Source organism: Myxocyprinus asiaticus, chromosome 1 (assembly GCF_019703515.2).
Source record: "Myxocyprinus asiaticus isolate MX2 ecotype Aquarium Trade chromosome 1, UBuf_Myxa_2, whole genome shotgun sequence".
In the NCBI taxonomy this organism is placed as follows: domain Eukaryota; kingdom Metazoa; phylum Chordata; class Actinopteri; order Cypriniformes; family Catostomidae; genus Myxocyprinus; species Myxocyprinus asiaticus.
In genome coordinates this window covers 29,660,700-29,773,380 of record NC_059344.1, presented here as the reverse complement: position 1 = coordinate 29,773,380, position 112,681 = coordinate 29,660,700, and the positions used below count along the sequence as shown (strand labels likewise).

At 38.1% G+C, this 112,681-nt stretch overlaps 3 protein-coding genes across 6 annotated transcripts; 2 read left to right on the top strand and 1 right to left on the bottom strand.

Annotated features, from left to right (window-relative positions):
• Positions 1-759: 759 nt before the first annotated feature.
• Positions 760-29,146, top strand: LOC127455484 (brain-derived neurotrophic factor). Of its 4 annotated transcripts, none has more exons than XM_051723460.1 (2): positions 760-845; positions 27,586-29,146. In XM_051723460.1, the coding sequence occupies exons 1-2, from the start codon at positions 801-803 to the stop codon at positions 28,426-28,428; spliced, it is 888 nt and encodes a 295-aa protein (XP_051579420.1). In that variant the 5' UTR covers positions 760-800; the 3' UTR covers positions 28,429-29,146. The 4 variants fall into 4 exon arrangements, with proteins under 4 accessions (XP_051579420.1, XP_051579642.1, XP_051579498.1 ...); XM_051723682.1 differs by lacking the exon at positions 760-845 and adding an exon at positions 11,552-11,556; XM_051723538.1 differs by lacking the exon at positions 760-845 and adding an exon at positions 20,945-21,226.
• Positions 29,147-34,306: 5,160 nt separating this feature from the next.
• Positions 34,307-52,480, top strand: lin7c (lin-7 homolog C (C. elegans)). The gene is made up of 5 exons (XM_051723800.1): positions 34,307-34,452; positions 35,458-35,576; positions 44,389-44,460; positions 44,768-44,977; positions 49,476-52,480. Exons 1-5 carry the CDS (start codon positions 34,416-34,418, stop codon positions 49,641-49,643), a joined length of 606 nt encoding a protein of 201 aa, XP_051579760.1. The 5' UTR covers positions 34,307-34,415; the 3' UTR covers positions 49,644-52,480.
• Positions 52,481-59,179: 6,699 nt separating this feature from the next.
• On the bottom strand, positions 59,180-106,086 carry mybpc3 (myosin binding protein C3). The gene is made up of 34 exons (XM_051723924.1): positions 106,028-106,086; positions 97,659-97,790; positions 97,039-97,125; positions 96,802-96,950; positions 96,558-96,675; positions 96,234-96,282; positions 95,931-95,975; positions 93,961-94,020; positions 93,694-93,696; positions 93,045-93,068; positions 92,506-92,669; positions 91,968-92,100; positions 91,755-91,757; positions 89,345-89,469; positions 89,082-89,187; positions 86,615-86,781; positions 85,120-85,285; positions 81,320-81,426; positions 81,191-81,220; positions 80,950-81,095; positions 80,802-80,806; positions 80,478-80,538; positions 79,552-79,711; positions 75,033-75,137; positions 74,575-74,763; positions 71,510-71,644; positions 70,591-70,758; positions 70,283-70,371; positions 69,280-69,475; positions 68,473-68,612; positions 65,761-65,920; positions 65,257-65,393; positions 64,516-64,702; positions 59,180-59,557 (listed from the first exon to the last, which is right to left on the bottom strand). The coding sequence occupies exons 1-34, from the start codon at positions 106,050-106,052 to the stop codon at positions 59,526-59,528; spliced, it is 3,603 nt and encodes a 1,200-aa protein (XP_051579884.1). The 5' UTR covers positions 106,053-106,086; the 3' UTR covers positions 59,180-59,525.
• Between the last annotated feature and the right edge of the window lie 6,595 nt (positions 106,087-112,681).

The window sequence follows — 112,681 nt, the reverse complement described above, 5'->3', positions numbered from 1 at the left end:
GGAACACAGTTCTCAAGTTGTTTTGATACATAGCCTACATAAAGAATATGGCATGCAACTGCCCCTCACAAAATTTGTATTTTAATGTGACATTATTTTGCTTAATTGCACACAAGTGGGCCACCATAGTAGGATACTCACTTACTGATTTGTTCAGAGCGGTTTTGTTCTCCCAACAGAAGTGCCCCACCACTTCTGTTATTTATTCCATATACTTGTTCTTTTAATACTAGAGTAAATTTTATATCAGATACTTTAATACTTCTGCTTAAGTATTTTTCTCATGAGCTACTTCAGTCAATTTTCATAAAGGTATCTTTTACATAAGTATGATGATTGGATACTTTAGTTTATGCAACAGATCTCTATTTGCTCTCCTTGTAATACCATGATTTCTGTCTCTGAGAAACAATTGAGATTAAGGAGATCTCATATATATATATATATATATATATATATATATATATATATATATATATACAATTCTTATTTATTTTATTTTTATTTATTTTTTATGGGCTGAGGGGAATCTATTATCGCTAAGTTTGTCATATGAATGATTATGAAACAGGAATATTTAAGCACACTAATTCATAGCTTTCAGAGTGGAAAATATTCAAATAGATGGTATGGAAATCCTTGGATAAGCTAAGATTTAAAATGTAAAGCAGCGAACATGGGAGATCCACATGCTCCCTAATGCTCACTGAAAGCTCCACCATTCAGACAAGTTTTTTAATTCCTGGTGCAGGGAAAGAATCCGTGGATCTGGCTCGTTTTCTGAAATCAGACCTTGTCAAATGGGACCACTGGTCCAACACTACCTAGCAGCACACCGCGTTAAGGTAAGTCCAAAGGGAATTAGCATGCTGGTGCAATATTAGTTTCTTTAGAGCGCCCATCGCTACCTTACTGGTGCAGGTCATAGACATGCAGATAAGATGTACTCCTTGACAAATCTGAAGTATTTAATTCAGAGATAAGTCCTGATGAGAATAATGACAATCTCCTTGTTCGGAATGCTCAGCATGTTGTTTCGCCTGTAACGAGTATGAACCTTTTAACATGAAAGGTGAGTTGTTACATCATAGGGCAGAGAGAGGCCAAGAGCTGAGTGAAAACAATGCAGCTTTCATTCAAATATATTCAAACCAATCCGCAGCAACACCACAATATCCCATCACATGACGGCAGTCATACTCTGGTATTCAGAGTATGGATCATAAGGGCACAGAAAGTGTGTGTAGTTATGGTTACATATGATGTGGGTGCATCCAATGAAGGTTGTTTCATAGCTGAGAACCTAATGGAGAAATGCTAGATAAGGTATTAATCATCCCCTTTCTGCTCCTGGTGCTGTCTTTTATTCTTTTAATATTGTATTCTCTTTTTGTAATCCTCTGTACTCCTTTTCACTCCAAATTACATTTTTGTTGGACTACTTAATATTTCAGAGGGTCAATGAACAAGCCAAATGTATGGAGCACTTATGTTGATTAGGCAGCTCCTGGCGACCTCCCTCTTATAGTGAGCACAAATAGTGGCTGCCTACTGCGTTGCCATGGAATCCACACCAAACCATGGCTACAGCCTTATCCTGTGAGTTGACAATGTTCTGAAGTTTGACGGTGAAATTAAAAATGTCATGTAATCCAGAGGCTGGATTTGATTATTAGCGTGGACATCCTCTTCAAGGATTTCATATTCCATTGTGTTGATCTTCTTACCAGTAGGAGTCACTCAGTTTCAGCATATTTTTCAGAAACTCAATTGACTGAGTCACAAAGGACTCGTGTTGATTAGGTAACCCCTGGCGTCAGAAACCAAGGGCAAATGTCCATCCCATCACGACAAGCTGACATTTGTGAGGGTTTGACGATAAACGTTATCTAGGAGGGAAGGAGAAACATACCAGAAAGAGAGGGAGCGTGTTGATGCAAACATTCTTATAAGCTTTCTTTTGTCTCTCTCTACTTCTTTCCCTCACTCTCTCTCTCCCTCCTTTACCAAATATAGCTGTAGAATAATGAAAACAACATCCAGTTTATATCTGCAAGTTAGTGAGACACCCACTCTCATTTGCAGCGAGAGCAAATGACCCTGGAGATGAGTCATAACATCACTTTAAGGCTATTTTATTCTCTCCTTACAAACACTGTGAAATCCAGCATGGCTCTTGCACCCAGGTATCCTTATGAGACAAATGCAGCTGCAGAGCTCCGAGCCCCACAGTTCTTCCCCTCAATGCCCTTCCAAATCAAGCCTCTCTTTGAACATTTCCAGTGAAAGGCAGCATATTACCCATGGGGAGTTAGATGAAGAGAGCCAATAAGAGACTACCACAGCTCCTCTATCTGAGTAGGTCTAGCGTACATTAAACCTCTGTCAGATAGTGTGATGTTATGTTGACATTCTAAGTGTGTATGTGTGTTTTGATAAATAATTATCTTAAAACCAACAAATAAAAAAACTTTAATACTTTTTTATAGAGCATTTCGAACAAAGTGTGAGGAAATTGCATGTGTGAAATTATTTCGATGGTTCCAATAATGTAGATCTAACAATTCTCTAAAGCTCCATAAAATCAGTGATGTTCTACTTAACTTTAGAGCAAACATCAGAATCACAATCAGAAAGAGCTTTATTGCCAAATATGCTTACAAACACAAGAAATTAGTCTTCAGTGACAGAAGCTTTCAGTACACACAAAATGACAGTGAGACGGAATAATAAACTAATATTTTATAATAATTAAAATATGTATTGATACAGTATACACAATAAGACATAAGGCAGGGAAACTTATGCAAATATGCTATACAGTATACACATGTTGTCATGTGCAGACAGGTATGTGCATTCAGTGTGAATAAACACAATTTAATTAACAAATAAGAAAAATGTACTTCCCTCATTCCAAGCTAATGACAAATATTGTTACGAAAGATGTTGCTAGAATATGAATCATTTAAACAAACAGATAGGTAGATAGATCTACAGATCTGAAATATTCTTCTAAAAATCTTCGTGTGTGTTCTGCAGAAGAAAAAATTCATACACATCTGGGATGGCATGTGGGTGAGATAATGATGAAACAATTTTCATTTTTGGGTGAACTATCCCTTTAACATAAGTGATATTTATTGTAAGAAAAAAACATGCATTATGGGTACAATTTGTCAGACCACTCCCAACTATACAGTCCCAGGCTAAAGTGTTAACAGTCTCTGACTTATCAGACTACATCAACTTTGCTTCGTTTAAAAGAATAAAAGAACTGGGGTTGGGGGGGTTGTAATCGGACCCTGTTTCCAAGTCTAAGAGGATTTCGATGCAGTAGCCTAATATTATATGTTGGTCCCAGCTTGAGTCAGACAAAGGTGCACAGCCAACCACCAGAGCAGAACATGTCATCTAAATAGCGCCGGCTTCTTTTTGCAGTTTATTACATCCAACTGCTTTGTGTTGGTTGAGTTTGGCTGGGAGGTGGCACAAAGGAGGGAGTTTGTTCACCCTCGACAAGCATGCTTTAATTTGCGGCGGCTCTTTGATGTATAGTGAGAGAGAAGCATTTGGAGTAGGATATCCCTAACAGATCAACAGGGAAGAAATCCCACTCTTTTAGTACTGTCTTTAACAATTCCCAGCCTTTCAGCAACCACCGCCTTTATTCACTTTAATGGCCTTACTTTAGACCATTGAGTGAGCTGTTTATTCTTATATGTATATGGGGAGAGCAGCATGTGCGTATGTGTGTGTGTGTTGATTGTATGCATGCCAAACGTGAGAGAAGATGGACATGTTGGAAATTGCCATACAGTGTAACAGAACCAAGTGCAGGCATCACGCCAAGTGAGCATGTTTGCTCAGTGTCAAAACAGACAAGTCCAATAACAGCATTTACTTCACACCTGTTATTTAAAAATGTGGCAGAAATAACAAGCCTAGTCAACAAAGTGGTTAATATGCCCTTACCAAGATATCCACTCTTAAAGGTACGTTGCCTATGATGACGTAACAAAACGTGCTCTCTGTCAGTTTGCATAATAATACATTGCAAATTATGTGTTGCTGTGACACCACTTAAACATGAACAAAAACAATAGTTTAGCGTTTAATGAATGTGAGGATGTAGGTCTTAGCTTCGCTTTTGTATGAAGTAACTGATCATACAGTGAAATACTGTCACTAACACAGTGTAAACACTCGTTTTTGTCATCAAATGAAATCGTCAGATCATTATTTTGAAGTTCTTATTAATTGTAATCACATCTTTATAAAATAAAAAAGTTAAGAAACTTTTTACAACTGCCATTATTACCACTACAACAGGCCCAGTTTCTGACTCAAACTAGCCTCTGACTCACCAGGTGAATTAAAAATATAAACAAAACAAGTGCATTTGCACTTAACACTCACAGTTTTCATGTCTCAGACCTTATAAAAATAACAGCCTTTGATGTCTTGGTACCTAATGATGTCAACAGATTACAGTAAACGTCTACATTTTTGTTTGTCCTATTTTGTCCCTTTTTTCAAAGAGTTTTGTCAAGAGGACTATAAGGCATGGTTGCTTATGGCTGCATGAACAGCTCAATATTAGATGTCTATGTACTCCAAGATGCAAATAGGCAAAGCCTCACTGCTGTTCGATCTAACCTTTAACATAAAAAGCATGCAAAAAGGACTAGTCAAATAGTGCCACACAACCTATGGGTGAGGGGGGAACATAGGTTGTAGTCGTAGTATTTTTTGCCTTATTTATTGAAATCTTTAGCCAGTGATGTTAGAACTGTGCAGTAGGTTTAATATGTAAATGTGTGTGAATGAATGTAGTGGACATGTAAACAAACAGGAGCAATGCAGGGCCAAAAAATGGGGGACATACAGTACAATGTCACAAAGCGATCAAAAATTGCCTTAAAACTTTTGTGACTTTAGCAATTAATATAAATAATGCACATTTTTTGTGAATACGTTTTATGTTTGGCAGTGCATATAAGCTTTTTTATAAGTAGAAGACATAGGACAACATTGTGTAAGTATATGAGTTATAAATGTATTTGTTGTTTTTACAGCAAAGCTTTCCATAACCTAGTGCAATGACCGCTATCTTGTACTATATGAGTATGAGTGTATGTGTATGCATGCAAGTGTGTGGTTGTGTATCTGTTTATTTGCATATGCATGAAAGCATTTAAACATGCTTGTCTCTCTGAGTACAAATATGATGCATAAATCTCTCACATTTTATATTTGTTAGTCCATTGTACTACAAAATAAATGCTAATTCAGAGCTTGCCATTGACTTATTAGGCTATCATTATGACCACAAAGTGAGTGTATCTGTGCTTTTTGGCCAAAAGTGTGTGTGTATATATATACACACACACACATATACAACATATCTGTTTAGTGTCTAATATCAAAATGTGTTTCTGTGTCAAAGTGACTCAAAATAATGGAGCAGGTCACATATGTGCACACAAAAATAAATAAATAAAATATATTATTTATTTATTTATTTGTAACATGACTCATGTGTCATATGACACATATGTGACCTGCTCCATCATTTTGATTCACTTTGATATAGAAACACATTTTGATATTAGGCACTAAATTAAAAAGGAAAGTCTCATCCAAAATGTATGATTAAATCTTGTAACAGTTGGAGTAGAAATATAATGAAATCATTAGAAAGCTTTCAATTTTCTGTATGCAACTCAAAATGTGTTTCTGTGTCAATGTGACTCAAATGATGGAGCAGGTCAAATATTCAAAAGCATAAATCTTATAATTCATGAAGCATAATGACAAAAGCTTTATATAAAAAAGATTGTTGACTGAAGTCAATAGCAATCACTCAGACATTTTATGCAGACTTGTAGTCATCACAAGTTTGACATTATCATAAGTTTTAACACTGTATGATGACTCACTATAATATACAGATCCAGCTCCCTATGTGATTCAGTCATGGGCGCTTTAGTGACGTAAAAGGATTCTGGGGGTATAATTTACCCCATGATCTAGTACAATTAGTACAATTTCCCAGATCTTTAATAACTTGGCAACATTACTAACACTAATTAAACACAACATGTAAGACATGGGGACATGAAAAGAGGGAGGTAATGCTTATCTATTGTTCCATAGTCCCCCACTAGTTTAAAAACAAAGCAGCCTTGTTTAATCTGTCCTTTTACCCTGTCTACATGAAAAATGTATAGTTATGAATATTGAATATAAATGTACCTGCATGTTATGGTTTTCTGTATCAGAGTTAATGAGGATGAGTGAGAGCAATTGAGAGCAGAGTGGAGGAACGAAAGATATCCCCTCAGCCATTCAAGAGATGGGATCCATCCTTCCACCAACACGTGCACATACCCACTGCTGAGGGTTATTTTTACTGCCAGGTACTCTGTAAGTTGTGACGTGCAGGCCCCATTACTGATATTTATGGAACACAAATTGAAACAGAGAAATGATATGGCATTCCCAGAGGACCCATCCACTCTTAATAGTGGTCGGTAAATGGAGTGAAGAAGGGGGCTCACAAATGCTGATGGTGCACTTCTTTTGGCTGCCATACACTTTAGTTCTCATAATAATTTTGGAGACTAGGCAAAGCCCAAATGTAATTAAAAATGACAAACAAGCAAGCTCAGGTGACCTGCATAAAGACAACAACACAGACCATGTGTTCATAGAAAATACAAAGTAATCAGATATTAACATTTTTATTAAGGGGTGATATTTGTCCTATGGAATTGATTTTTAGGGGCATTTTTACCTTTATAAAGGGCACATAATTAATTTATGTCAAGCACTTCATTTGACATTGACAAAAAGCATTTTTGCCCGACCCCGATTAATTTCTGACCCTGATACAGACACATTTTTATGTAATCTAACAGATATATTTTTGGAGAAACAAACTGTTTTGGGATCGTACAGAATTGGAAGAGAATTCAGAGAATTTAAAAGAAAACATTTTCTGTTGAAATAGAGCTCATAATTCTGATGCAAGCTTTTTTTCTCCCCTTTTTCTCCCCAATTTGGAATGCCCAATTCCCAATGCGCTCTAAGTCCTCATGGTGGTGTTGTGACTCGTCTCAATCCAGGTGGCAGAGGACAAATCTCAGTTGTCTCCACATCTGTGACCGTCAATCCGCGCATCTTACGTGGCTTCTTGAGCGCGTTACCGCGGAGACATAGCACGTGTGGAGGCTTCACGCTATTCTCCGCGACATCCACGCACAACTCACCATGCGCCCCACTGAGAGCAAACCACATTATGGCAACCATGAGGAGGTTACCCCATGTGACTCTACCCTCCCTAGCAACTGGGCCAATTTGGTTGCTTAGGAGACCTGGCTGGAGTTACTCAGCATGCCCTGGATTCGAACTCGTGACTCCAGGGGTGGTAGTCAGCGTCTTTACTCGCTGAGCTACCCAGACCCACACTGCAAGCAACTCTTGAATAGTATGAGTAACAGTTCACTCAAAAATTCAAATACTATCATAATTTCCTTACCCCTACATTGTTCCAAACACTTGTGCTGTTATTTATTTCCACAAAATTAGATATTCCACAAAGGAGGTACATTCACCTCTTTTCCGGACAACAACAACTCATTGTGACTACAGCTAGCAAGTTCCATCAAGGACAAGAAAAAAAAAAAAAGGATCATAAATGTAGTTAGACTTTTGGGCAAATTTAGGTCTGTTCCCCAAACAAACTACTGTATGACTTTGAAAAGTTGAAATATAGCGCATAAATTGTATGGCCTACTTTTAAATGGATAGTTCACCCAAAAATTTAAAATTCTTTCATTTCTTTTCACCCTCTTGCCATTCAAAATCCATTTGACTATCTTTCTTCTATGGAATACAAGAGCAGATGTTAGGCAGGATGTTAGCCTTAGTCACCATTCATTTTCATTGTACGGAAAAAAAAAATATGTAAAGTAAATGGTGACTGGGGCTTACATTCTGCCTAACATCTACTTCTGTGTTCCACAGAAGAAAGTCAAACAGGTTTGGAATGACCTAAATAAATGACCACCACACTCTCATGATGAAACATCACTGGGGCACTCTGTGTGAGGAACAGATCCAAATTTAAGTCTTTATGCAATGATCATGATCCTTGTCCATTGTAGCCCTCAAATCAAGACTTGCACTCATTTGAATATTCAAAAACTGCCGCCTCAAGAAGCGTTACGTCAGCTATGACGTCCGCGATGTCAAACGCCATTGGCTCTCGCATGTCTTGTGATGAATCGCAAAAATTCTAATCTTTGGATGGATATTTTTAAATAAGATGTGACTTCCTTCACAGACAGGAAGATTTTCAGAAATTAAAACCTTCAGTTTCACTTTGAATGCAGTATAAGTCATTTTGAAAAATTTTACAGTGCTTTTTTATCATTTTGTGGAATAAATGATTGTGACTGTCTCTGCTTGTTGAGTCTTTTATATTGTTGAAAAGTGGTTAGGTTTTGGCATAGGGGTGGGTTAGGCGTTCAAAAACATCTACTGTATAAAAAAGTGTAATGTAACTAAAATTATTGTGATTAAATTTACCGGTCTGTTATACAGTATGTTTCATATTGTTTATAATAAGTTAGGTTTTAATGTTTTTATAAGTATAATGAAACATATTTCAGTTAAATACATGCAATAATATCTCAAGATTGCCGAGATTGTAACGGAATTGTCTGAACTGAGGTAAGAACGGACTGACAATGATGTTTTCATGTTGCAGGGAAATTGCTACGGTGATGCCTTCCTTATGAGACTGCCCTGAAATGACAACATAATTTCATAAAGACTATATATATATATATATATATATATATATATATATATATATATATATATATATATATATATATATTCCTTTAAGGTGTTTTTGTCCTTTTTGGAGCTTGACAGGCATGGTCACTATGAACTGTTGTTCTTTGGAAAAGAGAAATGTACATTTTTCAAAATGTCTCCTTTTGTGTTCCAAGGAAAATATAACAGTATGTGAGTTTGGAAACAATGCAGAATCTTAATTTTTTGAGTAAAGTATTCCTTTAATATAAACCACCAGTGGCAGTCCATCAGATGAGGCAAAGGAGGCTGGCCTATTAAAAAAAAAAAAAAAATTTTTCAATTTTCAATCAATGTACCTACCAATGTGCATAACTCAGATACATATTATGTAAAAAAAAAATATGTATTTTTATTATTTTCCTTCGTGCATGTTAGTGAGTTTTAACCAATCAGAATAGATATTCAAATGATGCAGTGTGATTTTCTTCTGTCCAAAATGCATCTGAAAAAGGCAAAAGGGAGAAAAATGCAATTTGTCTCCTTTTATATAAATAACTAATCATTGTCAGAGGTAACCTTTATTGGTTTTATCTACATTGAATAATATATCTGCCTTCCTGGGGTATTGGACTGGACTCATGGACTGCTGATTTAGTACAAATGCTAAAGAAAAGTGCATTCTGTTGAGGTCAGATGAGCAAGGCAAATCAACAGAACATGCTTTTATTGTACAAAATGTTTCAGAATGATAACACAATAACAATGACATTTACAAGAAATCATATCACCCAAAAGTTATGCTGTTACAATGTTATTATCAAGTTATGACTATGTTATAAGCTATTATAGTTTCTTATTTCTACTTTCCTTTTCTATCAATGGTTTAGTCTTAATGGTGGTGCTGCATATATGTAAAATAAAGGTTAGTTTTTACGGGCAAATTAATAGAATAGGGGCTGGACGAAAACCAGAAGGATGAGTGTAGTCTTAGTTAGAAGAAGGTGGAGGTGGTCTAACTGACCTGTAGTTTGAGGTTCTGGGTATCTCAGATTAGGAGATATGGGGGAGGGCAGGGGTGGTGCAGAGGGCCGAGTGTGAGTCATCCAGGGAGCCTGTGAAAACTGTGGGAGTGTGGAAAGAACGGAGGAGAGGAAAGGAGGACTGGAGTGATGAAGTGATGCAGCAATGAGAAAAAAGAGAGGAAGTGACGACGGGCTAATCTGAGGGAGGTTCTGGATACTATGTTCAAAAATGTAGAGGGTCATTAATGTTGTGTCCTTAGTCCTGGCCATGACCTTTCACATGATGTACACTTTTCAAACAATGAGACAGTATTTTGTTCTGTTTACCCTCTTCAAGGCCCCTGTCCCTAAGCAACACAGCCCTCCTTTGTCTGTCTTGGCAGTCATCATTTGAAATACCTATATGCACTAAAACTATTCCAGAGACTATTTAGCCCAAGATGGAGCACTTGTTTTAAAATGAATGGGAGAATTTGGAACACCCAATATGGCGGGTATAGAAAAATATGTCCCGCCTTGCAGGTAAAAGAGCCAGTCACTTTTCAGACACAGACAGTTACCTTGACAACGTGCATGCTCATTAGCTGGATCAGCCTGAAAAAAATTGTTTTTTAGCTTGATCTGAGCTAAAGAAGCACTATTTATTATACCATTATTGTCAGATTGTACTGCTGATTTGAAATATGTTATTTGATTATAATCTTGACCAACCGTTTTGGAGATTTCAGTCTTTCCCCATTCAAGTAGATAGGAGCTGTACTTTAATGCCACTGTTACTGCTGATCTTCATCTGATCATTAAGAACTTTGTGTTACTCTGCAGTGCACCGAGGCCTGTAAGTGCAAAAAATGCCACACAGAGAAAATGTGAGGCAGAAAACATAATAACAGAGTAAATGTTAGACCATCAAATGTGTCAAAATAATAATAAAAAAACAACAACAACTTAAAGTATATATTGTAACGTGGAAGGTAATATTTTTTCAAAGGGGTTTCCTTCTGCTTTACTAAAGATGAGGCTTTATGTTAAGACAATAACAACATCTCATCATAATTAATTGAATATTCATAAAATGTAGGTAACCTAGAAAGTTTACTGAGTGTCACCACCTGTTAGCATGGTCTGAGGACATTTTTTAGACTGCACACTTGTAGGGATGGGAGATGCTGTTGTGTTAAACTTATTATTAGTATTCTTTTTTTAAGTAAACCCAAGACAAGAGACAGAGCCGGCTTGCTTGCATTCAGTTCTTGTCCAGATTTGAGGGCAACAATTGCCAGGTATATTTTGTCATACACCCCTACTTACTAACAGATTATATAATTGTGTACTGCAGCTTGCTACTTTTATTGGTACTCACAGTGCACATAGCATCTGAATACAGGGCCTCATATATGAATGGGTAATGAATGTGTGTTGCTCAGTAAGGTGTAGATTTTTATGAACTTGCTGACACAGGAAACAATGTATGTTACAATACTAATTGCAAAATAGGTTTATGTGAGCAAGGCAGTGGTCAGGTGTGTGTGTGTGTGTGTGTGTGTGTGTGTGTGTGTGTGTGTGTGTGTGTGTGTTTGTGTGTGTGTGCGCGCGCGTGCCCGCGTGTGTTTCCTAAGCATACTGTTTACAGTTGCTCTGAGTTATAAATACAATACATTTATTTGACAACTCTCTCCAGCTCGAGTGAATCTTGGCTCAAATGCGGGTAAATACCACCTATTACTCATGTTACTTTCCAGCACATTTGTAGGACACATGCAAGCATTGCGCCTCGTCACTGCATAACAATTAGATGTCTGAGTGTTCAACGCGCAACTGATGGAATTTTACTGATAACAGACAACGTTCCTACTTGAATTTCGTGACTTCGATTTCATTCTTTATTGCCAAGATAAAGGCGCGCGGGGGTATGGTATTGGTATCAAGACTGACGAGGATTCACCTGTTCTCTTGTTCTATAATAGCCTGCATACATAACGAAGCTTAAAACTGTGTTGCACAGATGTAAGTATGTTACTTGCAATCATTTTCCTCTGTTAGGTTTTCAATACCGTTGTTTTGCAGCAGCAACAAGTCTCCCATGAACTTGGTCCTACTTGGCAGAAAATGAGATTGTGGGATTTGATCTTACCTGATTTAGGTCTCCCTCAGCTGAGAAAACATTCAGATTTGAAAATGTCGTGAACTGTACCGGCTTCGCTTATAGCTGACATATCACGCGCAATGAATCAGAAGTGCCCATTGGTATGTTGGACGTGTAACTTTTCTTATGGTCATGTTTCACTCAACGTCTAGGAGTGAGATTTGCTGTAGTTACTGGTCAGTTTAGTTCCCACCTAAACTTGACGCCTTCGCCTATTTCAATCACGTAAGAGCACTAACGGCGATTCTCTCTAAGCCAGGCATTGCATAAATCTGTATAAGGGTTTTCGGTAAATCGCGACTGGTTGCTGTTTGTCCTGACGGCAGAGTCACCAAGGTGTTTAAGCACGCGGATATTGCAAAGGGTTATTAGATTCATAAGTCACCTAGGTGGTGGGCGATCTTCTGAGCACAGCAGAAGTTCTCATATGATGACTTCAAACAAGACACATTACCTACCAGCATCTGTTGGAGTGTTTGGATATTAAGACACTTCTATCTCCAGGACAGCATAGGGGAAAATGGTAAGTAGTATGAAAATACTATACTTAACGGAATAATAACTCCAAATGGCATGGCTTGTGTTTACACTGTGGCTGGTACGAAAAGACCATATTTTGATGTCCGACATATACTAGTGGTCTCGTGGTTATGGACCCTAACGCTGAAGGCTACTTAGCCTACATGAGGGTTCCGTACTGCTAACATGAACGTAAAACTTTGTGATAGTGCTGTTTTCTGTGATTCGTAGATTGAGAAGAAAGAAAGAAAAAACAAGTCTGAGCAAAGCAAACGCAAGCACATAGAGAATAAACATTCTAACTGAGCTCTTGTCTTTCTTGCGCTCTGTGCCAAACAGCACTTTGATGCCTATCGGGCTTTTAGCTACACTTTATTGTAAATATATTTTTTTTTTTTTTTTTTTCCATGTGCTCTGTCAGTGAAAAAGCAACATGTGTAGACATGTCCATCTGCCCTGCGGAGCGGAACCTATTACTGTGTGATTTGGGGACGTGTACCAATCCTTTTGGGGGGACTCCTCTTTAGAGGGTTATGACTGACTTTTCAAATAAACGATTCTTTTGTTAAGAAAAGAACCGGCCAATATGTGATCATATATTAACAGGACGGGCTTGGCAAGGATATATTCACGTGACGAGGCGTGGGGAAGGAATAGAGTAAAGCAATATCAAGTGGCACTTAACGAAAGTATAGATTTTTGCCTCTAAGTAACCTTAGCTGTGCTATGATTTCAGCACTTTGGACAGAGGCACCGGAGTCGTTGAACGCTGCGGACTAACACGGAGTGGACATCGCCATTTGTGTTTTGCAGTTCTTTTGCCAAAACTAGGGACTTGTTTCACTTGTTCCTTCTTTCTTAGTTTTAAGAGGCAAACAAACAAACAAACGCGAGGAAAAAGAACCAGTCAATAGGGCTGCTTTGCGCTTTGAGTTTTGTCGCCACTTAGAGCATGTGAAAGTTGAAATCTTAGAGCTTCTGTATAGGGTGCGCTTACTTTGCCAGCTCCACTTGGTGCACAGCGTTAACTTTGGGAAATGCAAGTGTTGGTCTTGGAGATCTAACCACTGATAGTGGTTGTCAGCTCTTTAAAAGGTAAGACCTGTTTGTGTTATAATCCACTTTGTAGCATCCCTTACTGGGGATTTTTTTTCCTTTTTTACAGACAGATCGTGTATCTTTACATGTTTTAAGTTTGATTAGTGGTTACAGATGGAGAAAATGTTACGCTACGAGGAACAGGCTTAGTGATGGTAGAGAGAGGACAGTGAGTTATGAGGGAAATGATAAACTTACGTTAGATTTCTTTTAAATTTTTGCCATTACGTTACTTGTATGGTTTTACATTAAGGCTGCAGCAGAAAAACGTAACGATGACCAAGTTGTTCATTTACAACCAGAACTCCGTCGCTAATTCATATAATTTTAATAATGTATATATTTTACGTCACACAATTCACCCCCATAGTACAGAGTGGTCCACATTTAACATTTATTTTATATGTGCTGTTTTTCATAGCGTCGCGCAAAATGTGCATGTAAGTGCGTAAACAGCTGACTTTTCCTCTTTACCATAATCAAATGCTTGCGGAATTCCTGTTTTCATAAATGCGCATTTGTCTAGAACAGTTTTCTCTTTGGTTGCAGGATAACGAGGTATGTCTTAAATCTGTCTGTCTGTCTGTCTTTTCGTCCTCCTTTCTTATCATCTAAATGTTGTTTTCGTTCGTGTGGCGGGAAAATGTATTCCTTGAATCGATCCTAAAGTGGTGCAACCAGCCCTATCAATGTAATCGCGTCTGTAGCATCTCCGCAATTCGTCATCGTGGACATATTGCTAGTGTTTTTACTACGGACCGCTTCTCCGTTTCATTCATCCCGAGATTTCCACTCCTCTCCTCCAGCATCACCTGCTCAGCTCGCTCCCCAAAGCACAGGTCTGTCTGTGCACACGCAGAACAGTTGGGAACCACTTAGAGCTAAAAGCTTTCGCTACAAATAACATATCACGTTAAAATATTTTTAAATTGACTCACAAAAAAAAAAAAAAAAAGAAAAAGCCCAACAAAACATACTAATGTGTGTGTGTGTGTGTGTGTGTGTGTGTTTCCGTGTTCGTATAAATATATTTCCAGTTAAAGGTATTAAGAATTTTTATAGGCGTGGTCAGATTTTATCAGTTGTTCTGCCTGGGTGAGATGGAGCCACCGATAAGATTGCCTGATAAGGAAATGGCTGAGAGGGTTTCACGCGTATTGTGGAGAGAGCTGAAGAAAAGCTGTGCAAGACTGTGACAAAATTAGGACTGTCAGCGCTTTATAGGAGCCTTTCGCTGATGATTTTATGACTTTTATGCCGACTAAGTTTAGGAATTCGTCTCAGTTTCTGAGTGGGATGAGCGGGGGATATAGCCTAGGCTATGGTCGTTTTTTTTTTTTTTTCCTTTTGTATCCAAGAATCTGATTAAAGGGTGAAGCGATTGAATGACAAACAGACAGAAATCAAAGCCTACGGGCGCTCTCAGCACTGCGTTAATCAAGAGTCTATCAGGCGGAATGCATTCATTGTGTCATTTAGCTGCTTTTAAATGATGCTTATCGCCGTTTCTCTTTGTCCGGCTGCGTTAGCTTCTTTCAGCACTGCTAAATCGGTAATTGCTCTATTAAATATTTTCTGATCATAATCGTGCAAAGGTTAACGATACAGTCTCTGCAGATGCAAAACAATGCATAAATCCTTTTTTTTTTTAATGACAAATCAAGTGGGACAATAGTCGCATCTGACAGATTCACTTGATTTCATTATCCGTGTTTTGTGTCTTTGTAATCTTCGTAATGCTTGTGTCGTTGTAATCTTAATACTCTTGTCATTATTGGGCAAATGTGATGACATAATGAACATCATCGATATGCAGCTGTCATAAACGGAAATGCTTAATTAATTAATCATTGCTTGTTTTCAGAAATGATTTTTTTTTTTTTTTTTTTTTTTTTGCTGACAGATAATACAATGGTGAATGACTAAATAATTATGCACCAACATATTAGATGTTTTTATTATTAGCCTGTTATTTCGCCTTGAACGGAGTGGAATGTTATTATTAAACAATAACTGGTTTGCAGTTCCTTACATCGTCGTGTTTTCATTTAATAAATGTTTGTATCATTTTTAAAAACATAAATGTATGTATGTATGTATGTATATAATTTTCTTTTCTTTTCTTTTCTTTTTTTTTTTTTTTTTTTTCATGAGGGGAATAGAGATGTGGGTTGGTGGTGTGGGTGTGGGCATGTGGGGGGGAGGGGGAATAGAGGCGGATGCGGGGAGGTTGGGGGTGCTGGGGGATGGCACGACACACTTTGTATGTACGGAGGGGTTTTTATAGAACTTTCTGCAATGTACGTCATCTGATCAATCCATAAATGGGGTTGTGTTATCTAGCTGAGAATCTCCCTCTCCGCCCCCTCCACTCTGCTCCCTGGTAGCTGCAGAGTTAATGGTGGGCGTCAATAACAAATCTGAGCTTGGTCAGTTTCAATCCAAATATCACATAATTGTATTGTGGCATTTTATTTTTACAGTTTAATCGGCGGTTCATTCAGCCTGGTTGACTGGCTGTCGTGGATGATCACTGGGATATTTATAACCCAAATATGAAAGTTGTTTTGTATACGGGGGGCGGCTTTCATAATTAACTTTAATAGAGATGTACAGACTTATTGCGAGCTGCTTCACTCGCGGGAAGAATTTATTACACTGAATATGCAGTTCCTTTGGGAAATAAAGGCTGATGCGCGTCACAATTGCAGAGAAGGTCTATTTTTCCTTTCTTTTCTAACGATATCTTGTGTTATATAGAGCTACAACAAAATTTTGCGAACAATAAAATGGCAACAACAATAAATGTAACAATAAATATTATAAGAATCATATGCTTTGATTATTACTGATTAGGCTATGTTTTAATTTATTCATCAAATTAGTGGCGCCAAAAATAAATGTAATGATACAAAACTGACTCTTTCTGTCTATATTTTCTGTGTCGATAAGGTTATTTGGAGCAGTCTTAATACTATATCTAAATTTAAATGTACTCCTTCGACTGCGGGTTTTCTGCGCAAGGGCTTGAGAAATTGGGTGCGCGCTCAATACTAAGAGCGTGACTTGCGGTTATTCTGCAAGAGATCGTATTACATACACACTTTATGGTGTAATACTCTATTATTTCCTAATCTACTTTTAATGACGCTCGATATTTATTTATTTTAAGGACTTTTGAAAAGAACTTTGCCATTTGGGGGTATGTGACCCCATTGCAGAGGCTTCGCTGTATATTTGCATGTGTTGTTTGCGTAAGCAGGGGTGCTTATGCATCTGTGCATGTGTGTAGGGTAGGCCTATATATTAATATGTTTTTGACCTCCAGCATTCACGTTCAAGGGGGCTGGTGGAGTACATATTATGAGCTTTGTTAGTTGTCCACCCACCTGTATGCTTTACTCACTGACATCAAATGTAGCACTTGCCTTCTCTGTACGTGAATAACTACAGAACAGCATTAGCGCTGGTGCCTGGCAACTAGCTCCGCCAAGGAATCCTTTAACTATTCGCCAGCATCAATGCTTGGGTATGTATGCAGGACTTCTCTAACATATTTTCCGCTGTGGATGTTGGTTAAGAATGGCATCCAGACTGTTTGTGTTGTGACTTTTGATATACTTGCTGAACAAAGCAGATAAACCTTTTTTTTTTTTTTTTTTTTTTTTCTCAACATTTGTATGCTTAACATTTCTTTGAGGTCACTCAGACTGCTGTTTCTCCCCTTCGGGTTTGTAGAATCGCGATTGTCATGCCCTGTGCATGAATACTTGAGTCAGTGGGTTCTGCCAGGCTTTAATTTCTCACCTTCTTCAACAATTAATAAATCAATATGTACCATTTTTAGCTCAATCCAATAAGTAGGATGTAAAAAAGTGGCCCAATTTACCTGATTTCACCCTAGATGATTTTCAGTGCTATTATTTTGCTATTTTATTGCTATTTATTAAGGGCAGTATTTGTTCATGCTCTCAATTCTTATTTTCAGTCTACCTAATTATGTAAATATACTCACACTTGACACATAAGGGTTTGTTGGGCAAGCAAAAGGCTAGATTACCAGAGGATGTGTGTACAAAGGGATAAAGTGCAACAGAGTGCTTATACCCCACGGATACATTACCAGTGTAGCTGGTGTATGCTGCAAGGGATAGATTACAGTTCCGTGGATAGTATAGCTCATTGTGTCTATGTGCTAAAGTGGATATCTTTGTGTGTACCAATAGTGTAGCTGCTATACGTCAAGACTTTGAGATCTTCATTATTCACGGCTGGACGCTGTTGACCACCATCAGCACTTTATTGATAACAGGGACCTGTTGCAGCTTGCTGCTGGAGAGATGAGCACTGCGCAATTCTTCAGTGCAAAGAATGGGTCTCAGATGATAGATGGTGATAAAAAGCACTGCCCAGACTCCCTTCCCTACAGACATTGAGCCAAAGAAAAAGAAACACAGGCACCAAGGAATGGGCAACCTGGCTGTCGGAAGCGATCTTGAGTTCCACAAAGTGGCTTACTCATTTCAGTGCAATGACTAAATGTAAAGGCGAGACCCACTTGAACATTTTTATTTACACTGCACATCACCCCAACAGACTAAAAAGAACGCAAAATCATTGATGTGGACTGAGTTTTCAATACATTCTGCATAATTTAAGTTTTTTTCTCCTTTGACTTTCTTTATTGGCCATTTCAGTTTGAAATCTGGTGCCATGCAAACATAGGTATTTTTGAATACTTTTTATTGTAGTGCTGATGGTCAGAAATGTCATTATTCACTCTCCTTTGCTCTACGACGGTAATGTGATGTGTTTGGTTAATGCTTTAAACTGATTTTATTGGTCTATCATCCTAGACCAGAGAGAATGATCACAATATGGACTAGTATTCTCATTTTCCAACAATGGTCAAAAGCTCTCAGTCTGTTTCATTTTGGGGCTGATAAAGAAGCCATCACCTCTGTTTTTTACAGCTAGTTTAACACCCTAAAAGTTTTTGTCATCTTGTCTTGAAGTAGAAGGAACTATGAAAAAGTTTTAATCATTTCAGGGTTGCACAAGGCAGAGATCTCCTCCAACCTGTTCAGAAAGATGCAACATGCAACTTCAAAATCATGAAATTCTGTGGAAGAACTGCCGCACTGTTCCAGGATAACGCTATGATGGGCCAAGAATGCACACAAGACAACAGAGCGTGAAAAGCAGAGGAGTTTTTGAGAAAGCTGAGGTGACGTCATTAGCGACCCGACCTATTGGATAGAGACACGGCCATCGCTTCTGACGCCGCTCCGACTCTCTCAACATTCATCACGACAATCCAATCCTCTGATCTGGCCCAAACATTAGATTGATCTCAGTACAAATGAAATTATGTGTCACTGCCCCTAATGGTCATATTTACACAAAGATGAGTTATACAATCATTTTCTGGATCCAAAAATGTCTACAAAGTTGAAAATGAAAGTTCTTGCTACCATCTGGTTCTGTATTCATGTTAGACCATATCTGTATCATTAGTCCACTTTGTGGTTGTCTTTGTTATATCTGTGCTGTTGATGTCAACTTTGTGCTGTATTTGCAGTTCTGAATGAGATCCAAGTTGTTTTTGTGTCCTAATGAGAAGCAGAGTGATTTATTTCTGGATTACCTGGTTGGAACAACCCTAATGCACAGTGTGAGAGTGTGTGTATGAGTGTGTTTGCTTTACCTCTCTTGGAGTCATGTCGCTCAGTAATTGCTGATGCAACTCTTTGTCATCCAGGGTTTGCCCTCTCCTCCTGTGAACCTATGGGATGAGTTATATTCATCTTGGCTTCACCCTATAGGAGAGAGGAAGAGCCTGAACAAGTCAAGGTGAAAGTATACTGTGAAAGTCTGAATATAGTAGTGTTGTTATGAGTGAGAGAGCAAAAATATGAAGAGAGAGAGAGAGAGAGAGAGAGAGAGAGAGAGAGAGAGAGAGAGAGAGAGAGGGCAGGTGTTAGCATCCACTCCCATGCTGGGAACAGCAAGGTCTGAAACCCCTCCATCTCATTACCTTATGCAGAGAATATTCATCATAACCAAACTCATCAATATAAATTTTGCATTGGACTAGGTCCAAAAGCAATGGGAACTTCTGAACATTGTTGTTGGTGAAAATATGTGGGAAATGATGTAATGTGTAGCAATGGGAGACAGAATGGGGAACATGTGTGTCCCCCGCCACTCCCAACCACCCGCCCGAAAGGTCATGTTACTTGAATACTCCTATAGAATAAACGTTAATGCTGAAGCACAAAGTTATGTCTTCTCAATTGATTATTATAACATATTTGACTTTTTAGATTACAAATATCAAACAAATCACTCCAATTATTGGAGGAACCAAACTGATACTTGAAGAACAATGAATAGTATTAAGAGCAGTGAACCAACATCTAGCACATAAGCTCCTTTTGGCAGACAGAGGGGCTCAAACTGACAATGGTTTAACATATCACATACATAGAGGGCCAGGGAATGATAGATCCTTGATGTGGTGGGGGCAAGGAGTGAGCTCTTTACTTTGAAGCTTCTTTTATGGAGTCATAGCCTAATTGCAAATATCAGTTTCAGCAGATGAGCTATAGTCTTGTCACAAAAAAGTGTTTTATATGAACCTAAGGGCTGTCTATTTAGGAACTCATTGGAGCATTTAGAGCCTGCAAGTAACTGAATATAAAGCTATGTGCACAATGTAATGCGAATGACAAATGTAATAATTTAATTAATGAAACTAATTCAATCTTTGAAATGAAACAACCAAATGTGGCATACAACTAAAGCTTTGTACTTGGGGAAAAAAAAATAAATAAAAAAAATAAAAAAAAAAGGTGTTCAGATAGGCTATTACTGTACCTCCAATGTATAAAAAAAAAAAAAAAAAACAGGACCACACATAATCAAATGCCCTAAATCAAAATTAAATATATTGAAAGTGATACCAACTCATAAGCTTCCCTGGTTCTCTTTATATCGTCATTTTATGTAGGTTATACATTCATAAATGAATAAGAGAGCACAACGCGCAAACATCAGCAGCCCGGTCAATTACACAGAAAGAGAAGAATTCAATGACTCGACGAACGACAGATATGGAAAAAGCAAGTTCTGATCTCCAACACTGCACAAGATGTAGGAGTCTCTCATACTTTGGCGCTCAGTGAATGCCATAATGACAGACTTTCCGGTTATTATCACTCGGTTGGCGCTCGGTCGCGCTCGCTGTGGAGTCACATGTTGCAACGTCACGCAGTAGTTAGTTACTGTAGTCGCGAGGAATGAAGCCATCATTTCAAGCTCGAGAGGTCTCTCAATGCGCACTATACCGCGAGCGCTCAGCATGCCATCCAACTGCTTCAACCCAACTCCAAAGGATCCGCTCAGTCATGGGAGTACATTACCTCAACCATGCAATTTCCACCATCAATAATTTAATCTATTTGCTCCAAAGCTGAAGAGGCAACTTGCAGCTGCTGCTTTGCGAAGAGCGGGAGAATAACGAAAAAAAAAATTGTTACGCGGAGGGCTTATCCAAAACATCCCAGATGACACTGTCCTGGTGAATGGTCTCCTTTACGGCTGGACAGTAAAGGTAGGTTTTTGTGTGCGAAATAGAGTTATCACTTGAGATGTTATGCTTGGACGAAAGCGTCTGATATTAGACGAGGAGTTAAGAGAAAAAGTCATCAAGTGTTGGATCATGCAACAGTACTGGCTGTGCCGCAACATGAAACACAATCCTCTTGTTCATTAATAAGAGACAGAGTTATTATGTTGATTGAATTTCTCACGTTCTTTATTCATGACTGATAGTTATATATCCAAACATCTTTTATCTGTACTGTTCAGTTAGTTTAAGGGTATTTGGTGCGATCGGGTATAATGGACAATCTTCTCCTGTTATTTTATTTTTATACTTATAAATAATGTAAAACTATATGTATAACAACATGCTATTTATTGATTGATATAGATTGTTCATATGCCATGTAAGATAAAACTAGGCTACTTGTGCCAGCGTTCCGAGAATAAAAGGGTTTAGTGAAGTCAATGAGACTTGAAGACATGGAACTTGAGATCATCGTTTAGGTTTACCGTGTAGAGTCTAGCCTTCCCTTGAAATAGATAAACTCCCGAAGATAAAGTTTGCGAATTAATATTCTAATTTGGAATCCTAATTTGGAACAGATAGCCTACGCAAATAAATAATAGTTTTTGGACGCTTTTGGATGAAAAGTGGACAAAAACTGCTTAAACTGTAACTTAAAGACGGTTTCTTATAATCCTTATTGACTTTTCAATGGCAAGTATTGTCATTTGTAATATTGCTATTTAGATAGTGTGCAGCAAGTCACGGCTATCATATTATATATATATAAAAATATACATATCATATAGGATACAGCTGTATACATATTGTGTAAAAAATATACTATAGATTTCATATATTATATAGGATTGTGCGCGTGTTTTGTTTTAGAACAGAAACATTAATAGGTTAAAAACAGAAAAAAGTCAACCATTAATTCTATCATATTGTCTCTTATTTACTGTCTCCTGCATTCTCTCTGTGTAAGCGTAACTTTATGTGACATAGAGAGAGAGAGAGAGAGATGTGTGTGTGTGTGTGTGTGTGTGTGTGTGTGTGTGTTTCTAATGGTCTGTGCTTTTCTGCATGTCTTGACTGAAACTGCATCTCTTTGTGTAGACGAATACGCCATCTAGTGCAAACGTGTTGTAAAATGTAATACAAGGACAAATAATGGATAGAGTAGTTGGTCCTTTCTGCCTCTGGTTTTAAAACAACTCTCTCTCTCTCTCTCTCTCTCTCTCTCTCTCTCTCTCTCTCTCTCTCTCTCTCTCTCTCTCTCTCTCTCTCTCTCTCTCTCTCTCTCTGATAACAATATTTTTCCGGGGTACAAAATGTAATATCATTGTTTATACAGTGAACGCATTTATGCACCATGATGATGAGATGATACGTTTTTGACACCCTCAGGATGTTGCCAATTCCTAAGACAGAAAATTCCTGGAAAAACGCAATAAATGCTAACATGTCAGTGGCAGATCTTGTATAATATTGTCCTGGCAGATCTAGTTCCCCAATGCTTGCCCTTTCTTCTGTTACCAGAAAAGACAAACTTACAGTATACATAAATTATTACAGCACTAATGTTTAATTTTAATTTTCTCTTCTGCCTCGTAGCCACTTGTACAATCGTGATCTACAGCACATGTTCTTGTGCTACAAACTTACTGAAATAGTTACCTGCTAGTAGTGTTTTATAATTTGTTTTGTCAACTTTTAATTTTAATGGGTGGTGGGGATTACTTGACTGGACTGAACACACAGAGGCACTGGAGCTCTAATAAATAAATGTCCCCATGCACAAGTAACTGTGCAAGATCATAAAGCTTTTGGGATATTAGCTGGACTGAAACATCTGAGATGGGTTCATGGTGGTTGTGGGTTCACTCTGTTTGCTTCATTACATTGAGTCTTGAATGGTTTTTCATGGTTATGGTCAGAAAAGACAGAATTACTGTCATGCAGCTTTAGTAAAGGTTGAATCCTTCAAACAGCAACTGTTGAACCTTGCATTTAAGAACATTGATTTTGCAACAGAGAAAAAGAGAGTGTTAACCATTTGTTTTGCAGTTTTTTCTTGTTGTGTGACCACTAATGCCAGATGTAACCAATATGGATTGTATATTTTAACGTGTTCCTAAAATCATAATAGTATTTAACAGCTGAGACACCTGTGTGAGCTTAGGTGATGCATGCTACAGTGTTCTTGTCATTGCAACAAGTCCATCCAAGCAATCTAAAAAACTTTTCTTATGCTCTAAGCATTTATTTGCCCTCCTTTGTTGCTCCATTCAGATATTTAATCATACATTGTTAAATATATTACTCCCTAAGGAGGGAATGCTTTCTTCTTTTTTCTTTAGAGTACTAGGTGGACAGAAACGTGTCTGCTACCACTGTACTTTCAAGTTAGAATAGACTTAGATATCTGTCATGAGTGGATTTCTTCACTAATCCCTCTATGGCATAGACATTTAAGCAAATACAGTTGTGGGGAAATCAGGATCATACAGACCAAACTATCCTGTCCTACCTGCCCCTTTCCAAACAATTGAGCAGGTGCATGTGCTCTATTTCCCAAAACCACAGAGCTGCCACTCATTCCCAATTGAGATACAATCATGTTTTACCACGAAAGGTGTTTCAACGTGCTCCTACAAAGCCCCCACCACATGGATCAAATACAGCTGTATGACTGTAGTATGTCATCAAGCTTTCTGTACCTTACTTTGTAGGTAGAGAGATTGAAAGGTCACTGTAGACTGGATATCTTCTCATTTGTGAGGTTTGATTGATGGAAATATTGTTTGCAGTATACTGAATGAATTCTAGTGAATCTGGCTTCAAAGGTCTAACAAATTGGGTACAAAAGGTATGAATTAGCAGTTTTGTTTGCTTGACAACTGAAAGGAGTATTTTTGCACCAACCTCTATTTTGAAAGCATGAAAGTCTTTATTTTCATTTTAGACATTTAAACACATCTGAGTGACAGTAATTAGATTCTTCATACAATGGTTATTCCCTCAGTTCCACTCACTTCCTCTGACCCATCCAAAGCCGTTCCCTGTACACCCATATGTACACAAACATACACCGTGTTTGCACATCATATGTTGACAGGACATTGATATTGCATTATTCTATGCAATTTGCACGCATGCACACAGTCAACATATTAAAGCAGAACAAACATGTCCATCAAGGTAATCTTGTCTTCTCTCTCTGCTATGAATGAGACAGAAGGTCTCAGTTATTGCAAACTCAGTCCCAGAGCAATAAAGTGATTCATCGTCTAGATTACGTTTTAACAGGAAGTTGATTGAGAGCATAATCCATATTGATTCTCTTGATGGAAACAGGAAATAGTGGAGTTAGAAATAAAATAATTTGTTGTTCTCGGAGAGAAGGCACCCCAGAGGAAAATGGAAAGCAATTGCGAGCTGATGAGTGGCACTGGCCCCTAGCACCACGTCTTCTAGCTCCACCGCCCTTTTCCTCTCACCCCCCTTGGAGACTAGAGAGAGACGTCATCAGGGTTGTTGTGCCCCTGGCCTCCACCCCCTGCCACACAACTACACATCAGTGCTCTGGTCTAATTAGGAGGGAGAGTTATGATTTAGTCAGTGCTGTGTGCTGAACTGTAATTCCCTGATGTTACCTGTAGACAACAACTGTCAGTCATGCCTTAACATTATATGAAGGCTATTGGCATCTACAATATACTTAAGGTTAGAGATAGCATTGGTGCTCCACCTGCTGTCAGAAAGGTTAAGATAAGGAATCTGGGTGTCAGCATGACTGATGCTGGTATTTCATTCAGGAGCCTCCGCAATATACTTTATATAAATAACAATCTCATTAGGGAGATGACAGACGTTTGCTAATTGGGATCATCCGGAAACTGGGACGGTTACTGTGAAACTATGGCTATGGTTCTGTGTATGTGTGTGTTTGTGTGTAAACCCATAAAACCCATTTAAAGTTATTAAAGGTAGGAACACTGACAGTAACGCATCCATCCTCATAGACCCAACACATCTGGAGGAATTTTAATCAAGCGAGAATAAAATAAGACATAATCATTCAATAATCCTCAGGCAGGCACTATAAATTCCTTGCTATATTCAGCAGAGGTAATTGCTGACAATGTAAGAAGCTTTTTTCCATTACTGGGAAAGCTGACAGACTGAAGTATCTTTTCATGCCTGCAGAAGCAGCTTGTACACACATTTTGTGCAGTGCTTGATTTGATTATGATTGATCTGTCCTCCACAGCTGTATCCTCAGCTCTGTTTTTCTTCCCCATGCTTGTTTTGACCATTTGCGAGGAGAGACTAAAGATGCTCCCACCTCATCTCCTTTTCCAAACACACATGTTTCTCTTGCTCACACACCCACCCCTCGTGGACTGCAACGTCACTGAGCAAGGGGACTTTGAGCTCATTCAGCAGAGGGCTGTGATATTCTGAATCGAGACTGTGGGACTCCCAGTCGGCCTATTTATAGAACTCGCATCTCCATGGCAGTCATCGCTGCGCTAGCAAATCGCAGCCGTGGCCCCAGACACCAATTAAGAATGAAACAAATGCCTTTTAGACAGGGTGTGTCCCTCCTTGTCTCCTGCTGGCCGGTACTGCCTTCTGCTCTGGAAGCGGATCCTTACTCTGCCTCTTCCTGAGGCTGCATGGGGCATCAGGAGGACAGCACGCAGAGAACTGGCAAAGCCTTGCTGCGGTGCTGGATATTTTTAAATGCCACCCCCCACCCCCCGCCTCTCCCCTTCTCTTTTTCCTTAGAAAAGTGAGGGTGAGGGTTGTCTTTTTTGTTATTTATGGATGTTTCCCTATCTGTTCATATGCGCTGGGATGCCATTGGATGCAATGAATTGCAGTGACTCATAGAGGGGCTTCACAGAGGTAAGAGAAAGCTGCAGAAGGGTTTGCGAAGAGGAAGGGAGAGAGGAAGAATGTAATAGAGAAGCAAAGAGGATAATGGTGATGATGGCTTTCCCGGAACTGTAATTCATTTGCATTATTCTTTAGATATTAGTATTATATTATATATTATTTAGTATTTTTTTATCTGCTGGGGTAGTTGAATACTAGGGGAAAAGAACTGACTCAAATATAGCAATTTGTATACATTATACCTTTGAATAGGTGAATGAGTGACTGGTATCTTTCTATCTTTCTCCGCATTTTTCCCTCTCTCTGTCTTTTCCTCTGAATGCTCCATTTAATAGTCTCTCGTTTCTCTCTCTCTCTCTCTCTCTCTCTCTCTCTCTCTCTCTCTGCTATTTTTCTTACAGTAACTTTATCTGTCTTTATCTCTTTTCCTTTGTCTTTCGATTTCGGTCTCACTTCTCTTATTGGGAAAGAGAATCATCTCTACAGAATCATAGTGTGTGAGATACTGTAGTTCTTGTGTATAGATCATCCCAATTCAGCTGTTTCCAAAGAAGGCATCCATAAAACAAAGTTCCATCATAACTTAACACCATATCATAAAGTAATTTCAATCTTAATTGTGAATCAGTCACTAGCATAATTATTTTATATAGGACTACTTACCTTAACATTGCTTATGACAAACACCATATTGGTCAGTACCTTATCTGCAACAAAAGTTTGCTACTACATTACAACAAATTTTTTGGTCTGCTCAAAAGATAGATTATGAATCTGGATTGTTTTATGGATACTCACAGAAGCAGTCAACACTTCACACTCCTCTAAGGAAATGGAAGAGGTGGCAAGGGAGCTAGAGAGACAGGTGGAGGAAGAGAGAGACTGAGAAGAGTGGGAGCAGTCGTCTCATGTCCTCCTAATGATACTCAAGGGTCTCTGAATTTAGCCGGCTGCATTTGTTGAAGGGGGGGCACACGTATAGGTGAGACAGAGAAACCGTGCAGTGTTAGTTGCGCTCCCTTGGGCCAGTAAGCTTAAGTTGGCATGTTGTGTTTATGTTGCCCTTTGTATGCCGTTACAGAGTTGATTTAGGATCTTCGCAATAATTTAAGACCACTATAAACCATTGAAACTAATTGTGACTCATGAGACAGCAATCACATGTAAAGAGAAAGAATTGCACTCTAGTGAAATATTTAACATAAACAGTGACATTATTGAGACCCACAATGAGATCAGTTCACAAATTAGCGTGACACCATTAATGAGATCAGTTTTATATTGATGTTTTTTTGAGGGTCTATAATAGAAGTGTTCCTTGGGTATGGTAGAGTACGTTTATATAAAAAATGTTCATACAAACATTGATTTTAAGTTCTGATTTTCTTCTTCCCCTGTCTCATCCCTCCCCTTTCCTTACGTCCCACTTGTCTTGTCCCTGTCGCTGTCCCCAGTTCCAACAGGTTAGAAGAGTGATGACCATCCTGTTCGTTACTATGGTTATTTCATACTTCAGTTGCATGAGAGCTGCACCCATGAGAGAGATCCCGGGCGTGCAGGGGGGGCACCGGTCTGAGGGCTACCTGGGTGCTGCTGCTGCCGCCGTCGCCGCTGCTGTCACCTCAGGCAGCCGAGGCCACGGGACTCCACAGAGTGGTGGGGGGCTACACTTGCTCACGGACACTTTTGAGCAGGTGATTGAGGAGTTGCTAGAGGTGGAAGGGGAGGCAACGCAGCAACTAGGGCCTGGGGCCGACCAGAGCCAAGGAGGGGGTGGTCCTGCTGCCGCAGTCGCAGCAGACTCGAAGGACGTTGACCTGTATGCCTCGCGGGTGATGATCAGCAACCAAGTGCCTTTGGAGCCACCATTACTCTTTCTCTTGGAGGAATACAAAAATTACCTGGATGCCGCCAACATGTCGATGCGTGTGCGGCGGCACTCAGACCCAACGCGGCGAGGGGAGCTCAGCGTTTGTGACAGTATTAGCCAGTGGGTGACAGCTGTGGACAAAAAGACGGCCATTGATATGTCTGGCCAGACAGTCACTGTTCTGGAAAAGGTCCCTGTGACTAATGGTCAGCTGAAGCAATACTTTTATGAGACAAAATGCAACCCCTTAGGGTACACAAAAGAGGGCTGCCGAGGAATAGACAAACGGCACTATAACTCGCAATGCCGGACAACCCAGTCTTACGTGCGAGCCCTTACCATGGATAGCAAAAGGAAGATCGGCTGGCGGTTTATACGGATAGACACTTCATGTGTATGCACATTGACCATTAAAAGGGGCAGATAGTGTACAAAATGTATAGATTTTATTGAGAGTTCTAAAAAAGAGAGAGAAAAGAGAAAATATCTATTTGTATATATACATAACAGGGTAAATTATTCCGTCAGATGAAAATTTTATGGACTGCATGTAAAAAAGATTATGTTTATACAGTAAAAGTGATACTACAGTCTATTTATTGAACATATTCATGACCTTGTAAACAATTAAAAAAAGATCTAATAAGTCATTTGTGCCCAGTTCAAATTACTATATCACATTCCTCAAGACATTATGTTTTTTACGTTGCCAAGATTTTGAGAGATGAGGAGAGGATGGGGTGAGGAAGAATTACATACAAGGAAAAAAAAAAGAGGAAAAAAACTTGCATGCTGCTTCAATTGTGAATTGAGAAACTGTCCACTTTGGGAAAACAAGGAATTGATTTCCGACCAAAACATTCCGTTTACATTCTCAACCGTAACAGGATTTCCTCCTCTAAGTACTCTGTCTGTTTACTATCCTCAACTTCTCAAGGTAATGTTGGAAATACATACTATGTCAAGGTGCTGTTGTCAAAGCTTTGCTGTTTATTTTTTTATCCCCACAAGATGAAAAAAAAATATATATAAAATATATATAAACTTTATTCATTGACATGTGTTCTGGATTAATATAATTCATTTTGTATGTTGTGAAGTTGTTTGCAATATTAAATTGAAATATTTGAAGAAATAAAATTACTATAGGCAACTGAAAAACAAAACCAATGTCAATAAAGTTTGAGCTCTCCCTTTGAAGGTCTAAATTTGGCACAAACTTTGGAGAGAACATCCTCTTGCACAGTGCACATACATAGAAATCTACATTTAGATTATTTCAAAAGAGATAAAGATCCATTTAAATTTCTCCTCTCCTCTCACCATATATCTCACTAACTCACCGTATAATCAAGTAGGCCCTGATCAAAGCAAGTCTGACATCTCCGCAATGAAGAATTTGCTGCACACATGGACAGCTAAACTGTGTAAACACAAAAACAGATTAACATGTTTTTCCAGTGTAGACTTGACTTCCATAGAAGAACAAACAGTCCAGAGAGTTCTCAGTTAAACATTATTGTGAACTTGTCGTGTAAATTCTATGGAAACCAGTCCATCATGAAATCTTGATGAGTTCATTTGTCTTATGTTTGGTGTCTGTGTCTAATCAGTGGGTATAGGCTATCATCAATATCACTAAGAGATTAGGATTTTCTTTGTCTAAAAATGGACCAATGGAGTCAACACTCCAATGCACTTTATGTGATATCTGATACACCTGAACACACACGCACACACATACACACACACACAACAGAACTGTTATCAGACAACAAAACAAATTATCTGTCTCTGATATACTGCCACAGATGAGAGGGGACAAAGGATTTTAATCTGTATATGGTAAGTATCTCACTGCATCATGAGTAGGTGGATCAGACAACAAAGAAATGATACTCTGCCGAGAAGCCAAAACAACAGATCATCATGGGTTCATCCTTTCCGAGTAAATGCATACCATTTTCAGATCTGCATGAATCAAATTATCGATGTATTGCTTCAGTTAGAGTTATGGTATTAAAACTAATGATAATAGTTTAATTGTAAGAAAGGGTGTGAAGGCTATCCAAGTTGGTCATTATTGAACAAATGCTTACCACTTTCTAGATCAAAGCAACTTACAAAACATTTGAAAATTCTGACTTATAAAATGAGTCTTTTAAACTACAAAATACAAATAAAACTGCATCAGTTAAAATAACAGAGACAATGCGATGTTCGTCTGGTGCATTTTTGGAGTAATTTCTGGAGTTATTTTTGTGAGGCTCAGATTTCCCCCAGTTCAAAGTAGTCCTTGGTAAGACCCAGCAGGGCCCTGTCCCATTTGCCATAAAAGTAGGCCACTCTATTCTCTTTCTCCCTTTCTACGATAACAGCAACCAAACTCTCAGAATCACTGTTTTTTGCAATTCTGTCCAGTTCTCTCTGTGATTCTGCTCTGTCGGCATGTGGTTTTGATAGTGCTATGATGAGAACAGAAGACTAAATAACGAATTTGAAAATATAATGCATATGAAAAAAATATTACAGAAAAAAATATTTAATGTGTTTGATTAAACTGCATATTCTAATGCAATGTTTATAAACAATGCAAAGTTGCTTATAAGGTTTCTAAGGGTTATCAACTCTGAGACACATATTTTATAACAGTAGAATAGTATCTTGTTTAGTATGTTTTTGTATTTTTGTTTATCAGAATGTTTTACTTCTGTTTTTTCATATTTAATTTAGAAGAAAACCACATAGCCTAGTAATGTAAGGGATAAAGTACAGTCAGTTAGCCATTATTGCAGATTAAATCTCAATGGGGTGATGGGTATTGCATGATCACATTTATTACACAACTAAATAAATGATTAAATGAACATAAATGGTTATTTGACTTCACTTTCACTTCATTTATTACTCAATTTATCATAAAAGAAAAAGGCCTAAGATGGCTTGCTGGTCTCCCAGTCTGCTCAGGCTGGTCTGTTTGCTGATTTAGAGGGTTAATGGGCAATAGCTTGGCCAAGAGAGACCAGCTATACATGCTTAAACCAGCAAAGACCAGCAAACCAGTTTAGTATGTTTTTATCCTATGTTTAAACTATTTTATTTCTTTTTTTTTATTTTTATGTAGGAATGTGAGATGAAAGAGACATGCAACTGGCACAGCTATGTAGGAAACTGGTTGCACAATGGTCAATTATACATTTTAGTAGTCATTATGTAATAAAACACTGATTCTTGAGATAAGGGACAAAACATGTCTTACATACAAAAGTCCTCTTTATGTTCAAAATCAAGAAATTCATAATAATAAAAATACTGAAAAAGTTCAATCTAAAGGAATTGTGTATACTTACTTATATTTTAAAATAATTTCATTAGAATTTTTAAAAATGCATGCTCTATACTTGGAAGCACATGTAACGTAACCAGTCCTCAGCAAGAGGTCACAATGTTAAACTGCCAAACAGTGTTTAAAACTGCAACAAATTCATAAATATAAATATTAAATGAAAGGTAGGATTCTGTAAGATATCAAACAATACATAAAGTAAACTTCCATAAACAAACTGCCCATCAAAGTTGTGTCCTCACTTTGTGTCAATTTTTTATAATCCTGAATAAATCCGACAATGTCATGGTACTCTGAGTACCCTTTTCCCACTTCCTGCTCATGGTGGATGCAACAGTAGGACACGTGGTCTGGTAAGTGTTATAAAAAAAAGTGTTTTTTATATTTTAAACAAACCATTTTTAAGTCTCTGCGGTCACAGCTTCAACATGTCAACTCATCCCATTGTGATAATTTATTTTAAGAATTGTGAAAATAATTTTGACATTTTAGTTTAGGTTATAGAGGCAGCTTCAACTAAGGAAAAAACAAAATGGCTCCAGTGTACAACACATGGTTAAGATGGAAAAATATTCAATTTTGTCAACTCTGTCAGAATTGTTGGATGGATCAAATTAAAATGGCATGCTTTTTAGTGTTTTATTGTACAGCATGATGTAAGTTAATAAATGTCAAATGTCAATTGTTTTTTATAAAAATCTGTTCCCTTACATTGTTCGTCAGCTGACACCTTTGTCTACAAATATATACATTTCAAGCTAATTCAGTATTAAAAAAGATTAAAACTAAGATTTAAAACCTGTTTTGTTTCTTATCTCAAGAATCAGTGAAAAATATTTGACAGCAAAATGGTCTGATTACGAATCAGAATCACTGTTTTAAGCTATTCTGTCCAGTCCTCTTTGTGTGATTCTGCTCCGTTGGTATGTAGTTTTGATAGTGCTATAGGGGATTGATGAGAACAGAATACTATATAACTAATATCAAAATATGAATTATATGATATTTCATAAAATAATTGATTAAAAAAACTTTATTTCATGTGCTGATTAAACATTGGATATTTCTAATGCAATGTTTATACAGTAATCAATGTATTCCAATCATGTATTCCAGAGATTGTAATAAATATTCTATAAATTAGTATATATTGCCCTTTCAGTAGGCTATGTGGGTGCAAATGAGAAAGCCAGAGAAATCCATGTATCACAAAAAAAAAAAAAAAAAAAATTCTGGATTCCAGGATTGGTTTTATTTTGACAAAACTCACCAAATCCAATCCGGCTTCATTAGGGTTAAGCGGTATCAAGACGCTTGTTATCAATGCAGAGTTTGATCCCGAGGTTTTGATTAGTTCACGTGCGCGTTCACGTGAATGAAGCGAACAGCCAATCGCGTGGAGACAGCGCGTCACATCTCCTGAGAGAGTCAGCAAGATTTACTTTTCTGCTGAAGATGTTTATGAAAATTATGATAAATTATAAGAATTTAAACACAGGTATTACACAGCAAAGAGGACGTTGAAAAAAATATGATCAATCAAATTACAATTACACAACAGGAATACTTTATGACATCATGAATAATTATAATATATTCACACAGCACAGAGGTTAAAATGATAAAGAATGTAAAGGCATTTATACAGCAAGAAGAAACATTGCTGCTGCTGCTAGAGCACGAAATAAAATCTGAATGTGATGAAAATATAAAAATAGATAATATATCGATGTGAAAGTAACTTTATATAAATCCACAACAAGAACATTCAGGCTTGTAATTTTAAAAGTTTATTATCTTGATTTGAAATTTAAACATTTAAATTAAAAGCTTTAGTATTAATTTAAATTACTAACTTAATATAATTGAATACTATTAGACATTATTACACTATTGAATAATAAAAATGTGAGCAATTGGAAAATGAGTATATGCACTAATAAAGACGTATTTGTTCTTTCTTTCTAGCAGTATAAGACACAATAAAGACATATTTGGTGTGCAAGAGTGCTTTTATTGAACTTCAAGTGAAATACTGTATGTTCATGGCATCTCTGCCAGCAAATCCTAATAAGATGGGGTCTGGGTGGCATTCACACTTTTCTGATATATCTACAGTATATAATGGAGTGATTAAGTTATTATATTTTAAAGTCATTCGATCATTACTGATATTGTATTATTATCTTAATTGAAATAATTGTAGGTTTATTTATTCATACATATTTTATGGCCAGTGTGGGAAAATGATTGGGAAAAATTAAAGTGTATTTAAACAAATGCAAGACCGACAAAACATATTTCTTGCAATAAATAATGATCATAAATAGCTGATTTTGTAAATTTATAAAATTGTCTCGTTGAAGTGCACTTTAAATTGGAGCGAGAGAGAGAGAGAGACTGTCACTTTGCTCAGAGCTGATTGGTCCAGAATCTGGATGACATCTCTAATCGGGAACATAACCTGCCCCCGAGCAGGTTAGCCAATTAGCGTGTGTTACCATGGCGAGGAACCCCCATGAAAGCCTATCATCTTTTCTGGTACCGCAAATTCAGAGTTCGCTTAAACTAAGTTTCAATTTATCTAGCTAGCTGCATAATCCTGCTTTGTGGCATAGGCCACTAGAGTTGCAAAGGGGAAATTGATGGGAAACAGTCTGAAACATGCAAATTTCATATGAAACGTATTTATTTATTTATGTTTGTTTCAAATAATATCATCCGTGATATCATAATAAATTGTAAAGCCTTGTCTGTTTTGTTGGCAGCGGCACCCAATGAAGTCCTGTTATATACAGTATCCTAATAAATCCACAATGAGCACAAATATTAATAAGAATAATAAATATATTACAGCTCAAAATGTTGTTGCCTTAGGCTGCCAGTGTGTTTGTTATGGGACGCAAAGTGACTGCACATGCACAGCGCAAGTGTGACGCTCTTGACTCGTCCTGTAATCTCTTTGCATTAGTCAGAGCGCTTCAGCTCAACTAGCTAGCAGCAACAAACACGCAGACGCGAGCGTGGTGGAGCTTTCACCAAACACAAACTCAACAACCCGGGCTCAAATGGCCTCTTTAGGAGAACCTGTACGTCTGGAAAGAGGTAAGCTGCTCGCCGAAAACATTGTATGTTTAATGTAATGCTCAGGAGGATGTGTAAATCACGCTTTTTGTGCTAAACATCCATCTGTGACTTCATAAAGATGGATTAGTGGACGACAGCGAGCTAGCACCAATTTACTGTACCAAAGCATTCATAACTTTAATAAACTCAGTCTACGAAAACGTATAAAATGTCCGATCTAAACCTTTAGTGTCGTTAAATCACCGCGTTTACGTTAAATAAAAGCAAAACATGATGCTAGCTGTCAGAAGTCTTAGCCTGATCTTTTGTGAGCACTGTTAGCATGGTGACTGTAATAGTAGAGATTAGTGTATTGATCATTCTTAGTGAGTAACCAACCACAGTTTTGGGTCTTTCGGTGACATCGTATCATTTTGCTCCAGCTGACAGCTTATTAAGTTTTATATTGTGAAGCGTGAATGTTGGCTAGTAGCCTAGATTAGCAAAAGCACTGATTTCTATTGATCAGAGAGATTGTTTACATTTTGTTATTTTAATATTCATTAAGTTTTCAAGATTACTGGTCTATCGATCTGCACTAAGAAATAGAATTATTCAATTATTAAATGTAGTATGTTTGAGAAGTGAAGAATTTGGGATGAATTACTTCTCTGGCTGAAGATAAGTACTCTGAAATGTTTTTGAGTTTTTTTTTTTGTTTGTTTGTTTGTTTGTTTGTTTGTTTTTCAAGCTGACTAACATATGATGTAACTGTAGAGAAAAATTATGAAGTTTATTACAATTACATACACCGGTACATGCACTTATCATTTTAGTATTACTAAATGCAATTCATCAGGCCAAAAGTGTAGAGAGATTTACCTTCTGAAATATCATGCATTTACTTGGGCGTTTAATGTCTTTATAAGCTTTTGCTGTTACAAAAAAATATCTTTGCCAGAAACAGCATCTCTAGAGGGAATCATGCAAATGATTATCCAGGGTCTGGTCCCACCTCATTGTTTTGCCAATTTTCTTCCACAGACATATCTCGTGCAATTGAACTCCTGGACAAGCTCCAGAGAACAGGGGAAGTGCCTCCGCAGAAGCTGCAGGCACTGCAGAGGGTTTTGCAGAGTGAGTTCTGCAATGCTGTACGGGAGGTATGTATGCCAGCACAACATCCATACATTCAAATGAAATGCAACTTTTATGTTAGATGTGAAAAAAGGGGCTGTATAAATAAAATTACCGTGACGTCACACAGCAGGCAACCGCGCTTCTGGGTACTTTTTAGCAGCGGCTTTGGATGGTGAATATGAACAGTGCTGCAGATTTAATAATCTTTTAAACATTATAATAAAGCAATATCACGAGGAAGAGTGCTGTATGGCCCTATATCAGCGCGGCTGCGATTCAGCCACAGTGGCCTTGTGCCCCAGGTAATCAATGCCATGCTGATTTAAGGTCATACAACACGATTGTGAGTGTGATATTGCTTTTATACAACAGTTCAACGAACAAGTAACTAAAAAAAAATGCTGAAAAACTAAGGACTGTCACAAAAAAAAAAAAAAAAAACGCTCTTGTGCATGAAATTACTTTCTTACGCCACGGATCAGGATCTGCCATTGCTAATTCAAAAGATGCGCACAAGCCTCTATTACTAATTTGAAAACATGACTTTAGAACTAGAAACGATGGCTTGGGCTGTTTCTAACAAGTTATTGGAGGAACAAGGACATGTGTTTGAGAGAGATTGAGCGTGTGCGATTACCTGCGTCCTCCCGAACAGTAAACTCTGTTCCACAGCTGTAGTGTAGTGTTGGTCAGCTTGCTAGAGAGATTGGAATTTTGGTCAAATACATCCTATTTTCTCTGTGTAAAACGTAGTCCTCCCTGAGTATTTCACGGTAGACAGGTTCATTCTCTTCTCAGCCATGTTGAATGTTTACATCTGCTCTCAATGCAGAATCTCCGGTACAAGGTAAGCACCTTGAGTATGTGTGATAACTCCATCACTTGTGTCTCTTAGCTGTGATAAGGCTTAATGCTGAAACGGTTAGTTTACAGTAAAGCGTCCCAGTGCTGATGGTGTGAGACATCTGATTTCCGATATCGGAAATCTCAGTATCGGCCGATACCAATCCCGATCCGATACCAGTGTTGTTGTTTTTTTTTTCCATAATCAGTTTAGAATATCTTTACATTATTGTGTGGGACTAATTGGGAGTACTCTTTAATATGTAAAGAGAAACAAACCTCTAACTATACATTATTTCAATATAAATGTATAGCTTATTAAGGAATTTTATTGTTAACTAGTATACTGGATAATGTAGCAGCTAAATTAACAGTAATTTCAGTACAAGTCATCTGTAGAAAGGAAGCCTTTTTTTTTTTTTCTTTTTTCAATTTCTTTATTTTTTGCAGTTTGTTTTCAACATGGATCTGGACTTTAAAGGATTCAGATCTCTTTTTTTGTTCAATTTAGTTGTAAGAAATCAGCTCATTTTTCATTCACACAGTTATTCTTTGGAACCCATTCAACTTAAATATTATTGTAATTTGTAAACAAATGCTAATAATAATAATATATTATAATAATAATATATCTCAATCGTGCACCTTTTGTCACGGATCCACCAGTCTCTCTCTCTCTCTCTCTCTTTCTTCCTCACTGCCCTCACTCTCCCCTGAGTTCTGATTACACGCACCTGCATATCATTAGTGGCTAATCAAGGACTGCATATATACCCTGCTTTGACACACACTCTTCGTTTGTTCTCATCGGTAGTATCTCTGAGACTCCACACATTTCTACTATGTCAGACATACCTGTGTCTTCATTATTGCCCGCAAGACTGTTGTGAGTTATCTGTTCATCGTGTCTATACTCTGTATGGATATTACTCACCTGCTGTTTGCCACTCTGCTCAACTGGATTACTTTACAATGTTTACATCACTGTTTCAATCATCTGTTCAATAAACCCTGCTACTGGGTTCATATCTCTGCCTCCGTGTGTCTCTCCGTGACACCTTTAACTTTTAAACCCTCATGCTTTTATTTTGACATTCTGAACTCTCCAGGAAGTCATGTATGTGTCTGTTTGTAGGCAAGTTCACAGTAGTTTAATTCACTTCTTATTCAAATTCTGGTAAAAAAAAAAAAAAGAAAGCACCTCCGGTTCCGTTCTAAATGCATATAATAAGTGAACCAAACTATTGCGCATCTACATCTGAGATGCTGTTCTTGAGTAGCGCTCAAATATTGCGCACCGCTGTGAAGGCTAAAAATAGCCACGAGAGTGTGTAAACATAGCAGCGCCATTCAATAACAAGCTGGCGCTGCATGTGCATATTATATATTTACTTATTAAACACAGCCTTTTGTGATTCACAGAGCTATTGCACGTCTTCAAGTGGCTTTGAATAAAATGCACGAGTCATATGAACTACTTTAATTGTGATTTTATGGTTCTTTTATGTCATTTTTTGAGCTTGACAGTAACAAACATGACTAACACACAGTATCGGATATGGATCGGGCTCGTTGGACCGATACCCGATCCGTTTAAAAACATCAGTATCAGAGCCGATACTGATCCAGGTATCGGATCGGTGCATCCTTATTGTTAATATTAATAAAAGGAAAAGTATATCAAGTTAATAAATTGAAAAGAAAAAAGGAAAAACATTGAAAAGTGAAAATTGGCCTGGCTGAGATTGGTCTATCACAGTTGAAAACTACCACGAGACATGCAGGGTTGGGAGGGTTACTTTTGAAATGTATTCCACTACAGATTACAGAATACATGCTGTAAAATGTAATTTGTAACGTATTCCGATAGATTACTCAAGGTCAGTAACGTATTCTAAATACTTTGTATTACTTCTTCAGCACTGGTAGATTTTTTCACTTGTTTTGACAATAAAAACTCCTAAATATCTTACGCAGTGTTGTTTCTAAAACAAGATTAATCAAATTGATCTTGTTTTAAGGATTTTTTGATATTTTTACAGGAAATCAATACAAAAATGATCAAGAATACGATTTTTGCCCTAATATCAAAGGTCTTACTAGAAAAAAAAGAAATTATGATCCAACGTGAATTTTCTTGATGATAAAATATGATCGTGCATGTAAAAAAAAAAAAAAAAAAAAAAGGCATTTTAGCTTAGCTTAATGCTGACAATTTACACAAGGTTTATTTCTATTTCTTCTGCTTCAAACTTACTTCTCTGTCTACTCGTATGAATGTAAGACATCATAAGAAAGTGTTTCACCGCTGTTCAAATGCACTTTGGATCGCATCATTTATATGTATAAATGTTTTCCATCTGAAAGGACTAAATATTCAATGAAACAAATGACAATAAAATGCAAAGTAATCTCTTCAGTAATCAAAATACTTTTTGAATGTAACTGTATTCTAATTACCAATGATTTAAATTGTATCTGTAGTGGAATACAGTTACAAAACAGCCTGGTTTGATTGAACATGTTATTTATTTACTGCCTTCAAAATAAATGCAAAGACATGATTTAACTATTGTATTATTTTTTTCACATATCCTTTCACAAACAGTAGCCTTTGTGCTGCGGTGGTGGAGATGGGGCCCCGTTAGATGGTGGTATTAGAGTATCGCTAAATCATATTTGGCCTCATCTGTCACAGCAGTTGCACTTTGGAAATAAAAACCACCATTTATGTTTGAAGTTTGTGCAGTTCCTTTGTGAAAAGTTTAAATCATAAGTGGGTCTTATTAGAGGAGACAGACAACAATGATGTTTATGTCAAATGTTATTATTTCAAATCCTGAGTTTGTCCTGATCCACCGATTCTGATGGAAATTTAACAATGCCCAAATCTCCAAAAATCTCTAGGAAATGGGGTGTTTCACCCCATTAAACAGCATTTTGGGGCATTTTCAGTTCACCCATTGGACTCTGCGCTGCCAAAAGAACCCTGAAGTGCTGGAGCCAAGCTTTTGTTTGTAAACAGTAACTTTATCTATAGGAGATTGTGTTTCCAACTAACCCCAGCAAATCTGGCTTCTCCAAGTCAGAGTCCTGTGCATGGGCTAATATTTGATTTAACAGGTGGAAAAACATTTACATTGACATTTGCGAGTCGGGAATAGCCTATTTTCTACTTTCTAAAAAGTCAATTTTTTTTAAAAATGTCAAATAATGTTCATTGTTTACATTATTTTACTTACACCTTTTATGTGTTTTAAATGTATTAAGTCACCTCTGTCTGTGATTAAGCTTAGGGTCAGGGTTGGGGAGTAACGAAATACAAGTAACGGGAATACGTATTTAAAATACAAAATATAAGTAACTGTATTCCACTACAGATACAATTTAAATCATTGGTAATTAGAATACAGTTACATTCAAAAAGTAGTTTGATTACTGAAGAGATTACTTTGCATTTTATTGTCATTTGTTTCATTGAATATTTAGTCCTTTCAGATGGAAAACATTTATACATATAAATTATGCGATCCATAGTGCATTTGAACAGCGGTGAAACACTTTCTTATGATGCGTTACATTCATACGAGCAGAAAGAGATGTAAGTTTGGAGCACAAGAAATGGAAAAAAATCTTGTGTAAATTGTCAGCTTTACACTAAGCTAAAATGCTATTTCTAGCCATTTTACATGCACATGTTACCAGGCACAATCATATATTTTTTTTTATCAAGAAAATTCACTTTGGATCATAATTTCTGTTTTTCTAGTAAGACCTTTGATATTAGGGAAAAAATCGTATTCTTGATGATAATTTTTGTAATGTTTTCCTGTAAAAATATCTAAAAATCCTTGGGAATTGTAAAAATTGGGGATTGAAACAACACTGCATAAGATATTTAGGTTTTTCAGAGAATGTATTTTTAACATGTGCATTTTGTCTTACTACTGGCAGAGTTTTTATAGTCAAAACAAGTGAAAAAATCTACCAGTGCTGAAGAAGAAATCCAAAGTAATTAGAATATGTTACTGACCTTGAGTAATCTAACAGAATATGTTACAAATTACATTTTACAGCATGTATTCTGTAATCTGTAGTGGAATACATTTCAAAAGTAACCCTCCCATCCCTGCCTAGGGTCTACAATACGCATGTAATAGCCGCGTTGCGCTGGAACCCTCTATAAACTCCCTGATATCACATCTGATGATGCATTGCGAATCGTTACAATGGAACTAGAAGACGTGAAAAGAAAACTCGCCAGTGGATTTTAATTTATGGAGACCTCTGAGTGTCTGTATAGCCTATGGTGTGATTCATGCCCATTTGTTCAAAATAGCCTGTGTGGGCAGAATGGGGAATTTAATTAGTGCTGCTGTTGGATAACGGGTCGGTGTTCTGTTAAGTACTACGGGTGCGGGTGCCTGGGTAGCTCAGCGAGTACTGACAATGACTACCGCCCCTAGAGTCGCGAGTTCAAATCCAGGGTGTGCCGAGTGACTCCAGCCAGTTCTCCTAAGCAACCAAATTGGCCCAGTTGCTAGGGAGGGTAGAGTCACATGGGCTAACCTCCTCGTGGTCGCGATTTAATGGTTCTCGCTCTCAATGGGGCACGTGGTAAGTTGTGCGTGGATCACGGAGTGTAGCATGAGCCTCCACATGCGGAGTCTCCGCGGTGCCATGCGCAGCGTGCCACGTGATAAGATGCGCAGATTGACGGTCTCAGAAGCGGAGGCAACTGAGACTTGTCCTCTGCCACCTGGATTGAGGTAAGAAACCGCACCACCATGAGGACCTACTAAGTAGTGGTTCCAAATTGGGAGAAAAGGGGATTAAAAAAAGAAAAATCTGGTGCGGGGCGGGTTTACAAAACAGGACCCATGCAAGACTCTCCTCCAAGTGATAATATATACAGTAAATTTGCAAACAGGCAGTTCCGTTGGCATGATTGAAGTGTTGGGGTATTGTGATGAAAATGTTAGGAATAACAAAATAAAATGTAAAGGCAGACTCAAACACATCATTCCAAAGTCCTCACAATCCGTGACTCGAATACACTGTCATTCTGTCACCATGACTGTTTGGTTCTTCTACTTGTGCTTATAAGAGATGTACGATTGAGATGAATGTGATTTGTGTACTCCAAAGTGACAGCAGTGATCGCTAATGAAAATATAATTGTGAGACTTTTTCAATTTTAAAACTTTGTATTTTTAATATTTTTATTGGTTATGGTAACATTTTGGGTGAAACCTTGAGGTCCGATTGATTAGAGTTAGCAGCTTTACAGGGACACTATACACAGTAATTTTCAGTCTAGGACAGTAATAGCACTTAACAGCTGTTTTGGAGAGTATGAGGAGTCATACATGTTCAGAAACAGTTAGACGGAGTGCAGTTAATGGATTCGAACAGAATGCAGGGTCTTGAGATTGGTTTTAACCTGACAAGCCATTTTGGGATGCTCAAAACAAGCAAGACTCGATGCAGCAGCTAAAGACATCAATCTTTCCATCATGATGCATGTGTACATAGGCCAACAATTGCAAAATAGCATAGACTAGGGATGTTAATGATTAATCGATAATCGATTAATCGTCGTTAATAATTTGATCGATAAAGATTATCGATCGTTCAGGAACCATGCCAGCAGATTTTGATAAGGCTGTCTATACAATCATCCGCCACTAGAGGGCTTGTGCGCTGCCTGTCATGTCTTGTCCATATCAGAGAAGAAGAGTGGCATAGATTATTAAGAAGTGGGCTCAATGTAATCAGTGTTGGAGCGTTTCTCGATATATAAGCATTACGTTTTCAGCATACACCATGATAGTATCTTAAAGTAGTACATAAAAACAAGCATAGTTGATCTGCTGGTCTCCTCGTTTCATCCCAACCTACAATTACGTCAGTGATTGTCGGGAAAGCAGATTCAGCTGACATCTCACCATCACACATTATATTTTGTAGGCTGCTGTGTTTATGGAGCTTGTTATGATTTAATTTCAAATAAAAAAATATGTCCAAAGGTCCGAAATAACCCATGATCCATAACGTAAAGTTTTCATGAACTCAAAGATGTAAACAAGTTATATATCTTACTTATAAGTTATTACTAACAGTAATTAAACAATTAACAAATTCATACTAAACATTGCCTAAATGTATTAAAATACACTGAACTAAGAATAATTTAAGAGGACAATGCCAATACTTGCATTTCTTAAGTGTAATAATTTAAATTATATTTAAGCAGTGGGCTACATGCACATTATTTTGAGTACTCCATATGCGTATTGTGGTATTAATGTTAACGATTAATCGATTAATTTATTGTTAATTTCCACGACGATCGTTTATGAAAATGTCTAAAAATGTACATCCTTAGCACAGACCCAACTAGCTACATCCCCCCAGTTCCACCACAAGTAATCAAGTTCTCAAAATTATCCAAATGTACATTCCTGGTGCTAATGACAGTGTAGGACATAGGTAGTCATCGTTGTGCAGAAGGACTGAAGATTGATTCTGATGTCTACAAATAGCATCAATCCATTTGTCTGTTTCAGACTGTGCATAAATCTCTGCTGTAGTGTTCTGTTGCCCATGCAATCTAAGACTGTTGGCATTTGTCAGGTCTCCTCCCTGCTGCTTGGTCATCTGTCGCTCTCACTGTTAAACTCTGAAGTTTCAACAGAAGTGATGCTAAGACCAGAGATGCTGTTATTTGCCTTGCTTTAGAGTCTTGAATAATGCAGGTGTTTCTTAAGGCAAATGTGAAAAGATTTGTTTGGGTATTGTAAAAGAGTCTCTGTAAAAATGAGCATTGTTTGTCACAAATATGAAGTGCACTGGTGAATTCAAAGGCAGACAAGATCTAGACAGTCATCTTAAATAAAATAAAAAAATTCTATATAATGCATTCTCAGTTTATTTTAGAGCAGTAAGTCATGAGGCTGTGCATTACAGTGATTTTTACCAGGGGAATTCCCCTGGGATATTTGAAAGTTTCTTTGGGTGAACTATCCCTTTTAATATAGAATGTTCGGTCACAAGTGAGCGTTTATCTGCATTTTACAATGGCTTTGAACCTAATTGAGTCAGAGCTTTACATTTTATAAAATGTTGTTGTAGCCCAATTTTAAAAGGTGACACAAGTCGCAACAGTTTTGTTTATCCTCACTTTATCTTGTGGATGCATCATTAGTTCACTGAAACTCAAGGAAAGTTTAACTTGCTTCCATCCTGCCCCTTAGATCTATGCCTATGCAGACTTCTTAAACCAGACTTGTTTTGTGACATCAAGGCTGCCCGTGCTTTTCTCCGGAAATGCTTGGTTAGGCTGAAGCATCTGATGGTGCTTGAGTTAAGTGCTGCTTTTTTGTGGTAGATTCGTAAAGTGGTTGATTAGTAGCTCAACAATGCTGTCTTTTTATTTATGCTTTGCCCTGAACCTCTGAATGCTTCCTTGATTCTCAGATAAACATGCACGACTCAGTTGAATGCTGAGGCATGTGGGTAGACGCTTATAGGCGGCCATGAATGGGAGATGGAATAGTGGTTTTATCATGTGCCAAACTATCAAGAACAAGCCATGTAAAGAGATGTGATTTGATACAGCTTTCACTGCTGCTACTGTTATGTAGGTCTGAGTGCAAGACTTAATGGTATGGTTTTCAGGCACAGATTACGAGCAGTTAAGAACATAGTTGCTCTGTAAATGGTGGCTGTCCAGTGAAGCTCATCTGATGCAGTCTAATTAATGTACTGGACATAAAAAGCTTTTTAAGCTGAGATGGGTCAACGTAAACTAGCCATTGAGATCTAAGGATAATCTTTTTTTATTTTTTATTTTTTTTTCAGGTTCTGGAAATCTGGTTCTAATATTGTTTCTTTGTTTACATGGATTGTTACAGCAGAGGAGGCTGTACTTGTAAATTTGTGTTTGTGAAATTCAAGCAGTGTTCTTGGTCTCTTATTCTTCATTTTCAGGTGTATGAGCATGTGTATGAGACAGTGGACATAAATAGCAGCCCAGAGGTGAGGGCCAATGCAACAGCAAAGGTAAGTCACTGTACCTAGCAATCAAAATGTTTCTCTGTAACTATCCTCAAATCCACTCTAATTCTGCTAACTATTCTTAGAATGAACACTGAAAGAGAGACATGGCTTGTTTGTAACACCAGACTGATGGCCTGAAAATATACAAACAACTTATTTTTACCATGTGGCTATTTGCTGGTGTTTTGATTATTTATGTACATTTAATATTATACACTTATTCCCTTTTCTGAGGACTAATAGATAGGTTATGTATATGCCACCCACTTATTGAAAGATTCATTTCTGACCTTTTTCTCTTTGTTTCCAGGCTACAGTGGCTGCATTTGCAGCTAGTGAGGGTCACTCACACCCCCGTGTGGTGGAACTCCCAAAAACAGAGGAGGGACTGGGCTTCAACATCATGGGTGGGAAGGAACAAAACTCGCCTATCTACATCTCCCGTATCATTCCTGGAGGCATCGCTGATCGGCATGGTGGCCTGAAGAGAGGAGACCAGCTGCTGTCTGTGAATGGAGTGGTATGTACACAGCTACAGTGTTGTCCAGCAACGAACTTGACATATTAGCTGAAATCACATGAACAATGGCAGATGCTGTGTCTCTTCTCACTCCCTAGTTCTTTATGTTGTGAATCAGTATATTGTTAAATCGAACCTTTACAAGGGTGTTGATCAAGTAAACATTGGGACATTGGTTACCTGCAACACAATTTTGAGGTTGCGGATAAATTAACAGCATCGCTGCCCTAACACTATTGTTCATTTTTTTTGTAACTATTGAAAAGCACATTGCTTTTATTAGAGAAATTACATACAGTAAATAAAACAATATAAAGTTTTAAATCTGTACTATCTACACGTAGGATTGTTTCCCTTTCATGCACATTAATGATTGAAGATAATTACAAACAGAATTTCTTGGAAAGAAAATTAGGGTTTGACAAAAAAAAATTTACACATTCGCTCATCTTTAGCAACTTTAGAGACTAAAACCTCATTTATTCAATGAAAGAGTCCAAACGTTTTTCTCCTGAATGAACTAAAGGCAAACAAAGCCTGTGTTTATACTAGGGTCAGAAATAAACTTTTTAGTTTAGGGGCATTATTCACCCCCTGGATTTGATTTTCAGGGGCATTTTAAACCTGGATAAGGAAAAAAAAAATTCTAACCAAATAAAACATAAAAGGTGTAATGTAAGGTGTGGCATAATCCTTTTATGTCTAATACCTAAATTTAATCAACCGATTAACTTAAATTATCAGTATGAATAAATAGACTGAGAATTTATTAACTCTTACTCATAAAATGTAATCAACATAAACTTTATACAATAAAATGTAAAATTAGGCCTAAATAGAGGAATTCATTATGGGTGCATTTTTTGCCCCTATATTTTGAATTTCGGGGGTAATTTTGTCAACGCTGACTGACCCCAGCATAGCTGGGATATGCAAAAAAATAATTTCACTGTATATGTGCAAATGTATAATGTGTGACAAAAATAAAGGCTGCTTCTTCAATGCTCTTCTTGCCAAGTTCTCCTATAGGTCAAATATTTCAGGGATGTGTGCAAATATCAAGTGAACACCTTAGCAGTCATAATTTTTTAGGCAGATTAAAAGATTTGCCCAGTAAGTGTAGGGGATTAGTCTTTAAGGGGATGTAATGACATTTCCAGTGAGTGAACATAGTGAGCAGCAGTGCTTACTGGACGTTATGATACATTATTTGCATTGTTAGGGAGCGATTTGAAAATGGGACAGCCCTAGAAATGGCCGACTACCTGGCTAGTAGGGCTGGTAAAAATATTGATTTTACGATACATCGCGATCTTCATTTGAACAGTCCCGATTTCGATTCATAAATCTCTAGATCGATGTGAGTATATCACGTATATGCAGCCAAATTTTGTGCTATGCGACTGAAAATGTCTGTAATTACTAATTAGCTACTGGCTGGTAAAATTTCAGATTTCAGGATTTAGTATAGTGGTGAAGAAGTTCAGCACCAAAATCCTTTCACTGCGTGTTGAGAGACTAAATTTGGTTTGAATGTCTAAAGACAAGATCCATGCAATCCATTTAAATAAAATATTTTTTAATACCCTTTCTGTTCTTTACAGACAGTTGTTAACTAAAATAGTTACAAATTAACTAAAATAGAAAAAATGTATTCTAATACCACAGATGCAGTAAAGAAGCCATTTGACTACACTCTTGTTAATATGCAGTCAGATGAAACACTGAACTGCCGCTGCTCTTAAAGAGACAGAATCTTTTTAGCACTTGTTTTACATATGTAAATACTTGCAAATAATACAAATTATGCATATACACAATTTAACAATATATATAGTAGGGCTGTCAATTGAATGTGTTAATTCAGTGCAATTAATTTGTATAAAAAATAATGCTTTTAAAAAAGCAAAGAAATTAATCGTCCCCAGACTGTAATACAGAATATTTCTATTATCTGAGCAATTCAAGTGTGAAGTTCCACCAGTTTTCAGGAGGGGGCAGTAAGTGAAACTCCTGTATAGGAAACGTGCAGCTGTACAGACAGCAAACCACACTCAGGTTTGCTTGAAACTAGCGATAGCACAAGATGATAACGTGTTCTTGCATTCAAACACAGCTGGATGGAGCACAATTCCTAGTGCAGGGGTCTTGAGACATGTTTTTCCTAGTTTCAAACTATGTTTAACTTGAAACAGCGTCCTAAAAAAGCTGTGTTTGTGACTCTAAGCAACCAAAGTGAAACACTCCAAAATCGTCTGTCTGATACATGTGCACATTGACTCATCCTTAGATTTAATATTAGCGCTTTTCTATCTCGAATAGATTGACGAATTCAATTGCAAAATGGATTGCTGTGGACTGTAGGCCAGTGATAGGCTTATGTTAAAAAATATGGAAATAGACAAAATATTTCAGCCTAAAGCCACTTTTTGAATTGTCTTATCAATTTGCTTCTGCGCCACAGTGATGTAATGCAGTTTAATTATCTGAAGCATTACATGTAATTTATAATATACACAGTATATTAGATTAATAAATGTTTAAATATAATTATTTAATCATTATATATAAAATTATTGTTATTTGGGTGCCCTTTTCAGCAAATATTTATATATGCGTTTAATTTGATTAATCATATTATGTAATTGATAAAATGCAATAGACTGAGAGCCCATGTGTATGTATGTATGTATGTGTGTGTGTGTGTGTGTGTGTGTGTGTGTGTATATATATATATATATATATATATATATATATATATATATATATATATACACTATATTGCCAAAAGTATTCGCTCACCCATCCAAATAATTGAATTCAGGTGTTCCAATCACTTCCGTGGCCACAGGTGTATAAAATGAAGCACCTAGGCATGCAGACTGCTTCTACAAACATTTGTGAAAGAATGGGCCACTCTCAGGAGCTCAGTGAATTCCAGCGTGGTACTGTGATAGGATGCCACCTGTGCAACAAGTCCAGTCGTGAAATTTCCTCGCTACTAAATATTCCACAGTCAACTGTCAGTGGTATTATAACAAAGTGGAAGCGATTGGGAATGACAGCAACTCAGCCACGTAGTGGTAGGCCACGTAAAATGACAGAGCGGGGTCAGCGGATGCTGAGGCGCATAGTGCGCAGAGGTCGCCAACTTTCTGCAGAGTCAATCGCTACAGACCTCCAAAGTTCATGTGGCCTTCAGATTAGCTCAAGAACAGTGTGTAGAGAGCTTCATGGAATGGGTTTCCATGGCCGAGCAGCTGCATCCAAGCCATACATCACCAAGTGCAATGCAAAGCGTCGGATGCAGTGGTGTAAAGCACGCCGCCACTGGACTCTAGAGCAGTGGAGACGCGTTCTCTGGAGTGACAAATCACGCTTCTCCATCTGGCAATCTAATGGACGAGTCTGGGTTTGGCGGTTAACAGGAGAACGGTACTTGTCTGACTGCATTGTGCCAGCTGTGAAGTTTGGTGGAGGGGGGATTATGGTGTGGGGTTGTTTTTCAGGAGCTGGGCTTGGCCCCTTAGTTCCAGTGAAAGGAACTCTGAATGCTTCAGCATACCAAGAGATTTTGGACAATTCCATGCTCCCAACTTTGTGGGAACAGTTTGGGGATGGCCCCTTCCTGTTCCAACATGACTGCACACCAGTGCACAAAGCAAGGTCCATAAAGACATGGATGAGCGAGTTTGGTGTGGAAGAACTTGACTGGCCTGCACAGAGTCCTGACCTCAACCCGATAGAGCACCTTTGGGATAAATTTGAGCGAAGACTGTGAGCCAGGCCTTCTCGTCCAACATCAGTGTCTGACCTCACAAATGCGCTTCTGGAAGAATGGTCAAAAATTCCCATAAACACACTCCTAAACCTTGTGGAAAGCCTTCCCATAATAGTTGAAGCTGTTATAGCTGCAAAGGGTGGGCCGATGTCATATTAAACCCTATGGATTAAGAATGGGATGTCACTTAAGTTCATATGCGTCTAAAGGCAGATGAGCGAATACTTTTGGCAATATAGTGTATATATATATATATATATACAAACACACACATAGTATACCGTATGCAATTTGAAGACATCATATTTGTTGATGGAATACATGGAATTTGTACATTTAAAAAATAAAAAAAGCTAAAATGTGACCAAAATGATGAGACTAATGATAAAATAAAATTTGCAAAATCAATATTTTCATAATGTACCAAGTTATAGGTCCCTAAAATAATTAACAGCATTATCTGAGAATTTCTTTCATATGTAAGCAAAATTGACATTTTAACTGAAATACTGTACACCCAAATGTATCGAAACCGAGTCGAGAGCTAGTTAATCAGAAGCTAATCGAATTTGGACATATTTATCAGTACCCAGCCCTACTGGTCAGTGCCCTGCCAAACTCGGGAGCTGATTAAGACACCCAGAGTCCGATGATGATAATACAAAGTACACCATGTCAAATAGCAGTAAGGTCTCACTGTCTTTCTCTCTGTTTCAGAGTGTAGAAGGAGAGCACCACGAGAAGGCTGTGGAGCTGTTGAAGGCTGCTCAGGGTACAGTGAAGCTGGTGGTACGATACACCCCTAAGGTTCTGGAAGAAATGGAGTCGCGCTTTGAGAAGTTGAGGTCTGCCAAACGCCGGCAACAGAACAACTACCCCCAGTAGGGCGTCTGGCCTGCGCCCCCACCCCCTCATCATCTCTCTCTCTCTCTCTCATATTGTCGTTAATTGTTCTGATATCTGTCTTATTCACACTTACTCACCCCCTTTCTCCAGCCAGGGATTAGCCACATGTTTGGCACTCCTTTTTGTGAAATTTTCTAAATCCTCACCACCTCAAGTTTTTAACAGTCTTTTCACACACTTGTTTCTCATAGCATGAACACTATATAGGCTCTCGATATTGTCACTCAGACGTCACATACATGCACAATTGGTGCATTATTAAGAATGTAATGTCATTTAGGATGTTGTTTAGTTAGATATGCAAGGGGACCAATGCAATGTTCAACTTCTGAGATCATTTGAATGAAAATGTAAAAAAACAAGTGCCTCAAGAGTTTTCTAAAGGTCTGCAGCCTTCAGTATGCTCCCATCATAGGCTGTGTTTTATGGTCCTAGCACAGAATGAATGAACACTACCACCTTGTTAAAAAAAACTGCTAAATATGTTTACCAATTTCTGAGCAGAATCACCATCATCTCTGTGTAGAGGTTTGTTGTGTTTATTTTCCTGCTTAAGTTTGTTTGCCCATGAAAAAAAAAAAAAAAAAAAAAGATCACCAGAAATATTTCAAAATCTCACTTTAAGTCTCCATCCAAACTGCTGTTTTCATTGAACACAGTGTCAGCTGTAAATATTCCACATACTCCAGTACTTTTCCACTTACTGACCCAAATTGATTGACTCTCAGATCACGTTTGCAGTGCATGTTAATACTGTCACCTTTCACTCAATCGTGAATGTACGGAAAGGGTTATACTGTATGTTGTTAAAATATCTACAGTAATTGGCAGATCAGCTCTGTCAAATAAACAAATCATCTTTCATCAAACAAGAATTGACCCAAATTATGTTCAAATTTGGGTTTGCATTCAGACTGGTTTAGAGCTGTTTGACTCTGATTGGGATTTATACATATTGCTTTTGATTAAACATTAGAATGCAATCCTTAAAAATGGCACTGAGCAGTCCAGCCAAACAGCTGTTCAGAGGAGTTGCTAGTGGCACGGTTTGGATGTTAGATACTGTAGGTAGATATATTGATTAAAGTAATATTTCCATAGCGTACTGCAGCTTAAAAAGCACATAGAAACACAATGTGGCAGTCACAAGCTCTTATTCAAGCGTACATTCCATTTTTTTATTTTTAGAATTTTAATATGGTAATTTTAAACCTTGCAGCAGAAACACTGTTTAAAATTGTAGCGGGAGTTCAGGAAGTTTTAGTTGTTTTATTGTTCATTTTTCTGTTTCGTGTAATGCTTTCTGAATGTTAATGTAGCTCTTGCCTTTCAGTCAGCTCTGGGTTCATATTGTATACCCAGTTAATGCTGATAATTACAAAACCCTACAACATGTTTCACTTCAATGGTTGTCATATACTTGCATCATGAGGTAGCAACTGAGCATAATCCTAGGAAACTGCAATTCATTAATTAATGTTAAAGAGTTTCAGAATTACTACCAAAATGTTGTTTGATAAAGTCATCAATCCCAACCCACTCAAATTATGTATTTATTAAACATGTCTAAACAAAGCTCAAGTAAAAATGTTTTTTAATTGGTGCTGTAATTTTTTTTTCTTTTGTTTCTGAAGCTAAAACAGATTCCTTTATGCAACAAGACCTGCCATCTATAGTTTTTATAAAAAAAAAGATAATAATAATAATAATAAAAAAAAAAAACCTGATCAGTCCTTTCTCTGAAGTCAGTAATTTATTTACCCATAAACATAATGTGTAGTATTTATGGGACTTAAGTTAATGTTCTATTTAGAGGTGCAGATTTGGAGATGTTTGGCTTTTTGCTTTTTCAGGTCTTACCCAGATACCTCAGTGGCTAAAAAAAGCAATCTGGTTACATTTGTTGTGTAAGCTTCAGCTCTTCTTGTTAATGTAATAACCAAATTTTAAGGATTTAATTGATATATTTTTCTTAGATTCTGACTTAAGATAGGAGAGAGAAAAAAAAACTTTTAAAAAGTAGTTTCACACTGCACTTTCTCTTTGTACTCATTTTCACATGTTAAAAAATGCAACACGCTTTATGTATTTTTAACCTCAAATGCAGGTATTTTCAGTGTCTGACACGCTTGGGGGAAAAAAACTAGTCTATTTTTCTCTGTCTCTCATAAAATATTTAACATGTCTAATTATAGAGGCCCATGACTCACCCCGAGCTGTGAGATACGTAGGTTTTTTGGGGGTGGGAGATAAAAGGAGGCCTGATGTCTTGCATGAAGGAATCATTTGGGTGATTGACAAAAAAATTCTTTGGTGTATAAGGTGCTCAGGTTGGATGTTCCTACAGTATCATGATTTTAAAGCCTCATGTATCACAAGAGCAATAAGACATGATCCTTCTTCTGTTATCATCTCAAGCAGGTTACTCACTCCCCATTAATATTTAGTATTGTCCATGGGGCGGGGGGCTGACTAACTATTTTTGTAAATTTGTATTCTTTTGATATTTTCAGCTCTTTTGATAAGTAACTTTTCTCAAGTTTTTTTTTTTTTTTCGAGGAATGCTTTGTATTGGTTCATCTTGACCACAATCTCCCTGTGTTTCAAGTACAAAGACCAAACTTGCAACCTTTTCTGGGAGCTGTTTCAATGTCTGGTCAGCTAGTTTGAGCTGTTTTTAAGAACCTGTTGTACTGTTGTATTATTTGACACTTCTGTCCTGCTGTATTGTTACATTAATGTGGATGTGTATAAAAATTGATCAACGTGATTTGTTTTGAGGAAACGGTCCAAGTATACTGTGTGTTTAATCTTTAGTGCGTGAGTTATTTACTTTTTTTACCTTTTCATCTGGTCTGTGTGTGTGTGTGTGTGTGTGTGTGAGAGAGAGAGAGAGAAAGAAAGAGAACAAACAAACACAGAAAAATAAATATAGCTGCAGGGGCCTGGGTAGCTCAGGGAGTAAAGACACTGATTACCACCCCTGGAGTCGCGAGTTCGAATCCAGGGCGTGCTGAGTGACTCCAGCCAGGTCTCCTAAGCAACCAAATTGGCTCGGTTGCTAGGGTGGGTAGAGTCACATTCGGTTAACCTCCTCATGGTCACTAAAATGTGATTCTCGCTCTCAGTGGAGCACGTGGTGAGTTGTGTGTGTGGATGCCACGGAGAATAGCGTGAGCCTCCACGCGCTATGTCTCCATGGTAACGTGCTCAACAAGCCACGTGATAAGATGCGCGGATTGACGGTCTCAGACGCAGAGGCATCTGAGATTCGTCCTCCGCCACCCGGATTGAGGTGAGTCACTACACCACCATGAGGACTTAGAACACATTGGGAATTCCAAATTGGGGAGAAAAAAAAAAAAAAGTAAATATAGCTGCAAGCAGCGATGACGAGCCCAAGCACCATGGGTCCATTTCTACCCGGTGGCTTTCGGAAAACAATGCATAATGGACACAGGCATTTTGTTGAGGAAAGCAACACAAGTGCCTCAAAAACACGAATATTCAAAGAAAAGAATGATAACATTTAATGCGTTGACATGGCAACACGATTTAAGATATCAAGTAACCCATCACAATTTTACATCAGCGGTGTCCTAACATTATTGAAGCAATCGAAACAATTTTGAAGTAAGTTTGGGTAAATATAAGAGGATGTGGCACTATGACCGTGAACCACAATAGCCACTTCCATCTGATCAGCCCCGATTACCAAACATACAGCTCAATTTTGATCTGTTTTCCATTTTGTGCCATTCATTTATTGCCTTGCCATGGCAACACCGTTCAATATATCAAAAATCGGTTCGCAATTTAGCATCTTCAATGTCTTGCCATAATGTTGCCTAAATTTGGTGACAGTCACATGAATCCCCTATGAAGAGTATTTAAAAGTTCAGAGCCTGCAATTTTCAAAAAATTCCAAAATGGCTGTTGGGTGGAGCTAATGACTGTAATTATGAAAGTTGTCTGGCTTGATGAGAACAATATATGTACCAATTTTGGTGACTGTAGGTGAAAATGGGGGTTCTACAGACTTTGCCCAGTCCTAATGGCCGACGACTCCGTTGTGTGTGCAAAATTTCAAGAGTTTTCACATGTTAAGTACCCCAAAAGTAACAAAAACCTTTAAAAAATAAAATAAATAATAATACTTAGAATAACAATAGGGTTTCCACACTTTCAGTGCTTAGGTCTTAAATATAGCTGCAAGCAGCAATGATGGGCCCAAGCACCATGGGTCCATTTCCACAAGGTCGCTTTCGGAAAACAATGCAAGTTGGACGTGCATTTGGAATTTGAAATTATTCTAAAAGATTTTGAAGCAATTTGGGTAAATATAAGAGGTGTAGGGAAATTTGGTTAATATAGATGTACACGGTACAGATTAAAGTGTCTGTGTACCTCAATCATTGTGTAAGGAATTTATAATGGAATTAGTCGCGTTCGACAACCATTATAAGAAAGATGAATGACAAATGATTTGATTATTTGTCCGAATAAATTCTCCACCATTAAAATGGTAATACGTCTCGTGTATCCGATCACAATTTCTATTGTAAGGAATTAGCTTTAATAAGGGAATTGTGATTAATTCACTCATTGTAGTAATATTCTCATGGCTTATTGAAAATAATATCACACATATTTCAGGTATAGCTTGAGGGCCGGATCTTTGAAAAAAATCAAGTGATGAGATTATTTATCAAAATATACCACAGTCAAATTCTCCTTAAATACAAACAAGACTTTATTGCTAATCTAAACATCAGTGTTTTAGTACTCGAGATCGGACTTCAGACCAGCCTCGAGACCACTTTTTGAAGGTCTCATCTCGGAATCGACCGCATTTTTACTCGGTCTTGTCTCGGTCTCAGACAAAGAGGACTCTAGATCTTATTTCAAGACCAGTCAAGACCACAACTAAAGGGATATCACTAAATTGCCTGTGCATTGTCTGATTTATTTGTTAACATCATTACTGTGATTGGATGTAAATCTTCCTGCTTCAAAAGCAAGCAATAACTTGACTCATTTCTAATTTGACATTTTTGTTACTGTTAACGGCTGTCACCTCTTCCCACCCCCTTCACACGCACTCCAAGAAAGTGAATGGGGGAGACAGGAGAAGAAACTGTGCTGTCTGAAAGATGTTAGCCAAATATTCTGTAATACTATTTGGCTACCTAAACCAGTGTTTCCCAACCACTGTGCCCACTAGTGTGCCGTGGAAAATTATCAAATACCTCAAAATAAATAATTACTGTTTTTTCTGGTAATTTAGTGAAGGCATAGAGACGGTAGAAGAGTTTAAAGTTGCCAATTCAGGGGGTCACGTGACGCCATTGCGAGAAGCAGACATGTGAGCGGCTATCTCTGCTCACTTTGCCATTTTAAAAAAAAAAATTAATTTCATGTTATAACCGGTGAGATTTGATTCATGCAGTTACATATTTGTAGCTAATATTAGCTAATATTATTTATTTTTTTGAAATTTCAGCGCAGTGTTTGAACATACATATCTCCCCAGCCACACCCATGTGTTAACTTTTGCCCAGGCCTAATGGCCAACAACTCTGATGTATGTGCAAAATATCATGAATATTCAAGCATGCCAAGTTCCTCAAAAACATGTGAACATACACTGGCAGCCAAAAGTTTGGAATAATGTACAGATTTTGCTCTTATGGAAAGAAATTGGTACTTTTATTCATCAAAGTGGCATTCAACTGATCACAATGTATAGTCAGGACATTAATGACTTGAAAAATTAATATTACAATTTGAAAAAAAAATCTGAGCTTCTTAAACTACTTCAAAGAGTTCTCATAAAAAAATCTTCCACGTGCAGCAATGACAGCTTTGCAGGTCCTTGGCATTCTAGCTGTCAGTTTGTCCAGATACTCAGGTGACATTTCACCCCACACTTCCTGTAGCACTAGCCATAGATGTGGCTGTCTTATCGGGCACTTCTCATGCACCTTACAGTCTAGCAGATCCCACAAATGCTCAATGGGGTTAAGATCCATAACACTCTTTTCCAATTATCTGTTGTCCAATGTCTGTGTTTCTTTGCCCACTCTAACCTTTTCTTTTTTTTTTTTGTTTCAAAAGTGGCTTTTTCTTTGCTATTCTTCCAATAAGGCCTGCACCCCTAAGTCTTCTCTTTACTGTTGTACATGAAATTGGTGTTGAGTGGGTAGAATTCAATGAAGCTGTCAGCTGAGGACGTGAGGCATCTATTTCTCAAACTAGAGACTCTGATGCACTTATCCTCTTGTTAGTTGTACATCTGGCCTTCCACATCTCTTTCTGTCCTTGTTAGAGCCAGTTGCCATTTGTCTTTGAAGACTGTAGTGTACACCTTTGTATGAAATCTACAGTTGTTTTCGACAATTTCAAGCATTGCATAGCCTTCATTCCTCAAAACAATGACTGACTGATGAGTTTCGAGAGAAAGCTGTTTCTTTTTTTTGTTGCCATTTTTGACCTAATATTGACCTTAAGACATGCCAGTCTGTTGCATACTGTGGCAACTCAAAAACAAACACAAAGACAATGTTAAGCTTCATTTAACGAACCAAATAGCTTTCAACTGTGTTTGATATGAAGGCAAGTGATTTTCTAGTGCCAAATTAGCAATTTAACATGATTCGTCAAGGATAAGGTGTTGGAGTGATGGAGTGATGGCTGCTGGAAATGCGGCCTGTCTAGATTTGATCAAAAATGACTTTTTTCAAATAGTGATGGTGCTGTTTTTTACATCAGTAATGTCCTGACTATACTTTGTGATCAGCTGAATGCCACTTTGGTGAATTAAAGTACCAATTTCCTTCCGAAACAGCAAAATCTGTACATTATTCCAAACTTTTGGCCACCAGTGTACATAAAAATGAATAATGACATTTAATGTATTGCCATGGCAACACTATTTAAGATATCAAGAATCCCTTCAGAATTTTAAATCTGCACTATCTTGACATTATTCCAAAAAAAAATAAAAAAAATTCAGCAATTCAGGTAATCATAAGAGGGAAATTTCAAAGCTGCTACAAACATGACCCACAATAGCCACATCAATGTGATTAGCCCACAAGGCCAAACATTTGGCTCAATTTTGATGTAAATCACACGATGCACGCAGAAGATATGAGACACTTCCTTTTTCCCATTTTTTTACGTTATTTTGTACTTTTGTACATATATTTTGTATTTTTTACATTACATCGCCATGGCAACACTATTAGATGTATCAAAAATCAGTTTGCAATTTAGCATCGACAATGTCTTGGCACGATGTTGCCCACATTTGGTACCTGTAACATGAATCCCCTAAGAGGAGTATTTCAAATTCCAGAGTATGCATTTTTCAAACAATCCAAAATGGCCGACTTCCTGTTGGGTGGAGCTTATGTCTGTCAGCATGAAAGTTGTCCAGCTTGATGAGATCTATACATGTACCAATTGTGGTGACTAGAAGTGAAAATGGGTGTGCTACAGAGGCCCCCCCCCATTTTCAAGGGGCATGGATGCCCCCCCCCCCCCCCACACACACACACACACAACTTTGCCCAGCCCTAATGGCCAACAACTCTGATATGTGTGCAAACTTTCAAGAATTTTCACGCATGTTAAGTACCTCAAAAGTACCGAAAACCTTGAAAAGAAGAAGAATCCTTAGAAGAACAATAGGGCCCCTGCACATTTAGTGCTTGGGCTCTAAATAATAATCCTTATAAGAACAATAGGGTCTCCGCACTTTCAGTGCTTGGGCCCTAATAATAATAATAATCCTTAGAAGAACAATAGGGTCTCCGCACATTCAGTGCTTGGTCCCTAATAATAATAATAATAATCCTTAGAAGAACAATAGGGTCTCCGCACTTTCAGTGCTTGGTCCGTAATAATAATAATAATAATCCTTAGAAGAACAATAGGGTCTCCGCACTTTCAGTGGTTGGGCCCTAATAATAATAATCCTTAGGAGAGTAATCGGGCCTTCGCACTTTCAGTGCTTGGGCCCTAATAATAATCCTTAGAAGAACAACAGGGCCAACGCACTTTCAGTGCTTGGGCCCTAATAATAATGGTAACAGCATTCAGAGGCAACTGTAAAAGATTGCATCCTTTGCCATGCAGACAATGAAGTGTTTTACCTAAACACTAGAGGGCACTGCAGGACAACACAATTATAAATGGCTTCTGGTCTCAGTTTGTGAATGTTATAATGCTTAACTGAAATACTTAAAATTAATAGAACAGTACTTGTTTGGTATTTTAATATAATCTTAGACAAGCCCTTGCATATCCTTAAAATATGTGCTCAGAAACTGAACGTATTTTGGTTAAAAAAAAAAACTAAAAAACTAAAAACAAGTGTACAGTTACAACACTCATACGTCACCTCTGTGTCTTAATGTGATGGCACATGGCCACAAACCAATAAACACCCTTGAAGGATTTGTCAGCCAAATTTAGTTTCTTGTCAACATTGTCATCAGCTGTGTTCTCTCTGTCTCAGGTTCCATCTTTAAGATGGAGACCATACCGTCACTGTCACTGAAAGCCTTACCGAATCTATTAATAACACGTAATATAAAACAATCCCTCTCCTGACAAGGTGCAGAGAGTTTGAACAGTGTTAATGATGAAAAATAGGCCCACTGACTGTATTAATGAATTAGTCTGTCATTCAAGCACACCCTCACCCTCACATTTCCTTGGACTGCTTTGCAGTAATGTCTTTCGAGTGCTGAAGTCAGAGCTATCTTTTTTCTGGCTCCCTTGAAATAGATTTCAGGTTTTGAAATGCTGAATTAGAAGTAAATAATAAAATATTACTAATCTGTTCCAATGAAAGCTGATGGCTTGCCTGTAAAATATTCTTAATGAATATTATTTTTTGCACAGAACTGCCAGATGCCAGAACTGAAACTAGTTTGTGGAACAGTGAACAAATGTGAGTGAGTGTGAAGGCACAAGGACAGAGCACAATGATTCAGACAGCTGCTTTGCATCAGATTGGAACAGGCCATCCATGGTTGACTGTCATTTTGACACCTTTGGCATTATGGCATGTCTGGGCCTCATATCAATCATTTCATCCTCCCAAACTGCTAAATTGCTACTGGAGAACATTCCAGAGCAGTCAAAGCCATGCAGGTCAGCCGTGCTATCGGCTCTCGTGGATCATACCAATGAGTTGAAGCTTCCTGATTGGCTTTGTTACATTAATACCAGCAGCTTGTTGATCTGTGGCATACTGTATAACGTGTGAGTGCCTGAAGAATGCATCTGCTGGCCATGCAATCACTGACCTAGGCAGGAAAGTGCGTCATCATAACATATGGAGACTTAGATGAAGTCTGCAGGGGTGACTTGTTTTTGGCATGTGCTAAATAAAACAAATCCTCAGAAATTCTGAATGTAATGTAACCTAAGATTTGCAGTTTAACTTGTAACTCACAGAAGTGTAAGTGAAACTGGGGAATTTGAGTCATATTAGAATATCATTAAATGTCAACAAAATCCTTAATTTTATTTAGCATTTTATATAACATCACAATGTGGGAGAAAAATATTAAGTCAATAGATCCTACGGCACTGACCTCAAGTGCAATAATATGACATGAAATAAAATGAATGCAAGCAATAAAGACACAAAATCACACCTAAGCACATAAGCGTAGGATGGAGGTGAGACATGGGGAGCACAAGCAAATGAAGGAAACCAATATTCTTTGCTCTATCATTTAATCATCAACATGTCATGGGGGTCAATTTCAGGACAGAGGACAGAAAGAGGACAAAGTGTCACAGTTTCTCCGAACCCTGAGACAAGCCCATTACGTCTCTCTCTCATTTCTTCACATCTTCTTTTGTGACTTGAGCTGTAAACAAGTGAAAGGAATATAATTAGATGACATCCTCTATTTATAGAATAAAAGGCTACCAATGTAGCATTTGCCACTCCAAAATTACCAGTAAGGTTCAGAGTAATGTATTATTTACTTTAAAATGTGAGTGTTCTACAAAATGCATGCATTCCAAAAGAGAAGGATTCACCCTTTTTTGTTTAATAACTGTCAGATTATATGAGGAATGTTTAATCTGTTACATTTAAATTGTGTTCATTTGATCTCTTTTGATTAGTCCAGGAAAAAAAACATCAACCATGGATTATTGCAGCTGGCGATATAGTTTAGATTTACTTTTAACTGAATATTCATGGTCAACACTAATTTTACTGTTGCTCAAACACAATTTTAGGTGACTCAAAGATTTCTTTATCATTTGAGAACTCCGTTTTCAGTTTTCTAACGTCACTGGTTTCCCAAAGTATGCGGTTATGGAAACCGTTTTTGCTCCATTATCAGTGGAGGAAAACTCTGTTTTAGTGTGGATGAGAAGCACAAACATAGCAAAATCAATGTGTTTTCAATGAAAATGTGTTGGTGTAAACATGGCCATATGCTGTGTCTGAAATTGCTCTCTGTTCCCTGCAAATTACACTATATTGGGCATCAGTTATTTTGTGGTGGTTTCCAAATTCTTAGTGAACAATTGCATTTCTTATATAGTGGGCTGTTTTACTCCCATAAAGCACTCATTATTTTGGCTTGATGATGCCAACATATTTTATTCTACAAATTTGTTATTTTAATTATTTTAATCCCTAAACCGAAACCAAAATTTCTAACACTTCTCCTAGAGCTTTCAAGCTACATCCAAAATGGCCGTTTTCCAATCAGTGGACGTTTTCAAACTGGGATGGGCATTTTTCAACTGCTTTACACGATTTGCTTACTACATTCAGATTCCCTACTTTAATTGGATAGCTGAAAAACGCCCATACCGGTTTGAAAACGCCCACAGATTGGGAAACGGCCATTATTGTTCCGCAGAGACCTTTACTTCACCAAACTTGGTACAGACCTTCAGACTGTTCTGGAATAGTCTTCTATTTTTGTTCAAACTGATCGGACTTCAAAACCATCAAAAACTGGAAAAATCCCATAGACTTACATTGACAGATGGGCCAGCAGCATGCTAGTTAATTCAAACTCCAACTGTCAATTTCAAATATACAGTAAAGAAACCCACACAGGCCTTTAATTTGTTTAAAGGTGCTGTAAGCAATTTTAGTTATTCTAGATCTTCGGTGAGACTGAGCTGTTGAATTAAACTGGCCCCTCTTTCCAAAACCCCACCCTCAAAAGATACGGTTGTACCATTGAGACCGTCACCAAGCAGCAGTGCATGTTCTCAGGGTTGTCAAACACAACAGTAGCAGAATAGCATCGTCAGCTGACGACTGATATGAATCTGAATATGGTATTAAACCAGAATGATCCGCTTTGACTCCTACACTCTGAGAATGCGCAAAATGATTGACAGGCAGAAAGCACATAAAGGTCTTCTGATTGGCTGATCAAAGAATGAGACCGCAGCCCACGGACACATTTTTGTTTGCTGTTTCTACTGCTGTAAAAGAGTCCGGTGAGTGAAGTTTCAAACGCATGCAATGAATTGCCACTAGTTTTAGCCTTCCTCAGCTCAACACTTGAATCTCAAATAACGTACATATTCACAAAGCATGGAATGATGGTAATGCATTGAACTTACAATTGTAAGGTGCTGTCTTCACTGAAGTTTTGCTAGTTGTTACCTTCTCCATTATTTACAAATGTTTTGTAAGAAAAGCAACTCAGCCAGGAAACTCTGCCCCTTCCGCTTCGTATGGCAAGCCGGGAGCGCTGAGTGCATGAAGTGTCCAACATTCCACAACATTTACATTTGAAGTAATACATCATCCGGGTACTCGTAGTACACCTCTTTTTTTTGTTGCATTTTCAGTGTAAACATACTCCTTGCACTACTTACACTTCAAATGGATGTAAAATAGTGCAGAACTGTGCGGTTTGGGACTCACCTATTGTTTTATTGTAATGTATGTATATCCATAAAACTTCAACAATTTAAAATTAGTATTTTATAAATTAGTAGGTTAGGGGTTAGGTTTAGGAGGTTAGGTTAGGGTTAGACAAGACTTTCAGACAAGGCTTTGTCAAGTCAACATCAAAGTTATAGTTAATGTATTTTACATTGCACAACCAATGTACACTCACAAATGCTATATTGCCCATAATCCAATGTGGAAAATACTTCTGAGCTCAAAAAATAAATAAATAAAACTACACACAATTTATACAGTAATTAACAATTAATTTTTAGCACTTAACTCAGCTTAATGCCAAGTGTTTTATCTTTCTTGACTAACTAATTACTAAGGCAACATTATTAACTCAGAACATTGTGCACAGAGGAAATTATAATTTGGTAGTTGATTAAAATATTTGGTTATTACCTGTTGGTAACATATTCATCTACGTCTAATCAATTAATACTACTGATGACTTTATTACTGCTTTAGGGACAGATGAGGATGCTATGTGTAAGTAGGTCTTCCCATGGCCATGAGCACAGAAATGCTGCCTGGCTTGAGAGTTTATTTCAGGATATAAAAAAAAAAAAAAAAAAGTTAATGTTCATAACACATTAACTAAAATCAACATTACAACAACATTTAATGTAAACTTTTTTTGTTAGTATATGTAGAAATTAACATATATCAAGATTTATAAATTCTGTACAAGTATTGTTAATTGTTAGTTCATGTTCACTATTATGTTAACTAATGTTAACAAATACACTTTAACAAATTATACAAATAAACAATTTAAACAAATAAAATTAAACTTCTGGCGCACCGCATCTCATGACATAACAGCATGACGTTGATTTCCAGGAAGCACTACTATTGGCACAGCATCAACAACAGTGCCTAAGAAACTTCTTTAATTTTTTTGACTGAAACCTGTTTGGTTGTAAAGAGTAGCATCTCTAGTTTTGTTTGATATGCCACTTTAAAAAATCCATTCATTTTTTTGCGTCAGCGCACTGATAAATATGTAGTCCACATATGTGGAGATATTTTTTATATTTTTCAACATTAACACATCTGTGGGTAATTTCACCACATTTTAATATAAATTTTGTTATTGTATCATTTTGTTATCACTGTACAATACAGTTCTATTCATTAACATTAGTAAATGCATTCCTATATATTTACTATGCATTTTCACATTGAGAATAACTGTATTCATGCAACAGCTGAAAAATGTTTCTTTCAGAGGCTTTATATGGAGTTAGGATGAAAACAATGTGCATTTCTAACTGTTCTGAGACCAGTGTAGACAGACAGCATACTGGAGGATAAGTCATTCACTAAATATGGAGCAAGGGAACAAGGGTGCATCCTATAGCTTTCTATAAATTCTCTCCTAAAATTCGACCAAAAGTTCAGTTTCAGGCTGCAGATGATGTTTGGACCACTCAAAATGTTTGACAGACATGGGACAATGATAATCAGTACATAGATTCAGAATTTTATTATGCAAATTTTTGGAAGTGATTTGATGATGCTGGCCATAACTTTGAATTAGAATTGTTTATTCAGCTTTATAGAAAATAGTGTGTATATAATGTATCAATATCATGAATAACCAACACTCCTGGACACATAAACTATTTTATGAAGAAATCTGACTTTCTATAGCTTGGTATTACTTAAAATTTAGTCCCACTGTCCACATATGTGGACATAAATTTTTAGAAAAACTATTTGCTTTAGAATATATATATATATATAATTTTTTTTTTTTTTTTTTTTTGCTTGTTTTATTAGGTGCTACTAGTTACAAATCAAAAAGGGAAATGAAAAATGCACACAGCAGTCACCAGGGGGTCTCATGAGGTTAAAGTATAGTGTACAATTAAGTGACTAAGTTGTACTGTAAATGCAATAGCTCCAGCTGGTGTACAGTATTTACAGTATATATCTGAATTCACTCACTCCTTTTCCATAAAGCAAACTATGTGACATCCATTAGATTGGGAATAGTGAATGAGTGAACAAGTGAGCAACATCAGATCCAGTTGAGTGTTTTATAAAGGGAAGTGCAGGCAGTGTGGGTGTGGTGGTAACACACAGGGCGCTATCATGCTTACCTTGGACACATTTCACACAGAGCAAATCTGAGCTTACTGTTTACTCACGGGCTGAGGGAGTGAGGGTGGTGGGGAATATGATGGAAAACAGGAAGTAAGGAGGAAGTATTAAAGTGTGACACACCTCAGGAATCATGGATCACTGGAAAGGGATCCATTCTGGACCTTTGGACACACCTCAAGGTCCAATCAAACGGTTATTCACCAAAATGAAACATTTTGATGTATGTCAGGACACAATCCGTTTTTTTTAAAGGGTTTTATCAGTGTGTAAGTCACGTTACTGTGTAGTAACATGACAATCAGAAGTATAACAGAACTGTCATTCTAGACAGAATAACAAAATAAAATGTTGATACAAACAGAAACCAAAAATTTTGCTTCATGTGTCTCAGCATATATCTTTCATTTGGTCATAATATAAGAGTGTTCTCTTATGTTATGAATTCAGATAAACAACACATTATATTTGACTACTGGTATATTTAACCTTGTTAATGTGGAATGTGCTGAAATGTACAAGGCTGAGGAAGGTTATTGGCTGACCGAGAAGGAATCACATGACTATTCCAGTGCAAATGAAAATAAGTTTTACAATTTACAAGAAGAAAGTTCTCAAATAAGAACTCTCCTGTAAATTTATGGATAACCAGACAAACTCACATTTGTCTTCCGTATATCTAGCACTGACTCTGACTGGCACTGACATAATATTAGCAGCAAACTATGCTAAGGAAAACTGTCAATAGTTCCTGAGTTAGAGGTGGGTACTTACAACGGACTTCCAGTTTGCATTCTACCACGTCCTCTCCACTGGCATTGACTGCCTTACACATGTACACACCTCCATCAAATGGACACGGCTTACGGATCTCCAGAGTCAGCACACCCTGATTGCTGAACATACGGTACTTGGCCTCGTTTGTAATGTCCATCTTATTTTTGTACCATGTGATTTTAGGCTGCAGAAGACAGTGGAATGTTTTCAATTAGGGAGTTGGAAACAGATTATCCTCGAGTTTAAAGGATTAGTTCATCACAATCAATTCACTCTCATGTTGTTCCAAAGACTTATGTTCCATCAGACTTTCTTTCTTCCATGGAACTCAAAAGAAGCTGTTAGGAAGAATGACAGCATCAGTTGCCATTCACTTTCATTGTAAGGAAAAAAAAAAGATGCTAAAAAAATCAGTTGTGACTGAGGCTGTAAAAATCATATGGACTTGAAAAAACATGAGGATCAATGAATGATAACAGAATTTTCATTTTTGGGAGAACTATCCCTTTAAATGTTTTTACTCAGGTGATATATTAGGATGATGGCTAAGATAGTGGTCCATCCTTTTGTTTTTATTTCTTCAGCCCTGTCGATATCTGGGCTAAGATGTCTGGTTGTCATATACATAAATTATGTGTAAAACAGAACAAAGCTATCAAAAACATTTCAAAAGCAGAGTGATATTATTCTGTATTTTTAGAACATGTAACCTTTAATGTTGAGGTCACACGTGCTCACCTTTGGGATGCCTCTTACTGAGCAGCTGAGTGTAGCGTTGTATCCAGCTATAACCGAACGGCTCACGAGAGGATGTGTGAACTTTGGGGCCTCAGAGAAATCATGCTCTTTGTAGCTGGGAGGTTTGTACACAATGCCTGAAACACCAATGCGATATAATATCTAGAAACCAACCTGATTTACTATAAGACAATGGTTTCAATTTATTTGAATTTGTTCCAAAGCAGCTTTATAAAGAATAGTGCCTTACAAATGTAGGCAAGTATGCAAAACATGCATTTTGTATTTATGTAATCAAGCCACATAGTATTAATGATAATATTGACTAATTTGTTGTTCAATTAAATACACTGACTGCAATGTGTATTATACAGACCGAGAAGCTTAATCTTAATTAACCTGACCGTCTCTTCATCTAAACATATAATTCTAACAGAAGCCTCCTGCGATCTACCCTGCATACTAGTGTGCAGGCATGGATCAAAAGTAGGAAGAATCTGTCACCTGTTTTCTGAATGTAGGCACTGTCTTTGGAAAGGCAAGGCTCTGGACTCAGACCCACCATGTTCATGGCGTACACACGGAACACATATTCATTCCCCATGATCAGGTCTGATACTACACAGTTAGTGCGGCGATACTGATCATACACTGTGTACCATTCCTTCAAAGAAAAAAAAAATATTTTTCATTGTATAATACATTGTACAGAACAATACATTGCAAGACATGTTTTATTCTGATTAGAAACTGTAGTTCTTTGTGCAGAAGTGACAATAGAAATTGTCAAGACCCTAAAATTGTGACCAAAACAATCTCCCACATGTATTCTCTATGTTTTACTCTGAGGGTTTCACTAGTCGTTACTGAAAAAAAAAAAAAAGGTAATTATGTTTTACTTGAAAAGTCCTATACTTAAAGTTGCATCCAGTAATGTTTAGTTAATGTTGTGCTGACTGTCGTCTTGGACTTAGGCATGGATGCAAGTGCCAGTGAAGAAATGTGCTCAGTCAGCCATGATTAATTGATTCCGTGACTAAAAGTTTTACACGCACACTTTTCTTGTCTCTCACTGACCGCATCTTGTTTACAAACATGCACACACACATACACATACTGTACAGTTACACACAGACACACACACATTCCTGTACAAAACAGACATGACAGATGTAACAAACATAACAAATTAACTAAATCAAAAGGAACTACTGCATAAAGTGGGTGTGGCAAGAGCAAAAGTTCATGCATACATTAGTTAAAATAGGGATTGAAAAAGGAAATGAACCAGCTTGCAGCTTACTCGCACATTAACATTTGGCAGTTCATATAAGTAAATAGAATAGATTTTGCTTTTAAACATAAAAAATAAGTCTTATTGTTGTATACTTGAGTTGTGCAGTTGGTTTGATGTAGTTTAGTTGAAAAAGAATATGTTGGTTTCATAAATTTTGACCACCAAATTGCATTGAGTAATTGCATTGAAGTAACGAGTAATCGGAAATCCATTCAATTACAAGTAATTCTCATATTAGATGTTAATATAAATGATAGATTATGTTGTATTTTAAATAAAATTTCACATAAATTGTGATTGTCTTGACATCACACTGGTTTTTCTGTGGTTAATGTAAATGTAATTATTTCAAAAAAAAAAAAAAAAAAGAATTTCATATTTATTAACAACTTTTATATTTGTCAATTAACAAGCCAAAAATAACAATCTTTTACATTTATGAACAGTTAATAAGTTACTAATGACTTACAATATGGTTTTAGATGAAAACCATCAGGTTATGAAAGGTATATAAGCTTAAATTCAACTAAATTGACCCGCTAATGCAAAAGGTGTTTGCAGATTCTGAACGCAACAGGAGGGTTAGGATCTGTTTTCAGAGGATGTATCTTGAATATAAATGTATTTTGTTTTAATTTTCCATCTTCAAGTTTTTCACTTATTGTATGCATAATCCCACTAAATGTATTATTGTATGTCTTATTTTCTAACAGCTTTTTTTTGCAGTTTAACTATTAAAATGGATATAAAATCAAAACACCACATGATATGACCTCATTACATTAACCACTTTGTCCTTTTGATCTGACCAGCATACAGTATGTGGTTATCCTATGTCACCACTTATCACTGCTAATCTACTTTACACAGTAATGTGTTGTGACATATTTTAAACATTGTCATGTGAGTACTCTCAGATTTCTCTGGTTTAAATATTAATTGATATGGACAATAAGACAAAACATTGTAAGATCATTTTGACATTTATTGAACCGAACTGTCATTACTATGACAGTGCCAGCAGTTAATGTAGACACTGGTAAGCCACCTGCCCATGAATGTGCCTGAAGGCCTGCAGCCTAAAGTGCTTTTATATTTAGCACCAGGGCATCTCTGGTTTCTGACTGAGATTGTCCCGTGAAACTTGATAATCCAGTGTCTTCCTGCCTGCTGCTCTGGACACAGCGAGAGGAATAGACTGGCTTTCGTAACAATGTGAGGTGAAACCTAAACCGGGTGCTTTTTATTTAGCTGCTAACCTTACTGGCTCAAGAGCACAAAGGGGTAAAGAGAGCACTATAATGACAGCACTTAAATAAGGGCAAGGCCGCAAGCTAAGATTACAGCATGCCTGTGCTGAAGGGGGGCACAGGTGTGCAGCAAGGGTCATTTTGGAGCTATGTGTACTGGATGTTCTGGATGCTGCACACAGTTCAGTACCACTGGCCAACTGCATGTCTCAAGAGAGGCTTAAAACTCATCTAGTGTCCATGTAATGCTGTTCCACTGATGAATAGTGTACATACATTACTCATTTACAGTGATTACAAGCTTAACTGCTTTAGATAGACACTGGCAGGCTATCAGTGGAGGGAGGCTTTATAACATTCTGAATGTAATATTATTTGTTATTTGTAATATTATTAGTTTTTTAAGTAGAAGTCCTAGTGAAATAGTGAAATCATTTTGCACACTCAAAGCCTAGTGTGACTACGGCTTGATTCTGCATCAAAGAGAACAGATGTGTCATTGGTCATATGCTTCCCATACAAAAAGTTGGCCAGTAGACAAAATTAATGTATAAGGCAATGAGTTTATTCTTTCTTAGCCAGGTCAAAACTTGGCAAGACTTATTACTGTATTATTACTGTAAAATTTGTCAGTTTCAGCAAAATCATAATTTGCAGGTTTGAGCTTACCATGGTTTTCTTGTCAGCCTTTTGGATGATGTAGCCAGTGATGTCACAGTTGCCATTATCCTTGGGTGGTTTCCACTCCAGGGCAACGTTAAAGCCCCAAACATCCATCATCTTTAAATTCTGGGGTGGACCTGGCAGGTCTGACAGATCAAGGGAATGAAATGTGATTTTTTTTTATGTCTGCTTGTCATCAAGGACACAGTGTGTACAGAGCTCTTGAGTTTTTTAGGACAACACAAGCTGTTACTGTAAACTGTAAGCACTTGCCTATCCTCTCTCTATCAATGAATTAACTATTCCACTGAATTAATTACTAGATGTTGCTCTTATACCAATGTACAGTGGGGTCCAAAAGTCTGAAACCACATTAAAATCGAAATTTTAAAAACGTTTTAGGATTTTTATCAATATAAATCAAAAGCTAGGACACAAAATTAAAAAGAAATATGTAAAGATTCCGGACTATTTCTAGGCCACTAATCAATGGAAAGCATTTTTTTATTTGATTTGTTAGCTCATTTGTATAAAAGGTCAGATTTTCTTGCTTCCACTTAAGCACTCAATGTGGAGAATTTGGAACATTCTCAAATCATGCTGGGATAACACAGATCATCACTTGTGGAGTCCATACCATGATATCATTAAAACAAAATGTGGACAAACCAAATACTAAGAAATTTAGGTATTCATTTTTCAATTAAACTTTTAATTCAATTGTTATGTTGATAATTCCACTTGATGTGAAACATGCAAAACAGGATTAAGGATGTTTGGATTGAAGTAACCAAACTGTGTGTAGTAACTCACCTACGACCTGTATGTTCACACTGGCCTTGTCCTCCATATTCTCAATTTGCACTTGAAGATCATACTTCCCAGAATCCTTCCTCTCTGATCTCCTGATAAAGAGGATGGTATCGGTGTCACTGTTCCTTACGCTGACCTGCTTAGGGTCCAGAGGCTCATCGTTTTTTGTCCAGGTTACTTTAGGTCGTGGTTTACCCTTAAACAGGAGGTGGGTGAAGAATGTGTTAAAATCACTCATTGGTCACTGACTTTTTACTGTTCATTTATATTACTGAAAAGAAACAAAGAACAAGTAGTTAAGTAAATGTTAAAATTAAAGGTTGATATCAATGTTGATGTGTTACTCATAATCCATGACATTTTGGTTTTATATATGAAATAAATATGTAAAAAAATAAGCTATATGTTGATGTATTTGAAAAGGATTTTGATATTTTATGAGCCATCTGCCCATTGGGTGTGTTTATGTTTGTGTATTTGTGTGTGTTAGCCCGCTGTGTTTTGGACACCAAAGTTCCCCACAGGGGTTTTACAGCTGTTGTTCAGACTTGTGTCATTGACTACTATTTGTATGTACAGTAGCCTCTCTCATTGAATTTCACCCATAGAGCTTAGTGTATTTATAGAGTGGATGGCAAGGGATAGAGGCTGAAGATCTAGGTTTTGCAAACTAGATTCTGTAAATAAACAAGGGGACAAGTTACAGACTAGCCAAGCACTCTGACACTCTAGCTGGTGGAAATTGTTGGAGGTCAAAGTCTGAATCAAAAGAGGACAGCCAACTGTTTCACACTACGTCAAATAACACCACAATACACAGCAATATGGAACTTTGTTGGATGTTTTCATACCACTGACAGGATGCCTTCTAAGAAACTACTACACTAAACAGTTTACATTTGACCAAGGTTATATGTTCACATTAAGGATTGCATAAAAGCATAATTTTGTCAGGTGTGTTACAAACAAAATTAGAAGGATGAAGAAGACCAAATTTTCTCACCTGGAAGGGGATTACCAGGTTAATAGTGTCTCCTACTTTCCTGATAATTGTCTGACGAAGGTTACGGGGGATCCAGATTTTGGGGCGCTCTGCAATGAGAGAATGTAAGCGAATTTTATTTTCCCCAGGTGTGTGATATTTAATCAAACCAGCCACCTCTGCGCTTCAATTAAGTGAGCCAATTAAATGAACTAACCTAAAATGTTAAGGTCTTTCTCTGCATTATATGAAATGTGTTGACCAAGTTGAGCTTATGTACCACCCATATCTCTTGTGGCTGTGACTGTCTGTGCTGCTTTGTAACTCACGCATGATCTCGCGGATGGTGACTGCCTGTGGCAATGTGGCAGGTGGGCTTGGGCCTGCCATATTATATGCCTTCACACGAAACTGCATCTTCTCTCCAGTTGGCAGGTCACGGATGTTCACAGAGGTCCTTTCTGTGAGACCCGCAAATGCAGGAATCCATTCATCAGCTACAGATAGGAAACACAGACTTTAGACACATGACATTGAGGACTTTCAGAAGTACTGTTAGGGATAATATGCATGCAGAAATGTATTAAAATAGGGTAAAAATACAAATACATAACAGTACAAGTCTTTATGTAATCAGGTACGATGGAGAGAATTAGAACCTATTGTGAATATGACTTCCAAGAGGGTATTCTTGAAAAACTTTACAGGAAAAAACACGGTATAAGCCAGCTTTAAAGAAATCAACAGCAACATACCAGCAGCATTATCTGTCCGTTTCTGAAAGTGAGCCATATGAGTTCCATAAAACAAATATTAGAGTGCAGTGGTCTTACAGACAAATCTTTGCAAGATTTATTTAATCTATTCTGAAGTGGATCCAGGATTTGATATGAATTTAGGAACTGTGCAAATTAACCTGTACAACCCCATTTCATTAAAACTAACTCTAAGGGTATCAAGAGTGGCCTGATTCAGTAACCTCAGACTCAGATGCAGGAAACATCTATGTTTATGCCAAGTCTTTAAAGATTACGCCTCGAGACTATTTGGCACAAGATATTTTTGGCTAGAGCAATGGGCTCTTAGAAACAGATATGCAAGGCAAGCTTGCATTATGAAAGAATGAGTTTTGTCACACTTTTTTGTCTCTATTTCTCTAATACTTTGTTTTTAAAGATCTGTGAACTGAACATTCAAACCACCTTATGCCTGATGTTTTAAGTACAATGCTCATTCAAACATACTTACAGCCTTCCTTGCAGTACTCAACCCCATAACCATCGAGTTCAGCTGAGCCTATCTTCTCTGGAGCCCTCCATTTCAGCGAGATGGAGGTATCACTGATATCATCCACACACAGGCCAATTGGCTCGCTAGTAGGAGCTGTGGGCAGGAAGTTGATAAGCATGAGATGGTGATCCACACAAAAGAAAAAGAGGTAATAACTGTTTGTCTGATTTTGTATAGTGAATTTTGTATAGTAAGTTTTTCTTTTTGTTTCTACAGACAGAGTGGTGTTTGCTGTGGCAAAATTCACTGCCACAATGCCCTACCAAGGCCCTCAGTACACTGCCCCAATTCAAACAAGCTCACCCACACGTCTCTACGATGTTCTGGTGTCGTGATAGTGTTGCGGGTGGTTGGTAGGGCATTGCTAGGTGGTAACAAGGGTGTCATTAAACTTTCATCACTGCTCCAAGAGAAAAGAGGCCACCCTCATGTCTCCATGCTAAAAGATTGGTTAGCATTTATTAACTGAGCCATGCACTTTGAAATTATGTTGTACTATAGAGTACAATCCTTAGTATGTATTTTGAGTTTGCACATTTGCTCTACAAGACGTACACTGTTACTAAGCCACAGAGACAGAACTAGACACTTCTTAGTATATGGCAGGATTTAATTGGACTTGTCACCGTGGTCTCCAGCAAAGTTCCACCGAACAATGTGAGAAGGTGAACAATGTGAGAAAAGCAAAGCCCTGTTCCCATAATAAGGAGCCATGGAATTAATAACCACATTTGAGTGAGGTATATCTACACTTTGCTTGCAGACAACCCTCACAGTAACCCTTTCATCCCAGACAGGAATAATTTACATTGCTTGAATTAGTCTGAGTTTAGTAGTGATAAGGGCCTCCTAAAGATGTACATGCTGTCTGCTCTGATTTGTAAGCAAGCCTCAGTCTAAAATGTTCTTGCCATATATAAGAGGCAATGGCATGCTCAGGTCAAGCTGTATTTATAAAGACTGTGAACTTGCAGCAAATCCAAGAACATCTATTGATATCTGGCCAAGTTAGTTTCCAACTATAGTTTTTTCATGAAATGCAAACGACCATTTCTCATTCTAAATATGAGGCTAGTTGATTAACCAGCTTATCAGCTACAGAATGCTGGTGATTATTAAGGCCTTAGATGCAACAGTTCATAATATGACATATGTATTGTAAATACCTTCATGCTCAATGAGCTGTTCTATTGAGACAATGCTACAAAACAATAGCTTAAAGCACACCACTGTGCAAGCCTAATACATTAGACCTTGACTGAATTTAGACAGGCACTGTCAAATTGCTTAGCTTTTTTATAGTATAGTATGATGTTTTCATAAGAGAACGGTTCTTGAAATATCCTTATATTGGGATAGTTTTTGGGATAGTTCACCCAAAAATGAACGTTTTTTTCATCATTTACTCACCCTCAAGTTGTTCCAAAGCCACATGACTTTATTTCTTCTGCGGAACACAAAAGGAGATGTTAGGCAGATTGTATTCTCAATCACTATTCACTTTTGTTGTATGGAAAAAAGACGCGGTAAAAGTGAATGGTGACTGAGGCTAACATTCTGCCAAACATCTCCTTTTGTGATCCAAGAAAAAAAAGTCAAACACAAGTTTGGAACAACATAATGGTTAGTAAATGATGACAATATTTTCATTTCTAGGCGAACTATCCCTTTAATAAAAGATAATGGTGAATAATAAAAAAGCCAAATATTTGCCACTACCCCCCCCCCAACAAATAAAAATATGTTACATAGACTATGGGAATATAATCCATGCATTATCAAGCTCCACAGAGAGAGTAAGAAATAGACGCCTACTGCCAACAGGTTCAGGCTCTGGTTCCGGCTCTGGTGGGGGGGCAATTTCCGCTGGGGGTGCTTCAGCAGCAGATGGTGCCCCCTCCTCTCCTGGTGGAGCTGCTTCTCCCGAGGGAGCTCCGTCTGCAGAAAGAGTTTTTTCATCTCCAGGAGCTGCTGCCTCCTCAACTGGAGGTGCTAGAGCTTCAACACTGGCCTCTTGTACAGGCTCTTCTGGAGGTGGTGCTTCTTTTGCCTCTGGCTCTTTAGTCTCTGAAGGACCATCGGCCGGTGGTGCATTCGCTGGTGGCGCATTGGCTGGTGGCGCATCAGCTGGTGGCGCCTCAGCCGGCTTCTTCTCAGCAGTCTTGGGGAGCATAGGTTTGGTCATTTTGTCTCTGGGTCACTTCAGACTGGTATGTTTTCCAAGTAGTGCCTCCTGAAAAGTGTCTGTCTGCTCTGTAACACCTGCTGTGGCCCTCTCCTCTGGGTGCAGCGATATTGATAGGGCAAGCAACAAAGGAAGTGCAGCATCCAGCCCCCTCCTCTCTTTTGACAATGCAGTAGATACCGTAAGACTGGACACAGCTTTGCAGTGTGCTAACGTGCCATTATTTATAGAAGAGGATGCCAAAGATAGTTTCCTAATCAGCTGCCTTGCAACAGACAACAGTCTACACAGAGAGCAATGCTTTTAACACTGCTCACTGAAAGATTATGTGAAAGATGAGCCAGGCCAATAATGGAAACTAGAAAAACCAAGACATCATAAAGATGCCCATTGTTAAACACACTCTACCACCAAAAAGCAGCTCTTTGGAGCCTTTTTGCAGCACACAAGCTGTTAGTTGTGCCAACTAGATAGCTCCAGGAGTCTGGAATGAAAAAAACATCCTTACTTGGCAAGCAAATTAGAAAGCAGATGCCTTATGAGAAGGACAACAGAGAGCACAACCTCTCAGACTATTGTACTATTGCCAGTAACTTGATTAAGACTTTGATCTTTCCAAAATATAGCAATACTAAATGACCAGATATCACAATAAAAACAATGGTCTGAGTCCAACACACGTGTTGACATTCAGCATGCTTTATTATTATTTTTAAATGTAAATGCAAATGTCTTATTTTAGTGGCTAAAAGAAAAGCATTCGATTCAACAGCATACAAATTGAGGAGAAAAATGTCTCAGACACACAATTAAGGGTGTAAATCAAAGCAAAACTCACCAATTGGCACAAATGGCTGGGAGGCGGGACTGGGTCGGGACATTCCAATGGCATTCACTGCATAAACGCGCATCTCATAGGGTACACCCTCAATCATTTTCTTGGCTTCATATGTAGTATCTTTATAAGGATCGAAATTGAGTCTCATCCATCTGTAGCTCTTTTTCTTCTTCCTTTCCAGTACATAACCTAAAAAGACATAAAGTAAGCACATTAATGTCCTTATAGGCATGTACATTATTGTCCTTATTTACATTTCCTTCAAACCAGACCGTTTCAACAATATTTGAGTGTTATGCAATTAAATACAGTATACAGTTAAGGTTTCCATAAGTTGTTTAGTAAAATTAATTTATAGGTCTTAAGAACTTGTGATGTGTCAACAAAAATATTTAACTGTTTTTACATTATGAACTAACTATAATAACACTTTTGTTTACTATAATTAGGTAACAAACCTATGACTGACTGGCCACCATCAAACAGTGGGGGATCCCACTGAACAACACAGGAATCTTCAGTGACGCTCAGGATTCTGGGAGCTTCAGGTGGGTCTGGAACATCTGCAAAACAATAAAGGGACAGTTCACCCAAAATTGAAATTCTCTCATCATATACTCACCCTCATGCCATCCCAGCCATGAGGGTGCCATTCAGCAATGCAAGTGAATAGGTACCACATTTTTGAAGCTCCAAAAAGCACATAAAGGCAGCATAAAAGTAATCCAGAAGACTCCAGTGGTTAAATCCATGCTTCAGAAGCGATATGATAGGTGTGGGTGAGAAACAGATCAATATTTAAGTCCTTTTTTTTTTTTACTATCAATCTCCACTTTCACATTCTTCTTTTGTTTTTGGTGATTCACATTCTTTGTGCATATCGCCACCTACTGGGCAAGGAGAAGAATTTATAGTAATTTATAGTTAGGTAGAAGAAAGTCATTCCCATATGTGATGGCATGAGGGTGAGTAAATGATTAGAAAATGTATTTTAATCACAAACAATCAAAGTAAAAAAAATAAATAATAATAATTCTTTATATTAACCAACATTCACACCTCTCCTCTTTCTATGTGGTGCCACAAAGTGTAGTCAAAGTGCAGTGCGTACCACTAATAAGCCTTCTGCAATTTAAAACTTGATTCTGAATGTATAATTGTATAATTGTTTAACATAAACATTTCGACATGGAGTTATATATAGAGGGAATATAATATAATCAGATTATGTATTCATTTCTTTCCAATATGGTTTGTTACACTTGTTGTTGTTATTGTTTTTTACATTGCATTGCACCTGTTGTACTCATAGGACACTATTTTAAACAGGATACAATGTGGTAAGGGTGGTGTGGCAAGGGAGACAGATTTTTGACCTGGACCTGGACTGTCTGATGGAACATTGAGTTCAATTTGTGGCCTTTCAATTTATTTCAATTCTTCATAATCTAAATTCAGTGTTATAAAAATGTGTCAGCCAGCAGGCAGGAAAAGCATTTGTACTTTACCTTTGATCTAAATGAGCTTTCTGAACTCATATTTAAGACATCAGATTTTTCCCCATGTCCCATAATGACCCTTTTCACATTTCCCGGTGTCACGATTCACTGTTGTTTGCTTTGTGTTTCTCCATTGTCATTTGTTCCTCCCAGACTACACTTCCCATAATTCCCTGCCCTCATCACTGCCAGCTGTCCTCGAATGTCCTCACCTGTGTTTCATTAACTCATTATCCCTTGTGTATATAATGCTGATTTCTGTTTAGTCTTTGTGAGTTGTTATGTTTATGCATGTGTTTGTCAAGTTCTTGTTCCTGGTTAGTTCTTGTTTGTTTACATTTTGTCCTTGCTTCATGGTCCCCAGATTTACCCTGTTTTGTATTTTGATTTATTCATTTATCATTAAAACTTGCTGCACTTGGATCCTGCTCTCGTGACCTCCTTTCAGACATTACAGAACAGCTCACCACACAAATGGATCTAGCAGCATACTTCATTCAACTGAGCCACGCGGACTTATCCATCAGCGAGTACTCCCACTTTTTCACCACCGTTGCCAGTCACACAGGATTTGATGATTCCACCCTAAAATCCATATACCAGATCAAACTCAGAGCTCGCCAGTGGAGGGAAATGCCGGAGACCGGAGATTACACATGGGAGGAATACTTGAAGCTAATCTTAGAAACACTCGCTTCAGAGGATCCTCCTCTCTCAATCCTGATCCCGGTTTCCGAGTCTTCCACGCCTGAGTCCGCTCCAAGCCATGTCACATCCATGCCTCCGTCTGCTCCGTACCCTGTCACAGCCATGCCACAGTCGGCTCCATGTCACGTCACAGTCATGTCTGAGTCTGCTCCACGCCAGGTCACAGCCAAGTCTTCAGCGACTCTTGCTCCAAGCCTCCCACGGCCCCTGTCTCCAAGTTGAAGGAGGAGGAGAAAGGCTTCCGTTTCCGAGTCTCTGCCAGTGTTCACGACCACGGAGGTCGTTCTCAAGCCTCTGCTCATGTCCACGACCACAGAGCTCGTTCTCAAGCCACTGCTCATGTCCACAACCACAGAGCTAGTTCTCAAGCCTCTGCTCATGTCCACGACCACAGAGCTCCTTCTCGAGCCTCTTCTCATGTCCACAACCACAGAGCTCCTTCTCGAGCTTCTGCTCATGTCCATGACCACAGAAGTCGTTCTCGAGCCTCTGCTCATGTCCACGACCACAGAGGTCGTTCTTGAGCCTCTGCCCATGCTCACGACCACAGAGGTCGTCCCCGAGTCTCTGCCCATGTTCACGACCACAGAGGTCATTCACGAGTCTCTGCCCATGCTCACGACCACAGAGGTCATCCCCGAGTCTCTGCCCATGCTCACAACCACAGAGGTCATCCCCGAGTCTCTGACCATGCTCACGACCACAGAGGTCATCCCCGAGTCTCTGCCCATGCTCACGACCACAGAGGTCGTCCCTGAGTCTCTGCCCATGTTCACGACCACAGAGGTCATTCATGAGTCTCTGCCCATGCCCACGACCACAGAGGTCGTTCCCGAGACTATGTCCATGCCTACAACCACAGAGGTCATTCCCCAGTCTCTGCCCATGCTCATGCTCACGACCACAGAGGTCCGCCAGATCTGCTCTGGTCTTCTGGGTATCCTGGCCGTCTGCCTGATCTGCTCTGGTTGTCTGGGTCTCCTGGCCATGCGCCTGATCTGCTTTGGTCTCCTTGGTCCCATGGCCGTCCGCCTGATCTGCTCTGGTCTCCCTGGTCTCATGGCCATCTACCTGATCTGCTCTGGTCTTCTGGGTCTCCTGGCCATCCACCTGATCTGCTCTGGTTGTCTGGGTCTTCTGGCCGTCTGCCTGATCTGCTCTGGTCTCCTTGATCTCGTGGCCACCCACCAGATCTGCTCTGGTCTTCTGGGTCTCCTGGTCATCCACCTGATCTGCCCTGGTTTCCTTGGTCCCCTGGTCATCCGCCTGATCTGTCCTGGTTTTCTTGGACCCTGGTCGTCCGCCTGATCTGCTCTGGTCTCCTGGGTCCCTTGGCCGCCCACTTGATCTGCTCTTGTCTCCCTGGTCTCTCGGCCGTCTGCCTGAGCTGCTCTGGACTCTTTGGTCTTCAGATCCATCTTGGCCCTGCCTCCCTTACCTGCCATCCTTGGGCGTCTGGAGCCGCCCATTAAGGGGGGGGTTATGTAACGATTCACTGTTGTTTGCTTTGTGTTTCTCCCCTGTCATCTGTTCCTCCCAGACTACACTTCCCATAATTCCCTGCCCTCATTACTGCCAGCTGTCCTCGATTGTCCTCACCTGTGGTTCATTAACTCATTATCCCTTGTGTATATAATTCCCTGATTTCTTTTCAGTCTTTGTGAGTTGTTATGTTTATGCATGTGTTTGTCAAGTTCCTGTTCCCGGTTAGTTCTTGTTTGTTTACATTTTGTTCTTGCTTCATGGTCCCCAGTTTTACCCTGTTTTGTATTTTGATTTATTCATTTATCATTGAAACTTGCTGCACATGGATCCTGCTCTCCTGACCTTTCAGACATTACACCCGGGTATGGAACATGGAAGTAAACTATAGCAGGGTACACTTCTATAGTGGTGAACAGGAGACCACAGCATATATTATTTTAACATTCCTATTTGCCCCAAAAGCAAATGAAAAACGTCACTTTTATGTCTCTACGTTTTTCCAAAAGAGGGGAAAAAATAATGAGCTGTGAATTGCAGTAGTCAGAAGAAAGAAAAGTGCTCTGGTCACAGTAGTGGTAACTAGTTTTTAGTGGTAACTATTTTTTTTTTTTTTTGGATTTTCTCCCCTTTTCTCCCCAATTTGGAATGCCCAATTCCCAATGCGCTCTAAGTCCTTGTGGTAGCATAGTGACTCAACTCAATCCAGGTGGCGGAGGACAAATCTCAGTTGCCTCCACATCTGAGACCATCAATCCACGCACCTTAACACATGGCTTGTTGTGCACGTTACCACGGAGACCTATCGCGTGTGGAGGCATCATGCTATTCTCCGTGGCATCCACACACAACTCACCACGCACCCCACCAAGAATGAACCACATTATAGCGACCACGAGGAGGTTAACCCAACGTGACTCTACCTACCCTAGCAACTGGGCCAATTGATTGCTTAGGAAGCCTGATTGGAGTCACTCAGTACGCCCTGGATTCAAACTTGTGACTCCAGATGTGTTAGTCAGCATCTTTACTTGCTGAGCTACCCAGGCTCAGTAACTAGTTTTTTAATCCCAGGGTAATACAACACTAAATATAATGTTATTAATTTACACCAAATTATAAACAATGGAAACTATGAAAAAGTTTGTTTGATTTACGATGCTAATTAAGGCAGAAACACGTCATCACAGTCTGTGAAAAAGGTCCTTTGAAATCAGGGGCTACCTTCATCCTCCCAAAAAACAGCTGGCAGGTGTACCCATCCAAATGGGGTTTAAAAAAAGCTTACCAACAACTTTGACTGTAATGTCAGCTGTATCCTCTCCAGCAGGATTCCGAACAATGACAGAGTACACGCCCTCATCCTGACGCTCCGCCCCCTCAATGGTAAAGATGCAATGGCCTTTGGTACTCTCCACATGGACACGCCCATCTGTGTCTGTCAGCACCTGATCCACCAATCACAACCACTTGTTAAAAAAAGAATTCAGCAATAGATTAATGACGTCACTCTGGATCAGTCACAAGCATTTCACATTCAGCTCAGTTTACTAATCAAAACCCAGGCAATCCAGAACAGATCAAAGAGGAAATTGTATTATAATAGAGTACTTGCAAATGCCAAAACACCCTTAGATCCCACTGATATATGAAATCTCAACTGTTATACATTACCTGTTCATTACCTCCCCAGTTCCTATGAATGGATGGCGCTTAGCTCTTATGTTCAGACCTCATTCCTTATAAATTTTATGAAAGATTCACTCACCTGGTTGACACAGTAGGCTACAGATTTGTGTGTAGTGTGCATGAAACACTTGATGCTTTGTAGCAGTGTCACTTATTCTGTGTTTCAAAGTGATGCTTGTGTTAATGTAAGAGCAGCTTGTTTCCTTTGTACCCAGGGAAAGACAAACTACAGCTGAAGTAGACAAGGAAGGAGGGCCTTTTATAATTTTTCACATTTAAATCACTGCACTAAACAATCAACAAGAGCAAATGATTGATTTAAAACAAAGTAATAAATATTGACAAGCAAATATATGAACATGAGTTCTGTGAAGCGTCTCCCTGGATTAAATTGACCAAGACTGCATCACCATGCAACATGAGTCATTAAAAAGACATCCAACATCACAGCCAGAGCATGAAGCTAGAAGACACTACAGCATATGGTGTCATGGTGGTGTTATTGTTTTTAAGGCCCAAACTCACTTCACCGCTCTTCAGTGTCCATGTGCGCGCTGGTTCAGGATGCAACTCTGCCTCCTTAGAGCTATCCTACATGAGCAAAGCAGAAGCTGGGAAGCCATGGCAACCAGGACAAAGGTTAAGTGTGAGAAACTAAACCGTCAACCTCCCATCTCAGCACAAACCTCCCAGTCCCACTGAACCGCAATAGACTTTCTGGTTAAGGCTGGGATATGTTGCCTACCTGTCAAGGCTTCTAAGCTCTGAAGCCCACATGCTGGATCTCCTGTTACATTTGCATGACAACATGGCAAATCGTAAAGAATTACAGTACACCACAAATACCACACACACTTTAAAATACTGCAGAGGAATTCAAAAAACATTATTCATGTTCAAATAATAAAAAATGAAAATGAGCTAGAACTGGGCAGACATATTAGCGTTGAAAGGGAATTGGAGAGGAGCAGATGCCAGCCAAAATTTAATGAATTGCTCCTACCTTTTCTGATTTAGTCCAAACCACAGTGGGGGCAGGATCTCCTGTAATTGGTACATCAAGTCGCAGTTTGTTTCCTGCCACAACCAAGATAGTGGACTCAGTTGTGCGACCCATGCAGTCCAGGTGAATCTTGGGAGGATCTTAATTTTATGTAAGAAGTCAGAAGAAGATACAAACACATTGTTACTCTACTTGATTACACATTATTAATCAATTGTATTGCTGTCCTTTTTACCTTGGCGAGGAACATAGTCAATCTTGACCTCTGTAAAGATAAAGGAGAAACAATAATTTTAATAACAATGTCATAGAAATTTAAATAGATGGGTAAAGGTATACATTTTTATTAAACGCGAGGAGATACCCAAGAAGTTAAGCTTGGCAGAGAGATTGAAGGCATAGCCCTCAGGAACGAAGGTGTAGTCACCCTCATCCTCTGGCTTGACATCATCAATGGTGAGCTTATGAATCCTAAAGAGAAAAACTGAGTAAGATTCTCTTAATATTCTCAATTTAAGAAAACTTTAAGAAAACTAAACATCTACAGTAAGTTTGTCTAAAACCATAAGCACAACCAGTATCTCTCATAAAACCAATTATTGATCATGTGCTTATAATGAAATTGCATATAGAATATATACAGTATATATATATATATATATATATATATATATATATATATATATATATATATATATAATATATATATATATATATATATATATATATATATATATATATATATATATATATATATACTGGTGGCCAAAAGTTTGGAATAATGTACAGATTTTGCTCTTATGGAAACAAATTGTTACTTTTATTCATCAAAGTGGCATTTAACTGATCACAGTGTATAGTCAGGACATTAATAACGTGAAAAATTACTATTACATTACTATTTCAGAACTTCTTAAACTACATCAAAGAGTTCTCATAAAACATCCTCCATGTCCAGCAATGACAGCTTTGCAGATCCTTGGCATTTTAGCTGTCAGTTTGTCCAGATACTCAGGTGACATTTCACCCTATGCTTCCTGTAGCTCTTGCCATAGATGTGGCTGTCTTGTCGGACACTTCTCATGCACCTTACAGTCTAGCTGATCCTACAAAAGCTCAATGGGGTTAAGATCCATAACACTCTTTTCCAAATTATCTGTTGTCCAATGTCTGTGTTTCTTTGCCCACTCTAACCTTTTCTTTTTGTTTTTCTGTTTCAAAAGTGGCTTTTTCTTTGCAATTCTTCCCATAAGGCCTGCACCCCTGAGTCTTCTCTTTACTGTTGTACATGAAACTGGTGTTGAGCGGGTAGAATTCAATGAAGCTGTCAGCTGAGGACATGTGAGGTGTCTATTTCTCAAACTAGAGACTCTGATGTACTTATCCTCTTGTTTAGTTGTACATCTGGGCCTTCCACATCTCTTTCTGTCCTTGTTAGAGCCAGTTGTCCTTTGTCTATGAAGACTTTAGTGTACACCTTTGTATGAAATCTTCAGTTTTTTGGCAATGTCAAGCATTGTATAGCCTTCATTCTTCAAAACAATGTTTGACAGATGAGTTTCTAGGGAAAGCTGTTTTTCTTTTTTTTTTTCTTTTCTTTTTTTTCTTTTTTTTTTTTGTTGCCATTTTTGACCTAATATTGACCTTAAGACATGCCAGACTATTGCATACTGTGGCAACTCAAAAACAAACACAAAGACAATGTTAAGCTTCACTTAATGAACCAAATAGCTTTCAACTGTGTCTGATATAATAGCAAGTGATTTTCTAGTACCAAATTAGCAATTTAGCATTATTACTCAAGGATAAGGTGTTGGAATGATGGCTGCTGGAAATGGGGCCTGTCTAGATTTGATCAAAAATCACTTTTTTCAAATAGTGATGGTGCTAGTAATATCAGTAATATGCAGTTGTGCTCAAAAGTTTGCATACCCTGGCAGAAATTATGACATTTTGGCATTGATTTTGAAAATATGACTGATCATGCAAAAAAAAACTGTCTTTTATTTAAGGATAGTGATCATATGAAGCCATTTATTATCACATAGTTGTTTGGCTCCTTTTGAAATCATAATGATAACAGAAATCACCCAAATGCCCCTGATCAAAAGTTTACATACCCTTGAATGTTTGGCCTTGTTACAGACACGCAAGGTGACACACACAGGTTTAAATGGCAATTAAAGGTTAATTTCCCACACCTGTGGCTTTTTAAATTGCAATTAGTGTCTGTGTATAAATAGTCAATGAGTTTGTTAGCTCTCACATGGATGCACTGAGCAGGCTAGTTACTGAGCCATGAGGAGCAGAAAAGAACTCTCATAAGACCTGCGTAACAAGGTAATGGAACTTTATAAAGATGAAAAAGATATAAAAAGATATCCAAAACCTTGAAAATGCCAGTCAGTACTGTTCAATCACTTATTAAGAAGTGGAAAATTTGGGGATCTGTTGATACCAAGCCAAGATTAGGTAGACCAAGAAAGATTTCAGCCAAAACTGCCAGAAGAATTGTTCGGGATACAAAGAAAAACCCACAGGTAACCTCAGGAGAAATACAGGCTGCTCTGGAAAAAGATGGTGTGGTTGTTTCAAGGAGCACAATACGACGATACTTGAACAAAAATGAGCTGCATGGTTGAGTTGCCAGAAAGAAGCCTTTACTGCGCCAATGCCACAAAAAAGCCCGGTTACAATATGCCCGACAACACCTTGACATGCCTCACAGCTTCTGGCACACTGTAATTTGGAGTGACGAGTCCAAAATAGAGCTTTATGGTCACAACCATAAGCGCTATGTTTGGAGAGGGGTCAACAAGGCCTATAGTGAAAAGAATCCCATCCCCACTATGAAGCATGGTGGTGGCTCACTGATGTTTTGGGGGGGGTGTGAGCTCTAAAGGCACAGGGAATCTTGTGAAAATTGATGGCAAGATGAATGCCGCATGTTATCAGAAAATACTGGCAGACAATTTGCATTCTTCTGCACGAAAGCTGCGCATGGGGCGCTCTTGGACTTTCCAGCACGACAATGACCCTAAGCACAAGGCCAAGTTGTACCTCCAGTGGTTACAGCAGAAAAAGGTGAAGGTTCTGGAGTGGCCATCACAGTCTCCTGACCTTAATATCATTGAGCCACTCGTACGGTTCATGCAAGATGACCAAAGACTTTGCATGACCTGGAGGCATTTTGCCAAGATGAATGGGCAACTATACCACCTTCAAGAATTTGGGGCCTCATAGACAACTATTACAAAAGACTGCACGCTATCATTGATGCTAAAGGGGGCAATACACAGTATTAAGAACTAAGGGAATGCAGACTTTTGAACAGGGGTCATTTCATTTTTTTTCTTTGTTGCCATGTTTTATTTTATGATTGTGCCATTCTGTTATAACCTACAGTTGAATATGAATCCCATAAGAAATAAAAGAAATGTGTTTTGCCTGCTCACTCATGTTTTCTTTAAAAATGTTACATATATTACCAGATCTCCAAGGGTATGCAAACTTTTGAGCACAACTGTATATATATATATCAGTATTTTTGTCTTGTTTTACAGGTGAAATATCTAAACATTCTTTAAAACAGGATACATTTACTTAAGTAAGACAATTTATCTTGTTTAGAATGTTTAGATATTACATAAGATAGTCTACTTAGACTTGTTTTCAGAGACTTTATCTTGAATTAAGTTTATTTGTCTTACCCCATTGGCAAATTGTTTTTTCTTGTTTTAAGCATAAAGCAAGAAGCATAAGCATAAATCTAACTAGAAGTAGTGATGTTTATGCTTAAAACAAGAAAAAGTCAGTGAGGGGACAATACACTTAATGAGCAATGTTTTCAGTGACTATATCTAGAATTATCTTATACAGATTTACCATGTAAATGTATCTTACTTCAAAGACATTTATTTGATGTACATTTTACTGGAAGCAAGACAAACATAATATAATAACAAATACTAATTAAGAAAATTATTTTTTGCAGTGTATGTTGACAATTTATGCTGACTTAGTAAAACTGATTTCAATAAATGAATAACATTCCTTTATGGACATGTTGATGGACTTCACAGTGTTAAACATTTTTATCTGAGGAAAGGGTGCACAGACATTACATATACCTAGAGCATTCCTCTCCAACTCACACACACTCACCTGCCAATGTGTGTGATATGTGTTCTGGCATCTGGCTTCACCTCCATTCCATTTTTGTACCAGATACCTTTCACATTTTCATCAGAAACCTCACACTTGAACACAGCCTGGTCTTTGGCCTTCACCGTCAGGTCAGCAATGCTTTGATAGACCTCTAGCTGCTTCTCTAAAGGTTATAGGTATAAAAAAATAAATAAAAAATTGTAAACACATATGACATGACACAGCCTGAAGACAAAATAGTAAACAAAAACTAAAAATGGAAGCTTACCACATTACAGAACAAATGATGTGCTAGCATCACTAACTAGTAGTACTAGTATTCTAGTAATACCATGAAATTCTTTACTGCAGTGACTATTTGCATTACGTGTAAATTGCACCTGCCACACAGTGTGGCTATTTGCACTCCAAACGTCTGGTAGAAAGACAAAAACTAAAACAAAATCTGAAAGCTCCAAAATGCACATAAACACAGCATAAAAGTAATTCATAAGATTCCAGTGGTTAATCCATGTCTTCTAAAGTGATATAATAGGTGTGGGTGAGAAACAGTTCAATATTTAAATCCTTCTTCTTTTGATTTGGTGATTCGCATTCTTTGTGCATATCGCCCCCTACTGGGCAAGAAGGAGACTTTATGGTTAACTGACTTAAAAATGTATCTGTTTCCCACCCACACCTATCATATCGCTTCAGAAGATATCCATTTAACCACTGAAGTCTTATAGATTACTTTTATGCTCTCTTTATGTGCATTTTGGAGCTTCAAAATGTTGGCACCCATTCACTTGCATTGTATGGACCTACAGAGCTGAAATATTCTTCTAAAAATCTTCGTTTGTGTTCAGCAGAAGAAAGAAAGTCATACACATCTGGGATGCATGAAGGGGAGTAAATGATGAGAAAATTTTCATTTTTGGGTGAACTATCCCTTTAAGTGCTAAACATGCTTGAAGACTCATGGAATGAAGGAGGGAGATACAGAAGAGAGAAAGTGAGAGAGATACAGACAAATAAAAGAAATAGGAGAGAAAGGGAATGAGTCATAAATCTTTCTTAGATGCTAATAAAAGAGAGAGAGGGAGCCATGTGTGACAATGACAGAAAGAGAATGTAAGGGAGAAACAGACAAGAATCACCTGCCCTGATCAAATATTTGGGCCAGGCCGTCTAACAATAGCTGGCACGTGGGCATTGTGTGAGCTGTAACCTTGTGTTGGTGGCCATGCTTTTTGAACTGACAAGAGGTGAGCTTTGAGATGCATGACCATGGATGGGTGGAGTTTAAGGGAGATGGGGTGGAGTAAAGAGTAAAATGGGTAAGTATGCAAAGCATTTTTATGTAAGCATTCTTCCCACTGTCAAATATAGTATTCGCTACCCAAATAGAAATCAATCAGCAAATTATCATGTTACAAAAACTAGACCAGGGTGTGGTGACATACTGTACCAAAGACCTAGAAATCTTCTAAAACCAGCAAGTCCTACTTACCCTGAACCATGAGCTCTGCTAAAGATTGGCCTCCATTGGTTTTCACCAGGTAGTGTCCGCAGTCCTCTTTGGTCACATCATTAATGATAAGGGTATGCTTACATCCATCTTTCTTAAAGCGGTACTTGAAAGACTCATCTCGAGTGAGTTCAACACCATCTTTCTCCCTGTAAGATTCAAAGGTTTGGAACTCATTAATATTTGTTAATAGCCTACTGTCAGGTAAATTTAAGGTGTCATCTAAATGAATCCAGTTGAAATTCATGATTCAAATTCATGTAAATACAGTTGTGTATTCACCCATACATTTATGTATTTTAAGTACTTCTCAAACTATACTGCTAAAGACATAAACATTACAGCAGTTAGAGAGAAACTAATTGAGGAAAAATATTCAAAATAATTACAATAGTGAGTTAAATTTCAAGAAACTTTGAATCTGAACCATGCAGGACTAAAAAATATTTTTGGCTATGTATGACTGAAAGTGTTATGGCAACCGTATGTATATTCAATAACGTCAACCTGTGAAACAGCAATCTTCATTTACGAGCATTATTGCAAGGCAATGACAGCAAATGGAATAAATCAAATGGATGATGTTGCAAAGGAGTAACGATTTATTAAGTTGATATCTGCTAAGCTTTTCTAATACAGCCACAAGCTTTCGTACTGATCTCAAAGTGATACTGATACAAATCTATATCATTACAGTTCACAAATTTTCATCAAATCAGTTTTGAAAAAGCGACATTCCTATCCCATTCCACTTGTACTATAAAGTAATGTACTGGGGAATATCAGTGCCAGCCAGGAACAGTATCCAGTTCTGCTTTTCTCTAATCATGTTCTCTAATCTGCCGGTGACTTTCTCACTCCATTCTAGGACACTTCTGATGTGCTAAAAGGCTGCTGTGACCTTTTCCAGGCTCTGAACATTTATGGCCCAGGGTGATATAGAGCCTTGCCTACAGCTATGGAAGAACCAGCACTCACTCAAGCACCTCCATCTGTCAGTCAGTGTGACTCACCCAACCAGCCAGTCAGCAGTGCTCACAGAGACACATATGCCATCTACTGGACATCTAAGGAATGTCAAGACTCTGACTCAGCTAGGCAGATGGACAGCTTGTGAAATGGTCACCTTTTCCAAACTGTTCTCTAGTTTCAGCCTTTAGGGCAACACAGTTTATTCCAGTTTTTCAACTGTTTACAGATACACATCTTACCAGAAAGGCCTTTATTGATCTGTCCTGGAAATAGGGTTACTGCTAATGGAAGCAAGCATACAGGCAAACGTCTTCTTCAGATACTTTACAATCAAACTCCAGTAATTTTGACACTTGACAATAGTGTGACGGCACTGTGGCACTTCACTATTTATATCACTCCACTTTTCTGTGTCTGTGGCTTTTCTGTAGTGCCAGTTTCTGTAGATTACATTTTTATGCCAGTAGGTGGCAACAAATGAGCATATTTTATGTAATGTGTGAGTCACTGAGTCACTGACTCAACTGATTTGTTAACAGCAACCGAGTCATTCACATCTGAAACAATGGAAGTGAAAAAGAAAAAAATTGATTCCAAGGCCCCCCACTGTCCGAAACAATTTTCAAGGGCCCCCTATACAGGATATTTCTTCTGGTTCTTCTGCTGTTTTGAGAAAGCTGCTAAGAAAGTTGCAAACTTTACTAATAGAAACTAGGAATGTCAATAGAAAAAATAATTAATCGCGATTAATTTTGAGATTCTTCAGTAAAACCTGTTGTTGAAGGAAGTTGTTGAATTAAAATAAGAAATATGATGTCTGATTAACATCTTGATTTTGAGCATTTTTATTAAGTTATATTATTATATTATTCAATTATAAGTAATTTTAAGTCATCTTGCGGCCGCCTCTTTGAGAATCACTGACTGAAAAGATTTGTTCAAAAATACTGATTCGAATGAAACACCACGTGTGAGAGCAGTGCAGAGAGCAAGTTTTGCTTGATGCTTTGGCTTCTTTTGGAACTATTTTCTCTGACGGAGAAGAAATACACAAACTGGTCAATGTTTGGCTGAAAGGTAAGTTAAGATTTTTTTGGCCCCACTTTATATTAGGTGTCCTTAACTACAATGTACTAACTTTAAAATACATTCAATACAATGAATTTATTATGTAACTACATGTTGTTCAGCAAAATTCTTACAAGATTCACATTTGCTTCTACTGAGGTTGAGGTACGGGTAGGTTTAGGAGTGGGGCTAGGGTTAGGTTTAGGATTTCTGTAAGGTTAGGGGTAAGGTTAACAGTGTAAATACAGATGTAATTAAATGCAGGTACTTGAAATACAATTTGGTCAATGCAACAACACATATGTACATAATAAGTACCTTGTATCAAATGCTTAAGTACATAGTAAAGACACCTAATATTAAGTGGGTCCATATTTTGTTCTTGTTTGTTGTGTGTTGACAGGCTTACCATTTCACCTGAGCCCCTTCTTCAGACACTTCACACTCAAACTCCACTCTTTCTCCTTTCATTACCATCTGATCCTCTAAATTACGCAAGATCAGGACAGGAGGCTCTGAAAGGTACAAACAGAACCAAGAGAAAAAAAGAGAGAGGAAAATATATGACAAATAAGCCCAAGCATCATTATAGATTTCATAGATGTGTAGAAGCTGCTATTCACTTTTCTCTTTCCTTCTCTCTGTGACCTCCATCTGTGAAAGATAAATTACCTTTAACAAAGAGCTCAGTGAAGCTCTTCTCATCCCCAACCACGCAGGTATAGGCAGCATCGTCTGCCAGAGTACAGTTGTTGATAGTGAGGAAGCGTTTGTTGCCTATACTCTCGAAGATGTATCTGAGGGACAATGAGAAATTATTCATTTCCGGCTTTGTTCTCTAGATGGAGACAAAGCATACCTTTTCAAGAGGCTCTCACAAACGCACAATATAAATACATGACAGATAGTGAAGCAGTTGTTTAACTCAAGGAAAATAAACTTGATACTGTGAATTAACCATAAGACATTATAATGTTAAATTGCTATAGCAACAGACTCCGGTCGCTGCCATCTCACTTGACGCCGAAAAGGCGTTTGATATGGTAGAATGGGATTATCTTTTTAAGATTTTGGAAATGTATGGGTTCGGGAATACTTTTATTGGTTGGATTAAGTTACTTTATAGACACCCGGTACAAACAAATGGATTAATTTCAGATTATTTTACTCTGGAACCGGCAGGGTTGCTCTCTTTCCCCATTATTGTTCTGTTTTGCCCTGGAACAATTAGCAGCTGCGATAAGAAAGGAGGATGATTTTCCAGGGGTGGTGGCAGGAGGTATGGCACATAAGCTTTTGCTTTACGCAGATGATATTTTATAATTCGTCTCCGACCCCACTAGATCTATGCCTTGCCTCCACAGAATTATTAATTCCTTTTCTAAATTCTCAGGTTACAGAGTGAATTGGTCTAATCCAAAGGTTTGGCTCTGACAGCGTACTGTCCAGTAACGGCCTTCCAGCTGGGTGCCTTCCAGTGGCCCAAACAGGGCATTAAGTACTTGGGTATTTTATTCCCAGCAAATTTGTGTGATTTAGTTAATTTTGACACCTTAATAAAAAAGGTTTTCGAGCGATGTGGACAGGTGGGCTTCATTACATTTATTTATGATTGGGAAGGTTAATGTTATTAAAATGAATTGTATTTCAAAATTCAACTACTTGCTACAATCTCTCCCTGTAGATGTCCCCCTCTCTTATTTCAAGCAATTTGATAGCATAGCGAAGTCCTTCATTTGGAATGGTAAACATTCCAGATTACATTTCAGTAAGCTGCATAGGCCTATTGATAAAGGTGGGCTTGGCTATACAAGATTTTGTTTTATTATTATGCATTCGGTCTCAGACATTTGGCTCATTGTTCACTTCCAAGTTCCACCTGAGAGAGCCCCTCCCTGTTTTGTATTGAACAGGAAGTTCTTGCCCCTATTTCGCCATTGCAAAGCCTTTCTATCAAACCCCGTTATCTTACATTTGCACTCGGTATGGACAAAATTGTCCAGAGTATTTTATTCGGACATTTATTGAAATCTTTGAGCATATGGCTGAACCCAAAATTATGTATTAATAACAGTGACGGATTATGACTTGCAAAGGCCCCGGGGCCAATTATCTTCAAGGGCCCCCCTCCCACCTTTTTTGTTGGGGGGGGGGGGCACTGGCCTGGGCACTGGCCCCATTGGCCCGGTCGGTAATCCATCCCTGATTAATAAATCCCCTTTCTGCTGGACAGAGTGGATTGTGAGGGAGGATAGTGGAGTGTTAAGATCCTTTGTATGGTTCAGCATTTTGGGATCCCCAGGTCTCAATTCTTTAGGTATTTACAGCTGCACCACCTGCTCTGTACTATATTTGGGAGTAGCTCACACCCCACTAAAGTGGCAGATACTCTTGGAGTGGTGATTACTGCTTTTGGAAAAGGTCATGAGGCATCAGTGTATTACTCCCTGCTAATTCAGAGTCAGGGGGTAGGATTTAATTTTATATCATTTGATTCTGCATTTTCTGTTATGTTTATTTAATTTGTTGAGTGGAATCAATACAAATTGTTAATAATAATAAAAAAAAATGCTATGGCAAACAATTACAGGGATCACCCAAAAATGTTTCCCATTCACTCACCATTAACTTTCATTGTTTGAGAAAAACAAGATGCAATGAAAGTGAATGGTGATTGAGACTAAACATCTTTTGTGCTTAACGAAGAAAGAAAGTCAAAAACATTTGGAACAAAACGAGGGTAAGTGATAGAATTTTCATTTTGGAGTGAACTATTCCTTTAATAGGCTATTGTTAAACATGTGTCTTGCTTTAGAATCTATACATTTACAAGATCCACACAATTTTACCAACAGGTTTAATTTAAACAATTTATGGAAAGCTATTGTCACCCCTTAAGAATATTTTTTTTGTTTGTTTCATGTGAGTCTACAGTTCTGCTCTGTATTCTTGGAACACTGTCCCTGCATATTAATAGAGTCAACAGGCCGTTTGAGACATCTAACCCCACCGAAGAGCCCTGAGGCTGCTTATCACGTGTAAGCCGCATACATTCATGTGCAGACTTCTGAGTGCCACTCACTTGCTTGAGTTGATAGTGAAGAGCAGGAAGGGCAGTCCATCCATCCACAAGCACAGTGTTGTCAAGAGTCAAAGAAATAGACAGTTATTTGTGATAAAATCATTTCTATGCTGGTACTTTGAGAGAATACATTGTAAATTTTACTCAAAATGTCTACAATTATATTTTGAATGAAATAAGAACAAATCAAAAGATGCCTTTCCAAGTAGATACCTTCCTGTTAGTTGAATCTCTTGACCATTTTTTAACCATTTAACCTCTGCATCTGCATTAGCCACCTCGATTTGCAGTTTGATCTTGTGTCCCTTTTCAACCTGGTAGGCTGGGTCCAGCTTCCTAAGAAATGCTGTGGTCAGTGCCAAGGAGGATTTCAGTCAGGACGAAAAGATAATTTAGAATGAGAAACTACTTATGCATATACAGTATATACATACATACATTATATATATATATATATATATATATATATATATATATATATATATATATACCCTTTTGGGGGTTTTGTTCTCTTGCACAACTTTATGGGTTAGTAAGAAAAAAGTATTTTATCTTCTAGTGCATCACATGAGCATGTGACAAATTACTTTGATCTTTTCTAATGAACAGATTTTAAAAGCACACTTCAGTCTTTTATGTTCACATCCACAATGTTTTACCCTTGCAACTATTGTAAAACTAAAAGTAAAATTAATAAATGACCTATGATTTGTAGTGTGGATGACTTAAGGCAAACAACGTGGCTGCAAACCTGCACTTTTCTTCTCTTCCTTTTTCATTTTTTTGAGTCTCTTAAGCATCCCCCTTAGGTCTGTAATCCCATACTGGAAGGCAATCTTTTCATACTCGGAGGGTGGGGCCTTCTGTAGGATGTCCCATACGTCTACATCAGGCTCAGTATTCACATGAACAGCTCTGGAATCCCAGAACGAAAGATGGAGGTTCAGCAAAGGTAATAAATAAGGTACAAACATGTTTTTATGTTATGTTTGCACAAGGCAAACTCCCTGTGTCTCCACAATGTTTTAATATTGTTATTTTTAAGTTTCAGTCTCAAAAACAGTGGACATCTAAGCATTAATATTAGTTACATTATTAGTTTAATTCTTTATTAAAGAATGGAGACAATATTTATCACAGCATCATATTAATAAATAGGTTTATATATATATATATATATATATATATATATATATATATATATATATATATATATATATATATATATATATATATATGTTTTTTTTTTTTTTTTTGTATTTGTTTATTTATTTTTTTACAATATCTTACCGGTGGCCAGTTTTTAAGAAGCTGCTGCACTTATGTGGAGACAGAATCCACGCATCAAGCATGGTAAGACAAACCACAGCAGATTATACAAGTACTCAGATCATATAACAATGCACTGCTATGGCATCAAGACAATTTTACACAAAGTTATACAAGCACTTAAAACATGCAGAATCTAAATTGTATCCTACATCAGTTCCTCCTCATTTAAATGTATTATCTTCATGTGCCACTTGGGTGTATTACACTTAATGAAGATTTAGAAACTGTTTGCAAAATTGCACATTTACTGACTAATCAAATCTGATGTTTTCACGTCAGAGTTAGTGAACGTGGAAAGAATTCCGTGGGATGTAGAATGACGTAGAAGTTCGAGGTGTATTTATGTGATTAATTCAGTTTATATAAGTAATGATGAAGGAGCTTGCTAAAAATAGTTAAAACATGACTGTTTATCTAGTTCTGTTTCAAGTAGGTGTGCAATCTGCAGAGGAAAAAATATAGAAGGACTAAAGTGCAATCAGTGACTGATTAGGAGGCAGAATAATCAATGAAAACCTGTCAGGCACGCACAGTTGGCAATACAATACTCAACATCCCTTCATGCACATGGCAAAGAAGCATGCAGCAGCAGTTCAGTATGACTCACTCTCTGAATATGATAGTGCCACAGAGGAGAGGAAGAAAAATTTTACACACAAATTATACACTGGAAAATTGTGCACATCATACTCTAAAGAACAATTAATAATAATTAAAAATACTGGCAAAATAAAGAACTACAAATCACTTTTTCAGATCACACACTTTATACAGGAAAGTATACACACTGAATTTAGCTCGATTAAATTAATTTTTAAAGGTTAAAATTGTACACATCTGATGTATTTACTATCCAAGATGTCCAAGTACTCACCTCTTTTTCAATAAAGCACTAAAATCCAGTTCTCCTGAGTCATCACCTGCATCTGTGCTACTGTGGGAGAGAAATCACAGGCCACAAAACATGAGCACACAAAACAATGTTACATTCTAAGCTCACAATAAATTTGGTAAATTTTCAAAACAGGAAACAGCTATTAAAGGCTTCTGTAATCTTTAAACACAATTGCAAACTAACATATTTGTAATAAATTATTATGCCAAAGAATGAAATACCACAGCAAGGGTATCATGAGGCATATGGATCATGTAGAGTGTATACATATGTATAAAACATATATGGAATGAATATGGCATACGTGATACAAATGTATGCTGGCATAATAAGGATGGATGTGGGATGGATGAATACAGGCATATATGGGAAAGATGCATATAAGCACATAAGAGACTGGCAGATACAGACATGTGGGTCAGATAAATATGCATTAAAAAGCATATATGAGGCAAATGTACACAGACATATTTAAGATGGATTTATATAAGCATTTTTGGGACAGGTGTACAAGCATACAGTGTATGGGACGAATGTTAACAGGTGTGCGTGGGACATATGTATACAGGCATATTTGAGGCAGATTAATACAGGCAGATATGTTACAGATGTTTACACACACTGTATGGAATGGAATGGATGTACAAAGGCAAATATGGGACAGATGTATATAGGCATACAGTATAGGGGACAGATGTATATAAAACATATGAGACAGATGGATGAAAGCCTATATGGGACAGATGTAAACAAGCATATATGGGAAAGAGCTGTAAATGGGGCTGATGTGTACAGGTATAGTACATGTATATATGGGAAAGGTGGACTTCAGCATATATGGGACAAAAGTATAAAGACATGTGTGTGATGGATAGATACAGGCATATATGAGGCTTAACACAGACATGTTTTATTGAGGCCATAGACTCACATGTCTACACTGTCTTCTTAAAAGCACACTTTGTTGGAGGACATCACAGATGAGGATATGAACACTAATATCAGAAATGCTAATACACCATACAGACTCTTAAGACATCCATACCAGACCCCCGCTATGATCAAACAAGACTGCATATCAAAGTCCCTGGCAGCTGGCTGGTTATTGTAAGGGAACAAGTGTTAATCTCTTCTCTTTGATCTGAAGGGCTAGTAGGATTTGAAAGTACATGTATATATGAATGAGCATTAAGAGCCATGATGAATCGTTCCTGAGGAGCATGCCATCTTAGCTTGGCATGAAGAGGAGCAACAAAAGGGACATGCCACTCAAAGTTTGTGCAGCTGGTTCCACTGATTTTGACAAGGCATCAGCCACTGTTATGAAGTTGAGGTGCATGGAGAGATTTCAATGATTAAATTACAAATTACCAGAATGAAAGTTGCATTATTAAACTGTTTTACATTCACGAACATAGTTCTGTTCCTGATTAAACTGGAAGAAAAACATGCTGTGTCCAGGTATGTTGAACCCAGAATTGTATTAGTGTGAGCCTCTAATCTACTCACTCTAAATCAGTGCCTGCACTTGAAAAGATCAGTGGACTAGGAAATCATATACACTTTATGGCCTACTGCCTCTGATCCACCAGTAATGAGTGTTGGGAAATTGCCCTTCTCACAAAAACAGAGTAAAGGGTGAGAAGAGATGGAGGAAGAAAACAAAAAGGAAATGAGAGTCTAAATTAGAGTTTCCACAGATCCTTGGAGAGTGGGTCATAAAGCATCAGCGATGACTCATGTCAACTCTCCTTGGATGTTGGCAGACAATGAAAGAAGTTTGAAAAGGACAGAAGGAAAAGGGCAAGCTATAGCAAATGATTGACAGATAGACAGGGATGAAGACTGAATGCCCAATGCATTCCATGTGATGAGAAATCAGAGGGTTTGGTTAAGACAACAACCGTGTGAATATATCCCCTGCTGTTGCAGCAAACCCCAATAGCTACCTGCCAGGCTCTCCCATCTTCTTTTTACCACCTGAACTGGTGCTCCTGGGTAATCAGTAGTTCCAAAAAGGGTTATTGCAACATAAATGCATTACTTTAAATCCCCAAAAATGGATTGAAATGCTATCTATTCATTTACCAATCATTAACACTTCATGGAATCCCAAAACATACTAACAAACAAACCACGTTTCACTTAAAATGTTGCTGAAATGAAAGTATTGTACACTGGCTTGCAGTCACGTTTTTCTTTTTAGAATCCACACTAAAATAATCACACAGTAAGTTGAAGGAAATACTCACGTGCGTCTAAATGCACTGCGAATATCAAACCCTTCTGTTGTACGAGCCTCTGGAGTAGAATGTACACATGGAGGAGAACAGTGGAAAAAAATCACAACTTACAAATTAATTTGACACAATTATTAATTAAGAGCTAATGACTTAACAGTACAAATAATACCAGTACCAGATTTTTTTAATTCTGGTTTAACTGTGCTAGGTTGAATGCTTGGTGGCATATTCCCAGGATATTGACAATTACAGTATGTCTTATTTATCAAGCAAGCATGTTTCTTCTCATTCAGGCTGCTGAGTTCGGAATAAAACCAAAATTGTGGGTCTTACCATGCACTACAAGGTCAAAATTACAGCTGTCAAATTTGTCTCTCGATGACACCTCACAGCGATATGCTCCAGCAAAGTTAGCTTTAGCTGCAATGATATGCATCTCGAATGTGTACACCTGAATGGAAAAGAGTTCACAAAGTTTTTGCAAAATCTTGGCACTTACAAAGTAATTTCACTTATTTTTGACTATTTACTGCAGAAGTACACTGCATAACTGTTTGTGTTTAGAACACGGGCAGACCTTAGTGTTGCGGTCATAGTGCTCTTTGAGCTGCAGGTGCTTTCCTGACTTGCTGGCCAGATCCATCCACTTTCCTTTGAACCATTTTACTGTGGGCTTCTTCAGCAGAGATTCACCACCCACTCTTGCCACAAAGGTAATGTTCTCACCTACATGGAAGGAGAAGATTGGAAGACTGGATTTTTAGAGTTTATTTCATATCCATTAGTAATGTCTTCTTGACAAGAGGTCACTCACCCACAGTCACCTCCCCACTCTGAGGCCTCTCTGTGAAGAGGCCAGTGAGGTCCTGCCTTGTGTCTGGTTGATGACTCTCAGGCAGAACTGGAAAAACAAACAGAAAAATTCATTAAGTCATTAGTTCATATTAAAGCTGAAGTGTGTAATCTCTGTGAATACTTCCCAGTCAGACATTGGTCTAACAAACAGACAGTCCCGCCCCAAACTAATGCAATTGTTTGGGCCAAAGGCATTTCGGAGGAAAAACAAACGAATGGCTAAGCTATGGTTGTATATATATTATTGAGATATTCAGTTTCTGTGACTTACAATAGGCTACTGATCTGAATCAGAATAGTATTTATGTGGCACGAAGGCAACAAAGATCTTTTTAAATATATAACTATATTTATGTATTTATAAATATATGATATTATTATTATAACAGAATTTATGGTCCATATGAACATATTGTAGCTATTTATATGAACTAAAGCTATATAACCATATACAGTATAATAAGTATACATTTAATTAACTTTCACAACACTGCTCTGTTGTGGGAATCAGATTAATTCTGCGATATATCAATTTATCACTCTCTCGATGTAAATATGTCTGTGTGTTTTGGTATTCACCATCAGGTGTTGCCTGTCCACTGGTGTCTGGTGCTGAACTTTCAGTAGGTGCTGGTGGAACCTCTGTAGGTTGAGAAGGCTTAGTTTCCACCGCTGCAGGCTCTGAGGATACAGCTTGTTTTGCTTCCTTCACTGCAAAGGTGCAGAAATCATTATAATGGCATTCTCTAGACTCTGTGGATTCTCTGTTCTCTGGATTTTTTATGAATATAGGTGGAAGGCTGGCACCAGAATGTCTACGCCAAAAAGGCGGCATTTCCGGTAAAAGTGAAAGAACTCTGCGAGAACCAATGTCGTAAAATTCTCACACAGAAGAGCATCTCCACCTGAGACAACACACCCTACTGAGTAAGGACCATAAAATGCAAATCTCACTCACATCTGTCCCCTCTCTTCCATACCTCTCCTCAGGTCACTTTAGAGTCACCAAAAACTAAGTTATGACTTATCCTGTTCTGTAATGTAAAAGGTTTGTTGATCATACATAAGTCATTAGCTTTGATAGTTTTACTGGCTAGACACAAGATTCATTAATCTAGTTATTCCTCCAGTATATAATTAATGTTTTGAACCCTCACTTATCTTTTTTTCCCATGCACGATGCGTAACAGCTCCAAAAAAGGAAAATGAAGGGCAAAAGTGTCTGAAGTGAATAACAGCTTTAAGATGTCTGGTGAGTTTCCCAGATTCCTCAGCAGGCTTAGAAGTCCTTTAAAATAGTAAATGGCTTCACTGCAGAGCAATGCAAAAACATGATGACATGCTGAAAAATTGTGCTTTAAAAACAACAACAACCAGTTACTACTCTAGAGAAAACTGACTCAAAAGGTGAATTAGTTATGGTGTTCTGTGACTGGCCCACACATGTCTGACGGTTTACAGATGAACCAAAGGTGGGGTGACTGTGAGGTAAATACAGGAAGTAGTGCAGCCATGAGACACCATCTAAAAATCACCCATCTTCTGACACCTTTAACTTTAATTCAAATTTGACCTTTGACGCCCCCCTTCTGCATCCTCCTGGACAACATTGTTTATGGTGAGAGAATGTTTATTGCCCTCCGTTGAGATGGTGTATTTGTCACTGATGAGATGTCCTTGGAGTCTCGCTGCCATCTCAACATTGCATAAGGCTTCTCAGTCTCTGCTTCAAAAATGACTGTTGTCCCAGTCTCAGCAGTCTGAGTCTTTGGTTTCTTGGTAAAGGCGGAGACTGAGGGAGTGAGGGAGGCAGGTATGGTCAGAAGGAAAGGATACATTTCCAAAATTTGTAGGCAAACACCCCACCTCAAGCACATAAGAAGACTTTTATAAACATTCCATCTGCTTTCTTCTGTGAAAATGTATTGCCCTGACCCTGTTTTCTCTCTCCCCCAAATATCTCACTCCTTCAGTGTTCCTCAAGACTCCATGGTTTATGCAGTGATGTCTCTCGATCACCAGCACATCATTATATGTAAAAGTTTAGCAAGGTCACCCTAATATGAAAGCTAGCTAGAAGTACCAGACAAATTGGAAGCGAACTCTGATTTACCGCATATCCAATATATTTTTATTTCCAAAACTGTATAAAATTTTGTCCCAACACACTTTAGCTGAGACAAGAGAGTAACTAAACTAATTTATTTGTCAGGGTGAAGAAAGTAAATGTTATTTCTGGAAACTGGAACAGGAATAAGATGTCGTTCAGACTGAACACTTTATGGGCCTTATTCACAGCAGCACCATCTTTGATTTTTGACAGGAATGACAACGAGACTGTGAGGGATAGACATACAGTCTCTTTAATGGGCTGTACAGTTGTTTAAAGTGTTTTTGGATCGTTCCCGCTAAAGAAACACTGAACATATTTCTTTCCAAGAAATTTATTTTGACAAAAATCTCCAGACAGCATGAGTTGTGGAAATGCATGAGTGAGCTTTATACAGCTTTATACCATGCATGAGATGGCAAGTCTATCCCTCACAGCCTCATTTTCATTCCTATCAAAAAATCAAAGATGGCACTGCTGTGAATAAAATCTACTGTGTAAAATAGATGCAGTACTGCAAATGGGACAGAATGCAAGCTGAAGTTCTTTATACTTAACATTGCATCTTAAAAACGTTGCGCTCCTGCAAAAAACTCTAAAAACCAGTAACACAGTAAAACAGCGGACAGCGGTAAAACATGGCCAAGATTTACACAAAAACATGTTTGGTGTGAACAGCCTCTAAGAATGGAAGACTTCAGATTTAATAATGATAATAATAATACTCAAGATTATGCCGAGTATGGCTGCTGCGTTGCGAGCTCCGACACAACATGGTAGTGTTTTGTTTGTTTTGTTTACCATTCTTATGTTTTTTGTCTTGGATGTTGTCTGCCTTATTGTCTACGACAGACAAACATTTTTGGACATTGGCTCAGCAATTACACACCGTAAACCGGACTTCAAATTCCTCAATGCCGACCCGCTGTTTACAAACACGCAAGCGGAGCCCTTTGTCTGGGCTGCCCGGCCGCGGAAACGCAGGAGGAAAAGGGGAAACAGAGCCGGCGTTCTCATCAGAGTAAGACGTCATGCAAATTGACCCCTGCTACCCAGTATTCTACTGGCAAATGTTCAGTCTCTGGATAACAAGCTCTGCAAGCTGAAAGCGCAGATCTCTTTCCAACGAGAGACGAAGGACTGCTGCATTATCTGCCTTATGGAAACTTGGATGTCTGCAGAGATTCCAGACTCAGCCATCGAACCCGCGGGGTTCTCCGTGCACCGAGCGGACAGAGCGAAAGAACTCTCAGGTAAAAGCAGAGGTGGTGGTGTATGTTTTATGATCAACAAATCCTGGTGTGATCAGAGTAACGTACATTCTATCAAGTCTTTCTGCTCTCCTTATCTGGAATTTCTCATGCTTCTGTGTCGACTATTCTGGCTACCGAGGGAATTCACAGCGGTCATTATCACAGCTGTGTACATCCCGCCACAAGCCGACACAGACAGGGCACTCAAGGAACTGTATGGGATTATAAGCAAGCAGGAAACCACGCACCCTGAGGCCGCGTTCATTGTGACTGGGGACCACTTTCAAATCAGTCAAACCAAAATACCATCAACACATAAGTTTCAACACACGAGGGGACCGGGTTTTGGACCATTGCTAATCTCCCTTCCGGGATGGCTACAAATCCCTCCCCCACCCACCATTTGGCAAATCGGACCACTCTTCCATTCTGCTTCTGCCCGCTTACAGGCAGAAACTGAAACAGGAAGCACCCACCCTCAGAACGATCCAGTGCTGGTCGGACCAATCAGACTCTACGCTACAAGACTGTTTTGATCACACGGACTGGGAGATGTTCCGGTCCGCCTCTGATGACAACATCGAGCTTTACGTTGATAGCGTAATGTGTTTCATCAGATAGTGCGTAGAGGACGTCGTTCTGACCAGAACAATACGGATCTATCCGAACCAGAAGCCATGGATTAATAGCGATGTTCGCACAGCACTTAATGTGCGGACCTCCGCTTTTAATTCCGGGAATGCGGAGGAGCATAAACAAGCCAGTTATGCCAGAATAGAACAGCAAAACGTCAGTACAAGAACAAGATTGAAGTACAGTTTAACACCACCAACTCTAGAAGCATGTGGCAGGGAATTAACATCATCACGGACTTTAAAGGGAATAAAAACTCCGCTATGGACACCGCTGCATCTCTCCCGGATGAGCTAAATACTTTTTATACTCGTTTTGAGGGAAATAACACTGCCCTCGTGGAGAGAGCTCTCGCGGCCGAAGCTACAGAGGTTAGTTCACTCTCCGTCTCTGTAGCGGATGTAACCCGATCCTTCCGACGGGTGAATATCCGCAAAGCCGCGGGTCCAGACGGCATTCCGGGCCATGTCATCAGAGCATGCGCAAACCAACTGGCTGGTGTTTTTACAGACATTTTCAACCTTTCCCTCTCTTTGTCTGTAGTCCCCACATGCTTCAAAACATCCACCATTGAGCCTGTTCCAAAGCAATCCAAAATCACTTGCTTAAATGACTGGTGTCCTGTTGCTCTGACCCCCATCATCAGCAAATGCTTTTAGAGACTAATCAGAGATTACATCTGCTCTGTGCTGCCTCTCTCACTAGACCCATTGCAGTTTGCTTACCGCAACAACCGCTCCACTGATGATGCCATTGCATCTAAAATACACACTGCTCTCTCCCACCTGGAAAAAAAAAACACTTATGTGAGAATGTTGTTTGTAGACTACAGCTCAGCATTCAACACCATAGTGCCCTCCAAGCTTGATGAGAAACTCAGCTCGCTGTGCAGCTGGATCCTGGACTTCCTGTCAAGCAGACGCCAGGTGGTTAGAATAGGCAGCAACATCTCCTCATCACTGACCCTCAACACTGGAGCCCCACAGGGCTGTGTTCTCAGCCCACTCCTGTATCCCTTGTACACACATGACTGTGTGGCATCACATAGCTCCAATGCCATCATTAAGTTTGCTGATGACACGACGGTGGTAGGTCTGATCACTGACAATGATGAAACACACACTGGTGTCAGGAGCACAACCTTTCCCTCAACGTCAGTAAGACAAAGGAGCTTGTGGTGGACTTCAGAAGAAAAGACAGAGAACACAGTCCCATCACCATCAATGGAGCACCAGTGGAGAGAGTCAGCAGCTTCAAGTTCCTGGGTGTCCACATCACTGAGGAACTCACATGGTCCATCCACACTGAAGTCATTGTGAAGAAGGCTCATCAGCGCCTCTTCTTCCTGAGACAGCTGAGGAAGTTTGGAATGAACCGCCACATCCTCACACGGTTCTACACCTGCACTGTAGAGAGCATCCTGACTGGCTGCATCTCCACCTGGTACGGCAATAGCACCGCCCACAACCGCAAAGCACTGCAAAGGGTGGTGCGAACTGCCAGACACATCATCGGAGGTGAGTTTCCCTCCCTCCAGGACATATATACCAGGCGGTGTGTGAAAAAAGCTCGGAGGATCATCAGAGACTCCAGCCACCCGTGCCATGGGCTGTTCTCACCGCTACCATCAGGCAGGCGGTATCGCAGCATCAGGACCCGCACCAGCCGACCTCATGATAGCTTCTTCCCCCAAGCAATCAGACTTTTGAACTCTTGATCTACCACGATCAAAATACATCAGCATTGCACTTTATTACTCTTACTCTTATATCTCACACCGGACTGTCATAAATTATATTATTATTATATTATATTCTCTCTTAACAACTTACTATCAACCGACAGCCTGAATGTCATTACGGTACAATACAACCTACTGTACATTCTATATATACTATATATACTTTTTTATTGAATAATGTGTATCTATATTGTGTGTATTGTATACTGTACAGTGTATGTTATTATTTGTATATTGTGTTGTGTTATTATGTGTATATTAGACTTTAAATTGTGTTGTGTTAATCTGATGTTTGTTGTAAATTGGTATATGTCTCATCACTGTCACGACTGCTATGTTGCTCAGAACTGCACCCAAGAATTTCACACACCATTGCACTTGTGTATATGGTTGTGTGACAATAAAAGTGATTTGATTTGATTTGATTTGAATAAGGTTATGGACTTGTGTCTTTGCTTTTGCACTGAAGACCCTCTGACTGACTCAACTCTTTTGTCATTGTGCTTTATAATGATGTGATATCCAAATCCAGAGCAAACAAATAATTCTAAACTCATGTCCCTATGAAATCTTTATTTTGTGGATTTGTAGCATGGGGTCAAAGTTTGGTTAGTTAGCATGGTCCAGTTAGCCCCTGCTGGTAGATGCCATAACTACAGCATCTGGTTCCAAAAAAGCCTCTTCATCCATTGACACCCTAAATATAGGGTGCATATGCTCCCCACTGAGAAAGGCAGACCACAATGTCACAGCCACAGGTAGCTGCTTGAGGGATTAGCCGGGATCTATTTCTGTTGTCTGTCAACTACTGGTCCCTCTCATGCCATTTGAAGACTGCTGGTATCCATGTTGTCTTTATTCCACTGACTGGATGGATGAAAGTATGACAGTAAACTAATGATGTTTTGAGTTATAATGATAGAACTAGAGTATGTCAGAGAGAGTTTAGTCAGGTCAAAACTGTATGAAAACACTCGTTTACTTGAAATGTCTGCATGAAGGATTTGATGAAATATTAGGTTGACTATCCTATATACAGTGCAACAGAGAGATGATACATGAGGAAGTGTAATAGAGTGAAAGAGGCAAACCATGGGATGTTTAAGATAATTTATGCCACAAGGTGTCAGCTAATGGTCATCTGAGGTCAGTGTGAGGTGAGACAGGGGAGGGAAGCTATTTAATAAGGTGACCTGCTTCAGGAAACTGCTTCTGGATGCTGATTGTTGTGTCACAAACATTTGCCTCCTGTGGATGCCTCCTATTTCACAGCTTTGGTTAGAAGGCTTTGAAGAGAGAATGAGCCATTTGTTTGATGGAATTAATCATGAGAAACTGGCACTTAGAGCTGTGGAGATGCCATGTTATAGGTCTTGACTTGGTAAGCCTTTGAAAGAGACTGAATCGATTGAGAAAGTGTGTGGAGGGATAATCTGTTGATGGATTTTGCAACTAACACTAAACCATATTGCTTGATCCAGAAAAGTGATGCAACAGATTGATATTAAACTGTGGGTCTTCTCTAATATCGCCACAGTGGGCTGTCAAACAGGTGGGATCACAATATGGCAATACTTTAATTCCTGCTTTAGACAGGGCTATTTTATTCTCTTCAAAAACAAACAAACAAAAAAAAAAAAACCCTAGCAATTCTTGTGAATAAAATATATCTGAAGTATTTTCCCGTTCATATTTTACATTTGTTAGTGACTAGAAACATGAAATTGTTCAGCCATGACTTTTTCACATGGGTATAAATTAACACACAGGCCAAATTCCCTAAGTCATCCATCACAATGGGTAAGACCAAAGAATATAGTTATGATGTGCAGCAAAATGTTGCTGAGCTTCACAAAATGGGAAGTGGCTATAAGAAAATAGCTAAAGCATTGAAAATGCCCATTTCCGCCATCAGGGCAATAATTAAGAAGTTCCAATCATGAATTGAGATGTTATGAATTGACCTGGAAGAGGACGTGTGTCTATATTGTCTCCAAGCACGGTGAGGAGGATGGTTTGAGTGGCCAAAAATTCTCCAAGGATCACAGCTGGAGAACTGCAAAAATTAGTTGGGTCTTGGGGTCAGAAAGTCTCCAAAACTACAATCAGACATCACCTACATTGCTAAAAGTTGTTTGGGAGGGTTTCAAGAAAAAGCCTCTGCTCTCATCCAACAACAAACTCAAGTGTCTTCAGTATGCCAGACACTACAGGAACTTCAAATGGAACCGGATTCTATGGTCAGATAAAACAAAAATAGAGCTTTTTTGCAGCAAACACCAGAGATGGGTTTGGCGCACACAGAGAGGTAGCCATATGGAAAAGTACCCCACGCCCATGGTTAAATAAGGTGGTGGATTTTTAATGTTATGGGGCTGTTTTTATGCCAGAGGTCCTGGACATCTTGTTTGGATCAATGGCATCATGGACTCTGTCAAATACCAACAGATAAAAAGTCAAAACCTGACTGCTTCTGCCAGAAAGCATAAAATGTGCCCTGGTTGGAACTTCCAGCAGGAGAATGATCAAAAACAAACATCAAAATCAACACAAAAAATGGTTCACTGACCACAAAATCAAGGTTCTGCCATGGCCATCCCAGTCTCCTGACCTGAACCCCATAGAAAATCTGTGGGGTGAACTCAAAATTTGAAGGATCTGGAGAGATTCTGTATGGAGGAACGGTCTCAGATCCCTTGCCATGTGTTCTCTTACCTCCTTAGGCATTATAGGAGAAGACTCAGAGCTGTTATCTTGGCAAAGGGAGGTTGCACAAAGTATTGAATAAAAGGGTGCCAATAATTGTGCCACAAATATATTTGACAAAATTATTTGTTTTTTTATAAAACTTGTGTTGTGTTTGCAATTGTTTGATAACCATCAGAGGACAGATTTTTGTGAATATTTTGAATGAAAGATCAAAAGGATAAACAATAAAGACATATTTTTCACAGCATTCTTTGCTCATATTTACCAAGGGTGCTAATATTTTTGGCCACAACTGTACATGCACATATATATTATAAATTGCTGAAGTTTTAATTTCCTTTGTAGAGGTCAAACCAGCACACATAGGGTCAAAGTTCAGAACTATGAAAATTAGTATTCCATCAAACAACACAAACCACCAAATGTAAACAACTAAATGTAAAGTCTCTTCAGACTGATTAAACTCTCTAATAGAATTTTAAGAAAATAAACATTTGCATACCAGCTTTTTTAGTTGGCTCCGGCATCCTGGTTGAGTGTGCCTAGTGAGTTCCAACAGGCTTTGTGGATACCAGCCTCACTTCTCTTTTAATAGATACCCCCACCCCCCAAAATGTTCCACCGTATCTGCCCCACCTCTTCCCTTTCTTTTCAAATAAAGATGATGATGAACACATGCCTCTGAGACCCAAACCACCCTACCCAGCTACAGGGGTGGACTGGGAAGAGAAATCGGCCCTGGATTTTAAATAAAAACCAGCCCAAAAGTTGTTGATTGAGGGGGGGCCCATTTCGTGTCTACAACCATGGCCCATAATTCAGCCCACCTTCCAACGCCTCCACTGGATGACAGAACAAAAGAAGCTAAAGATGGATGGAGGATAAGGGATAAAAGAGGAAAGAGGATGGGTTACATTTAGAGCCTGACTGTAGCAAAGTATCTCAAACCCTCCAGATGTTCTCTCCCAACCATAGTGCTAAAAGAAGGAAATCTTTTTTTTTATACCTGAACCACCTCTGACATGGATGGACTTCCAGGAAACTCTCTGAAATCGACAGCGCTTTAAAATGCAGCTTGTTTTTCTGCCTCAACCTTTGTGACTGTCAACAAGATGTGTCCTTTTTCTTAAAATGCAAAACATATGGTATAAGGTAGACTTTTTTCTTTCATTGAACACAAAAGGAGATGTTTAGCAGAATGACAGCCTCAGTCACCATTCACTTTCATTGCATCTTTTTTAATTCTGCCTGACATCTCCCTTATTGTTCCACTGAAGAAAGAAAGTCATACTGGTTAGAAATAACATGAGTGTAATGGTGACAGAATTTTAATTTTAGGGTGAACAATCCCTTTTATCAAACCAATGTCTATCTTAAAATAGTTGAAGGGGGAGGTCTGATTACATTGTTATATTGTTAAATAAAGACCAATGTGGGTGCAATATACTGTAGCTCCAAATGTACAACAACTCAACAATCTAATTAATCAAATTATTCTTGTATTCGAAGTGCTGGAAAAGCCTATATTGGATGGAGAGAGTCAGAGAGACTGACAGCTAAAATAGAATAGTTTAAAGAGTTTACTGACCTACCAATGTCAGGCCCCTTCCTCATGCCATAATCAAGCAGTACTAAGTTTGACCTCCATGTCAAGTGTCTAATGATAATGAGGCTTGTCAGGGGCAAGCACTCAAGATTAGTTGCCTTAATGCACCCTATGAGTTGAGTTATCCTTTCAAAATACATTCACCCAGGTTTTGTGTTCTTTACTTGCTACAGCTATAAAGTGCTCAGACTTTTTTATAAACTATCATGGTGAAACACTATGAACCTTGAAAAGCATATGAATTGAGGAACATTTCTTGAGGGTATCTTATACCTCTCTTGGTATCTGCTTAGTATTATATGAAGGTTGTTCTGAATTAATATACTTTTGTGACTGGTTTCACTTTCTCTCATACTGGCGCCAATCTTTTCCTGATCCTGAGACATAAAGAACACAGCTGAACATCAACACCCACCAGCTTATGATTTTTAGCTCTACATTGTTTGCCTTGATCTGATCTTAAAAAGAACGAGGCCTGTCTTTATTTTTGAACTGAATATTCTCTTAAATTAATATTGTATCTTGGTAGCATTCTGTTCACTAGTACTTTTTCTTTATTGATACACATTGCAGAATACAGTTAAAGGCTCCCAAAATAGCGAAGACATCATTGTTTTTAAATCTGAAATTTGAAGTGTGAAAGATATGTCCTCTTTTTCTTTTGAAAGGCAAACATTATTAAAATGACAGATTACCATGATTAGCAATTCTCTCTTCCACGCACTACTGTCCCCCCTTTTGATGTGCCGTACACGTACACTCATTTGACCACTGTCACACAGGCCTGTCAGCAACTTGTCATTCCAGTTGACAGTCACTAGCAGTTGCATACTGACAATTGCATAAACAGGTTCAGCTGTAGGAGTGTTGGGGTTAGATTCTTGAGTGCTGTCAGCCCAGCAAGACACTGAAAGTTGTATGAAGTTGTTGTAACTACTATACAGTGTTCACTGTGGGACCTGCAGTGGGTTTTCTTCTAATCTGGGTGTAAATCTGTAAGGATCAGCTAAAGCTGAGCTACAATGAGCTGGAATTATCGACCATTGTGACATGCTTTGAGAGAGGTTTAAGTATGTTAGCACTGTAAAAATGACCAATTGGATCCTCAACACAGAACATATAATCATATATTAAGCATAGCAACATACAAATGTGACAGAGATGAGAAATAATTTATGTACACAAATAATGCAAAGACATGATCGATGGACAGAGGGATGTACAGTATATTGTGACCACTCAAACACAATCAACACAAATAAATCAACCATGCACATAGACTATGTGACACTTTTGCACAGTCCAGTGGCATTTGAGAGAGGTGTGAGGGCAAGGGTGACAATGTCTGCGGTTCAACAGCTAGAAATAATCTACACCATTGTCAAAGAGGTTAGGGGTCTGCAGTCTGTCTGGAGACACCAACCCAAGAGAAGAACTGGCTGGCAGGGTCCTTGACCGGCCATGAATGTCGTGAAATCATGATGTCCATTGCAGGTTTTGTTTGTGTAATTTTTATACAGTCACAAAGAACGTACCAAAAAGAATTACGTTTCAGAAGGCAACATTTGTGCCTGGCAATTGTTCTCATATCATCCACACAAAATTCACCAAATTGAGAGCTCAAAAAGATGCAACTTATTGACATACCCCAAAAGAATAATTTAAAATGGTGGGTGAGAAACAATCAAAAACAAATATCCTCTTCCTAATAACAGAACACATAAAATAAGTAGCTGACACTAAAGTTTCATTTTATTATTATTACTATTGGGTCACTGACAAATAAGGTTGTACGAGATGTTAAAAATAAGAAATCTTTAAAAAATATATAGTAAAACACTTAAAAATGTAATCTTTGTGTCAAATTTGGTTTCATACATTTATGAAAAACCTTTATAGCATTTTCTACTAAAAATTGTATTTATTTAATGATTAAAAAATGTCATGTGGTGTAACCATCAAGTGAAAAGTATTGCGCCTTAAATACATGAGACTATAAACAACTTAATCATTCATTTTTTTTAAAAAAAAAAAAAGAAGAAAAAAAACCCTTTTCAAAGTAAAAAATATTTTTTATAATAAAAAATAAATATTATTAATAAAAAATATTAGTATGTTTTTTCAGGGTTACCCCACATGGCCTGAACAAAACGTGTCTTTTCATAAAAATGTCAAATTTTCAGATTTTTTACATGTATTTTTTGTATAGAATTTTTGAAGATCTGAAGGGGTTTGCTCTGTTTTATGGTTTTTGTCAACATAAACAACAAAAAGGCTACTTACATCTTAGTTACACCAAAAGACTTTGATTTGGTGGACAAAAGTGTTCAATATTCATCATATTTTAAAATAATTATGTAACTGCTTATTTTTATCTATTTTTAAAGAGATTAAAAAAGATTATTCTGCACTGCTCATGCCAAAAAAATGTTTTCTAGAATATCATCTTTTAATGAGACTTTGACTTTTTTATTCTGTCTCTGTCTTAAAACTCAGAAATTGAAAATATGCTCATCATAGAAGAGGTGTATTCAAGTAATTGTTTTGTTTGAATTGCATTTTTTTTATAATTTATAATTATAATTTAATTAATTATAATTTTATTTATTTATCACACATTTTGCACATATACAGTAAAATTCTGTTTTTCACATATCCCAGCTAAGCTGGGGTCAGAGTGCAGGGTCAGCCATGATACAGCACCCCTGGAGCAGATAGGGTCAAGGGCCCAACAGTAGCATCTTGGCAGTGCTGGGGCTTGAACCCCCAACTTTCTGATCAGTAACCCAGAGCCTTAACTGCTGAGCCACTACTGCCACTTTAATGCATTTTTAAATAATTTAATACCCTAATTATTATTATTATTATTATTATTATTATTATTATTATTATTATTATTATTATTATTAGCAGCAGCAGCAGCAGCCTAAAAGATGACTATAAGCTGGTTACTACGGTGGCCGTGAAGTGCAAAACAAAACAACAAATCTAAAAAAACACAGTGGCAAATCCAAAGACAAAATAACAATTCAGGAACACATCAACAAATCAGAAAACCCAACAGCAATTCAGTCGAAACAGAAAGGGTAGATACCATAGCTTCTCACCTGACTGGCTGTGTGAATGAGATATAGTCCTTTCTTCAGGATTGGTTCACTGATATATCAAAATCCATGCCATGTCACTGACTGAAAAACTAAATTATTTTTTAGTGTTTTCTCTAACAGGAACAGTAACAGGAAACTTTATAACACAGAGAGTAAAAACAGTGAGCGGGAAAAGTTAGTTTTAGGTACGATGTTCATCTATGGTCTCATGGTTCATCTAGTGCGTAAAACAGTGGTTCTCAACCTTTTTGACTCCAAGGCCCCCATTGTTGGAGAAAATATTCGAAGGCCCCCCATATAGGCTTTTAGATATTTATATTATAAGATATTTCCTTAAAACTTGTGATTCCAGAAATGTCTTGAACTGTATGTTCTTCATAAAAAGCAAGCTGTTGAAGGGAACTACATTTTTAGCATTTTCATTAAGTTTAATTATAGTAATTATATAAAAATGATAATCTATCATATTTAAAATTATTGTAAGAGATCTTGAGGCCCCCCTGGAAGTGTGCTGAGGCCCCTTAGTGGGTCCCGACCCCCTGGTTGAGAACCACTGGCCTAGAGTAAATCAGCATATCTAATAGCATATCTACAACCTTTATAATATGAAAATAAAATCTTGGTAAAATTTCAGCTAAAATAACTGAACACTGTACTCATAATTGGACATGCTGTCTTCAAATGTAGAAAGTGAGCCATCACGCTGGCAGTCTACTGCAACCTTTAGAACAAGAAAATGCTTTTTTAATAACAGTGTTTGTTATGTTAGAATATGCAAGTCAATTGAATGAACGCTTGGACACCGGCGTTTTAACGCAGTTTGTGAAATGTTTAGACGGTCCCTTACACACCATAGACGAATATCGTACATAAAGCTTTTCCCGCTCACTGCTTTTACTCTCTATGTTATAAAGTGTCCCATTACTGTTTTACTGAGTGACAAACCACTCACAATTACCATTTGGAATTAATTTCGAAATAATCGCACATCCAGTCCTGTGGAAAGGACTATATCTCCCTTTCCGTTTCGACTGAATTACTGATCTGTTTTCTGTCTTGCCGTTGTGTTTTCTGATTTGCTGTTGTGCTTCTAACTTGTTGTTTTGTTTCTGGATTTGGTGTTGTGCTTTGTGATTTGCTTTTTTGTTTTTGGATTTGCCATTGTGTTTTTAGATTTGTTGTTTTGATTTGCACTTAGGGTTGCCACCCGTCCCATAAAATACAGGATCGTCCCGTATTTAAAGATAAAATTATGTGTCTTTGTCCCGTATTTAATCTGGTCGGATAGCGTCACGGTGAAATCGTTCCAGATCACCAATTTAACATTGATATAAATTGGAAAATTTGCCTACGGTGGGTAAGGGACCGTCTGAAAAGTCCATAAATGGTGCTAAAACTGTGTAGTTTGTTTATATATATATATATATATATATATATATATATATATATATATATATATATATATATATATATATATAGTGTGTGTGTGTGTGTGTGTGTTCAATAAGATCAAGTACAGGCGAAGGAAAAAAATAAACAAATAAAATTATTTAAAAAACATTTTTTATAAACCATACAAAATATATACATAAATAATTGTATGTATAATTTAAAACAATTTAAATAAATATATTTATTGCGAAAACTGTGGAGGATGTGGTTAGGGCCGTGTTGTCCCTTATTTTATAACTTCAAAAGTCCCTATTTGCACTTTACGGCCACCGTAGGTGTCTTCTCTTGTAACTGTACAAGAAGTCGTAAGCAAAGAAGGTTCCCAAGGTAATGCTTGGATTCCCCCTAGTGGTCTTACAAATCTCAGAAACATGGTGGCAACAGTGTAGTCTAATATCATAAGATATTATGGAAAAAGTAGGAAACTAGAAACTATGAGGTCTAAAATAAAATAAAATAAAATAAAATAAATAAATGAAGAAGAAGAAGAAGAAACAACAAGATCTGCAAACCCTCACAATTCAGAGTCTTTAAAGCTGCCGTTTAATAGACACTAGGCTTAACAGTACTTAGCTATGTCCTACCCAGTAACAAAAAAATAAAAAATAAAGTGTTATTCAGAGTAGCACCAATTTTTTTTTTTTTTTTTTTTTTTTTTTGAAAGGAATGAAAACAAGACTGTTAGACTCACAGAAGAATTCGTGTTTTCTGGAGTTTTAAGAAAAGATGTAATTTCAATGTTTTATTAGTGGAATGATCAACGCTAATGAAGAAACTGTTTCTCACAGCCTCACAATTTAATTCCTGACAAAAATGAAATTAGATTTGTGCTTTAATTTTATCGGAAACCTTTTTGATAAATAATTATACTTACTTAAATTACTTAAGGGGGGAGAAACGTTTATTTTGAAAATAGGGGCTTTAAAAAAAAATCCCGGAAGCATTGTTGTAAAATCCCGTAATCGGTGTAAAACATCGCTCGATCTGCACA

Excerpts from the sequence above, each read along its gene's own strand:
- lin7c (XM_051723800.1), top strand. The coding sequence starts at position 34,416 with ATGGCCTCTTTAGGAGAACCTGTACGTCTGGAAAGAG. Across the intron at positions 34,453-35,457 it reads ACCTGTACGTCTGGAAAGAG|ACATATCTCGTGCAATTGAA; the intron begins GTAAGCTGCTCG and ends TTTCTTCCACAG. Across the intron at positions 35,577-44,388 it reads TCTGCAATGCTGTACGGGAG|GTGTATGAGCATGTGTATGA; the intron begins GTATGTATGCCA and ends CTTCATTTTCAG.
- mybpc3 (XM_051723924.1), bottom strand. The coding sequence starts at position 106,052 with ATGCCGGAGCCAACTAAAAAAGCTG. Across the intron at positions 96,951-97,038 it reads GAGTGGGGAGGTGACTGTGG|GTGAGAACATTACCTTTGTG; the intron begins GTGAGTGACCTC and ends CCTTCCATGTAG. Across the intron at positions 85,286-86,614 it reads AGCAGAGCTCATGGTTCAGG|AGAAGCAGCTAGAGGTCTAT; the intron begins GTAAGTAGGACT and ends TATAACCTTTAG.
- LOC127455484 (XM_051723460.1), top strand. The coding sequence starts at position 801 with ATGGGACCACTGGTCCAACACTACCTAGCAGCACACCGCGTTAAG. Across the intron at positions 846-27,585 it reads TAGCAGCACACCGCGTTAAG|TTCCAACAGGTTAGAAGAGT; the intron begins GTAAGTCCAAAG and ends CGCTGTCCCCAG.